Source organism: Pan paniscus, chromosome 13, assembly GCF_029289425.2.
Source record: "Pan paniscus chromosome 13, NHGRI_mPanPan1-v2.0_pri, whole genome shotgun sequence".
Lineage (NCBI taxonomy): Eukaryota > Metazoa > Chordata > Mammalia > Primates > Hominidae > Pan > Pan paniscus.
In genome coordinates this window covers 126,569,765-126,713,943 of record NC_073262.2, presented here as the reverse complement: position 1 = coordinate 126,713,943, position 144,179 = coordinate 126,569,765, and the positions used below count along the sequence as shown (strand labels likewise).

Sequence of the window (144,179 nt, the reverse complement as noted above, 5' to 3'; positions counted from 1 at the left end):
AGCGAGACTGCCAAAAAAAAGCCAAGTGTTTTGAAACATGAATAATGATCAAGTTATGGTCCTGTCTGCCACAATTCTAAGATGGTCCCCAACATCCACTCCCACAACTCCAGTATACACCACTTGCATAATGCCCAGGATTGTGGATGTGATGGATTTTACTCCCAAGACTAGATTATGTTATATGGCATGGGTGACCTTAAGGTAGGGAGATTATCTAGGTGGGCCTGTCACAGTACCATGAGTTCTTTAATGGTTTTCTCATTAAGAAAAAGAAAAGGTGCAGCTCACTGTCAGCGCTCATTTAATTTTACATAAACACACTATTTGAGGCTGAAGCAAATATAACTGATTTTCAATGTGAAAATAAAATATAAAAACTGTTCTTGGAATTATTTCTAAACAGAACTAACATGGGAATCGTCTGAATCATCAGAATAATCTATTTAGGAAAAATCAGATTCATCCAGTGAATCTTTGGCCAACAACTGTTCGGGAACGATGTTAACATCACTCGTAGGAATGCTATGTTTTCTAGGATTTGACATTTTCAGTGACCGAGAATTACTATATTTTGTCAATGGAAATACCACTACTAAAAACAAAATGCTATAAATAGAATGATGCTTTTTTCCCCAAAATTGATATACGAAAGCAATGTGAAAATAATAATGAAAGCGATGTATTTCGTGACAAAGTTATCTCCAAATAAATGCTGCAGCCGCAAGTGCCGCCGGTGAGTGTCCTTGGGGAAACAAGAAAAGAGTTAAAAGCAGAGCGTTTTCTCCAGTTCATTGCAGAAAAGGAAGTCAGAGATTCAGAACTGGGGAAGAATTGGATACACTCTTGCTAGCTTGAAGATGGAGAAGGCCATTTGGCAAAGAAGGCAGGCAGCTTGTAGGAGCTGAGTGCAGCCCCTGGCTGAAAGCCCACAAGGAAATGGGACTTGAATCCTGCAACTCTAAGGAACTGAATCCTGCCAATAACCCAAATGAACTTGGTAGTCGATTCTTTTCCTGAAGCCCACAGACAAGAAGTCAACTTGACTGACACCTTGACTTTGGCCTTTGTGATCCTGAGCAGAAAACCTAGCTACATCATGCATAGACTTTTGACCTGCAGAACTGTGACCTGATAAATGGGTATTGGTTGAAGCCACTAAGTTTGTGGTAATTTATTACATATCAATTGAAAACTAATACACAGGTAATGGTTCTTTGGTTAACCAAAGTCAAAGTTTTGAAATAGCAGTGGATGTCCTCAGCCTCAGAGTCCTACTCTTTGCTCTAGGGAAGGACGGGACATGCCAGTGCAATCCCCGAGCCTCCAGAAAGTCATACATGTGTACAGTTCCAGGGTGGGATCTAAGATAGCCAGCTTGGCCTCAGACCAAAAATTATTAGAAATACATTATTCAAATGTTTATATTTTCCTCAGAATCTTTCTCCTTCCATTCTCTGATACATGGGAAGGCTCCTTTCTCCCTTCATCTCTCTCTCTCTCTCTCTCTCTGTCTTATTAGATATTTTCCTCACTTATTAAATATTTTCTTAGGTATAAGAATTCAGGCTGTGTTCCTTCTATGTGCACCTGATATAGGTGGATGGAATGAACAGATGATGGTGTACAAGAGAGAAGAAGAAACAAAGATCAGAGGAAAAGAGAAAGAAAAAAGAAGGAAGGGAAAGAAAACGAAAAGGAAGGAAGTAAAGAAAGAAGGAAAGAAAGATGGAAAGCAGAATGAGAGAGGGGTGTTTCAGTTATCTATATAACAAATCACTCTACAACTTGGGAGAGTTTGAGAAACAGCTGGGAGACCAATGAGTCTGCAATGTCCTGAGCTAAGGAGAAAGTGCAAGAGGCTGGACTCAGGAGAGGCTCAAGGGTTGGAGCAGGTTGTATGACACTTTGGAGATCATCGTAAGACCCTGAGTCGGGGACTGACATGATATGGTCTGTTTTAGAAGGATACCCCTGGCTTTCTGTCAAGGAGCAAGGGTAGAAGGGGGTGAGGGTGTGGCTAAAACAACAGCTATTTTACTTTCTTCTGATTCTGTGGGTTGACTGACCTAGCTGGATGGCTCTTCAGCTCCATATGATATTAGCTGGGGCTACAGCCATTCAGGGATGTCACTTAGTGAAGCCACTTAGCAGCTTTACTTTGTCCAAGACAGCACACTCATATGGCTGACAGGCAATGTCAACTGCTGTCTGGGAGCTCAGGTGGGACTGTCAACCACAGCCCCATGGTTCTTCTCCATGTGGTGTCTCCATGCACCTTGAGCCTCTCCAGCATTACAGCTGGGTTTCAAGAGGCAGGAAGTGAAAATGTTTCATCTTCTTTAGATTGGGGCTCAGAAGTTCAAGAACATCATTTTCCCTGCATTCCCACGGTTGGAGCCCAACGTAAGAATAACCCAGATTCCAGAGGAGGAAATAAGCTCCACCTCATGGCGTGAGAAGAGACGTATGTGTACAAGTTGGTGAAAAATTGTCCTAAAGCATCTTTGGAGACTTGCTGCCACAGGGTGAGAAAGAGAAGTGCACACCGCCACCCCAACCCCTGCTTCTACCATTGCTCCCTGACATGAAGCCAGAGGGATCCTTCTAAAACATACCAGATCAGGTCACTCCCCAGCTCAGGGTCTTACAATGATCCCCAAAGTGTCACACCTGCTCCACCCTTGAGCCTCTCCTGAGTCCAATCTCCTGCACTCTCTCTCTCTGGCTCACGGCATTCCAGATTCACTGGTCTCTTGGCTGTTCCTCCAACTCCTCAGGCATATTCTTATCAGGGACTTTGCCTTTGCTCTTTTTTTTTTCTGTCTGAAGCGCATTCTCTGGTTATCTACAAGTTTCATTTCCTAGTTTCTTTTAGCTCTCAGATCAAGTGTCAGGGAAGATCATCCTAACCATCCTAACATAAAACAGTAACCTCCATCATCCCACTGCTATGGACTGAATTGCATCCCCCTAAGTTCACATCTTCTTTAGGTTGTTTAGATGCTCTTCACATCCATCCCCAGTACTCCCCACCATGCCAGGACACAGAAAAAGGCAAGGAAGAGAGGAAGAGAGCCCTCAGAAGGAAACAAATTAGCCAGCACCTGGATCTTGGACTTTCCAGCCCCCAGAATTGTGAGAAAATAAATTTCTATTGTTTAGCCACCCAGCCTATGGTATTTGCTATGGCAGCCCAAGCTGACTAATATATCTACCAACACCCTCTGCCCACCTAGCCTGCCTGTTTTTTTTTCACAGCCATTATCACCATCTGGATGATCATACACTTATTTGTTATTTGTGCATTGTTAGTCTCTCCACCATCCCCCAGACTACATGCTCCATGAGGAGAGACACTGTCTGTTATAATCACCACCATCTCGTTAATACCTAAAAGAGGCTGCTCAAAGAGGCTGTTCATAAATATTTGGTGAAAGATTTGAATGAATGAGAAAATAGGGATTTTTTTAGCATGAATAAACGGAGGAGGAGCATTGTTTCTTTACCAGCTGAAAGCAGAATATTTCTCCTCTTTCCTAGCAAAGACAGCAGGTGTTTTCAAAAGGTAGCACAGATGAAATGCTGCAGAGATAACCCCTATTTAAACCCTACAAGAACACAGTGGAATAGGAAACAAAAGGGTGTCAGGATGGTAGATGATTCTGGACAGTATACAGCCCAGAATCTCTAATACAGTGAGACTGCTTGATTTTCATACCTGTTTTCTCACCCTCAGGAACCTGTTAGTGCAGCATAGGTTAGATAGACCTATCCACTGGGAAAAGGGGCTTCAATTCTCATTATAGCTCCATGATGTGTATTTTGAATCTGTGGCAACATTAAAGGTATATCTCAGAGCATCTTTTAAGAGCTCTGAGAGTTTGTTTCCATAGCAGGCTTGCTGATGGTGCCCACTGAGACATTGCATCATAAGTCTGTGCCAGAATATTTTGATGCCAGAGCATTAACCCTTTATGGGGACTATCACTAACTCTTTAACACCAAAGGATAAGTCTGCAACAACCTCTGAGAGAGGTGAATTGGGAAGCAGCTGTCATGTGTTCCTTAGGCTGATCATATCTCACTTTTTTTTTTAAATGAAGATGATTCTTTCTATCTGGCCAATGGCTGAATAAAGAGGCTGATGTTGCAGTCCTGGTTTACCAACCAGGAAACTGATGTTGAATAAATTCTTTAAAGTCAGGTCACAAAGGAACTAAAAGAAGAATCAAGATGAAGAGTTGAGAAATGCAAGCTAATGGTCTGACTTTTAGTGTCATTTTCAACAATACCATAGCAAGAACATAAAAACTACGAATTAAGAGCCCACATTAAGGGGCCATTTCTAGCTTCCAAACCAGAATGTCCAGCTCATTTCCTCTTATCAAACCATTTATCTGCAAATGCACCAGGAACCCCTAGGAGAAACCTGAGAGCTACAGAAAGTGGATCCACAGAAACAAACTTGACAGACACTCTGAATTAGTTGCTTCAGGTTGCCATAACAAATTGCTATGACTTGGTGGCTTAAAACAACAGAAATGTATTCTTTCACAGTTCTGGAGGCCAGAAGTCCAAAATCAAGGCATCAACAAGGTTGGTTTCTCCTGGAACCTCTGAGGGATAATTCGTTCTATATTTTTTTCCCAGCTCCTAGTGGCTCTGGCAATCCTTGGTGTTCCTTGTCTTATGGATACATCACTCCAATATCTGCCTCTGTCTTCACGTGGCTTTCCTCTCTGTATCTGTTTGTCTTCTCCTTTTCTATCTCTTACAAGGACATTCATCATTTGGATTTAAGTGCCCATCCAAATCCAGGATGATCTCATCTAAGCCCCATACCTTCATTACATCTGCAAAGACCCTAATTCCAAATAAGGTTACATCTTGAGGTTCTAGGGATTAGGACTTGGGCATATCTTTTTGGGGGACATACTTCAACCCACTATACATTCTTAACTCAAACTGTCAACAGGCTCCCAGTCTCACAGCCACAAATATTAGTCATTACTTGATCTAAAGCACAGATAGAATGGATAGCATTGAGCCCTCTCTAATCTGTAACACTCCGACCCCTCTCTAAAGTCCTATTTCATTTTTCTTCAAAGCTCTTCTTGACTTATATCTTCCCAAACACAATCCAGTAATTCCTATAAATATCAGTCATCCCCTCCTAAAAAGCCACTTATTCTTCAGATATCTCCATTTCCATACATCTGTATGTAGTTACAGAGTATGTTGAAAAGCATACGGGCTTTAGATCCTGGCTCTATCACTTGCAGCACTGTCCCCATCACCATGGGAATGGGGTACCCACCCTCTCTCAGGCTCGGTCTCCTTATCTATGAAATGGGAGTTGCCACAAGAAGTAATGGAATTACATGTAAAGCACTCAGCTCTGTGCCTTGCTCATAGATAGTAAGGGCTCAATCAATGCTGGCTAGTATTTTGTTCTTCCAGGGAAAACACATTTCATCTGTGTGTTATTGAGTGCTTACTCTAGGTATGGCACAGTAACAAGCATTATGGGAGTTTTTCTGAGGCCAAAAAAGAAACATAATTGCTCTTAGAGAACTCACAAATGGATTTTTTCCATTTTCTGAAATTCTTAGAGGAAGGTTTAGTAATGTCCTCAAATCAGAATGCATGCACCGTGATTCTTTCTGTCTCTACAAAGGCCTTAATGTTTTACCATTACCAATAATGGGCATTTATCCTAATTTAACATCTCTAAGAAACAAATTACCTTTCAAAAACAACCATTTCTCTCCTTAAAATCTGTTTTCTGTCACAGCTTCCTGGCTACTCTTGTGAACTAAATAAACTCATCTCCTAGTTTTCTTTGTGATTACAGATTTTCAACCATTCAGTACTTTTTAGCAATCTTCTGTTGTTTTAAGTTGTGGCAATTTGATTTGGCCAGCAAATTCCACGGGTCTAACCTGACCATGGCAAACTCATTATTAGCACTTGTACTGTTCAACAAGAAATGTCCCACTTTGAGTCTCTCTGGTACAATGTGACTGTTGGTCAAAATAATGTCAGGCCTCTGAGCCCAAGCTAAGCCATCGTATCCCCTGTGACCTGCACGTATACATCCAGATGACCTGAAGTAACTGAAGAATCACAAAAGAAGTGAAAATGGCTGGTCCCTGCCTTAACTGATGACATTACCTTGTGAAATTCTTTCTCCTGGCTCATCCTGGCTCATCCTGGCTCAAAAGCTCCCCCACTGAGCACCTTGTGACCCCCACCGCTGCCTGCCAGAGAACAACCCCCTTTGACTATAATTTTCCACTGCCCACCCAAATCTTATAAAATGGCCCCACCCCTATCTCCCTTCACTGACTCTCTTTTTGGACTCAGCCCACCTGCACCCAGGTGATTAAAAAGCTTTATTGCTCACACAAAGCCTGTTTGGTGGTCTCTTCACATGGACGCGAGTGAAAAATAATGCCCCAGAAGTAGGGCTCCTCTAGATTTCTCTGAACTAACAAACAAATCAATAATGATCAGGCTGGTTTGGATGATAAATATATTTCCTTCTCTGCTAATTTCATAGGAATGGCAAATCCACATATTGTTTGTAAGATAAAGCTCATGGATATAATCTTGAATCCTAAATCCTGACGCTGATATGCTGTTTCCTCTGTTCCCTGATCCTACGAGGTAGCAGAATGGCACAATTTCCTAGGATCACTCTAGCTGCTATTGCTGAAATCATGCCTACACTTTTAAGGCTAACACAGAGCACATAGTCAGCTCATGTAATAATTCAGCCCACAAATGAATCTTACTTGGATGATATGGTGTAATTTCTTTCTTTTGTTTTTAGGGGGCAGGTGGTCCCCAAATCGAAATGGTCCTTTCTACTCCTTATTGTGTTTTTCTCAATGGAGGCAATTGCCTGGTCCCTGAAGCCGTATGAATTGCACATCTCCTAGTGAAATATAGCAATTTCACTAGAAGACTTGTGATAGTCTTGGCTAATAGGCCCACTTAGTGTTACTAATAATTCTTTGTCTACTAGGCACACCCATGTAGAGCTGGCTTGGTCATCCTGACTCATGGGCTCATATTTCAAGCTTACTCAGACAGTTAATTGTCAGAGTGTTTGATTCCAAAAACCACATGCTAAATTTCACTGAGTTATGGCACTTTGGTATTTCCTAAGTTATGGCATTTTGGTATTTTGCTGTTAAAATGCTAGAAACAATATGCCTGAAATTTTCCCCTAGTAGAATATTTAATTTTTTAATTTAGCATTTTTATATTTTAAGCTGGCCCAATAAACCCCAGAACAGAGTTTAAAATGTACCCAGAAGCTTGAGTTTACGAGGCAGAACAAATACCAATCAGACTTACAAGTCTTTCTCGCATGGAAAACTTGACCTACTCATGTTGAGTGAGTGTTCCACAGAAGAAGCTTTCCTTAGCCAAACATTCTGGGAAAACTCTCTGATAAGTATAGATAAATAACCTTTTTTGTTGGTCTTTAGTATGCTCCAAGAAGAGCTACAGTACATGCTACTTCCCAAATACATTTGTCTAGTAAAGTCTTTTTGTACAAAATATAGTCTTGTACAAAACATAAAGTCTTTTGTACAAAATATCTGCTCACTAGTATTCGAAGGCACATGCTTTGAGAAAGGCTGATGGAAGCTGGTGAGCAGAATGCGTGACAAACACTTAATAAACACTTAATCCTGGTGCCTGAGCTACCCCTAAACAACAATCAGACCTTTTGAGCAAATCTCACAACTGCTATGAGTTACTCTTCATTCATTTAGAAAGTTAACAGGTTATATTCTCTTCCAGCTCAAATAGTTTCTGACTTGCCTCAGAACTTCATAATATTATATTTGGTCACTTTCATTAAATGATTAATGGAGACAAAGAAAAAGAATACTACCGTATTAAACAGAATTCTAGGACTTTCCAGGGCAACCTGACTTTGCAGAACTACAGTTAGTATTCCAAGGCAACATGGTAATAATTCCCTGAGATTCGTGGCATTTTCTCTAAGTGGTGTTTCAAGTCGTGAAGTGTTAAGATCACTAAAAAAGTCTGCTGTTGGCTGCTTTATTAATACAAGATTTTTCAATGGAATCATCACCAGAACCCTTAGACAATCCCACTTGTAGGACAGAAACTGAGAGAGGCTAAAGAATTTCCTTATTCAGTTTCTTAACCTTGGCAGAAGTAGGCCTAAAGTTAGGACTCCCAGGGCTTCCAATTTATCCATATGGTTGGGTTTTCCTTCTTTACTGCAGTGAATGAGGATGGAAAAGGAGGTCACAGGTCCATCTCCTCTCCTTCTGAGTCTTCACTTCCTAGGGTTTATATCTAATGACTCATCTTCAGTATTAGCTTAAGCGGCCTGGCAACAACCAGAACACTGTTTTCAACAGCAATTTGTCTTTCAATGGCTCAGGAAGTGGGATCATTTTGTACAAGTCACAAATACAGCCCACCGAGCTCCCCAGTTTATGACTTTTCTTTTTAAACTTAAGATATAGGAAAAAAAATATTCACTTGTTTATCAACCTAAGGAAAAATAGGTTTTCTTGTTATGAATAAGAACAAAGAGTTGGCTGAAAATACCACTTCTAATTAGGTAATGAAGTTGTAATAAAGTACATTCAAAATGAAAATTAATTTCCATTAAGCAACTCACTCTCGGCACTGTTTGTTCTTATCACAGATACAAACATATGCTTTGACTTTTCTTCTGGATAATAATCTGTACTTGAAGAATGGAAAGTTTTCTGTTATATATTTGAGTCCAGAAAAGCTACCTAACTGTCCTACATGAGAAATGGCCAATGTTTGGTGGTGGATGGAAAGTATACATGAATTTATATCTAATTTTTCCAACAAGGTTTGGTGGAAATGAATATGTGAGTGTGTGTATGTGTGTGTGTGTGTGTGTCTACACAAAAGATGGAAACAACTCAAACTAGCACTTAAGCAAAAAAAAAAAAAAAAAAGTAATGTATTGGCTGGGAAATCTGAAATGTGTATCCGGTTTCAGTATGATAAGATCTGGGCCCCAGTTTGTGATTCCTGTACTCTCTTCTCCCTCTCTCTCCATATACCTCTGCTGGGTTTCAATCTTAGGCTCTCTCTCCGTCTATCACCAGCAAGATGTCTGCTCATAACCCCAAGACCACCTTGCCCTTATAACTCCTGGCCCTCAAAGAAGAGAGAGACTCTTTTTCTGCTTTCACAGATCGCATCGCAAGGCAGAGTTTTGGTGGGCCTGTTTGAGTCATGTGCTCATGGCTGAGCCAATTACCACAGTCAGAGTAATGGGCTACTCTGATTGGCCAGTCTTGGGTCATGTGTCCACCCTAGTGTCAGGGGAAAACAGGGCTCTTATCCTACCAACATGGAGGGAAGGACAGCTTTCCAAAGGAAGATAGGCTGGGAGCCACACACAAGAGACAGCTAGTCCAAAATACACAAACTTCCTGGCAATCACAGCACCAGAATGCTGAATATAACCTCCAAGTTCAGTTATTCTTCTCTTTCCTACACAAGGTCCTACTGAGGCACACAGCACATTTACAAACCTCTTCCCCCAACCGACTATTCCCCTTCTCTGAGGTATTTGCTAATTGGAGATGGAAACCCAGACACTCAAAAATGTAATAGAAACAGAAAGAGTAGTGAGACAAAGTTTCTAGAATTCAAAGAAAAGCAAAAAGCTTCTTTCTTTATTGGGAAATTGTGTTTTGCTTAGATTTCAGGAATTTTCTTTCTTTTTTTTTTTCTTTTTTCTTTTCTTGGCCTCTGGTTTGCAATAGTACAAAATAAGGATAAATAAGAAAAATTAAACATAGCATTCTACTATCCTACTCAAATGTTCCCCAGCCTACTAGTCAACTGGTTGGAGAACTATAAAACATAGTTTATAGTCCATAGTTCATAGGTGGAGAACTATAAAACAAAGAGAAGAATAACTGAGCTTGGAGGTTACATGTTTGTTTATTTGCTACACACACACACACACACACACACACACCCTCACACATTCATTTCCACCAAACCTTGCTGGAAAACTTAGATGAGTGAGCACTGACTTCTGGAAAACATTTGCTGAAGACTCAGGTAGAATCTACAATTCACGATTTTTTTCTTTTTCTTTTTTTCTTTCTTTCTTTTTTTTTTTTTTTTTTTTTGAGACAGAGTGTTGCTCTGTTGCCCAGGCTGGAGTGCAGTGGCACTGATCTCAGCTCACTGCAACCTCTGCCTCCTGGATTCAAGCAGTTCTGTCACCTCCGCCCCCGAGTAGCTGGGATTACAGGCACTGGCCACCACGCTCAGTTAATTTTTGTATTTTTAGTAAAGACAGGGTTTTGCCATGTTGGCCAGGCTGGTCTCAAACTCCTGACCTCAAGTGATCCACCCGCCTCGGCCTCCCAAGGTAGTGGGATTGCAAATGTGAGCCACTGCACCCGGACTTTTTATTCATTTTTCTTTAAATACTGGCTTGCCCTCTGAGTCATGGTTTTCGACACTAGCTGGTGCCCCTGTCTGGAACACCCGTCTTCCTGCCCACTTGTGGCCTCTTCTGTCCTCCATCTTCATCTCCACAGAGAAGCTCTTCTCCCCGGTCTGTAATAATGACTCACTCATCAGTTTTACCAATCACAGAACCCCATTTGTTTCCCTCATGGAGAGAATCACAGTTGATTACATGTTTGTTTATTTGCCTATTTATTATTAGTCCTAGATTATAAGCCCCATGAAGGCAGAGTTCTGCTTAATTTGCCAATGTCCACCAGCAACTAGCATAATGCCTGGCACTCTATAGAGGGCAAAAACTGAAAATAAAGTATACCAGAAGAAAGAGGTAACTTAGGACTTCTTGGTCCTTGGGCAGGCTGAAAAAAAAAAGCAAGGGGAGGCTTAAACTACTAGGCACAGATAGTTTCTTTCTGGCAGAAATTGGGAATGTAATGAGACAGAGTCGGTGTTGGGGGGACCAGAGCCTCTGCTTCAGGCACCGTCTGTGATTCTTCCCATCTTCTGTACCCATTTCAGTGTATACTCCCCATTCTCTGTCCTGGCAAAACTTGCTCTCAGGAAAGAGCAGATAAAACTCCTTCACTGTGTCGTATGTGACTAAAAACAGCTTAATATGATAACCTGTGCCAGGGATTTTTGAATTTTAATACAGACCAAAGCCTCAAAATCTTATCAATTTCTGCCATGGGGCTGGGGAGGATAGGAGATATACAGGGTGTCCTCAGAGTCTGGGAAAGAAGGCAAATATGCATAAGGTGGTCTATGATATCCTCAATGTGTAAAGTAATAAAGTATTATCTATGTTTCTATACTTGATGGACTTAATCCTATATTTCCCATTATATACATATTTTCTAACATATATACAATATATAATGCATGTAAGAGGAGAGAATGTTTAAAACTCACACATTTAGAAGGTTCTAGGGCTAAAATGAGATAAAATGGATTATTCTTGACCAGACATAAAGAAGGGGCAAGACAAATAGCCTAGCACTCTGGAAAAATTGTCATAAAATGCTGTGGGGTAAGACACCAGCAGAGAAATGGGAAGACACAAGGGGAGAAGGAGAAGGACAAAAGCTCTCTTAATCTCAGACTTCTAAGAGTGAGGTTGGAAATAAACATGTTTGCCTGGGGTAGATGGACTGGGATCTAGAGTGTGTTTACTTACATGTAGAAACATATTTTGTTGTTGTTTTTATCAGGGATTGAAGCTGAAGTCTGAATAAATCCATCCTTAACCACTGTACTTTGGCTAAAAGAACTGTCTAACCAACATTCATGGAATTCAGGTTTCTAAAGAAAGATGCTTCTTCTGGGACACACTCTGTTGGATTACAGGTTTCTAATCTCTCTTGAAACAAAGAAGTGCATTTAATCTCTCTCTAGATGTGGAGCCAAACTGGTGGTGAAGGCCCCATCATAGTGTCCTGTTAATAAAGGCACTAGGTCACCATGGTCATGTGGACAAAGTCTTTGCATAGTGGCCTGACCATTTTGTGTAACAATTCATACTTCCAGACTGGCCATTCTCAGCTAACCAGGTTTTTTGAGTCCTTGCAGATGAGCTCACTTCCAACCTGTTACCTATCCCTGCACCTCAGCTGTTCAGTACTATGAGTAGTATTTACACTAATATATCAACAAACTACTTGATTCCAACTTAGGAAAGTATAAATAATGCTACTAACAATTATAGGTGCTGGGCTTTAAATAATGTAACTTGCTTTTGATTTTTTCTTTCTGGAAGTCACCACTAGAGACTTAAGGAGGATGAAATGAATAGTTGGGTACCAGCAAACATCTTAATGCCAGAAAAAACTTGTTGACATCACAGACACTCAGAAAATCAGACCAGACATGACATGTAGTACATACGAAAATGGCACCGACCTGTACGAAGGGACGGAGCCCAGTGTTCAACTGGTATTTCATGCCTGGGTCATAAGTTTCCTTGAGCCATGATGACCATTTTTTCTGTGGTTTTCTGCTAGGCCTTGGATTAAAGAACAAATATAATGGTAATTTTATGCCCTTGTCCCTGCCAGTGAGCCTGTCAAGAGGATTTCTCAACTTTCAATACTTCTTTTCTTAGCATGAAAGAACAAGTTGATACCTCAGTCAATACTGTCATTTCTTCAAGCATTTGAAATATTTTGAATGGACCACAAAAGCTTTGGATTTCTTGTATCGCTTGTAACCATTTCAAATGGACCCTAATGCTTAATTTAATTTGTATTGGAGATTGCTACACTGACTGATCATATTCTCTCTGTAAAGTGGTTTTGGAAATTGTGAATACTGGAATTTAATTATACAGACATATTTTTCCAATAAGGGCTTGTTCAGTTTTGGCCATAGATATGCCTCGGGTCAAAACAAGCTGCTCTGTGAAAAATGAGGTACATAAACCAGTTAGAAAGAGAAACTCCTGGTGTGAGGCTACAACATAGACTAATGCATTCACACAACTCCAGAATGTACACAGAAAGTTCTAGCTGCATAACCGTGGAATTAGAATGAACTCTTCTCAATTCCCATTTTACAGGCAAGACTGAGAGAGATTGAAAGTCTTGTCCCGTCACAGGGCTGGTTAATGGCAGAGTAAGACTGAGCTCTGCGCCATGACTTTAAAATGAAGCATTGCCTTCACCTTATGATCCTTTTTAAGTAAAATCTGTTAATTTTCTCAATCAACAGAAACATAATGACTGACTGATTACTAGGTTCCAGGCACTAGGATTTGATTGTGAAATAGTGTAGACCCCGTCCCTGCCCTCCTGGAGCTCACATCCACACGGGTGAGACAGACAAATACATAAAGTAATAACACACTGGGATATGTACCGTAAAGGAAACACTCAGGGGGCTGAGAGAGAATAATAGTGAGTATCCACTTTACGTACCTAACGTTAGCTCCCCACTTTTGACAGAAGGGGCATTTAAGCTCAGAGATCTGAAGGATGAAAAAGAGATAGCCATGGGAAAAGTTTGGATGGCATGAGAAGAAGATTCCAGGCATTCAGAGGTGCCTTCAATGATGTTGAACATGAGGCCAGTCTAAACTGTCTTCTGAAAAGGGCATGCCTATTGTGTCCAAGGATGGATCAACTGCCTGATCTCCAGATATATTTAATACCTGGCCAATTCCTCCTTCAGTCCAAGACAATGCTTCTTATATCCATAAGAAGGGAGCTCATCTTGTTATTTAGAAGGAGATGCACATACTGTTCCATCTTCTCCCCACCTCTGCCATCTATCTGTAAAGTAAATGCACCTGACACTGGTAACTTAAGCATAGCCTTTGAATGACACTGTATGGCTGATGCACCTTGTATTAGTCTGTTCTCACACTGCTATAAAGAAATACCTGAAACTGGGTGATTTATAAAGGAAAGAGGTTTAATTGGTTCATGGTTCTGCAGGCTGTACAGGAAGCATGACTGAGGAGGCCTCAGGAAGCTTACGGTCATGGCGGAAGGTGAAGAGGAAGGAGTCACATCTTACATGGTCAGAGTAGGCGGAAGACAGTGAAGGTGGAGGTGCTACACACTTTTAAACAACCAGATCTTGTGAGAGCTCACTCACTATCATGAGAAAAGCAAGAGGGGAAATCCATCCTCATGATCCCATCACCTCAAACATTGGGGATTACAATTCAACATGAGATTTGGGCAGGAACACAAACCCAAACCATATCACACCTGAATGTATGTTTTGAGTTAGGGAATTGGATGTTGGCAATCCAGAGATTTCTTCCTTGTCCGTGAAGAATATCTGAGCCCTGGGCCCATCCCATGGAACACGGGCCATCCAGGGGATTGAGGCCCTGAGTTTGGGTTGGATGGAGGTTGCCAGGTGGAGGTGGTAAGGGGAGGGTGTTAAGTGAACTGCGACATAAACTGCATGCTGTTTGCAAGTGGTTGCAGTTCTTCTGCCCAGCCCATTATCACACCACTGGGCTATGCAGTAATCTGGTTCAGCCCGCTGCCATTGAACTGTAGGTAAGGTGGATACCTTGTTCAGCTTTCTGCTACTGGATTCTCTTGCCTGTATGTAAGCCTCTAATAAAACCTCTTGTTTGCTGGCTCTGGGTCTCCTCTTCTGCCTCTTGAAACTGGGGCCTTCCCTATTGAGGTTAACAGGGGTTTGGCACAACAAGTAATTGACAAGGCAGGCAGGAGTTCGGAGAAAATCCTGTGAGCACCAAGACAGTGGGATCGGGGAAGGGGAAATCAGTGGGGGAAATCCCAGGTTGGCCATCCACATCAATGTGGGGCCCAATAGCTGCTATCTTTGATGAATGGGGCCTACCACATGAGTACAGGATGCCCTGAAAATGCCGAAGGATCTGGAAGAATTTTTGCAGGGGGTGGATCTGACTGAGCATGGGTCAGATGCCTGAGCAGTGGCAGCCACAGTTGGCTGGCCACTTCTGACCACTCAGAGGCTGAGCTCTTGGCACAGGCGAGGAAGGGTTCATCTATTACAGAGTGAACTGTGATTACCACAAGGTGCCAGATACTGCCGAGACCTTGGCTTGTTGGTTGGCCCGTTTGAAGGGCCACCACCTTCCCCACACCCCCAGGGAGCAGACCCGCAAGATTTGTCCCTATCTGGAAGACAACAGCACAGTGCAGGACTGCACCACTGTGGAACTGGTGGAGCTGAGGTTCCACAGAAGGGGAGAGTCAGTCATGGGGTGGCTTCTCCATCTATGTGACATGGGGCGGAGGGTTTTATACTCTCTGAACTAGAGATGAATAAAATGGCACAGTCCACTCCGCCCTCAGGCAGTGCTGCTGTGGCAGTGATAATGGGAATCAAGCCATCCCCCTCAGCTGGGGGATGCTGACGGCAAAGCAGCCTGGATAAATAAGGGAGATGCCCCCACCTCCTTCACAAAAGCAGACTATGGAGGAATGGTGGGAAATCCTCCAGGAATAAAGGATGAAGTATGCTCTCTATGCTGAGCATTTCCGAGGTCGTCATGATGAATGTCTCCCTGCTGGCATGAAAGATGCTATCTTGCAGTCTGTACTTGGATAGAGCACCCTTGACATAACTAACTGTATTTTAGAAAAAGGCTTCATTTTATATTTCAGAGAGTACTTTGCCAATAAGCATAAGACATTTTACTTAATAAACAAATAAAAACATAAAGACTGCATCCAACCAATAAGAACACAAACAAGCACACTCTTCCACCAGTTCTCACCAGAGGACTCCATGACTGTAAGAGAGCAGGCCTTCAGCTCAAAACTGCCATCTTAATTGACATCATCTTGCAGCCACTCATAAGAATTAAGCATCTGCTGCCTAGGGCTCTGCCACATCAAAGTCTCTTCTTTGCGAAACAGCCTAGACCAGAACTCTTTTTGTCTTCTTTGCTCCCCTGGACTGGTTAATTAACTCTTTCTCCTATATCTTTTTCCTCTTGATGTTAAAAGTTACTTTGTTATGGAATACTTAATCTATAACATTTATATTTTACACATACTATTATGTATGGTTTGCAATATTGACTGACTGGTGAAGTGCCCATGGCTCTGACCACTGAGTGAATGGGAAGTACTAAGAATTGCCTCCTTTGAAACTCCATGCAGCTCGTGACTTTTGTGATTGAAATAGCATCGATAAAGCCTGACATTGTGGAAAGACACAAATATGCACAGACCTGGTTATCTCTAACCTTGCAACACTCATGTCAGTACTCAACCGATGGTTTGGTGCACTAGTGTCTATCCTGAGCCTCCTGGTAGGAAAAACATGGTCTCAGGTGGCCTTGGTGGCCACCAAATTAGGAAAAATGAAGAAACTTGTGTGGACAAGGGATGCGTGCTGGGATGAAAGACAAGGGATCCAAAGGGAAGGAGACAGCCAAGGGGCCTGTCAGGGTGACCCACAGACAAATGTGATGTAACCTGGTAGTAGCAGGGACACCTTTTCATTAAACGGCTTAAACAGCCTAATGCTGTTCTGGTGGGATGATGGCCAAAGCGCAAGCCAGAAAACAGTGCTTCACTAAGGAGCTTCAGGTTCAGCCAGCTGCCCCCTGTGCAGAGGGAATGGCAGGTGCCAACCCCTTTAGACTAGGATGAAGGCCAAGGCTCCAGAATTCTGATAAGAGAAATGGTGTCCAGGTGTCTGGGGACCAGAGGCCACAGGTAGAACTAACTACATATTGGTCCCCTAAGAATAAATAGACTGTGCTTGTCCTGGTGGATACTGGAACCGAATGTACTCTCACGTATGTTAACATTTATCAGTTCCAAGGGTCTATAACAGCAATAGATTGGTGGGGGCCATGAAAGTCAGACAAGTTGACTAGTGTGACAAGTTGAGAGACTGCCACCAAAACTGTATTTAGTATACACAGCTCCCATCCCAGAATACCTTTTGGGAATGGCTATATTATCATGCCTGACCCTCCAAACAACTGCTGGGGGATTCCGACTGAGAATTGGGTGTGAAGCATGTGATTGGGAGAATGAGAAATGGGCACCAGGACAGTTGCCAGTCCCAGGGTGAGTAGTAGCTCTGAAGCAGTACCGTCTGCCGCAGGGCATGATGAGATCACAGGGCTGTTAAGGAGCTAGCCTGGGTAGGCATTAGAAGGCCAGCACTCAGCCCATACGGCAGCCCTATGTGGCCTGTGTAGAAGCGTGATGGGACGTGGAGAATGAAAGTAGATGACCAGGAATTAAATAAGATGGTCCCCTCAATGTATGCAGCTGTTCCCAATATCACCTCCTGTATTAGGCCATTCTTGCATTGCCATAAAGAAATACCTGAAAAGGGGTAATTTATAAAGAAAAGAGGTTTAAGGGACTCATAGTTCTACAGGCTTTGCAGGAAATGTGCTGGCATCTGCTCAGCTTCTGGGGAGGACTGAGGAAGCTTACAATATGGTGGAAGGTGAAGCGGGAGGCACATCACATGGCCAGAGCAGGAGCAAGAGGAGTAGGAAGGGAAGTGCCACACACTTTTAAACAATCAGATCTCATGAGAACTCACTGTCAGAGGACAGTTTCAAGGGGATGGTACTAAACCCTTCATGAGAAATCCACCCCCATAATCCAATCACCTCCCACCAGGCCCCACCTCCAACAATGGGGATTACATTTCAACGTGAATTCTGATGTGAACACAGATCCAAACCATATCACCTCCCTCCTGATGAGGACAGGAGAGGCCCTGGGCACATACCATTTTGTTATCGATTTAGCCAATGCCTTCTTCAGCATCCCCATTTCCACAGAGAGTCAAGGCCAACGTGCATTCACCTGGGAAGGAGAATAGACCTTTACCCTCTTATCCTAGGAAACTGTCCCAGAGGGGGTATGTGGTTTCCATTACATTGATGATACCATGCTAATTTCAGAGTCTTTTCCAGTTTACAAACTATGCCCCAACCCTGCTGCCTCAATCGGCCAACAGAGGTTGAGCAATTGGCACAAAGTCCAGGGTCCACGCTTGTCAGTCAAATACTTGGATGTCATCTGGTCAGGTAAGACTAAAGTCATTCTGTGTGTGGTTATGGATATGGTGCAGGCTTATCCACATCCCACTGCACCAAAGCAGAGTAAACCTTCCTAGGCCTTCTAGGGTAAGGGCTTCCTTCTATTCCTCATCTGGCCCAATTCCTTAGGCCCCCATACCACTTAGTCAAGAAAGGCGCCTGCTAGGAGGGGCCCACGAGAGAGGATGCAGCTTTTGAATGAGCTAAAGCTGCAGTGAAACAAACACAAGCCTTGTGGGTTCTAGTGCAGGGACAATCCCTGAATTAGATGTGGCCGGTTATCCTGAGGGGTCTGAGTGGGGCATGTGGCAAAGGCAAGGACATAAAACTTGTGCCTTTAGGATTCTGGTCCTGGGGGCTGAAGGTGGATTACAATGTCATGGGGCAACAACTCTGCTGCATGTCATGTCTTGCAACTGGTGGAGGATGGTGTGGAGGGTGTCCTCATGCTGATGCACACTCAGAACCCCATGGCAGGTTGGCTGGAGGATGCTTTTCAGAGACTGAGGTCTGGGAATACCCAGACACAGACTGTGGCCAGATGCCATGCATGCCTGCAACAGAGGAGCACATTGACTGGTAGCCCCTTGAGCACCAAGTTCCATTTGGTGCTTGGCCCTGTCACTTTATGTCACAACTGAAGGACAGTCTTTGACAGAGACCACTGGACTCTACAGGTTCCCCCCTTCATACAGGAGGACAGGGCCCAATTCCTGACACACCTTTGCCCCAGCCTGGGGCTCAAGGCAACCTGCTGTTGCCCTTACCACATGACCTGCCCACCAGGGACCACATCATTAAGTAGCCCCAGAAATAGCAAACCACCCCTACCAGTTCAGTTTTCTCACCCCATGGGGGAAGGGCCTAAAACAGGTGATATAGGTCACACCTATTTTGTACCCTACTTGCACTCTGGGATGGTGAGTCCCCTTGTGCAGGGGGCCGATCATCCTCTCATTGTGGAACATTGCAGTGTCCTGGTATCTTGCTCTGGCCTTCTGCCACGTGTCACAGAAGGGGAAAAATCCATTTGGACAATAAACCAGGCATCAGACCAGGGGTGATGTTCTCTCAGAAAGACATAATGATATGGTTTGGCTGTGTCCCCACCCAAATCTCACCTTAAATTGTAATAATCCTCACACATCAAGGGTGGGGCCAGTTGGAGATAATTGAATCATGGGGGTTGTTTTCCTGATACTGTTCTCATGGTAGTAAGTCTCACAAGACCTGATGGTTTTATAAATGGGAGTTCCCGTGCACAAGCTCACTCTTGTCTGCTGCCATGTAAGATGTGCCTTTACTCCTCCTTGCCTTCTGCCATAATTGTGAGGCCTCCCCAGCCATGTGGAACTGTGAGTCAGTTAAACCTTTTTTCTTTATAAATTACCCAGTCTTGGGTATGTCTTTATTATCAGCATGAGAACAAACTAATACATACAACTTCCTGTGTCTTGCTAAATGGCCATGTTTCTTGCACCCACTAAACATCTCACCTTCCACCCATTGATGGTGTGCAGCAAACTTCTTTGCCAACTGGCCACAGAAGATGGCCTTTCTTGAGAACAAAACAGAATTTCGGGCCTGCAGAGAGCTGCCCCCTCCTCCTCCACAGGCCTGCCATGGCGCATCCAAGATGGACTCCCTAGTGCTTGGAGGAGCTTCGTCATTATTGTGTTTGTTGTTCTTTTTGTAGTTGTAGATTGTATTGCTGCTGCTGGCACCTGGCTGCAATGCTCCTCAGCATACCTGGCCCAAGGAAAATTGCAGAAAAATGGCATGATAAGAATGTGAGAGCCATGCAAAGTTATGCTGGGTTGGAATGTATGGTAAACTCACCTGATGGCAATGACTTGAGCATGGCCTTAGAATGATGCTGTATGGCTGATTCACCTGAATGTGTGTTCCGAGCCAGGGAATCCAGGAGTGGCCAATCCAAAGATTCCTTCCTTGTCTATGAGAAACATCTGAGCCCCCGGTCTGTCCTGAGGGACATGGGCTGTCCAGGGGATGGAGGCCCTGAGTTTTGGGTTGGATGAAGGTTGCTTAGGTTTTCACTACTTGCCCTGCTCAAGGAGTCTTGACTCCTTCCTGATTTGAGGACCCATCTTCCTGGAAGAAAAAATATATATATGCAACAAAACATAGGATTTGGGAAATTATTCAAATAGTTTCTGAGTTGAAGAGAATTCCACTTGCCCTCATCAGTTATATTTACAGCACAATGAGCTCAGTTCTCCTTATTTTACAGACAAACTGACGTGTAACTGAAAAATGATGTTCAGAAAGTACTGTTGCATTGGGCCTGCTGATTTGATGACATGGAAAGTCCTGACCACATCCAAATCCATTGCCCTTCTTCAGATCTGTCCCATTAAAATGTCCCAGGGCCCACGATGCTCATCTCTATTTAAATATTTTGTTGTTCCTTTGGGACATAAATAGGAAAGGTTTCTCAAAGTTTCAGCTGACTACACTCAGATCCCCTCATGCCAGACCTCACGTACTATGATGTAGCATTTTGTAGATAACATGGACAGACACCCACCCTGTCTGCCTGATGTAGTAAATAACTTTACCCGTCCGCTGATCTTGGATTTGACTGCTGATGCTTGCCTGAAGCCTGGGTACTCTCCAGCCTGTCAGTTCAGCTGGGATGATACTAATGAAGCTGTAGCTACAAACTCAGTTCCCCTGGGGACTCATTAGCTTCAGCAGAAAAAAAAAATGTTCTAAATTTTCCTCATAGCCCCAGCCATCTATTTTGGAAGCACACCCACTGGGGAACAAGGGGCATTCTACATCATTCTCCCTGTATGTAATCCCTCTTCTTCCCAACAAAGCTTCTTGCATGAGAGGTTTAGACTTGCCAAGCCACCTTATCTCTCAGTTATTTCTTAACTGTCTGGATTTCTTCCTCTTTCCAACATCATTGAAACAATTCCTGCTAAAACCATCAGCAATCGGCTAACTGCCCTGAAATAAGGACTTTTCAGGGCCAATCCATTTCTCCAGAGAGGAAAGAAGAAAAGACAAACATAGTTCCTTCAAAGAAGATAAATGAGCCCTAGTGGATGCTATGCAGCCAGAGTCCTCCCAGCTGCTGGGACATCTGGGGGCTGAAAGCTATCAGCTGAGTTGCTCTTTGGCATCTGTGTCAGCTAAGGAACTTGTTGCTGTCTTGCCCAGTTTTTTGCCTTTCTTGGGACAGCCAGCATCCAATAACTGGTTGTTGGGACATGGGTATAAAAGTCCAGCCCTCTTGCCTTAAATCATGACAACTCTGAAGGGCCATTCTTGTTCCCAAGCTCCTTGTAGGATCAACTGAAAACTTTGTTGTTACTGCCCTGATATGACATCATCCCTTGAGGAGACTGGCCATATAGTGACAATGTGAGTATATTGGTCGCTATAGGACATGAGTCCTATATAACATCACATTGGACCAAAGAACATTATTACGGTATCTCTGGGTCCCATTACTTACCACACTTTTCAGAAGCTAGAGGCCTGATAGAGCAATAGCATGGACTTTTGAAGGTGCAATTAAGGTGCTGACTTGGAGATTATACCCTGCAAAGGTGCCCCCTCCCCCAAGATTCAACATATATTCTAAATCAGTTACGATTCTACAATGTTGGGTCTCCAGTATGCAGAATACACATATCCAGAACCAAGGGGTGGAAGGAGAAGTGGCTCTGGCCACCCTCGTGCCCAGCTATGTACATAAGTCTAGTTTCTGTGGATTAAAAGGTCCTAGTTCCCAGGGTGGAAATACCTGCACCAAAAGGCAAAGCAAGAGTCCCATTAAACTTTAAGCTACTAGGCTGTACCAAGGCACTTCAGGTTTCTCATGACAAGAGACAAGAAGGCAAAGCAGGTTTTCCCCATCTTGGGAGGAGTGCTTGATTCTGATCCTCAAGAGGCAGTAAGGCTGCACAGTTGGAAGAAGGAAGAATATTTTGGGCACCCAGGTGACCCACTAGCGTGTCTCTTCACGCTTCCTTGCTCGATTTTGACAGTGAACGGATACATGCAGCAGCCACAGCCTGAGAAGGGCATATTGAGCAGTGTTCAGACCCCTCAGGGTTGAGAGTCTGGGTCATTTACTGAGTGAACCACCTAAACCAGCAGAAGAGACAGCTGAGGGTGAGATACACCTAGCATGGCAGATCAAGTGTGACTTCAAGACCACCTATAGTGATGAAGCCTGTCACTCATCCCATTCACCTTTTTCTTGTAGGTTTTCTCAGGGAAAGAGATCAACCAGAATTCTGAGGGAGTTGTTTCCACGACTTGTTATATGAAAAAAATCGGATCCCAGCAGCACAGGGGGTGGACTGGAAAGCATGTTTTAATGCAGCACCCAGATCCTCCCTCTCAGGGTGGTCACCCATTCACCTAATTGCTTGGAGTGGTGGTAGCTGAAGACTTTCAGTTCGGTTGCCCTCCAGAAATTGTCCTATGTTAAGTAGAGCAACCCCACACCAGAGAATGCTGTCTTTTCACTTGCAGTGCATGTCCAGTGTCTGCTTCATCCTAGGAAGGTATAAAGAACCAGCTCCTCTAAGCTGGGCGAGGTGGCTCATGCCTGTAATCCCAGCACTTCAGGAGGCCAAGGCAGGCAGATCACTAAGGCCAGGAGTTTGAGACCAGTCTGGCCAACATGGTGAAACCCCGTATCTACTAAAAATGTAAAAATTAGCTGGGCATGATGGCGCATGCCTGTAATCCCAGCCACTCTGGAGGCTGAGGCATGAGAATCACTTGAGCCCAGGAGGTGGAGGTTGCAGTAACCCAAGATTGCCCCACTGCACTCCAGCCTGGGCAGTATCAAAAACAAAAAAACAAAACAAAACAAACAGCCCCTTTGCCTCAAGACATGACAACTCTGAAAGGCCATCCCAGTTTCTAGGCTCCCCATGGAATGGGACAAAGTCTTTGTGACTGTATCACAGTCCAACTCCTCCCTCTGATCAACCCTGCTTTTGCCACTCCCCTGTGGGTACTGATATTGGCCACACTCCCCAAAGAATTTTCTACACACCAGTCTCTTAGAGTCTGTTTCCTAGGGAACCTAAGACTGGAGTTTTAATATTGGAAGATGCTATAATATAGTGTTCAGGGGCATGGATTTTGAAGTCTCATAGAGCTAGTTCACATCCCAGCTTTCTGTTGTTTTAAGCTACCAAGTTGTGGTAGTTTTTATGACACTGTTCCATAAACTACGAATCTGTGAACGCTTAAGCAAGATGCTTCTATTTTCTAAGCTTCTGTTTCTGCATCTATAAAATGACAATAATGTGGGACTCAAAGGGCTATTGTTAATGAGGAAATTAGATACCATGAATTTCTTAGCACAATGCTTGGCCATAATACTCCAGAAATGGAAGCATATATATTTAAGTGCATCTCGTGTTGCGTTCCCTCTGGAGCAGACCCTGTGCCAAATATTTGAGTGCTGGTAGTTTATTGAAGAGGTGATCTCAGGAAGCATCCATAGTGGAGAAGGGAAGTGAGATGCAGAAAGGAAGGAAGCCAATAACTGAGTACATTAACGTGAAAGTTACTGCTGTGGGCAATTAAAGCTTGGTCCCACTAGGGACCTCTGAAAGACTGAATAGAACTTGCTTTTCTCAAGTGGAACCACCAGAGTAAGAATCTAAGGTATTGGCCCCCAACTTCTATTCAACATCTTCTCCCCAGGGCATTAACGCTTTGATATTTTTAGTTGGCCTCATCTGCCCCTGGGCCAAACACAATGCAGCAAGCAGAGAAAGCCCTTAGGCAGAGAGTGAGAGGTACATACAGGTAGAAGCCATTGGTGTGTATGAGAGTGGTGAGTGCTGAGGGAATGTGGATAGGGTGATGACAGCATTTGCTGTGACATGTGTCTGCACATATTATACAGTACCAGCAACCTCGTAGCTTTCACCGTATTTATTAACTTTCCTCTTCTCTTGGTTCCTTCACTGTCTTATATTTTGGGGGTGTAGTGAGTTGGATGATGTCTCCCCCAAAAGATATGTTCATGTCCTAACCCCTGGAACCTGTCAATGTGAACTTATTTGGAGAAAGGGCCTTTGCAGATGTCATTAACTTAAGGATCTTGAGATAAAATCATCCAGGTGGACCCTAAATCCAATGACAAATGTCCTTATTACAAGACAGAGGCAGTGGGAGTTTTGAGACAGAAGAGGAGACGCAATGTGACCACAGAGGCAGAGTTTGGAGTGATGTGGCCGAAAGCCAAGGAACTCTTGGAGCCACCGGAAGCTGCAGGGAGGAATATTCTGCTGGAGCCTTCAGAGAGGACCTGCCAAGTCAGACGTCTCACTTCCAGAACTGGGAGAGAATGGATTTCTGTTGTTTTAAGCTACCCAATTTGTGGTAATTTTTATGACAGCCCTGGAAAACTAATACAGGGAGTTTCCGGGAACTTGTTTCTGACCCGTCTTCAGAGAGTGCCAGCAGCCTTTGTAGCAATTGAGTTTTCAGGGAGTGGCTTGCACACAGACTGTCTCTCCAGTCATAACCAGGTTTTTCGCTTGGGGGACCTGCACCAACTGTATTTCCCAGAAGTGCTTTAGGAATTGAGATCCAGGAGATTCTAGACCCTGGGCCCCTGGCTCCAGACTATAGGTGTAGCCCTTCTGTAAAGTTCACTGGACATTTCAGAAAAGCCAGAGGACACAAGATCTCTTCTATACTGAGAAAGCTTGAAAAAAAAAATGAGTTAATTAAAGCTAATCAATGAAGCTGATTATTCAAAAACACTTCAAAATTTTTCTGTAAAATGTTGCACAAATTAGATACTTATTCCACAAACACTTATCAGCTTCTGCAGTATGCCAAGAATTTTGCTGGGTGCTAATATCTCACAGGCAGGAATCCTCAAGGAAAAGTAATGGTGAATTTATTAAATACACAGGTACTGAGGCTCATATTTCTACTCCTGGAAAAGGCTGTGCCTGTGGTATGTCAGGGTGGAGAAGATCTACTTTGGCTCTCTTCAGAGAGTTCTGGCTATCCGGCCCTTTACTTGGAATTCCTGCTGTTCCTGAAACCCATTTGGTTCTGGATGGGCCATCTGAGATGTACTGGGAAAGCACTGTCCCCAGGTGACATTGGATGCAGAGGCTACAATGCCCGCGGAGCCCCACTCACATTTTAGAGCATGGCATCTCCATACTTGAAATAGGAGAAAAATATGACCCTTCTCACCTGTCCTTCCTGGACCAGCTAGTACAACCTCTTCCAAAATGCTTCCCAGACTTTTCTGACCCAGTTAATCCATCCACCTATGGTACTCTGAGCTGAACTACCAATGCTGAACATTTAGATTGTTGCTTAACTGCTTTGTTAACTGTTATCCCCCCAAGACAGTTGATGAGCACCTGGAAAGCAAGAACATTGTCCTAGCTCACTTGAATGCTAATAGGTATCCAATAATTTGTTTGAATGAATATTGAATGAAATTCATTCAACAGTTGAAAAAAATGAATGAATCTTGACACTTCTCTGCTCTAAGCCTCCCACTGTTTCCCTTCACACCCACAAGAGAAGCCAAGGTCAAGGTCATTACAGCTGTCCACAGGGACTGCTGTGACCCAGCCACCTGCTCCCATCAGGACCTCACCTCCTATCAGTCTTCCCCTTGCTCACTCTGTGGCCTTCTTGCTGTTCCTTGAACACACCAAGCACACCCTTTCCTCAAGACCTGGTGAGGGTTGCTAGATTCAGCAAACCAAAATACAGCACTCCTGGTTCAAGTAGAATTTTAGATAAACTGACTTAATATATCTTATGCAATATTTAGGATATACTTACACTAAAAAAACTTGCTTTTTATTTGATTTCAACTCAAACCAGCATCTTGCATTTTATCTGGCAGCCCTACGTTCTGGTTCCTCTGCAGGGAACAGTCTTTTGCTAGATGACCATGTGGCTCAGTCCCTAACTTCCTTCTGATACCACCTTAGTGCAGAGGCCCACCCTTTGCAGCATGTCTAAAAGAGCACACCACCATCACCAGCTCTATCCCTCTTCATCCCTGTTTCCACACTTAGTCTTCTTAGCACTATGAAAACTGGACAGTATATTTCTACAGGCTCTTTTCTGTTTTACTTCACTCTCATCTCAACCCCACATGAGCAGGGACTTGTGTCATTTACTGATGTATTCAGTAAACACCTGGGACAGTCTGGCACAGCGAGCCCTTAGTGACTACCTATTGAATGGCTTTAAATTTGAATGGCTTTTAATTTTCTTTAAAAGGTTAATTCCTTGGTTATTAAAAAGTCAGATGGTGGCGAGGTTGCAGAGAAAAGAAAACTTATTTTATTTTACTTTAAGTTCCAAGATACATGTGCAGAATGTGCAGGTTTGTTACATAGGTAAACATGTGCCATGGTGGTTTGCTGCACCTATCAACCCATCACCTAGGTATTAAGCCCTGCATGCATTAGCTATTTGTCCTGATGCTCTCCCTCCCCGCGCCCAACAGGCCCCAGTGTGTGTCATTCCCCTCCCTGTGTCCATGTGTTCTCATTGTTTAGCTCCCACTTATGAGTGAGAACATGTGGTGTTTGGTTTTCTGTTCCTGCATTAGTTTGGTGAGGATGATGGCTTCCAGCTTCATCCATGTTCCTGCAAAGGACATGATCTCATTTTTTGAGAAAAGGAAATATTTATGCACTGCCGGTGGGAGTGTATATTATTTTAGTCATTGTGGAAAACAGTGTGGTGATTCTTCAAAGAACTTAAAACAGAATTACCATTCAACCCAGTAATCCTATTATTGGGTATACAACCAAAGGAATAGGAATCATTCTACCACAAGGACACATGCATACGATTGTTCATTGAAGCACTGCTCACAATAGCAAAGACATGGAATCAACCTAAATGTCCATCGACAGTTGACTGGATAAAGAAAATGTGGCACATTTACACCATGGAATTCTATGCAGCCATAAAAATGAATGAGATCAGGTCCTTTGAAGCAACATGGATGGAGCTGGAGGCCATTATCCTTAGCAAACTAACACAGGAACTGAAAACCAAATACTGCATGTTCTCATTTATAAGTGGGAGCTAAAAAACAAGAACACATAGACATTAAGAGGGGAACAACACACATGGGGTCCTACTTGAGGGTGGAGCAGGGAGGAGAGAGAGGATCAGAGAAAATACCTATTGGATACTATGCTTATTACCTGAATCATGAAATAACCTGTACAACAAACCCCTGCGACACGCAATTTACCTATATAACAAACCTACACTTGTACCCCCAAACCTAAAATAAAAGTTAAAAACTAAAAAATAAACCAAAAACATGTTAATTCTTATAGAGACTTTTGGGAGGTAAATTTCCAAGTTTAAAATGTTAGTATGATTCCCCCTTTAAGAGAATGACTCCCTCTCACTCTCCCCTCATCCATCCTGACAGACCTTCTCAATAAGAAAACATCTCAAGTGAAAATGGAATTGGCCTTGACTCTTGGGCTTCTTCGGTGCAGTCTTTTCCCTCCTTTGTTCTATGCTGAATGCCAGCTTGGAAACATAGATATTACTTATTTAGAAGTCACAGGAAAACATTTAAGTTCTCATCCTTTGGTTGGCAGAAAAGTCCACTGATACTTGAATCAGAAGACATGTTTGACCTTGAGTTTTCCCTGCAATGTTGTGTGAGCCGATTTATCTGTAACTGACAATCTGAAGAAGGCAACAATGAACATTAGTGATTGAGGGGATGACCCATGCTATTCCATCCCATGTTCCACTTTTCTACTTGGTCCTTGCCCAGAGATATGAAGAGAAACTGTTCTCTGTTTTATTGTAGAATTCAGCTATAAAGGAAATTTTAGCTGTTATAACAAGCTGCCAGATGAGGCACACTATTCTCATTTCTGTTTCTTAAACATTTGAAGGATGAGGCATTGCTTGTAAGCATCTAATAGGCAATACTCTGGCTTCAGAGAAGTTGACAATAAGGAGAGGCAATCTCAGCTCACCCAGCCAGTATCCAACAGAGCACCTTTTGCCTTCTGAATCTTTGCCCAGAGCAGATGCATGAGCCAGAATTGTGTTGGGTCAATCTGGACAAAATGGGCTTAGAACCTACAGCTCTCTGATACTCTAATAGTAGAGTCTTTGAGATTTTCTTCTGCCACCACCACCACCCAACCACCACCACCACCACCATATTAGGCCAGGTTTCATCACCATATGCTTGACATCCTGCCAATCAACACATGATTCCAGGCTCTGAAACTAATCATGATTTCTCTCACTTGTTCAGCAATTGTTAGTTTGTGGTACTCTAGGTTTCTGCCACATCAGGAGTCTTCTGCCTGGCTTTCAAACCCTCCATCATCTACCTTCTACTTACCTGATCAGCCCCTGCCCCCATCTCCCTAATTTTTAGCTTCTTTTCTAGTCTATATCCACCTCCAGGTAACTTTCAGAGTGTTTCTTTTGCCACCTTTATACGCTGAAAACCTGTCCAGCCTTCAGGATATACTTCAGCCTTTACTTATCTCTCCTTGCCCTAAAACTCCACATTTATCATTTGAGTAGATACTTGCTGCATTTTAATGTTTTCTGTTCCTTTTCTCTGCAACTAAATTGTAAGTGTCTTAAGATCTGGAATAAAGATATGAAAAATGAAAACTATATCTGATTATTGATTAATTTCCAAATGGCCTCAATGGCAAAGTTAGCACCACACCTAAGTTGATAGCTATGCGTTTGGTTCTCTCCTACAAACAATAAGTAAAGGAAACGTCATTGTGGGTTCAATGGCTTCCTGACACGGGACTTTAAACAAGCTTATGTGACCATTTGGAGAATCTGAAGCAACTTGACCCCAGCACAATAAAAGCTGGTCTATAGCCTCTTTTGAGGAATCTAAATATTTATGTGGTAGACACTGATGATATGTTATCCTAAATTCTTGTAATAATCTTGAATTGTTAACAAAAGGATTGTTATCTCACTCTAAGGTTAAAAACAAGCTTAGACAGGTCAGAAAGTGTGTCCAAGTTCACATAGTTGGTCAACGGTGAAGTCAGGATGAAGACACGGTGGGTTAACTTTCAGACCTTTAAGCTGTGGCTTCCAAGGCACCTTCCATTCATACCACAGGTATTCTAGATTTCAAGCACTGACACCATCAGGGTAGAAATGGATGAACAAAAGTGTGGACTCAGAGGAGCTATCTGCCAAATGCTGAAATACACTGGCAGCATTGTACATCTAAGAGCTAGTCAATAACATTATTTCTTTACATTTCTATGGATGTTTGAAAAAACTAAATTCACAAAGCCTTCAGAGAACCCTGGATTCGCTCAAAATTTTGACATGCTGAACTTGATAGTGCTCAGGAAATATTAAACATCTAAATATGACTGATTATTCTCCTGAGGAAGGAAAAAAATCAATGATTTACTTTTCCTCCAGTTTGCTAGAGTTTTCTTTTTTCAAGGCCTTCCTTTGAATGTCTAAATGCTTAATACAAATAAGTCCTAGAAACCTACATAACTGTCTTACAGTTGTGTTAAAAAAATACGTGGTTCAGGCCGGGCGTGGTGGCTCATGCCTGTAATCCTAGCACTTTGGGAGGCCAAGACAGGCGGATCACTTGAGGTCAGGAGTTTGAAACCAGCCTGGCCAATGGGGTGAAACCCCATCTCTACTAAAAATACAAAAAAGTTAGCTGGGTGAGGTGGTGTGTGCCTGTAGTCCCAGCTACTCGGGAGGCTGAGGCAGGAGAACCTGTAGGCAGAGGTTGCAGTGAGCCGAGATCGCACCACTGCACTCTAGCCTGGGCAACAGAGGGAGAATCTGTCTGAAATATACATATATATGTGATTCAGTAGCCAAAAAGTAGCTTAATGGAAATTCTACTCTTTACTTGCATGTCTCAGGGAATATCAGAAGGGATCAGATTGCTAAACCATGGCCTCTCATCCTCATTTCTTTTCTATACAGAAGTTACGCCAAAGCCTCTCATTTGTCACATCCCCAAAATTCTTTCTGACATTCAACCCACAGCAATTCTCTGTGTTCCAGTTCTCTCCTCTCTAGTTCAGTATTCCTCTCCACCCATTCTAGTTTGGCATCACAAAACAGCAACAACCAAAACCAGACTAGCAGAGGTGTGATATTCCCACCTATGGGAAATTAATAATGGCATCGATTTTGCATGTGTCTCTCTATCCACACCGTTTGCAATGTGACTTTGTAGCGCCTCCTGACAAGGGGTGGAAATGACTACGTGCTTGCTCTGAGCTCAGACCTCAAGAGGCCTTGCATACTCTTCCTTTCTCTCTCTCTCTTCTGCTCTTCCTCTTTCTCTCCCCTTCTCTTTCTCCGTCTCCCTAATAACCCTGACGTAGTTATTGAAGATGAGTAGAGGACAGCCTACTTGTCCCAGCTGAAAACATCCCAGACCAACATACAACCAACCAACCCAAACACATGAGAGTACGCCAGCTGTCAGCTGGTCCACCAACTCATCACAGATGTATGAGCAGGTCCAGCCAAGAGCAGAAGCAGCACCAGGCCAAACCACAGTTTCGTGAGCTAATTAATGTTTAAGCTGGTTTAAGCCATTCCTTTATGGAGTGGTTTGTTACACCACACTAGATAACTGATATATTTGTAAAAGAGGAGACAAATCAGAGCTAGGAGCAGAGGGGAAACAGGGAATACTTGCCTGTGAATAAACTGTGTTTGCGTTGAGTGGAAGCTGATATTTATCTGTGAGAGTTCCTAACAGCAACACTAGGGTTCAGTGTTACGTTTTCTTCTTTTAGTCTCACCTACCAAACTAACTCGGGTAGAACTATTGTAAATGTAAAAACTATCCATAGATTTCCTATTGCAAATGTGGACATTTTTCTAGCCCTTACTTGACCATAATAATTTAATCTGCAATCTTCTCTACAATCCAAAGCAAAGGTCTTTTTCCACCATTCATGTGGCTTCTGGTCAGAGTCCATTGCTTAGGGATTTTGCTGAAAGCAGTGCCTACTGTGTCAAAGAAGCATTTATCACAATCTGTGAAAGGTTTATGTGTAAGCAAAAGCAATGTGTATGTCACTGGGTCCGACAGAGCTGTAATAAAATCTACATATTGGCTGTATCCACTTAGGATATATTTCCCTTCTGAGAATATTTGTTTGCTTTCAGATATTTTGGACATAAATTGTTTTGAAGTTAGGGTATACACTTCTGAGGCATTGCCAAACAAGCTGCTTTCATTACATCCAAATTCTACCCCCATAAGACAGTCTATAGCTAAGTTTTTAAAAAGTAGAGCTACAACATAATGATGATGATAAAACATTTTCTCAAGATTTAACAAACACACAAACTTCAAGATAAATTGGATTAGGAAATTCTGTGTAATGTCACCATCTGGTTGCTCCTGCAAAATGTTACAACTGTCTCGATGCCAATAATCAACATTTTATTAATGCCTTAAAGCAAGAAAAGATCATTTTTTAAAGGACCTAAGAGAATTGTTTTGCAGTCTTTAATAGTCTCATGAAGGACAGCATATCAAAGTATCTTTGGGGATGCTTTGCTTCCAACACAGAAATCAACTGTAACTAAATTAAGAAAAAGAAAAACTTATTGAAAGGATACAGGCTCTCATAATCATAAAAGGAAAAGCTTGAAACACACACACACACACACACACACACACACACACACGCAGATTTCGGAAAGGGCTAAGAACAGAGTAGCTTCAGGTACAAAGGTGTCAGAAACTATTTAATGAGTCACCTCAAATTGCCATTGTCATGAAGAACAATCTCCAGCTGTTTTCCGTCTTTTTGTGCCATATTGCTTAAGATTCCAATTGCAGGAGGAGAGTATCTACTTGGCCTAACTTGCGTCAGCTACTCAGTCTTGCCCAAGGGAGGGCTGGGCCACCTTGATTGGCAGTCCCCCCAGGACTGCTTCTAATGGAATCAAGTGTGTGGGAGAGAAGGAGGTAATTCCCAAAGCAACATCAAGGTTCTGTAACTTGAAGAATGAAAAATGAGCACAGGAAAATGAAGCAATAGAAACCTCCCACAGAAGCCCATGCTCAAAAGACTGGCAAACCAAATAAAACCTGAAGTCAAGACCCCATCTCCCATTCCTCTACCATCTTCCACTCTATGTGGAGACTTGTAAATAGCCTTAAAAAACACTCCATGGACAGTGCCTGGGGTGGAGGTGGTGGATAAAATATTTTAATGACAATTTAAAAGGAGAGAGCGTATTAATTTTCAACTTAATTGGACACTAACTCTCATCATCCAGAAGCAGGGTGAAAAAGAGAATAGAGGTTATGGTGAAGTGAAAGTGAACACAATGCAAGGCAAAGAAGAAAGAAATAAAGTCATTGTCAGAAAAAAAACATGATAATTATTACTTCCCTATGAAACTACACAGACTAGATGGACTCAGAATAGGTGTTTGCCTGTGTTAATGTCACTGCATTCTATGCCTTAAATGTACCTTCAAGGATTCCTAGGACAATCCCAATTTTTGTACCTTCTGGGCTGGGTCTATTTGGCCTATTTCTATACTCTCTTCTTTGTATCTAACCTGGCTCTTTCCTCTTATAACTTATTTAATTTATTCTTGTGCTATTATTGGCAATGGTGGAGAATAACATGTCACAACCCTTCCTATAAATATCTTCTCATATGCTTGCAGTTCGTAAACCTATTCTCAATCCTGCTATGAACCAAGCAGCATGATTCAACAACCTTCTCCCACCAGTCCTATGTACTGAGCCTTTAACAAGGTTTTCTGAAAAGAGAGGTGTCAATTTCACTGTGTTCCCAGAAGTGACAGGGGTCTATTTTTTCTCCATTCAGAGTGGAAATAATAAAAAGAGGAAGAATCACAGTGAATTGATTTGGGGGTTGATCACCAACCCTTCCTTAAAAATGTGTACATGTGAATGTCCTTTCACACAAATGCAATCACAGAATTTCCCTGGAGCACATTAGACCTGGTGATATGTTAGACTGTCAGCATACCAGATTGGTGGGGAAAAGGCTAAAGTCATAACAAAAAGGAACCAGGGCAAGGCCAGGGACAGCTCCTACCCCAGTTAACCAGTTATGAAGCATAACAATATCCGGAAATAGTTATATGTGCTGGACCTTATGCCAAGTGTTATATATGAATGATCTCATCTAATTCTCTTACCCACTTTTGCTTTAGAGTTATTTTTCTCACCTACAGATGAAGAAACTAGGGCTCATAAGGTGAAGAAATGCATTCAGGATTACACTTGTAGGAAGTATCAGAGCCAGAATTGACACCAGGTCATCTGGTTCCAAGGCTTAGGCTGGAAAGCACCATATTCTCAAGGGCCATGATACCCGATGCTGGAGCTGGAGAGGGAGTGCCCAGTCTGGTAGGCAGCTGCCTAGGGGATCTGGAGGAAGGTGGAAGGCCAGGATCCCAGGAGGGTATGGGGGGTTCCAGTAAAGCCTGCCAGGGCTTGGGCCGGCCTCACATCTCAGCAGGAAACTATATGCCAAGCAGTGTCAGAGCCTGACTGCCTTAGGCATGCCCATTGTTAAAGACTGGAGACCTGTTACCTGCTGGGCCAATTTTGTCAGCCAATAAGAGGCAAGCCTGGCAACACATCCACAGCTCCCAAACCCTAGGGCCCTGCTCAGTAACTGGCCCAGAGCCTAGATTAAAAAAAAAAAAATTACCAAAGAGTTCCTGAGCCTGCTGTGTACTTCCTACATGAGCTACAGCACCACTCACAACCAACACTACGTCCCAGTCACTATGTCCAGCCAGGTTCCTGATGGGTCCTCCATTTCCTGCTGGACCAAAACCCTAAAAATATCCCCAGTGTCTTCCTACCCCTTTCTCTCTCCAGTGAGCTGAATCCTGGCCCTCAACCCGCAGTCATTTGTCAGTAATACTGGTTCATTCCAAATGCACCTTCCCTGGATTCAAAATAGTACTTTCCATTGATGCTGGCTGCCATGACCACTCAGAGATCTTACCACCCTTAGCCATCAAACCGGACCACTTGGCTACTGTTACCAGCCCAGATTAAACCCCATCTCACTCGGTGATTAAGGTGGCTGGCTACCTCCCCTGGGCAGGCCCTGAAAAGGTCACTCCCAATTCTATCAGTCCCAGTGACCCAGTCCAATATGACTCAGTTTACTCCCCCTCTCTACCAGTCTGTGGGTTTGGGAGTTTCCAAATGCCTGAAGGCCAAGCTCGAACATGTCCTCATAACACAGGAAACAAAGCAGTGTGCAGTTTTATTGGCTGGCTCTACATAGTATGGGGCAGCCTATCATGAGCAGCCATACAGGTTCACAGTAGTCACCTGCATGACTGGTCATCAGCAGACAGGCTAGCATGAGCTGCAGCAGAAGCCCATCTGACTCTCACTATCACAGCTAAGGATCACAGGAACTAATATGCCTCACTCCCTGTTGCATACCCTCCCACTTCTCAGCATCTATACTGGATGTTTGCTTATTGAGGACCTGCCTCCCCTCGCCTCTGCCCCAGGTGATATGGTTTGGCTGTGTCCCCACCCAAATCTCACCTTGAATTGTAGCTCCCACTATTCCCATGTGTTGTGGGAGGGACCCAGTGGGAGGTAATTAAATCATGGGGACGGGTCTTTCCCATGCAATTCTTGTGATAGTGAGTAAGTTTCACGAGATCTGATGGTTTTATAAAGGGGAGTTTCCCTGCACAAGTTCTCTTCTCTTGCGTGCCGGCATGTGAGACTTGCCTTTCACCTTCCACCATGATTGTGAGACCTCCCCAGCCACGTGGAACTGTGAGTTCATTAAACCTCTTTCTTTTGTAAATTGTCCAGTCTCAGATGTGTCTTTTTCAGCAGCATGAAAATATACCAGGTTTCCCCTGAATATCCACTAGCTTTTCCCACTTTGAAGCTGCATCTCTTCTCTGCTCTTGTTTTTGGAAAATACAATTATAAAAGCCTTTTTTTGTGGCTGTCCCCATGGACCATCTCTGTGTGGGTGGCACTGCTCCATTCAGGCACCAGGCTGTTAAAGCTGATGGCTTCACTCATTCTGGGCAACACTGGACCACTCCAGGCAACCCTCACAATCTCAACCTGGCTGCTGCCCAGTAGCTCTCAGAAACTTGAATGAGAGAAACTGTTATTCCAGAGGTCTATGATGATTTCTCTGGAGCCAGGGCTATCAATGGGCTGAAAATGGGCTTTAGGAGTCTATAAACAAGAGTCGCCTGTACTAGTAAAATAATTTTTAGATGTGCATTTTTCTGAAAAGAGACTGCATAGCTGTCAGGATATTCTCTCTCTCACCTGCTCTTCCTAAGTCCTAGCAGTATTGTCCCCTGGGATATTTTGCCGCTGGCATTCCTCCACCATCATTCTGATCCAAACTCTGAGAACTGCTACCACAGCTTCCCAGTGGCCTTCTGGCCTATGTTCTTGCCTGCCCCCTACAATCAGACTCAGACACTACAGGAAGCAGGCAAATTAAAACGCAAATTTGATTGGGAAGGTCTATTAACTTGAGTGTGTTCTTGTCTTCCACATCCATCCACCCACTAAAATATTTTGCTTTTGCTGCCTAATTTCCTCCCTTTTGCTCTGCCCTCTAATGCAGTTCTGCTTTTCCGGCCCAGTTCCCATGATTGTTGTGATACTGAATCAAGATGAATGTATGGAGAGGTGGTACAAAGAGATGTGAGGAAAAGGGGAGGCAATGGTAGAACCGTGGCCATTCAGCCTAAAAGCTGGGGAGATACTAAAGGTAAAAGAGGGACAGGGGAATGAAGTGAGAGTTGTACAGCTGCCATGGGATTTGAGAGGAGAAAAATGGTGTTTTCAAAGAAGCACTGCTAAGTGTTATAAATCTGGGGTACCCAACCCTTGGGCTTCAGGCTGGTACTGGTCCGTGGCCTGTTAGGAACCGAGATGCACAGCAGGAAGTGAGTGGTGAGTGAACCAGCATGACCACCTGAGCTCTGCCTCCTGTTAGATCAGCAGCGGCATTCAATTCTCACAGAAGCAAGAACACGATTGTGAAATGCGCATGCAAGGGATCTAGGCTGTGAGCTCTTTATGAGAATCTAAGCTCTAAGATCATCATGCCTGATGACCTGAGGTGGAAGTTTCATCCCAAGACCATTCCCCTCCTCTCCACTCCTTGGAAAAATTTATTCCACAAAACAGGTCCCTGATGCCAAAAAGGTTGGGGACTGCTGTTATATCTTGTATTCATCATTGTAGCAGGTAGAATAGTGCCCCCTCTGGAATGCATGTCCACCTAGAACTTCAGAATGTGGTCTTATTTGGAAATAGAGTCTTTGCAGATGTAATCACTTAAGTGAAGATAAAGTCATACTGGATTAGGGTGGGCCCTTAATCCAATTGCTATGGTTTGGATATTTGTCCTCTCCAAATCTCATGTTGAAATTTGATCCCCAGTGTTGGAGATGGGGCCTAATGGGAGGTGTTTGGGTCATGGGGGTGGATTCCTCATGAATAGATTAGTGTCCTCCCTAGGGGATGAATGAGTTCTCACTCTACAAGTTCCTGAGAGGACTGGTTATTAACAAAGAACTTGGCACCTCACTCCTCTCTCTTGCTTCCTCTTTCACCAGATGATCTCTGCACATGTTGGGTTCCTTTCTGCCTTTGGCCACGAATGGAAGCAGCCTGAGGCCCTCACCAGATGTAGATGCCCAGTCTTGAACTTTCTGGCCATCAGAATCATGAACCAAATAAACCTTTTTTCTTTATAAAGTACCCAGCCTCAGGTATTCCTTTATAGCAACACAAAGTGGACTAAGACACCAATACTAGTGTCCTTATAAGGCCATCTGAGCACAAAGACATACACAGAGAAAGCCTTGTAAAGATGGAGGCAAAGATTGAAGTAAAGAAGCTACAAGTTAAGGAATATCAAGGATTGCCAATAACTGCTAGAAGCTTGGAAGGAGGGAAGGATTCTTCCTTCCACCCTTCAGAGGGATCATGGCCCCAGTGATGCCTTGATTTCAGACTCCTAGCCTCCAGAACTGTGAGAGAACATAGTCATGGACTGTATAATGACTTTTAGGTCAACAACAGACCACATATATGACAGAAATCCTATAAGATTAAAATGGAACTGAAAAACTCCTATCACCTAGTGATGTCATAGCCATCATACATCATAGCCCAATCATTTTATTTTAAAATAAATTTTGTGTAGCCTAAGTGTATAGCACGTCCTCAAATAACATCATTTTGTTCAAAGTCATTTTGTTATAACATTGATGAGAAAAAAATAAAATCTATTCCCAGCTCAGGCCACTGTCTGTGAGGAGTTCTCACATTCGCCCCAGGTCTGCATGGGTTTTCTCCGGGTACCCCAGTTTCTTCTCACATCCCAAAGATGTGAATGTTAGGTGAAGTGGTGTGTCTAAATGGTACCAATAAAATCTACAGTCGTGTACAGTTGTGTCCTAAAGGCCATCACATTCATTTGCCACTTAGTGACTCACCCAGAGCAACTTCCAGTCCTGCAAGCTCCATTTGTGGTAAGTGCCCCATACAGGTGTGCCATTTTTAAATCTTTTATACCATATGGTAGTGTACTTTTCTATGTTTAGATATAGTTAGATACACAAATACTTACCACTGTGTTACAATTGTCTGTAGTATTCAGTGTAGTGATATGCTGTACAGGTTCATATCCTAGGAGTAACAGGCTATGCCACATAGCCTAGGTGCCTAATAAGCTATACCATCCAAGTTTGTGTAAGCACATTCTGTGATGTCTGCACAATGAAATCACCTAATAATGCATTTTTCAGAATGTATTCTCATTGTTAAGTGATACATGACTGTAAATTTCTGTTGCCACCCAGTTTGTGGTAATTTGTTACAGCAGCCTTGGGAAGCTAGTATAGTCATGTTATGCTGCAGTGACAAACACAGTGAAAACTCGGGGCCTTAAAAGGGGGGTTTTATTTCTGATTCATTGAAGTCTGTTGCAGATGAGCAGCCATCTTACACCTTGAAGCTATGCCACTTGGAAAGGTGGCCTCCAACATCACTGTGGCTGATGAAGCAAGGGCCACAGCGTTATACAGAATGTTTTTAAGAAAGAGACCTGGAAATAGCTTACATCATTGCCATCAGAACCCAGTCCCATGATCTCAACCAAACTGCAAGGAAAGCTGGACAATGTAGAGGAACACATAGATATTGGGTGAGCTTTGATATGGTTTGGCTGTGTCCCTACCCAAATCTCATCTTGAATTGTAGCTCCCATAATTCCCAAGTGTTGTGGGAGGGACTGGGTGGAACATAATTGAATCATGGGGATGGCTTCCCCCATACTGTTCTCATGGTAGTGAATAAGCCTCAGAAAATCTGATGATTTCGTAAGGGGTTTCCCCTTTCACTTGGCTCTCATTCTCTCATCTGCCACCATGATTGTGAGGCCTCTTCAGCCACATGGAATTGTGTGTCCATTAAACCTCTTTTTCTGTATAAATTACCCAGTCTCGTGTATGTCTTTATCAGCAGTGTGAAAACGGACTAATGCAAGTTCTAATACTCTCTGCCTACGATACCCTTTAAAAGGCACAAATAATAAGAACTATCTTTGATTGCATTTCTCAATCAAATGATAGTGTTTTGCATTTGAATGCAATATTATGGCAAGACTGAGTCTTAAGGTACCCAGAGGGAACTGATACCCTTTAAAAGGCACAAATAATAAGAACTATCTTTGATTGCATTTCTCAATCAAATGATAGTGTTTTGCATTTGAATGCAATATTATGGCAAGACTGAGTCTTAAGGTACCCAGAGGGAACTGATTAGATCGTATAATCCTATCTTTCCCAGATTAGAGCACTTCGCTGTATTTCTTTTTTCTTCTAGGACAGAGAGAAGAATCCTTACTATGGTCTCCAGGGTCTATCCTAGGTCATCTGAACCTCTTCAGTGTTAGATGTGCTACTCCTCTCTCTGTCTTTCTCCTCCTGTCCCATAGATCTTCTTCAGGTTCCTCCAGGGCACCACGCTGCTTCCCACATGGAAGCTTTGCACATGCTGCTGCCCCACACTATTGCAAGGACACTTTCCTCCTCCGCCCTTCACTTTCTGATGTCAGTTCATTCATTGCTTATGAAGTGAAGTCTTACCTTAACAGGGCCTCTTCTCAAGCTAAATTCTATCCTTCAGTTGTTCTCATAAAGTTTCTTATATTTTTTGTTCTTCTTACTGATCATACTTTGTCATTATATGTACGTGTGATTATTTGATCAATGTCTCTGTCTTACTCCCATATTTGAGTAAATATTTGTTAAAAATCAATGAATGAATGAATCCTGGAAACAGCCTAGGATCTAAAAATATTTAATGACTGCCTTAAAATAGTTTAAAGTAGTATGTGTTCATTAAGATGCTTTTGGATGCAAGTAAAGGAAATAATAACTCAAAATTTCCAAGACAAAAAGGAATATTTATCTTATCCGACAAGGGGGACTGGGGTAGGAGGCCTCCTGGGTTGGTGAATTCAGCAGCTCAGTGACATCATCAAAGATGCAGAATCTTTCTATCTTTTGTCTCTTCCACCCTTAGTATGTTGCCTGAGTTCCTCTCATGGTCACAAGTTGGCTGTTGTGGTCCTGGGCATCAGATTGAAGTATGGATCTCCTTTTTGCCTGAATTTTTTTTTAATACTCAACACAACCTTTCTCAGAAGCTCTCCCATCAATTAACCATCGTATACATAATTGGCTAAAATTAGGTCACATTTCCACCCCTAAGCCAAACATTTGGCAAAGAGAATGAAATTATCATGATTGGTCAAGATTAACCAGGATTTTCTTTTAAGGCAATTAGCAGAAGGATAGATGGATAAATGCCTTAACAAAATCCAGATTCTGCAAGCAGAAAATGTGATGGTATTTACAGATTAACAACCCTATCTCCTATACACTGCTATAATCAGTATTATAGAATAAAATAAGCCTTCCACGATTGTATTGCCAGATTTTTATCTGAGTATATAATTTATTATGTGGATACCCATCTTGATGTGTTAAAAGGTATCAGCTAGAATGCTATATTGAGCTAATTGTCTTGATGTGGTCTGGCACTTTTTCATGACTAAGAGGCAGGAAGCATAAAATATTACCAAGCTATATGTACTGACACACATAAAAACCTTTTTGCATGAGTAAATCAGAGTAAGCATTCAGAACTATGGAGACATAGGGATAAAGAGGGACCAAGTGGATTATTTCATACCTATGCTCATGACGTGTGCACCAAAACTTTAACATTCAAAAGTGTGCCATGCCTCAGTGGCAGCAAACACACATAGGACCCAGATCTTGGTTTCTTTTTTTTCTTTTTTCTTTTTTTTTTTTTTTTTTGAGACAGAGTCTCGCTCTTTTGCCCAGGCTGGAGTACAGTGGCGTGATCACAGCTCACTGCAAGCTCCGCCTCCTGGGTTCACACCATTCTCCTGCCTCAGCCTCCCAAGTAGCTGGGACTACAGCCACCCCCCACCATGCCCGGCTAATTTTTTGTATTTTTAATAGAGACGGGGTTTCACCGTGTTAGCCAGGATGGTCTCGATCTCCTGACCTGGTGATCCGCCCGCCTCGGCCTCCCAAAGTGCTGGGATTACAGGCTTGAGCCACCGCACCTGGCCGATCTTGGTTTCTAAATTATTTTTCTTCAATAAAAGTAGCCCGGGCTCCTTGGAGAAATGTCTAATTCTAGGGCTAAAGTGGAGAAAATACAAGCTAAGCCTGGAACATCTTGTAGTTCCAGAAAGCAAAAAGTGGTCAAAACACAAAAGAATATTCTGTAAAAGTTAATGGATTCACAACATTTAACTTAAAAAAAAAAAAGACAAAGAATGAGGGCATATCAAAGGGACAGAAGAAGAGCTCCCAGTGGCCAATGCTGGAAAAATTTGAGCAACAAAATGAATAGTGTGGTATTCTATTATAACCCATAATATAAAATAAACATAAATGAGCCCACATTTATATAAATATATAATTGAATTAAATAAATGAATAGGGGAGAGGATACAAATCTTTCCTACAGAAGAATTCCATTTAATATAAGTAGACAGTAGATATCCCCACCTCCAGAAGGCAGAACTAAACTTCCCTGTGTGTGAGCTGGACTTAGTGACGTGCAACCAAAGAATAGAATATGGAAAAGGGCAAAACAGTAACTTTACAGTAGAGAAACATGGCAAACACTACCTCAACCAAATTGATCAAGGTTAACTCCACCGCTGATGAGTCGTATTGATATCATGTGCCCTTGATATGATGTGATGAGGACACTTCACCTGTCTGGTAGCCTTCCCCAGGATCCATAACCCCAATCGAATCATGAGAAAACATCAAACAAACATACATTAAGGGATATTATGCAAAACACTTGACCAGTACACCTCAGAACTGTCAAGGTCATGAAAAACTAGAATGAGAAACTGTCACAGACCAGAGGAGACTAAGGAGACATAACGACTAAATGCGTATTCTTCATGGAACTCTGGAACAGAAGAGGACATTAGAGGGAAAAAACTGTTGAAATCCAAATAAAAGCTGGAGTTTAGCTAGTGATAAGGTGCCAGTGTTAATTTCCAAGCTGTGACAAGTATAAGAGAGATTCCCCATATTATCTTTACAACATTTCTGTTCATGTAAAATTACCTCAAAGTAAAAAGGTTTATTTTCTCAAAAGTTTAGTTAAAAAAAAAAAATAGGTTCAGAACCACTACTCTAAAAAATCTATTCTTGGATTAGGCAACCATATCAGTGGGGTTGGTTGCCTAGGTGTGTGAAATAAATAATACTGCTACTCTGCCTCCACTCTCTCCATTACAGCATTTTCTGATTGTGCTTTAGTATAACGCCATCATTAGAGACAAATCTGCAACCCACCTCCAGGAGTTTTAGGACTTCAGACACATACCTGTGTACCATCCTCATTCCTAGCTTCATGTCACTATCTTCCCTTTATTTTCCCTTTGCTCAGATTTCCATATGTATCCCTGTAGTCAAAGGAGGAATAAAAGATAAATCCATATATAGGAATTGGGTCATTCATCTCTGGGCCCTAAGCTCACAGTAGCAACCACTCACACATCACTTATTCTGCACCAGGCACTCTTCAAACACTTAGCAAATATGCATGCCTTTCCACTTCGTAACAACCTGATAAAGTAGCTACTGTTCTTGACCCCATTTTACAGTTAAGGAAACTAAGGCCCGGGGAGGTTAAGCAACTTGTCTACATTACAGAGAGAGTAAATGACAGAGTGTGGATTTGAACCCAGAAAGTCTGACTCCACAGTCTGTGTTCTTAACCTTATAATGTCAAATGGTTTGCAAAATGAGAGAGAGGGAGAGAAAAAGGAAAAGAAGGTAGGGAGAGGAATAGCTGGAGTGTGGGTCTCTAGAAACCATTTTGATGGAAGACGGTGCTGGCTGCTGCTCACAGTCACAGGATTTGAGGAGTGCTAAAAGATTCCCATTGTCATTCCACTCAAACACATCTCTACCATTGAATGATACATTACTCACTCTTTGGGGGTCTGAGATAAGAAAAGCTGTCATTGAAACATACATATTTTAACCAAGGAGGTGAAACATCTCTACAATGAAAACAAACAAATGAAAAAACACTGATGAAGGAAATTGAATAAAGCAGAAAAAAATGGAAAGACATCTCATGATCATGGATTAGAAGAATTAATATTTTGAAATGACCATACTGCCCACAGCGATCTACAGATTCAATGCAATTCCTATCTTAATACTAATGATATTCTTTACAGAGATAGAGAAAACAATCCTAAAACTTGCATGGAACGACAAAAAAACTCAAATAGTCAAAGCAATCCTGAGCAAAAAGAACAAAACTGAAGACATCGCACTACCCAACTTCAAATTACACTAGAAAGTTAGTTATACTATTAACCAAAACAGCATCATATTGGTATTAAAAACAGACACATAGACCAATAGAACAGAATAGAGAACCCAGAAATAAATCCGTATATTTACAACTAACTGATTTTTTTTACAAAGTCTCCAAGAGCATACATTGGGGAAGGATAGTCTCTTCAATAAATGATGCTGGGAAAACTGGATATCCATATGCAGAAGAATGAAATTAGTCCCCTATCACTCACCATATATGTATAAAGATCAACTCAAAATGGATTAAGGACTGAAATGTAAGACCCAAAACTTTTAAGCTACTAAAAGAAAATATAGAGAAAATGCTTCAGGGCATTGGTCTAGACAAAGATTTTATGGCTAAGACTTCAAAGCCACAGGCAACAAAAATAAAAATAGACAAATAGGACTAAATCAAACTAAAAAGGTTCCATATAGCAAAGGAAACAATCAACAAAGTGAAGAGACAACTTGTAGAATGGTAGAAAACATTTGCAAACTATACATCTGACAAGGAACTAATATCCAGAATAGACAAAGAACTCAAATAACTCAACAGCAAAATACCTAATCCAATTAGAAAATGGGCAAAGGATCTGATGGATATTTCTAAAAAAAAAAAAACAAATGGCCAACAAATGTATTAAAAATGCTCAACATCACTAACCATCGGGGAAATGTGAATCAAGATCACAGTGAGATATCTTCTCACCCTAGTTAGAATGGCTATGGTCAAAATGACACAAAAAATAAACACTGGTGACAAGGTGCAGAAAAGAGAACCCTTATACACTGTTGGTGGGAATGCAAATTAATACAACCATTATGGAAAATAGTATGGAGATTTCTCAAAAAACTAAAAATAGAACTACCATATAATCCAGCAATCCCACTACTGGGTATTTATTTAAAGAGAAGAAAATCAGTATATGGAAGAGATATCTGCATGTTTAAATTTATTGCAGTACTATTCACAATAGCTGAGATAGACTCATCCTAAATGTCCATTAACAGATGAATGGATAAAGAAAATGTGGTACATATACACAATGGAATACAACTCAGCCATAAAAAAGAATGAAAGCCTGTCATTAGTGGCAACAAGGATGAGACTGGAGGAAAATTATGTTATGTGAAATAAGTTAGGCACAGAAAGATGTATACATGCATGTTCTCATTTGTATATGGGAGCTGAAATATGCTGAGCTCACAGAAGGAGAGAGTAGAATAGTGGTTACTAGAGGCGGGGAGGGGAAGGAGAGGGTGGCTAGGGAGAGGTTGGTTAATGAATACAAAATTACAGCCAGACAGGAGAAATGAGTTCTGGTTCTCTGTAGTGCTGAAGGATGAACACAGTTAATGGTAATTTATTGCATATTTTCAGTAAGCTGCAAGAGAGGATTTTGAATGTTCCAAACACAAAGAAATAATCAAGAAATAATCAATCTTTGAGATGATGGATGTGCTAATTACCCTGATTTGATTATTACACATTAATACATGTATCAAAATATCACACTGCACCCCATAAATAAGTACAATTATTACGAGTCACCTGAGAATAAAAGGAAAAAAATACTCCATCACAGAAAAATGCAAATATTATTCAAAAGGAAGTAAAGCCAGTGTTAAAATTGATTAGCTGGCCAGTCCTGTAAAATGAGGCAAGGGGCAGATGACTTTTTTTTTTTTTTTTTTTTTTTGAGACAGGGTCTCACTCTGTTGCACGGGCTCCATGGCACAAACACAGCTCACTGTAGCCTTCACCTCGTCGGTGCAAGTGATCCTCCTGCTTCAGCCTCCACCTGTGTTGCTGGGACCACAGGCTCGTGCCAGCACAACCGACTAATTTTTTTGATTTTTTGAAAAGATAGGAGTCTCACTATATTGCCAAGGCTGGTCTCAAACTCCTGGGCTCAAACTATCCTCCTGTCTTGGCCTCCCAAAGTGCTGAGATTACGAGTGTGAGGCACCATGCCTGGCACAGGTGACTCTTATATGTGGAAGAAAGGTCCAGAATTTGCGGGGTTTCCCAGGAGACAGGAAGAGGTAGAGCCCCACTTTGGGAGGCTGTGAGAAGCCTGCATGAGAACACTGCAGGGGGTAAAGGAAGGGAAGCACTCAGAGGTGAGAGGAAAGAAGGTGGGGAGAAGCCCCAGAAAGCTGTGGGGCGAAGTGTGGGCAAAAGCCTCACCCACCTGGACATTCCTCCAGTGGTTGGTTGGTTCTGCAGGTCATCATGGACAAGCCAAGCCAGAAAGAGTCAGGCAAGCAAATATCTGCAATCTCACAGCTGTACAGCTTTCTGTTCACTTTCCTCTGGAAGCCCTCTTCCTTTTCCTCATTCTTACAAACCATAAAATCTAAATTAGATATAATATTAGTCTCAGAAAGACCAAATGTATCTAAACGCACTATTCCCATTTCTTCTATGCAATATGGGATGCTTATGAGGCAGCACAGAATGTGGACATCTAAGTTAGAATAATGATTCTAACGACTGATTATTGAGAGCTTTCTAGGTGCTTTCTACCTACTTTTCATTTTAACTTCTCAATGAGCCTCTGAAGTAGCATTGCTACTCCTTTAACAGAAAGTAATTTGAGCTTTAGAGGTATTCAGGGAATTACCAAGATTTTAGGCTGGCGAAGAGGAGAGCCTGGATTCCTGCAGTGGCCTATATATAATTCTAAGCACAGGCTCTTACCCAGTGTTTCACGGGCTGCTCATTTACCTATGCAGCCTTGGGCAAGTCATTTGGGTTCTTGGACCCCAGCTGCCTTAGACATTAGATAAGCAAGTTAAATCAGTTTTTTAAACTTTCACATTTATATGACTTCACTGGGGATCTTATTAAAAGATGTCAGGCTGGGCATGGTGGCTCACACCTGTAATCCCAATACTTTGAGAGGCTGAGGCAGGAAGATCGCTTGATCCCAGGAGTTCGAGACCAACCTGGGCAACATACAATGAGCCAGACACTATAGGAAGTGTCTCAGTTTGCTTGGGCTGCTATAACAAAATACCTTAGACTGAGTGGCTTATAAATAACACGAATTTATTTCTCACAGTTCTGGAAGCTGGGAAGTTCAAGATCCAGGCACCAGCAGATCCAGTGCCTGGTGAGGGCCTGTTTCCTGCTTGCAAGAGAACAGTCTTCTTGCTGTGTCCTCACATGGCAGGAGGAGTAAGGATCTCTCTTGGGTCTCTTTTATAAGGGCCCTAATTCCAATCATGAAGACCCTGTCCTCATGACTTAATCGCCCCCAGTGCCACCCATTGGTGACTAAGTTTCAACACAGGAATGTGGAGGGTACACAAACATTTAGACGACAGCAGTTTGCATAAGGCAGAGCCAGCAAGGAACTGAGATCAAATGTGTGCTTCAGAATTAATAATAGTAATAATCTGTGAAGGTTTTTAGACTTTACAAAGTACTTCACCTATCTTATATTCTCTCAATAGCCCTATAGTAGATATTCAATTACTCTTCCTTTATTTTTTTTTTTAGACATGAGGAAACTGAGCCCTAGAGAATTCAAATGACTTGCCCAAGATCACAATTAAGAGGTGGTAGAAACTGGACAAAAACCCGGGTTTTCTGGCTCCCAGTGTTCCGTTTTCTGAGATCTTCCCATCATGCAATGCTCTAAGAGTTGGAAGAGGTAGGGAACGTGGGACATGTAAGGAGGAACAGAAGCTTGCAAACTGCCCAGGCAACAATTAGAATAGTAAAATTAATTGCATTTTTTGTTCATTCCACAAATATTTATTATGGACTTCTCTGTGCAAGGCACTGTGTGAAAACATAAAAATATACAAGACATGGCCCATTGCCCTGAGGTTGGAACCTAAACCAAATGCTTACATCCAAGGCCGGATGTGGTTGTGTGGAATATGCAGCCCATACTCAGAGCCACAAGAGCAGGGAGTAAGGGGAAATCGACACTGGCTAGGCTGAGAAGGGAAAACTGTGAAGGATGAAAATGATTTCAGTGGCAAAGAGTGGTGGCAGATTATGTCCAAAAATGGCCAAAGTAATCCCTTTCCTCCTGCATGCCTTTTTGAAATGGATTTCACCGCTCCTCTTATTATGGACTAAATTGTGTCCCCACCAAATTCATATGTTGACACCCCAACACCCTAATGTGACTGTATTTGAAGATAGGGTCTTTAAGGAAGTAATTAAGGTTAAATGAGAACATAAGGGCGGGGCCCTAATCCAATATGACTGGTGTCCTTGTAAGAAGGGAAAGAGACAGCAGAGGCTGAGCTCCATGGTTCACACCTGTAATCCCAGCACTTTGGGAGACCGAGGTGGGTGGATCACCTGAGGTCAGGAGTTTGAGACCAGCCTGGCCAACATGGTGAAATCCCATCTCTACTAAAAATACAAAAGTTAGCCAGGCCTAGTGGCACAAGCCTGTAGTCCCAGCTACTCAGGAGGCTGAGACAGGAGAATCGCTTGATCCTGGGAGGTGGAAGTTGCAGTGAGCTGAGATTGCGCCGCTGCACTCCAGCCTGGGTGACAGGGTGAGACTCCATCTCAAAAAAAAAAAAAAAAAAAAAAAAAAAAGAAAGAAAGAAAAGAAAAGAAAAGAAAAGACAGTAGCAGATCTCTCTCTCTATATATATACATATATTAAAAAAAAAAAAAAGTGAGGCCACAGTGAGAAGGTAGCCATCTGCAAGCCAGGAAGAGAGGCCTCACCGGGAACCAACTCTGCTGGCACCTTGATCTCCAGCCTACAAAACTGTGAGAAAATAAACATCTATTGTTTAAGTTACCCAGTCTGTAGTATCTAGTTATGACAGCCCATGCTGTCTAATACACCTCTCATCAAGAGGTAGAGTCCACTTCTTGAATCTGAGATAGCCCTGTGACCTGCTCTGAATTGTGACAGCAGAAGTGGTATTGTGCCAGATCCAAGGCTAATCCTTCATAGAACTTGAGGCTTCTGTTTTCCCCACCTTGAAGTCCTCAGCCATCCTATAAAGCCTGACTACTGCTGGAAAAACCATGTAGGGAAGCCTTAGAGCTTGAAATACAACAAGGTGAAAAAGGCCCGTGAAGATGAAAAACTAGAGAGAGAAGACTGAGGGTTCCAGTCCTTCTCTCTGAGAGTCCACATGCATGAGGGAGGCCACCTTGAGTCCTACGGCTGCACGAGTGAAGTCAGACAACAGGAGGTGGAGCAGAGTGAACCATCCCAGCCAAACCATGCCCATCCAACCCGTACCATCACAAACAAATAAAATGGTTGTTATTTTAAGCCATTAAAATTTGGGATAGTAGGGCCGGGCGTGGTGGCTCATGCCTATGATCCCAGCACTTTGGGAGGCCGAGGCAGGCAGATCACCTGAGGTCAGGAGTTTGAGACCAGCCTGGCCAACATGGCAAAACCATGTCTCTACTAAAAATATGAAAATTAGCTGGGGTGGTGTTAGGCGCCTGTAATCCCAGCTATGCAGGAGGCTGAGGCAGGAGAATCGCTTGAACCTGGGATGTGGAGGTTGCAGTGAGCTGAGATCACACCATTGCACTCCAGCCTGGGTAACAAGAGAGAAACTCTGTCTCAAAAAAAAAAAAAAAAAAAGATAGTTTGTAATGCAACACTAGATAACTGATACAGGTGGAGTAAGAAAAGGGTATTCAGGTCAGAGAGAATGGTTTAAACAATGGCATGATGACATAAAAAATACAATTTTGATATAGGTGAGTAATTCTGATTGGGAAAGCCTTTAAGAACATAGAGAAAATGAAAAGATAATGCAAGAAAGGTGGGTTGGGGTTAAATTGTAGAGAGCTTTCATTGTAGTAAATTTTTATTAAGCATTTACTATGTGTCAAATACTCAGTTCTTTTCATGAATTAACTACACAATCCTCACATAGCCCTATGAGTGGGTTATTCTATTATTATCCCCCATTTTACAAAATGGACACTGAGGCTCACAGGTTAAATTACTTGAAAAAAATTGCATAGTGATGAGACTGGGATTTGAACACAGGCAATCTAACTTCAGAGCCTGTGTTCCTAACCTCTACAGAAGACTGACTAAACCAAGGAATCGGAAACTTCGTGATGAACAGTGGAATTATTTTAAGCTGGGGAGTGGCATGACCGAAAAAGCACTTTAGAAAGACTAAGCTGGCAGTTACAGATAGAATCTGGAAGCTGAGAGAATAGTTAGGGTGCTATTGGAGTGGTAAGAGTTTGAACTGACTTGAAAAAATGGAAGAGGGGTGACTCAGAGGGACTTGGGGGAAAAAATTTAAAAACTACTAACAGCACCTAAGGAATTGCTGGAAATGGGATGAATAAAAAAAAAGAAAAGGGGCTGGGTGCGGTGGCTCACACCTGTAATCCCAGCACTTTGGGAGGCTGAGGCGGGTGGATTGCCTGAGGTCAGGAGTTCGAGACCAGTCTGGCCAACATGGTGAAACCCCCTCTCTACTAAAAATACAAAAAAGTAGCCAGGCATGGTGGTGCACGCCTGTAATCCCAGCTACTTGGGAGGCTGAGGAAGGAGAATCACTTGAATCCAGGAGGCAGAGGTTGCAGTGAGCTGAGATCATGCCACTGCACTCCAGCCTGGGTGACAAGAGTGACACTCTGTCTCAAAAAGAAACGAAGGAAGGAGGGAAAAAGAAAGAAAGAGAAAGAAAGAAAGAAGGAAAGAAAGAAAAAGGAAGGAAGGAAGGAAAGAAGAAAGAAAGAAAGTCAGAATTCATTCCCATCTTTGTGCTTTGGTGACTGAGATGGAAGTCATGTCTGTAAAACACACGGAACACAGGAGGAAGAACTGGTTGGGGGATGAAGATAATAAGTGGGTTTGACTTGTTAGGTGGGAGGTGATGGTGGGATATTAAGTGGAGGTGTCTGCCAGGCACTTGGAGATAGATGAGTGGTACCTTGGGATGGTGGCCAAGGCCATCTGTAGATATGGGCTTAGAATTCATCCAGAACTAAGCAAAGTTACAGACATTTAAGGTATGTCAGTTAGGCATCCTAGGTTGCTGGCAACAGAAACTGAATCTGGCTAACAAGTAGAAAAGTCTCACAGAAACAGAGTTCACTGTGGACCTCTGCTCAGACGGGACAGGGTCTATGGCAGCTCTGAGGTCCGGGTAGGAAGAACTCACAAATTCATCATTCATCAAGCTGAGATAAGTCAGCTGCAATTACTTTTTCATTCTTTTCAAGATTCAAAGAACTGGGAGGGAATCCAGTGAGCTTGGTCATATGCCCATCCCTTGGCTAGTGAAAGTAAGGATACCTTGATTTCCTTCCCAACAAAATGCTGCATAAAATAGAAGAGGTGTTTCCACTATCAAAAGGTGAGGAGGGGAACAGGTGTTGGTGGCCACAGATAAATCAATGTTCGTTCCACTGGGAGAGAGTGTGGAGAAAAGAGGAGGGAGCTGAGGACAGTCAACTGCATGGTGCCCACCTGTTGGAAGATTTGATGGAAAAAGGATAAAGGCAAGTTAAGGCATAGGAAGAGAGAAAATAGGCAAAGGAGTTTCCAAAAAATGGGCACACATATGAGAGTGAAATCCTGCCAAGGACTCAAAGGTGATAAAGAATGTTGAAAAACTACTGGGGTTGCCATTGGAAGCTATTGGTAACATTTGGGAGAGAAGGAGGGCCCGAGGAAGTGAGGAAGAAAAGGAGGGGAGCCCGATGATGGGGTAAGAAGATTGACCGAAGAGACCCATGGAAAAAGGGAGGCAGCATCTATTGTTTGGTGGTAAAAAGAAGGAGAGCAGCTGGGCTGTTGTTTGAAGGGGTCAGTATCACAACGACTCTCAGAACCTGGCTGTTACATCCTATTTGGTCACATATAAGTAGAAAATAATACCCAGCCCAGCACTTAGTAATGTCTTTTCTCTGAAGCTCTTGGTGAAAACTAGTGACGACAATAGCAAAGTGCAAACTGATGCTCTGGTTTAATCTGTTTCAGAAGTTACAGAAAGAGGAAATTGAATTTATTTGAAAGCCAACTTTAAAGGGAAATAAAAAGATAAATGTCTTTTCTAAGCTAAAAAAAAAAAAAAAATCCCAAAGCAATGCAACAGTTTCAGAAACTAATTGTATAAGTGTACTGTTATTACCAGTCTCTTTTCCCCTGGTTGAAACAATCTTCCATAACAACATTTGCAACTATAATATTGTGTAACAAGCACTGTTACGGTGTAATGTCTTTTAAATAGGGGTTAGATAGGAGAGAAGTGAGTATCCATTATCTTATTATCATAACATCCGTCAGTCTTCCAGACAAAACACCATCATCCCACTGGGAGCTAAGGACGGTTTTTACTTAAACACAAGGTCATACTGTTTGGGTGCATGGGAGAGCAGTGGAGGTGGGGTGGGGGATTTTCATTTATTCCAAGGCACTCAACACTGGACTTCTTCCAAGAGAGGAAACAAGACTAAATAGATCATTTGTTTTATTCTGTTTGGGCAGTTCTTGCGTTTCTCCCAACTGTGGCTTATGGACACAAAGCCAAACTCAGAGCCTAGCTGGAGCTGGCTAAACTCCAGGTCAAAGGAATAAACAATTTGAAGCTCTATTTGCGGATTAAGGCAAGCCACACAATTGCAGGACAAAATGAAATTTCACTGTGAATGTGAAGTCGCAAAGAAACAGCCAGGTAGAAGTGTTAAATGATTTGGATTTCTCAAACAAAACCGAGGTAGAGGTAGGAAGGAAATGTGGATTGGAAGTACACATCTATGAGAAATGCATCTCAAAAAGGGTCAAATATTGGAGAATACTGGAGGAGGAACCTGCTGCTTGTTGGGACCAACTGAGGTAGGAACACAACATCTTTGGAACAGCCCCTCATGGTGGGTGTCAAAGAGCCTGGCCATTTGAGTGTCATGGAAAGTGTAGCTTGGGTCATTACTTCTGTCTCCTCTTGCTGGCATCAGGAAGGCCGGCCAACACCAGCCATGCACACTCAGTAACAAGTATAGTTGGTATTCCCAGCATATCCCACTGGCAGAATGGGTCTTTGTCTTGAATCACTTTCCTTTGGGAGACCTCATCGTCGGCCTCATCGCATGTCTAGCGAGAGAGAAGGGAACATTAGTGTCTAGGCTTACTTTAGCATATTAGTTAGCACTGCATCCACTCTGATTTCAGAATTGACAAGTCACGTACAGTATTGCTCAAAATGTTCCTTCGACACTACAGGAAAGAATGGGGAAGTGAATGTCAGTCATTAAAGTGTAGCCCAAAGAGGTAAGTCCTAAGGACTTCTAACATCTTTCATAGATGAAGAATTTGGACCCTATTTACACTCTAATTGGGAAAGCAAAAAAGGGTTGTTGTTTTTTTTTCTTGAAAAACATTGGCTCCTTCAAGACAAGAGACTGAAACTCTTCAAAATAGTTATTTTGTGCATTTCTCTCACTGGTTTGAGTAACTTTAGTAAAAATTTAAAGTTACACATAATTAACCAAAGTGTGTGAGATAGGAATCAACGTATCAATGTTAATATCCTGATTGTGATATTATACAATGGTTTTGCAAAATGTTACCATGAGGAAGACTTGGCAAAGTGTAAAAGAAGACCTCTCTGAATCATTTCTTAACAACTGCATGCCAGCCTACAATTACCTCTATTACAAATTTTAATTTAGAAATGTGATTGAGACAGAAATGGATGCAGGGATTCTGGCACATTTTCATAATAATCTGGCTTCACCCACATTTCCCAGTTATTTCTCCAGTAGTTTCTTGAATGACTCCCTTCCATCTGGAAGAGGATACTCCCAGCTTTTCAAACACACTGAGCGAGCTCATTCACACCTGTGGGCTTTCCCCCCTCCTTTGAATTGTTCCCAGCTCCAGCCCACCCCGCCCTGACTGGACCAAGCACAATACTGTCACTGGAACAGTTCTTAGCATGTCTAAAAGTCACTTGGCTAGTAGTTCATCCACTCGTCAACAAAATTTATTGAGTAACTGCTATATGTGTGGTATGGCTCTAGGCACTAGGGATAGAGTGAGTTGGAAACAATATTGAAATTAGTTTCTCTTCCCTGGTCTCTGGGAGTATATTCCAATGAGAGAGAGTAGAAGAAAACTAGCAAGAAACAAGGTAAAAAAAAAATCAATTCATGATGAGGGTTATGAAGGAAGTCATAGGTTAGAGGGGATAAAGTGACTTTATCTCAAGTGGTCAGGGGAGGCTTCCTAGGGGAGAGGACATTTGAGTTGTGACCTCAAGTGTAAGGATGCAGACAACATAGAAGATCCTGGGACAAAAAGCATTTCAGGCACAGAGAATAAGAAAGTTACCCTGTAACTGAATATAAATATTTGGTATGACTGTAAAATAATTAAACAGATGCTCATTTTTGTAGACTGTTTGCTCCTTATTTTAGGACCAAGCCTCCCATAGCCTGTTTCCCTCTATGAGAGACTGAGAACACCCTTAGGCTGGTCCAGATTTTACACTTTTCAGAGCAACCCCTTCCCCAACACACACGTGCACGCTCTGGCACGGCCACCTGCACGCCAAGGGGTGACTGCAGGCTGATCTTCCAAGTGGCTCTCATCAGTAGCTGTACCCTTAATCCAGGGCTGTGTATAGGGAGATTTACATTTCTTCCTCGCTGTTGGGGCCGTCTGCCTGCTAGCGACGATTCTACACTAACGGCTACATAAATTACTGTCATTAAAGTTGGGTCCTTGGGTCCCCAGAAACCTAACTAGAGGCAAAGGAGGAACCAACTAAGAGAGATCCAGGTAACAGAGCCCGGAGCGGGACGGTCATTTGTTGCAGGCCCCTGGGGTATGTGCCTGTCTATCGCGCACCGGGTCCCAGCAGCAGTGGTTACCGGCTGAGAAGGGCTGGGTTCCCAGGACGCTGCGGGTACCTCATGCTATCACCATAGCCAGGAATCCAGTTTTCTGGATCCCCTCGTCTGTATTTGCCTAAGGCGACTTGCCGCCGTTCCTCTGTCCCCTAGGCAGGGAGAAGTCAGCTCTAGGACACCCTGCAAAACGCCTCGAGGGGTTATCTGCCCCTTCCCGGCCGCGTCCTGGCACCGTTTCCCCATCACCCGGAGGAGTGAGCGCTGTCTCAGGGCGCCCTCTGTCTCTTCCAGGGGGCAGCCAAGACGACATGCCCTGCGTCTCAGGGACGCGGTACGAGCCCTGGTATTCCCCCCGCCACCTCACACACCCCCATCCGGGAGACCCACGTGCAGCTGGGCCCGGGCTGGCGCCGCACCTCGGGGTCTGCGCGTCTCCCCGGCGCGTTCCGGGCGCAGCCCCACGACACGGACCCCTGGCGGGGCGGCATCCGAGAAGTCGCAGGCGGAGAGGGGGCGTCCTGGAGGCCGGGCGCGGGGACGCTGCAGCCCGCGGCCACACAAAGGAGGCGGCGGGAAGGCGGGGCAAGGCGGGCCGGGGGCGGGGGCGGCAGGAAGGGGCGGGGGCCCGCGCGGCGCCGCCGATAAAGCCCCCGCCGCCGCGGCAGCCAGCTTGCGCTGTGAGGCTGCCCGGGCTGCGCGGCGTATGCAGGCGCCACCGCTGCCTCTTTCCGGCTGTGACCCTCCTCGCCGCCGCCGCTTCGCTCCGTCCTCCGACTCCCCGCGCCGCCGAGACCAGGCTCCCGCTCCGGTTGCGGCCGCACCGCCCTCCGCGGCCGCCCCCTGGGGATCCAGCGAGCGCGGTGAGTACAGGCTGCGCGGTGAGTCCCGGGCGCGGCCGGCGCTGCCCTCGGCGGGGGACGCTCCCCGGGGCTCCGCGCGCCACCGGCCCTGCTCCCTGACCTTGCGCCCGGCCGGGAAGCTGCGGGGCCAGCGGGGCCAGCGGGACCCTGGGGCGCCGACGTCGGGGAGCAGAGAACTTTCTCAGCCTCCCGCGGGCCGCCTTGGCCGGGGCTGGGTGCGCGCTGGGCATCCCGGTCCCGCCCGCCGGGAGCCCCGAGCGGGACCCGGGCAGGGCAAGGCGGGGCCGCCCCGGGGTGGCGTCCAGTGATACCCGCAGCTGGGAGCCCTGGGGCCGGCGTGGCTCCTGCCCGGCCATCCGAGCCGGCCCTGACCCTGAACCTGAGGTTTCCAGCTGCTCGCCGGCAACCCCTACCCCGGACTTAGGCTGCGCGCCGCCGGATGGGGAGAGACTGGCGCACTCTTACTTGTTACCTCTGCCTGTGCAGGGGGAGGTGACGCGCGGTGTGGGGAAAGCCTTTAACTTGGCCTCTGGCAGCCGATTTAACCCGAGCGAGCAGGTCTTTGCTATTTTCATCATCTGTAGAAACGGGAGTTGCGAGGCGGATGAGTGACTGCAGGTAAAATGAAAGTACGGTACTCAGAAATTCTGGAAGGAATTAGGCATTTAATGTGTCCACAAACTGAGCGGGGAAGGAAGGCTTCTATTACATAAGACAGCACTCCACCTTCAGGTATTATGGAAGATGCTGTTGAAGGTTTTAGTGTTTTAATGAACGAAACACATTCTTTGTGTGTGTGTCTCTGGAGAAATCTCGAATGCTGCTGTCTTGGCTTTGGCTGCTTTGCAGGGGACGTTCTTATATTTAGCATCAGCATAAAAAGGTGTTCGAAGGTGTGACTTCCTCTTTCAAGCCAAGAAGCCGTTTACTTGTCTGAATTGTTGTGGAACAATATATGTGATAATTGTGTACTTTGAAGATTGTATATCAAAACTTGAGCACAGATAACTGGAAGAAATGTCAACATTGCTAATTTGTATATCCTAAACCACACTTCGAAAATTGAAGACAGTTTCAACACTATCTGAAGGTCTAAATCAGTACTTATTTGCTATTTGCAGTATTTCAATAGAAAAATTTTTGGCTATGCAAATGAAGGTACTAACCTGAGTAATCTAAGGTTTCTTTTAACCCCCAAATTTTGATTCTTTGTTAAAATAATGTTTGAAAATATCGTACCATGCAGGGCAATTACTGAAGGTCATGAAAATGTCATCGTGTTTTATTCTAAAAACAAAAATGAATCTATGCAGAAAATTTCCGTGTCCCATGAACTTCATATTAGTTTAATTTTAAAAGTACTGTCTCCAAAAAAAACTAATTTTCACTTCCACACAAGGGTGATTAAATACCAGTCAGAGATTGTTTGAGGTGGTAGAGTTGGAAATGAGGTGGTGACCTGGCCACGTCCCTGGGTGCATCTCAGCCTTGCTGTCCTCTTCCAGCCAGTTCTTTTCCCATCGCATGGGGACTTTGGCTCTTGGGCTATTTCTCCTCCTCTAGACCTAAAGTCCATGTGGGGGACGCTCTAGATGCGCACTTCCTTGACCGTCTCAAATCCAGTGTCTTCCATGTACTCCAGCTACCAAGTCCTCTAAGTACCTCCAAGTCTTGCCCTCTCTTGAGATGCTCAACTTCTGAAAACTCTTAGTGCCTCCAACCCGCAAGCTCCTTCTTCCGGGTTGCAAACCGGACTCCCACTGTAATCTTCAATGCAAGCGATCTCCAATGCTTTTCCTCCTGCGGGTTTGGCAGGTGACTTTGTAGCCCATTCTACCAGGAGAATAGAGGTCATAAGTATCTCCTCACGTCCTCCCCCATCTCCCCTGTACAGACTTTTCTGTGTTTACCCAGTCATCCAATAAATCTTCTTAAGCATCTACTGTGTCTGGGTACTTTGCTGGATACTCATAGGTGGTAAATAGAGCAGATCCTTGCTCGCTTGAAACTGTCATTCTTGTGGGAGAAAACCAACTAAAAGCAAACATAATATGTTGTAAAATGTATGATAAATGAATAAGGTAGAATTATAAAGAAAAATCAAGTTAGACTGAGAACTTAGAGAGATATAGAGAGATGGCCTCCTTGGGGCAGTGACTAATGTCTCCAGCTGTGTCCTGAATCCCAACTCCCAGTGCCTCTCTCTCCTTGTGAGTGTTACTCCCTTTTCTTACTTTTATCTTCAGTCTCTCCCTGTGAGCTTTTTTCTTTTTTAGTAGTATTTTAAGAATGCCTTAACCTCCCTTGTCCCTGCATCCTCAGCTCACCTGTAGTGACAACCACGTCTCTCCAGGCTTCTTAAACTGGTCTCCCCTTCCTGTTCAGCTCTTTGCAAGCTGGCCAGAGTCTCCTCAAAGTTCAAGGCCCGTGACTTCCTGAACAAGCAATCTTTTTTTTTTTAATTTTTATTAATATGCTTTAAGCTCTGGGGTACATGTGCAGAACGTGCAGGTTTGTTACATAGGTATACACGTGCCATGGTGGTTTGCTGCACCCATCAACCCATCACATTAGGTATTTCTCCTAATGCTATCCCTCCCCTACCTCACTCCCCGCCCCCCACCACAGGCCCCAGTGTGTGATGTTTCCCTCCCTGTGTCCCTGTGTTCTCATCTGAACAAGCAATCTTATGGATACCCACTAGGTTTCTCCGTGGCATTTGATGAGGTTCTTCTATTCCTTTCTGATGGTTTTTTTTTTCACCCCTGGTTGCCACCTTCTGGTTTTCCTTATTCCTCCCTGGCATCTCTGCTACCTCTTGGGGTTACCCAGGGTTCGCTGTCATCCCTTTTGTGCTCTGTGTATTTGGGTGAACCATGTTCCCACAGCTTCGACTCTCACCAATATGAAGTGAGTCCCAGATTGGCATGTAAGCTAGCTTGAGCATGCTCCTGTGTTCCAATCAGTTACCTGCAGTCTGGTGCGCTTACCCAAGCCCTTTAGGCCAAAAAAACACCCCAAAATAAATCCAAAATTGATTTTAGTTTTCACCACCCACCCCATATCCGCTTCATTGTTAGCACAGATTTGTCCGTTTTTTTTGGCAGTGGTTCCACCGTTCATGGAGATGTTGGAGCAGGGGTCTCACGGTGATGCCGGGCTCCCGCACTGCCCACATGCAGGCTGTCACCAGATCCTGTTGCTTCTTCGTGCTGTGAAATTCCACAAAGGTCTGCTCTAGTCACGCTGGCCTTGCCTTGCTTTAGAGCCCAAAAGTGGCAAAATGGTGGCCGGCGTGCCACTTCTAGCAGTAGGCAGCAGTGTTGTTGGCCTGAACAAAGTATATACAACTTGAGTTAATATTTAGAAATCTGGAGATGCCACTTGGATGTATAGCTTCTCCTAAAGGCCAGAAGACCTGGATGAGGCAGTGCGCGGTGGCTAATACCTGTAATCCCAGCACTGTGGGAGGCTGAAGCAGGCGGATCACTTGAGGTCAGGAGTTCGAGACCAGCCTGATCAACATGGTAAAACCGCGTCTCTACTAAAAATACAAAAATTAGCTGCGCCTATAATCCCAGCTACTCGGGAGGCTGAAGCAGGAGAATCGCTTGAACCTGGGAGGCAGAGGTTGCAGTGAGCTGAGATGGCACCACTGTACTTGAGCCTGGGTGACAGAGTGAGACTCTGTCTCAAAACAAAAACAAAAAACAAAAACAAAACCAAAAAAACCTGGAATAGGAGGCTTACATTCCCATGTGGCAAACCTCAGCTGCTGCTGGGTTTCCAGTGCCTGAATACACTGGAGGTAGGTTGCTTTCTGGTTCCCCCAGACCTGTGACCCTTGCTTATAGTGGCGTTCTGGCTCCCATGGGCTTCAGAGCTAGAGACCCTAGGCTGAGACGATCATCGACAGCCTGGGAATGCCTAGTGCTTACTGCACAGTGTCGTGCACCTCATGTTGCATCCCTTCTAACTCTCTTCCATGTTATTGCTGGTGTGACTTTCCTCCTGCTGCCCCAAATCCAAGTCTTCTTGGGTCCCTCCTAATAAAATTCAATGGCTCCCTCTTGATCTGGGCTTAAACCCCTGACTCTAAAGGAGTGGCCATGTCATATCACAAGTTTGGTATCTCAAGATTGAAAGATGAGCTCTCCGCTATCTTTATACAGTGTTGTACCCGAGTTTCTGAAGATGCTTTTGAGCTTCTGTAGGGTAGTTAATACAGAGTTCTAGTGTTGATGACAGTCCTGCTGTTTACAAAGCATTTCTACAAGCCTGACTACTGCCCCACTTCCTCGCAGCCCCCCTGGGTGGAGATAGGGCAGGGTCGATTCTATATCCCAAACAGCAGTGGGGAGTCTGTAAATATGGAGGCATAGGCCATCCCAGGGAGTCCCCCACCCTTGGAACATGGGGAACCTTGTTTTACATGTGGTACCCAGAGTCATACAGTGTGTTCCCGAGGTCATTTAGACGCCTTAGGGCAGAGTCTTGACCCAGAACTCAGTTCCTGTCAGCATGCAGCCAGGGAACTTTCCACAGTGCTCCATGGGCTCACCAGGCTGCTGGCCATTTGTAATGACCCAACAGAGTCAAAGCTTTCTTCACTCCCTTCCCATCTCCCTGCCTTGTCCCCTGCCTGAAACATTCTTTTCTTGCAAAACTGAACCTCCCGTAAACTGCACTGGTACCGCCCAGTGCTTTTCTGCCTTTGCTCCTTCTGTACCTCTGCCTGGAATTCCCTTTCTCCTCCTGTGTTCGTTGTCTGGCTGATTTCTCCTTTTTCAAGACTGAGGCTCAAAAAGGCCTTGCTGGCAGTCACCACCCCAGCCCTCTGTGGCACATGTGCAGTGTACACACATGTCACCCCTCCCCGTGCCTACCTCAATGATGGCAGTTTTTTGTGTTGTAGCAACATGCCCTATCCAGTAGACTCTAAGCTCCAGAAAGACGTGCCTGTGTTTTAGTTTTATTTGCACCAGCGGTGGTGTGTGGCCCAAAGGCAATTAACAGATGTCTGAACTAAACCATATTCATATTTTTTGTAAGTTTACTGCATGCTTTATGGAAGAGTGTTTGTATTCCAGACTCAAAGGGGAGCTCTCTCTGCCAGACCTCCAGCCCTCATTTTGGTACTAGCAAATTTAATATATATTCTCAGACATTTTAAATTTTTGATTAACCTTGTCTTTTGAGATAAAACATTACTTAGAGAAAAGCGGAAGTCTAATATAGAAGCACTTGTGTGCCTGTGTTCACTTCAGTTATCCTCATCTGAACCTCCCTTTGGCATGGTTCTGCCCTCCTTGAGGTCTGTTGGCTGGGCTGCACTCTGCATTTCGTGGTTTTACAGGGTAGGAGAATGCATTTTGGTTTATTTCTATTAACCTTGGTGATGGTGATATATGACCTCTTGGTGACTTTTTTTTTTTTTTTTTTGCCATGGAACTTTTTTGGCTGGTATCGTCAATCACATTTGGTGGAAAGAGCAGGCTGGGAGAGGGTATGGGCTGCACCACCAATAGAGCGTGTAGGTTACCATCTAGAACTCAGTTTCCTTGTCTATATAATGGGTATATTGAAATAAATGATCTAAAAGGTGTCTTATTTTTAAAACCTATAAATTCTTGGCTCAGTTTCCTTTTGATGTGGCTTTCTCATAAATGTTAAGTCTAGATAAAATTTTTTCGTAAATGCATTATCCTGTGCTCGTACACCTTAAAGTTCTTGTCTCTCACTTTTTTAAGCCTATAAAATCATTCAGCATTATATTCAGAAACAGCATCATGGGCCAACATGAAGATTTAGTTTGTATTCCCACTTAGAGCATTTATAAAAATTTTAAATAAATTAGGTCCCATATACTTGAATCTTGTCAACCTGTTCTCCACACATAAATGTGCCCATCTTCTCTTTGCAAACCATCTTTCCTCATGAGTAGATTGCACGCCTAATCTGAAAACCAATGTTGGGTTTTTAAAAAATACCCTTAGATACAGAATGGAGTCAAATGCAATAAACTACATCTTTAGGTTATCTCTTGTCTGCAAGTTCCCAATTTAAGAATACTGAAAGATTAGTATGATTTTATTTCTCTTTTGAGAAATACCACCTCCCATCCAACAGGCCAAGTCTATTTCTACAGTCAGTGAGTCTTGCCTTTATTCTGCTGTTAGATTTCTAGGTCTGGATGTAAGCCCAGTCCAGGGAAGTCGGCATCCCTTCTGGGATTCTTTCTGTGCATGAGGATGGCCACTGAGCCCAAACAATCCTCTATTTGTAATTCCACTCGTATGTTTTGGCAAACATGTCCTAGGATTCCTCCAAAGGTTGGGGTGGACACCCTAGTTCAAGATTAGATCAGGAACACCCAGGCTTTTGCCACAGTTTGACCTAAGACATTATCCTTTGCTTCAGAAGATCATTTGAGAATTGGAATTTACATCCATTGTGCCTTTCCATTTTTCTTATTTAATTCTTTGAAGAATAATAGGAGGAGACTTTAATATAAAAGAAAAAATCCCATCAAGAGTCAGAAAGGATTTCCTGTTACGGCTGCAAATCTTGGTAAACGCACTTTGTTTTTGTAAACCATGCCCCACCCCCAACCCCTAGTGAGAACTCGTAACCTGGGGAATTTCTCTTGAGAGCATACCAAAAATAGCATCAGTGCCTTCTCTTACCCCTACCCCAACTTTCGCCCTCCATGTAGTGCCAGCAAATATAGCTATAGAAAAAATAACCACTTGTTTTTATCCTAAGTTTTTATGGGCCAAATCTTGAAGGTGGATGTGGGTATGTGAAAGAGTTTAATGCCAAATACAAAGCCCACTCGGAAATGAATAAGGTGACTACAAATGAAAATGGATGTTTCTTTCTTCCTTTGGGGAAAGTGCTATGTAAATAAAGGCAATGTTTGCTTCCTCTACTAAAATTTATTTCTTCAGTTTTTAAATAAGAAATCCACTCAAGAAGTTATTCTTACTGAGGATTTGGTCACTGTTAAGATTATAGGAACTATTAACTACTGCATTATCTTTTGCTTACAAGAGAACAAACCCAAATCAAAATAACTCGGAAACAAGGCGGAGAGCTGTTGGCTGACACTGCCCACTCAAGCATGGGAGAGGTGACTCTGGCCCTGAAGATGACTGGAACCAAAGACTGAGGACTTGGAGGCTTTCTTCTCTCTCTCCTTGCCTCTCATCTCTGCTTCTGTCTGCTGATTGTGGTTGTCCTCTCCGGGACCATGACTGTAGGTAGCTCCAGGCTTACCTCCCTACAGCCTCCTCAGTGAGGAGGAAAGGGGCTTTTCAGTTAGTTCCAGCCGGTGGGGGTGGGAATCCTAGGGAGGAATTCTGATTGGCTCAGTTTCAGTCACATGCTGTTCCCTGTACCAATGGCTGTGGGCAGAGGAGTGAGGTCCTATGATTGGCTGATGCTAAGTCACATGGTCACATGCTCTTCCCTATACCAATGGCTGTGGGCAGAGGAGTGAGGTCCTATGATTGGCCGATGCTAGGTCACATGGTCCCATGCCCTTCCGTGTACCAATGGCTGTGGGCAGAGGAGGGAGGTTCTATGATTGGCTGAATCCCGAATCACATGGTCAATCCTTGGTTAGGAGGAAAGGGAGTGGAGAGGACCGTGCTGCCTGGCGTTCCCCAGCTGCCTTTCTTTCTGTTTTCCCCCCAACGGAATCTCTATGTGGTCTCCTAGAGCCTCGTGCCTGCCTCTCAGCTAGATGCTGATATCATTCCCACTCATGTAGTTGGGAAGGAAGGGTGTGGCAGAGATAAAGGGTCCACGGTCACGCAGTATGTGGGGGTCACACAGCCTGTATGCCAAAGTGGCACACCCTGTGAATATGTAGGGTCGCACAGCCTTTATGTGTCAGTGCCAGAGCCTGGACCCGGGTCTGTAGATGTGTGAACCGTGAGCTGATACCATGGATATTCAAAGATTTACATCCCATCAATGTTTATACCTTCTTGAGAAGAAATTTGTGTCAAAGCACACTCCTCCTTTCAAGACTACCTCTTCGCCGTGCTGCGTGATAGCCCTAGTATCACAACCAAAACACATGATACAGAAAGAGGCCAGTATCTGTGTGGTACGTTTGAATCATGGTTTTATGCCTTTGGCCCCCTAGTTCCTTCCTTAGACACTTGTTTTTTTCTGGGACTGAAATCTAAAATTAGTACTGACCTTTGGATTGAGAAGGTAGAGAGATTTACACAGAGTCCAAGCGAATAACTTAAGCTGAGCTGGATAAAACTCAGCAGAATCACAGAACAAGTGTGCCATGACTTTTCAAAGATGCTTAATTGAACTCTGTTTGCGATTTAACTTCTTTTTCTAAGGTTTATAGTTACCTTTATTTCAAAATTTGTCATTTTAAAATATGTGTTTCCTCCTTTTCCTCCACTGTATAGTAATTAAGAGTGTGGAGGATTTGGAGGCCAGCGGGCTTTGGTTTGAATCTAGAGGCTACATATTGGAGGCTATGAGCCAAAGCCAAATTTCTAAACATCTCCAAGCCCATCCGTGAGTTGGGCCTAAAGGTGTTTAGGCTTAAGCACCCCTGAAGTGTTGTGAGGATGAAGCGAAGAGTATATCTTAGGCGCTAAGCACAGTGGCAGGAATGGAGCTGACTTTCGGGACACGAGGTGGCTGTGGTTGTGGCATTGGGTAATATTTGTCACAGAAGTACAGGTGAGCACTTCTCCGAGACTCATGTCTTTCTTGTGTCTTTGGCCTGATGAATGAGTGACTTGCTCTGTGTCTTTGCATGCTTTGTTTCCAGACACCTTTCCTGCTGCACTCTCAGTGGGCAGTACTCCCCAATGATCACCTGGTCATCTGTCCTGCCCGCAGGCTTCAGGCTCTTGTGCGTTGGCCATGAAGCAAAGGAAGGCTGTTGCATGAAATAACCTCCTTCTGACTCCACCCTTGCATTTGTGAGATGTAAACAGCAGTGTTACCAAGAGGTCTTCCAGGGAACACGTTGCAGGTAGCCCTGTCATGCTGGCTGCTTTTTTCCATTAGGTTAGTTGTGAATAACGAATAAATGTCTATGCAGGGCCAGACATGTCTATGCTGGCTCACGCCTGTAATCCCAGCAGTTTGGGAGGCTGAGGTGGGCAGATCACTTGAGGCTTGGAATTCAAAAACAGCCTGAACATAGTGAAACCCTGTCTCTACTAAAAATGCAAAAAATTAGCTGGGCATGGTGACGCACGCCCGTAATCCCAGCTACTTGGGAGGCTGAGGCATGAGAATCACTTGAACCCCGGAGGCGGAAGTTGCAGTAAGCAGAATTGTGCCACTGCACTCCAGCCTGGGTAACAGAGGGAGGCTCTGTCTCAAAATAAAACAAAACAAAAAATGTCTATACAGTAGGAAAAATAATCTATTTGGTTTAATATTTAGGTCTCTGCAAGGGTAGCATCCAGAGGCTTCTCTTTTCATTCTTGTTTTTCTGACTGTGAAAAAATCATTCTACTGTGTCCAGTGATGTCCAGATACCAAGAAATAACTATTTTAAACATATGGTGAATATTGTTAAAGCACATGGTGATGGTCATTTAATTATGATTTGATTCCGTCAATATGCAAAAGAGTTCTAAGAATGTTGGGTTAACCTTAGCAAGCATTCCCAGATAGGAAATGTGTTTTCTGCTACCATTGATAGGATTTTTTAAGGATTTTACTGGCAGTTATCCACTTTGGACTTCATACAGCAGTCTGAGTATATGCCCACACCTGAGTTGTTGCTCTAACAGTGAGATTAGGGGATGCCAGGGAGAATCTGTGTGATGACTTAATTGTAAGGGAGAGCTTTCTTTCTAAAGGTGTGGATTGTTCTCTTTGAAATTTGTATACTAAAAGAATCCTATTATCTTATGCCAAACCTGTGCTAATTTCTTAATGACATGTTAGTTAAAATAACAATTTGGAGGATTGGCTAAGGATGCCACAGTATTCATAATAAACCTGTTCTTGTGCAGCAAGGTGGTAAATCATGAATATCATAGTTCTGATCATACTAATTTGAATTAATTTAGCATAGTGGAAAGTATGAAGACATAGTTTTTCCAATGCATATGTCACTTCTTAGCCTAAAATTTCTATGAGTGGGGCAAGTACATTTTTTACATGTACAGTGGCAAAATTATGCTTGTGTACTGCTCTCTACCTTGTGTTCTGGTTCTGCGTGTGTTTTCTCTGCCCTGTTAGGAACCTGCAAGTGGAGTATCTTATTCTTTTGGGCTCCTCCCACCATAGCTGGCACAGAGGAGCCCAAAAAGTACTTCCAAGGGGAGAGGGAAGTGGAAAATTATGCATCATCAGTGTGTCAAGTACTATTAGGCATCTTTTATACACGATCCTGTTGAATCCTAACAACCCTTGTAAGGTAGAAATCATTCCTGGTTTATAGGTGAGAAAAATGAGATTCAGGTGTGTAGAACACCCGGCTCCGATTCCCACTGATGGGATATAGACTCCGGGTCTGTGTCTCTCTGTGGTGGACACTTTGGATCCTGAAACACTATCTTCAGGAATGATTGAGGCTAAGCCATGTGGCTGAGCAGTGATGCACAGCCTCACAGATTGAAGGTCAGAGCATTGCTGGGCAGAGGATGAGTTTAGAGGTCAAACAAACTTGGTTTCAAACCCCAGGTCCACACTTAGTAGTGTGTGGCTTTAGGCAAAATACTTCCCTCTCTGTGCTTTATTTCCATAGCTAGAGAATAGAGAATGATGAGGATATTACCCTCCTTGCAGAGAAAGATCACAGTGTCCCCAATTAACATGCAGGGAAATGGGAAATAGGAAATACAGTGACTCGAGTCGCTTGGCAAAGGCAGGGCTGTGGCAGGTTGAGAATTCACGTCTTTGACTCCTGTCACCTGTTACCTCTCCAGATGCCAAGTCTGGGTACAGTTTGATGACAGAACTGCCATCAGCTGCCACTCACCCTTGGTTAGCCCTTAGCGGCCCACATAACTTGGTGGCTCTTACAACCCGATCCTAGAGTCCCATGGCTGATTCATGCTCTTTTTCTCTATTGTGTCGTCTCTGTATTCACTCCTGTGTTCTCGAGGAAGATTCATTCTAGAGGGTAAAAGAGAGTCCACAAGACTTGTTCTTAATGTATACACCCCACACAGGACAAGAAGGAAGTTGAAGGTGGCAGCCTATTGTATTTGGGTGACGTGCAGCTGAAGAGCTAGTTTTTGAGCACTTACTCTGTAATAGGTGCTTAGAGGGGCACAGAAGTATCTGCAAAACAGGCCAATCTTTGAGGGGTTTATCTATTTAGGTAGAAAGGGCACATCCATGATATTTAATAACAATTTGAGATAGTCTAGAACAGTGGCATATGGTGTGGGGGAGGGGGAGGCAATCAGGGAGCATTGTCTGTAGAGGATCTGAAAGCAAAAATGAAATTACCTCAGTTTTTTTTATTATCATGGTGATAAAATATCCCTCCACCAGACCCAACCACTTCTACCACTCCCACCTTGTCCCTAAGTCCTGTACTGGATCAATAATCAGCTGCCAAAATGAGTTGATACCAGTGACATGTTTGGGAGGTCAAGCTGGCAGTGGTCAGTGTGGACTGAACTGTTGGGGAAGGCTGCGTGGAAGTCCCCTCCCCTCCCTCTCAGTTAGGACAGGACACCAGGAGAGCAGTCTGTGACCCTGAAGACTGCAGCAGTCCCTGATGCCCATGCGAGCCGTGGGCCAGGAAAGTGCTTTCTGTGCATTGCCTCACCACGTGAGAGGCTGGTAGCCCAAGATGGTTCTGTAGCTGAGGAATCTGGGTGAGCGACAGGTGTCCTCCTATGCGAGATTAGGGGAGTAACGCCCAGCTTTCACACAGCCAGCCAGCAGGGGGGCTCAGTAGTGCTAATGCCAAGCCCTTCATGCAGAGAAGTGACTTAAGTGTCAGTCACTACTTTGTGCCAGAGGTAAATCTCTCTGCAGAGGGAAATGTTGGCACATAGCTGATAAACACCAGTGTCTAGGTAGCCCTCCTGGGCACAACCGTCCTCATTTTTTCTTTTACTTGACTCTCCACTAAATCCTTTTTGCCCGAAACTTTGTAGAATTGGTATTTATTGATTTGTATCAGCTAAGAGTTGGCTATTTAGTCTCTGACGTGCTCTTTATGGCTGAAGAAAAACAGGTAACTCCTTCACAGTGGAGAGATTAATTCCCTTGAAAGGAAGACAAAAGTTTTCATGGACAACTTTGGAAAGGTGTGAAACATTAAATATCTATGACAGCAAGACACGGGAATACACAAGCCTGTGTTAAGGCCTGATCCCTTCTGGGCCAGGCACATAAGCTGAAAATGGTACCTGAGCAATTTCTGAGTATGTCATGAAAAGGCACTGAAATACAGAATTTTCTCTATGGAAAAGAGTGTCCCGGCTTGGAAACTGTGTGTCTGAAGCAAAAAATTTCCTCAAAATTGTTCTGCAGAAAGGGAGTTGCCGTCTAGTAGGGTCCTTACAAAATCATTAGAGTTCGCAAAAAAAAAGCTAGATAGATGAGATCCATGAGTGACTGGCTGAGAACAGATGGGGAAGGCAAATTCACCTGAAATTCTCTCAGTCAATGCATATTATGAATGCTTATCGAGGTTGCTTCATGAAAAGGGGTTAAATTTTAAAAAAGAGAGGCAAAGAAATTGAATACAGATTTAGTACTTGTTCCTGAGGTTATAACTTCAGAGTTGCCAGATATTCAACATTGAATTAGTTAAGGTAGTGCTAGTTGTTGTAACAAATAAACCCAAATATGTACCGTGACTCAAACATGATGGAAGATTATTTTCCACTTGTATAAAGCCCAAAGTGGGCATGTTTATGTGAAACCTGGTGATTTGACGACCCAGCCTCTTCCTGTCTGTGGTTCCACTTTATTTAACAGGCAGTTGCTAAGGTCACGTACTTGTCAGCATTGAACTGGTGGAAGCAGAAAGATCATGGAGGACTGCATATGGGAGATTTTGATAGGCTAGGCCTGGGAGTGGAATGTGTCACTTCTCCTATTTCATTAAGTACAGTTCAGCCTTATGGTCACGCCCACCTACCTTGAAGGCTAGGAAATGTAGCCCAGCTCTGCGGTTGGCAAGAAGAGGAAATGGGTTTCCTGAGGAGCTAGCTGCCCTCTGTCATTTGAAATTTTATTAAGACCATTGAAGGTCACTTTAAAAGTAACACGATCACTAATATGCTGTGTGGATCGTGAATATATTTTTGCCTCTGAGGGCAACTTTCTTGGTCACTCTGAAGGGCTTCTGATGGCCTAGGGTAGGTGTTTCAGTGGCAGTGTTGCACGTCGTTTTGAAAAGTGCTGTGTCATAGGCAACTTGGAAGGTAAGGAGGTGCTGTGCTTAGAAGAATGGTTAGACAATCACAAATTGAAGACAGGCATGTGGACACTACCTGGGAAGACTGTGAGCTAAATTGCTTCATGGAAGGTGAACATGGAATGAAAAGTACTATTTCTAACTCATAGTGTATGTGATTTCATGTGAGTCATAAAGTTTATTTGGGCAGATTGACCAAAATTTGTAGGGGGTAGGGATTTTCTCACTGGGAAAAGAAGAGGGCTGTCTTATCTGGGGGATGCCCTATATCCAAGCATGCATGGGAATTAGAAGTTAATCAAAGAAATAAAGAATTAACGCTGGAGGAGGGGAGCCTCACTCTTGCAATGTGGGAGAAGTTGGTCAGATGTGCTGGAAACACACTTATACATCTGGGAGGAAAAAGAGAGGTGAAAGCTGGGGAATGGGGTTAGTGCCAATCCTGCACTCTGACTGAGGGAATGAAAAGAGACCCAGGGGATTGGGCAAGGGGCGGGCAGGTGACCTGTCCCTGGGAGAAGCCCTTGGCAGTGCCAGTCTTGTGGTGGGTACCCCTATGTGCTCTCTTTTTTTTCTGTGTGATGTGGGCAGGTTCCCCAACCTCTCTGCATCTCTGTGTGTAAGAGTCTGTGAGATGATGTGTTCACAGAGCTGTGCACATAGTAGGGGCTTTATGAAAGTTTCTTCCCCCATCTTCTGTGCAGCTACTCACCAGCCCCATTGTTGGGGATCATTGTCTCCATAATTGGCTGTGAGTAACTGGAGAGATGTTCTCCCCTATAAAATGCAACTTCGTGACAAAAAGAAGCTCAGCCCCCTTCATCCCTAAAGATTCGTTGGTGCAGTTTCTTATACCAGAGGTTAGATAAAGCTGAGAAGGAGAACTTCCATTGTCATTGACTTTTAATTCTAGAAGTCCCTGTTCTCCTATCTTAGCTTTGGATGTTGGCAGCAGGGCAGCAGGCGGGTCTTGTGAAGAAAAGTTCTGTGGAACCTAAGAGTTATTGACTTGTTCTTCAGCATCTTCATGTAATCCTCATAGCAGCTCTCTGAAGTTCATTGGTGGGGAAGGAGGCTTATCACTGATCTTATAGATGAGGAAACTGAGTCACAGATCAGGTATGTGACTTACCCATTGCAGGCAGGCCCAGGACTAGACAACAGGCCTGTTCCACAGTACTGTTAAATGGGCATAGGTTTCTTCTGGGAAATAGCAAACGTCCCCTGGCCCTTAAATCCCTTCACAAGGCATTAGCATCGCCTGTAGCAAAGGAAATGGAGTCAGGTTACAGGACGAAGCTCAGTAGCTGGGTGACTAAATCCAGGTTCGGAACCATGTTTCCCATCACTTAACATGGTTTCTGAGCTTTGAAGAACTTTTTTCGTTTGATAGGTGCTTGCTTGGCAGGAAGAGGTGGGCAGTGATCGCCTTTTTACAAAATTTTTTTGAGATTTTCTTTGCAAACTCTTTGTACTGAAGGAAGAAAGCAAAAGGCGCAAAGAGTTGGAGATAAAAGCACAGGAACCTTTCTTAAAGTGGAAGTCGTCTTCTCATATCTTCCCCATGCCTCATTCCCTTTTCCTACTTTAGAAGTATCTATACCCTGTGCCTACAGATACATATATTTTTATTTACTTACTATATTTTGGAAAATGTCTTATATGATTTTTCCCCAGAAGTCAAAATGTGGGAACCAGGGACCACCCACCTCTTGTACCCAGTTCAAACTCTTTCTGGGTCACTGTTTTATGTGTAATTCATGCCAAAAAGTTACACTGAAGGCTATGGATGGACCAAAGCTGCATGGGTTTCTTACAACAGGCCTGGGTAGAGAGGCTTGGTGCAAGAAACCCACCTTGATTACAAGAGCCAGAATGGAGAACTGAAAAAGAAAAGAATGTCTACCCAGTGTCACAGGATTACTTTTGTGGGTGCCAAAACATATCTCAAAGTAGCCCTTTAGTCACCTAATAAAAGATGGGAAATGTTTAGTCCATATGTACTACTGGAATCCATGTATTTTAATATGACACCTTTGATATATTTGGAGGGAGGGTAGGAAAGATGTTCTCTGTTTTATTTCTTCTGAACCTTTTTAAAAGTTTCTGAACTGCTTAAATGAACCTACCTGTAGACTTAAATGTGTTAGGAAGCTGATTTAGCTGCACTGAGCTCTTCCTTTCCCTTACTTCCTTCTCAGGTTGTAGAATACAAGCTCAGCACTTTCCTGCCTTCCCTCTATTGTTCTGGGAAAGATAGTAAGTAAATAGTGTCTGTTGCCAAAGGGAGAAGAATAAACATAGGCTGGATCACCAAATGGTGCTGCATTTTATTTGTATGGTGTCAGAGACACTGGCTGCTTAGATGGCATCACTGAGGGAGATCCCCAGCATGAAGCAGAGAAGACAAACTTGGGAGTTTGTCAGGATACCCAGGGTCATTGCAGGTCAGAGAGACTGACTAACAATTACCAGACTCACAAGAGACGGATAAATAACAAGAGGGTCCTCTGACCAATAAGGACTTTCCCCACCTTAACAAAATCTTCATGGGAAGCCCACTTGTTATAGGAGGCTTGATTGGTGTATTAGTCTGTTCTCACCTTGCTATAAGGAAATATCCCAGACTGGGTAATTTATTAAGGAAAGAGGTTTAATTGACTCACAGTTCCTCAGGGCTGGGGAGGCCTCAGGAAACTTACAATCATGGTGGAAGGCAAAGGAAAAGCAGGCACCTTCTTCACAGGGTGACAGGACAGAGTGAGTGCAAGCAAGGGAGATGCCAGACACTTATAAAACCATCAAATCTCATGAGATTCACTCATTATCATGAGAATAGCATGGGGGAAACTGCCCCCATGATCCAATCACCTCCCACCTGGTCCTGCCCTTGGCACAGGGGGATTATGGAGATTATAATTCAAGAAGAGATTTTGGGTGGGGACACAGCCAAGCCATATCAATTGGTAAGTACCATGTGAAAGCAAGTTAATGGCCCATGTCATAGAACTAAAACCATTTGTTTTAGTTCTGTGTTGCTTGTAGGGAATTTCCTAGTCAGTTAGCACAAGAGGTTTAGTGGTTCAGCAAAGTTTCACATACTAGGTCGCTTCATTTCCAGAGATTGGGAGTGTCTAAAGGACTAATTTTGTAATGTCAGATAATGTAAGAGAATAGCCCCTCGTGACAGGTGATTGAAATAGATAATTTCTGAGTCCTTTCATTATTTCCTATCTGTTTCTTAATTCGTGAAATAAAAGTTAAGGGTTATCTAAGGAAGAACACTAAGTTATGACTAGTACTTTCATTTGTTCAATAAATACATATCTGGTGTTCATTATGTCATTTAACTTTAAATTTTTTTTTTTTTTTTTCTTGAGACAGGGTCTCACTCTATCACCCAGGCTAGAGCGCAGTGGTGCGATCTGGGCTCACTGCAACCTCTGCCTCCCGGGTTCAAGTGATTCTCCCACCTCAGCCTCATGAGTAGCTGGTACTACAGACGTGAGCTGCCACGCCTGGCTATTTTTTTTTTTTTTTTTTTTGAGAAGGAGTCTCACTCTGTTGCCCAGGCTGGAGTGCAGTGGTGCGATCTCAGCTCACTGCAAGCTCCGCCTCCTGGGTTCATGCCATTCTCCTGCCTCAGCCTCCCAAGTAGCTGGGACTACAGGCACCCGCCACCACGCTCAGCTAATTTTTTGTATTTTTAGTAGAGACAGGGTTTCACCATGTTAGCCAGGATGGTCTCGATCTCCTGACCTCATGATCTGCCCGCCTCGGCCTCCCAAAGTGCTGGGATTACAGGCGTGAACCACCACTCCCAGTCTAATTTTTGTATTTTTAATAGAGACTAGGTTTCGCCATGTTGGCCAGGCTGGTCTCAAACTCCTGACCTCATGTGATCCACCCACCTTGGCCTCTTAAAGTTGGGATTACAGGTGTGAGCCACTGCACCCGCCTTAACTTTAAATTCAGATACTTTTAATTCTTTGGTTATGGTTTGTTGGTTGCTACCACTGTGGGTCACTGTCTTATCCTTCCCAGTAGGGAGAGGTGTGGCTGCTCTTCTGATTTTCACCTCCTCTTACTAATTTACCCTGTGGTGGGAAACACATCAACTGATAGTGTTATTTCATGTTAAGTAAAGGCAAATAGCCACCTTCCTCATTTGACTGAAACTCAATGTGTCACATTCTACCTCTTTTCTTAGTCCTTAAGGACTTCTGTCATCTGTTAGTCTGCAGGCTCTTAAGGTCAGGCTCTGTCTTCCCTTCATCTTTGAAGCTTCTACTCTTGTGCTTCCCTCTTGATGTAGGCCCTGAATCACTGTTTTGTTGACTAGGAGAGCACATGAACTGTTTGTGCAACCTCTCAAGCTCCGTTAGAAATGGAAGATGATCATACATCTTGTGGCACCCCTTTTTCCCAGATCCCAAGCTTCTGGGCACCCTTTCTTTCTTCACCTCCACAGATGCTGCCTTCACCCACCCTTTGATGAACCATCTTGATCAACTGCCAAGAATGTCAAGGGCATTTCTAACGCCAGGGCAACAGCTATGAGCACTTATGAGACCACATCAGGTTTGACTCCTGAACGAAGGATGTCCTTATCCATGGTCTCTTTTTCCTGGCAGGCATCTTGCTGCTATTTTGGAAATTTTCTCTGGGCCGTAGAGGTTTGAACCAGTCATGTCTAGGAGCGTTTGTTTTCTCAGGAAAAGCAACCCTGTTAAAGCCATTGTTTTAAAAAGTCACTTGGAGCATTAAAAACCTTCGACCATCCATTCATAGTGCTAAAATTTAGGAGTGGGGCTTCAGGCAAGCAATATTGAATTAAATGTGTGGAGCACTTTAAGACAGCATTTGATTGTACATTTAAAATAGGGAATGCAAATTGAAATTCCTCCTGGGTGCTTTAAATCATGCATTATATGTGCAGTATTTTCAATTAGCTGCAGAAAAAATATGTTCGGTGTGGCTGTATTTTTACAGCTGGGAATTGCTCAGAGAACACAATTGACTATTTCATCCATGTGAGATTTATTTAAATGACTCGTGGGGCATTTGCAGTTTAGCCAATAATTGAAAATATTGTTGCAATGTGGCAGGTAAAACTAGGAAATCATTTCGCATTCCTGAAGAGGTGTTCCAAGCTCAGCAGCATAATATATTAGTTGAAGAGGGGCAAACGGAGTGAGATCAGTGTTGAGTCCTAGTCTTTCACATTTCATTCCTGGGTTTTGCCCCACCATGGAAATATATGGGATGGTGCTTTCCAGAAGGATCTGAAACGCTAAGGTGTTATCTTGTTTCTATTCTGTTTTTATATGCCAAACACAAATGAATGGTCAGACCAGATATGGAAAGACCCATCTATCCCCCAACTCTCTTCTGACTCCTATACCTTTCCCTCCATTCTTCGTACCATTTCACTTCAGACGTCACCTGGAATACTGATGCAGGAGGCTAAGCTGAGTCTCTCAGGATAGACAATTCAACCTTTCCATGGTTGTTCATAAATATTACTAGGGATTTGGAATGCATGTTCCCACTAAAATGATGTAAATGGTGGTTAGGTGATACCATATTAAAATGCATCATTACTTGTGCGATTCAGACAAAGTATGGGTTAACTAGGCATTTTCAAGGCAGAATTAAAATACTAACCACCACCACTTTCTCTGTAATAGTGGTTGCCAACCAGGGATGATCCTTCCTCTCTCCTTCAGGGACATTTGTCAGTGTCTCCAGACATTTGGTTGGTCCATCTGGGTGGGGTGCTATTAGCATCTCTTGAGTAAAGGCCAGGAATACTGCTAAACATTCTGCAATACACAGGATAGCCCCCTACAATGAATAATTATCCAGACCCACATGGCAAGAGTGACAAGGTTGTGAAACTTTGCTCTAGAAATGTGTACATTCTTTTTTTTTTTTTTTTTTTTAAAAAGACTTCCTCAAATACTTTAGACCATACCTGCTTATAAGATGGTGGCCACTGTAATTGACCTTAATACATGATGGTAATCAACAGATCATTGAAAGCTTTGCTTTTTCATCAATGCCTCCATTATATATTGAGCACTTCAGTGTCCATGTGCCATGCTGGAGGCTGGGGTGCCATGGTGAACAGGATGGACAAGGTCCCCAGTGGGCTCACAGGCACAAAGACAAGGGAAGATGACAGTGATCCAGTTAGAGGGAACATAGGCATGAAGGCCTGAGGCTAGGAAGAACCAACCACGTTCTGTAAACTGCAAGGAGGACAGGGCACTGTAGTCTCCACCTTATTGGTGGCCTAAGTTACCTGCAGTCTGAAAATTGGTACATGCAGTACAGTAAGATGTTTTGAGAGAGACGTCACATTCCAATAACTTTTATTACAGTATATTATCCATATGTATAATATATAAAAAACAACATATTTTTATTATTGTACTATTATTATTGTTCATCTCTTACTATGCCTAATTTATAAATTCAACTTTATCATAGGTACTTATGAACAGGAAAAAACATAGTGTATATAGGGTTCCAAATTTTCCATGGTTTCAGGCATCCACTGAGGGTCTTAGAACGTATTTCCTGCAGTTGAGGGGGGCCTGCTGTCTGTGGAAAAGGAAGCCAAATCCAGACCAGACAGGCCGACTCAGAGGCTATGGAGCGAGGGCGCTGAATTTTCTTGCAAGAGCATGGAGAAGTCATCATAGGGATTGACTCAGATTTTAGAGTCACTGGGGCAGTGCAGGCAGAGAGATGGGTCTAGGAGACCAGTGTCGTCCTCTGGAGATGTTGGTGGCTTGGGCTGGGGATAGAGGAGCTTGAGAGGGGTGGATCATTCAAACAATAGAGAGCTTTTCCTTGTTGATGGTTCTGTGGGATAAAGGAAATGATGAAGGACAGTTTCCAGACTTCGGCTTAGGTTCTTGGATGAACAGTTGGTGGTGTCACTTAGAAAGACATGGAGCCTGGGAGAACGGCAGGGTTGGGGTGAGGAGTACTTTTTCTTCTCATCCTAGTTTTCTATGATAAAGGGACTTCTATATATCTTTCTACCCCTTTTATTATTTTATTATTTTTTTTTGAGAAGTACTGTGTTTTAGAGTCTGCTTGCAAAAATGGAGGGTTTTTCTCCTGGATTACCTCATCTTCCAGTTACCATTGTTACAGGCTTTCCAGTGGAGCTCAGATTTATTTCTAAACGATCTCTTTGAGCAATGATCAAGCATTTTCTATATGAGGTATTTCATCCATCTAAACAAAACTGTGATGAGAGTTGGCCTAAACTCTAGACTTCTATCATGGAATGTGTTGACCACTGAGGCAGGGCTGGTCTGGCTTTAACACACTAAAACTTCTTAAAGAATTATGTTAGTATAATCCCACCCTATTTCAGTTTCAGGCTGGTAGGAAAACACTTCCTTATTCATGAGGTTGACAGCCTTGGAAAGAACACAAGGAAAATCGCCAGAGCCTGACGCCCATTTTCTCAGTCGCCAGTGACCATCAATCATTTCCTAAGCCCATCATCAGGGCTGTCAATGGAGTCAAAGGGCTGAGCTACTTCCCCTGGGGAGGGCAAGGCCTCTCAAGTCACCTTCCCTGAGGACCTGTGACCAGATGTGAAAGTCTGATAAAGTCACATACTAGAGACCCTTGACTCCCTCTAACAGCAAAGAAATAAAGGAAATTGAAAAAAGACCACAAGTCTTAAAGGCAGCTTTAAACATTTGTTTTGATTTTTAGAAATTATAATATTTGAACATTTTGCCCTTGAGGAAATGTTAAGCTGGACTGTAGTATAGGCCTTCAAAGCCTGAAGAGAGGACCCCAGGCCTTCGTGATGATGGTGGTAAATGGGGTAACGGCAGAGGCCAGCTTTGAGTGGGGCCTCAAGAACTGTCCTAAGAACCTGAGACATAGTACTTTTTAAAATCCTTATAACAACTCTTAAAGTAAGAACTACTATTACACCAATTTTCAGATGGAGGAGCTGAGGCACACTGAAGGCTAGCACTTGTCAAAAGTCATACAGTTAATTGGCAGTGGAGGTGACATTTGAACTTGGGTGGTTTGTCTTAGGAGCCTGCAGGGGCCATGTATAGTGTCCTAAATCCTTTTGTTAATTTCTTACAGAATAAGAATTAATACTGTTATAAGTCAAATAATTATGAAAATGTACAATTATGCAAGCACCCTAAAACTGTAGCTATTCTTTTTAAAAGGACCAAAAATATTACATTTTTGTGTGATTGTACATTTGCCATACAGGGAAAAAGTAAGAAATAAAAAGATCTGTCTTAAGGTACATTGGCATTTGTTTGCTGACTAAAATTTTACAGTAGGGTTTTTTTGTTGTTATTTTGAGAAGTTATATAGATTCACATGCAGTCGTTAAAAAAAAAAAATAGTAATTCAGAGAGCTCTCGTGTACCCTTTACCTGGTTTCCTGCAAAGGCATTATCTTGCATAACTGTAGTACAGTACCACAACCAGGAAACTGACATCACACAATCCACCCACCCTATTCAGATTTCACCAGGTTTACAGGTACTCACTGGGGTGTGTGCATTTACTTCTATGCAGTTTTATCACATGTATGGACTTGTGTGGGCACCAACACAGGCAAGATACAGGACATTTCCACCACAGGGACCCCTCATGCCTCCCTTTTATCGTCACACACATCCCTTTCCCTCTCTTGTTCTCTAACTTCTGGTGACTACTGATCTATTCTCCATCTCTGCACTTTTGTCACTTCAACAATGTTATATACATGGAATTACACACTATGCATCCTTTTGAAATAGGCTTTTCCATTCAGCATAGTTCTTTGAAATCCAACCAAGTTGTTTTGTGTATCAGTAGTTTATTTCTCTTTATTACTGAGTAGTAGTCTGTGGTGTGGATGTATCACAGTTTAGCCATGCACCTACTGAAGAACATCTGGGATGTTTCCACTTTGGGACTATTAGAAAATAAAAGTTGCTGTGAACATTGGTGTACAGGTTTTTATGTGAAATGATTTTCATTTCTCTCTAATAAATGTCCAGCATTGCTGGATTATAGTTAAGTGCATGTTTAGTTTTGTAAGAAACGGCCAAACTTACATTAAAAAAATAATAATAATAAACAGAAACTACCAAACTATTTTTTTTTTTTTGAGACGGAGTTTCGCTCTTGTCACCCAGGCTGGAGTGCAATAGCACAACCTCGGCTCACTGCAACCTCCATCTCCCGGGTTCAAGCGATTCTCCTGCTTCAGCCTCCCGAGTAGCTGGGATTATAGGCACCTGCCACGACGACTGACTAATTTTTATATTTTTAGTAGAGACAGGGTTTCACCGTGTTAGTGAGGCTGGTCTTGAACTCCTGACCTCGGGCTCAGGTGATCTGCCTGTCTCGGCCTCCCAAAGTGCTGGGATTACAGGTGTGAGCCACCACACCTGACCTACCAAACTGTTTTCTAGAGCAGCTGTGCCATTTTATATTCCCACCAGCAATGTGTGAGTGATCCAGTTTTTCTGCATCCTCACCAGCAATTGGTGTTGTCACTAGTATTAGCCATTCATCTGGACATGTAGTGACATCTCATTGTGGTTTTAAAAATTTGGATTTCCCCAGTGGCTAATGATGTTGAACATCTTTTCATGGACGTATTTACCATTTATACATCCTCTTTAATGGAATATCTGTCCATGTCTTTTATTTCCTAATCCGATTTTTTTTACAGTTGGGGTAAAGAGTTTTCTGTGTAGTCTAGATACTAGTCCCTTGACAGATACGTGATTGGGGAATATTTTCTCCTAGTCTCTTCATCATCTTTGCAGGATCTTTTGCAGAGTAAAACTTTTCATTTTGATGAGATCAAATTGATCAGTTTTTTAGTTTATCAGTTTTTCCTTTTATGAAACTCAGGCTTTTAATGTCAACTTAGGGTTTTGATTCCTGCCTGTTGTCATGCGCAGTGCCGGGTGGTGAGAAAGAGAGCCGTGGAACAAGATAGACACTGGAGTGTGAATGATTCTTCCAGCTTCTGTCCGGTTGGGTTCTGCAGTATGTCTTGATGAGCTGCCTATTTGTTGGGGTCATGGACACAGAGTTGCCCTTGTCTTGCAAAGGCTGTAAGGTGATGATGGTATGAAAGGAAAAATATTTCCGGAATAATCCATGGTACCTCCCAACACAAGGTTTGTTTGCACTTGAGAGCTTCTGTCTGGAATACTCTTCCTTGCTTCCACCTCTCCGCCCCTTTGTCCAGTCACTTACAGCCCATCCTCCAATGTCTGCCCATGTGGCCCTTCCCAGGAGCACTTCCCTGGCCACTGCCTCTCACCCCGGCCCAGGTGTGCCTCTGCTTCCATTCTTACACACTCTCTTCGATGTCAGAGCATTTGTAAAGTAAATATGTGAAAATGAAAGTAAATATCAATTAAGTAATAAGATGATTTGATTAAGGTCTGTTTCCCCTCTAGACCAGGCTTCCCCAACCTGGCACTACTGACATTTCGCTGGATAATTCTTTGTTGCAGGCGGCTGCCCTGTGCATTGTGGGTGCTGCTCAGCAGCACCCCTGGCCTCCCCCCACCTAGCAGATGCCATGGCACCACCCTCCCTGGCCCCCACCTAGCAGATGCCATGGCACTACCCTCCCTGGCCCCCACCTACCAGATGCCATGGCACCACCCTCCCTGGCCCCCACCCAGTGGTGAAAACCAAAAAAAAGTCTTCAGATAGTGCCAAATGCTCCCTGAGCGACAGAGTCACCCAGGTGGAGAACCATGCCTTGAGACTCTGAGAGTTGGGAGGGCAGGTACCAAGCCCCTTTTCATGCCTATTCTCTCTCTAGCATCCCAGCGCCGGGCCTGGCACTGCGGTGCTTCATTAATATTTGTAGAATAAATGAAAGGATAAACCAACTTAATAGGGGACACTTGTTTACACGGCAACCTTGGAAATACTACCCTGACTTCAAAGGAACAAAGTGGGTTTTGTTGGGCACTTGAGCCCCAGGAGAATCTAGAGTCTTCTGTATGCAGGTGGATATGGGTTTCCTTCTGCAGTACCCAAGACAGCCCCCACACTGAAGAGTTATGTCAGTAGTGCCGAGATAAAGAAAGCCTGCTCTAGGGCACAAGAGAACACACATTCCCCCTCTCGCCCCAGGCGCCACACAATGATCCCTCTGACTTTCCCTAGTTTAGAATCAGAGTCTCCGTCTGAAGTCCTAGACTGTTTCTCATCAATGCAATGACTGCATTGATACCAATTTACGTAGTGGTTCTCCCTGGAATTTTTCTTTTTTTCTTTTTTTTTTTTTTTTGAGACAGTGTCTTGATTGTTGCTCAGGCTGGAGTGCAGTGGCGTGATCTTGGCTCACTTCAACCTCTGCCTCCTCGGTTCTAGTGATTCCCCTGCCTCAGCCTCTTGAGCAGCTGGGATAACAGGTGTGTGCCACCATGCCTGGCTAATTTTTGTATTTTTAGTAGAGATGGGGTTTCACTGTGTTAGCCAGGATGGTCTTGATCTCCTGACCTCAAGTGACCCACCCACCTTGGCTTCCCAAAGGGCTAGGCTTGCAGGCATGAGCCACCTCGCGTGGCCACTCCCTGGAATTTTCAAGCCAAGTCTTCTCTATTTGGGAGAGGAAGGAATGAGGCCAGTTACTTTTGTGTATCCTAGAAGGGAAAGGATGTGGTACTGGTAATTGAAGCTTTGGCCTGCCAGCCCACCTTATCCAATTTGTCAGCCCAGGTTCATCTACATCCTGTTGAGAAGTTTGGCAGCTGGAGGTGGACATGCACACACTACACTGAACCTCCTGCAACAAGCACTGCGGAAGGTGTGAACCCCAGGCTGAGTGACTGGGCAGCTGTTCCTCTGCAGGAATAGAGGAGCCCCAGCCTCCTGACACGGTGCACCTCCTGAAACCCACAAAGCAGCAGTAGGGAACCGTGGATGACATTACCAGTCCTCCCCACCTACCGCCTGGTTACTCCTTACAGGCTGCCTTTTTCTTCCTAAGCCAAAGCCAGCTCTATCATTCAGGTTCAGGAAACAGAACAGCCAGCCACTGAGAGAAAAACCTAAAACATTCATATATAATCTAAATTATTCTTACAACCACTGTTCTTACTCCCTGGGAGCTTTCTAAACCAATTTTATCCAGTTACCTGCTTAGCTAAGCAAAACGGAGCCCAAACCCCTGCTTCCCTCCTCTTCCTCGTGAAAAGGGAGCAGGACCCAGCTAGAGGGAAAGTGCAAGTGAACGCTGCATTAGGTCTCCAAACCGCCCTGTGCAAGTCACCCCAGAAAGGCCACCTGAAGGAGGGCCCGTCCTGTCTGCTGGGAGGCCCTCTTTTTCTCACAAGGAGAGTCCATGCCTTATGGATAAACAGAGATGCCTTTTCTAGGCTGTGAGAGCACCACTTTGGCAGTATTCATGGAGGATATGGGGTTTTATCAGGCAGGAACTCAGCAGCTCCCACGTTCCTATTTCAGTGAGCCGGGGAGAAAGGCAAGGAAACCCAACATATATTGAGTTACTACTATATACCAGGTACTATGCTAAACACAGAGAATAAAAAAATTAAGTCATAATCCCCGCCATTAAATATCTAATATGTAGATTTGGCCACATACATAGGTCAAATCATGTTCACCAAAATAGCACCACCATTTACTGAAAAAACTCAACATGAAATGGTCTGTGGGTTGTAATGGGGTGTAACATTCATCTTAGTGTATATAAAAAGATTCCACTTTATTATTTCTCAACTCTTTCTCCTTTTCCAGTAAATACCATTTTTATTAAAGTTTTATGATCCTTTGGTTTAGCCACTGTTGTGCTCCATAACCTTCTCTGCTCCCCTTTAGAACACATTTCAGCTATTCCAGAGTCTAAGTTCCTGATAAAAGGAAAAGGGATGCTTGTTATAAGTGGTGATTTCATTACAGAAATTTTGAAGGCTACGTAACGGTATACAGAATAATAAATATTCATATTCCCACCATCAGAAATAACTATATAGATATTTTAATATCTGTCCCGTTAGTCTTTTTTTGTGCCTGTGTATAATTTTTTTTTTTTTTGGGACGGAGTCTCGCTCTGTCGCCCAGACTGGAGTGCAGTGGTGGGATCTCGGCTCACTGCAAGCTCCGCCTCCTGGGTTCACGCCATTCTCCTGCCTCAGCCTCCCAAGTAGCTGGCACTACAAGCACCCGCCACCACACCTGGCTAATTTGTGCCTGTGTATAATTTTTACATAGTTAATTATACCATCCTTTTTTTCCAGTTAAGATATATCCAGAATATGTTACCATGTCTTTAAGTTTTCTTCAGAGATAGGTTCCTAACAGCCAAAGGATATTGTGTTGGATGGATGTCACTAACTGTTCCTTATTGTTGGACATTTTAGGTTATGTTCTCCCAGAAGCAATCCCTGAGCCAAGGATAAAGTGCAAGCGATTCATTAGGAAGTGCTCCCAGTTGAAATAGTAAGGGAAGGGGAGAAGTGGGAATTAGAAAGGGAAGAAACCAAGCAAGAAATACCAGGTGAAGTCCCACACTCAGAGCTCATGGGGAGCCCTGGAGAGTCAGTTAACAAGCAGACCAGTAGTCAATGGCTGTTAGTCCTCAGGGAGGGAGTGGTGTTTGTGAACTCTCAACCACTTAGGGCCAACCAAGAAAGTGGCCTTCAACTCCCACTAGTAATTGACCGAGGTAACAGGTATAAACCATTAGCAACAAAGCAGATAAAAACTAGGAGATAAGTGCACAAAGCTGGTAAAAGGTCACCCACAGTGTCCCCTCCATTGGAGATTTAATTTGCAATTATAATTGCTATTGCAATTATTTATTGCAGAGAATATTGCAATACTTTTGCTACTGAAAATAATAGTAAACATTTTTGGACCTGAATCTTTTTTATTATTACATTAGGATTGATTGATAGAAGGGGTATTACTGTTCCAATAGATAGATACATTATTAAGATTATTTATGCGTACTAGGGATTGCCTTTAAAAAAGATTTTTTAAAAATCAATTTACATTTCTAACACTTGACACTCATTTTTTAATTGGCAAGAATCCAGAGAGTGTTAGTTTCTCGTCTCTGAATTGGAGGCCCATAGGCATATCAGGGTTATTCTAAAGGATCAGAGAAATCATGTTCATGGCCCAGTTTTGATTATAGATTGATAAATAATATCTCAAAATATGATTTCTTAAAATGTATCTAGATACTGATAAAAAGAATTTGCATTTTATTGACATGTTTAAGAATTCATGGTTGTATTTTATGTATTTTTACCAATACTAAAAACATGGTCATGAACTATGTGTAATATTTTTTATGTCTAAAAAAGGTACTTCCATGTCTCTTGCTGAAGAGAGAAATTAAAAAGGTACTTCCTTGTTTTTAAAGATTGAGAACCATTGGTCAATGTCACTATAATGTCTTGGGTCACCTCTTGGTTGCTGGATTAGGAAATCAGCCATTTGGACCATTACGTCTTAAAGACATATCAAAAAGAAAAGTCTATAGGACTTGATACGTAGGTAAACCAGATTTAATGATCTGAGTCAGCAGACTGAAAAACATATCTCAGCACTATTAAAGGTTTTCTGGGACATACTCACCCCCCCCTCCATTCCCACAGTAATGGACCCCTCAGTTCTCTTACAGAGACGGCAAAACGCACCAGCATTGTCTTAATTTATTTCTGAGTCTTAAATAGTCTAAGGAAGTTATAAAGATACAGACAAGGCTTTATCAAGGTAGCAGTGTTTGACTGTTTTCTTAGCTTGATCCTTGAGACTTTCTAAATGGTTGCTGAAATACAAATCAGAGTATTTCAGGTCTTGAGCATTGAAGAGGACCAGAAGAAGAGAGCCAGCATTTACTGAACACTTGCTCTGAGCCAGGTATTAGGCTGGTTACTGTGTCTTTCAGTTTGCACCTATTGAATTTCCATGGCCACCCTTGAGATATGATTTCTAATATGGCAGAGGACAAAGCTAAGACGGATGAAGATTGTGACTTGCCTTGGATCTCTTGGTTAATGGGTAGTAGGATTGGAATTTGAACTTTAGGTGAATTTTCCCGGAAACTTAGAGGAAAATAGAATAAATATCCTGTAATCTTGAATTTTAAAAGACAGACTGCTAACAAAGCTCTAATCCCCTCCTTCCCCCTAGCCTTTTCCCATCAACCCAAAGAGATTTCAGAATGGATAATATATGGATAAAAGGCACTTGATGTCAGAGTGTACTTAATAATAAAATATGTGTCTTTTCATTGAAGGGACCATTTGGATGTTGCTGCCATACTTTTCAGCGGCTGAAAAGGTATTTCCTAAACATTTTTAGGTTCCTTTTTGGCCAAATTAATTAGTGTCATAGAATGAGCATACACTTTGAAGGCAGACAAAAATTTAAGAAAAAATTCAGATGTCTCTAAGTCTTTCTCCAGTAACCTGAAAAACACATTTTAAAACTACCAAGCTGCTGTCCCCTTGATAAGTTGGCATTTCCTGTTTGTTCTCTAAATTTTAAAGATGCTGAGTCATTTTGCTAGTACTTAGTACACTTCCCAAGGATAACCAAGATGTACTTTAGTTTGCTTGTTCACCTGATTTGGTATCATAAGAAAATGTGGTAGATGTTTGGAAAATGAATACAGGTCTTGGTGGACATTATTTCAGTAATGCTTATACAGATTTGAGAGACAGAGACCATATGTGAGGCTTAACCCCGATTACTTGTACATTAACAATTACTGTCACCTTACAGAGACAGCCTTAATCTCCATGGCTCACCTCCTGAAGAGTTTCTAGAATGCCTCTTGCCAAACACCGTTGAGTGTTGGCAAAGTACTGATGAGAAATGTTTGGTCTGAATGCAGGACAGCACGATTTTACTTAAGGCCATTCAGAAGTCTCAGTTTGGCAGCCACAAACCTTGCCTGTACATTTGTTTTGTTGTTGTCTTTTTTTGAGACAGAGTCTCACTCTGTCACCTGGGCTGGAGTGCAGTAGCACAATCTCGGCTCACTGCAGCCTCCACCTCCTGGGTTCAAGCGATTCTCACACCTCAGCCTCTGTAATAGCTGGGATTATAGGCATGTGCTACCACACCCAGCTGATTTTTGTATTTCTAATAGAGACAGGGTTAAGCCATGTTGGCCAGGCTGGTTTCGAACTCCTGGCCTCAAGCACTCTGCCCACCTCGGCCTTCCAAAGTGCTGGGGTTACAGGCTTGAGCCACCGTGCCCGGCCTGTGCATTTATTTCTTTGGGAAGCCCCGGCAGGAAAAGCTGTTGAGAGATGTCATGATTCGGACAAAACATACCTGCTGTTTTTCTCTACCTGCTGTAGCCCCTGTAGATTAATAAGGGGCCTTAGGTTCCAAGAACCAGGATCCTAGCAACACAGAGACTAGAAGGATGGCGAGACTTTCCCAGTGCCTGAGAAGGTGTCAGCTTTCACTGAGGGGCGGGGAGGGGAGAGGCTGAGATAAATCCGGGGACTCACCTTGCCGTGCTGTGTGTCGGTTGTTTGTCGCTGGCATCTGCACTGTTAGGATTCCATTTTTAGGCTGGGCTTGATTCAGGAGGCTCGCTGCTGTCACACGAGGGCAATCTACTTTGATTCTCCCAGCCCAGCTTTTAATGCCCAGCAGACTCCTTTATCTTGTCATCATCCAGCGAGCCTCCCTCAGTCTAGATGGCCATGGGAGGCAAACCGGTTCAGTGTCAGCAGCTGGTCTTTCATAATTTGATTTTCCAGTGATGTTTGAGCCATCGGTGTGAAACAGTCACCAGTCTGGCTCTCATAATTTGAATTTCAGTATTTGGATATATTCCAGAGAGTGGTGTAAATGGACTTTGGATTTTCCTTATCACTGTTGCTCAGCATTTCCACAGTTTAAAACATTTAGAGTGTATTAGATAAGGGTGCTCAGTGCTACTGTTTCTCACTAAAAGGAACCAGAGCTCCCTGGAGAAGTGGCTGATTCCATCTGGAACAGAAGATGTATAAAATGAGCCTAAACATCTAGTCAAACCGGAAAGCAAGGAGGCTAACAAGACTGTAGGGTTGTATCAGAAGGTTTAAGAACCAGTGTGAAGAGGCTCATTTTGAGCACCAATAAGAATAAATTTGCAGTGGATCGAGACCCTTAAAATATGTTGAAAAACACGAGTTTATAGTGATACAGAAAATAGAACCCTCTGGTCAATCAACCTATTTTGAATTATTTTGAAAACTGTTGGATATGGGAAATGAATGAAGAATTTGTCCTGCCCTTGTAACACAAAATAAACCTCAGGGCAACCAAGTAGTTGATTATGGAAAACTTCTTTTTATATAAATATTCTAATTAATAAGTGAGGGAGGAAAGTTAGAATTATAACAGCACCCACATTTGGTAACTCTTAATAAAACAGTGCACTTAGGCGGTCATCATAAGTAGCTGCTAACACCACAGAAAGAGACAGTCAGCTACTATCTACTGATTTCACCACGCTCTACGGCACCTCTACAAAATATTCTTACAAAAAGAGAAAATTGACTTGAATCTGATCAGTCCCTACAGCTGGGGTCAGCAGGCTTTTCACGTAGAGGGCCACATAATAACTGTTTTTGGCTTTGCAGGCTATACCGTCTCTGTTGCAGCCGGGCACCTCTGCTCAGCTCCCTATCATAGCACAAATGCAGCCATAAACAAAACAAAAAGTGTGGTCAGATCTGGCCCATGGGCCGTAGCTTGCAGACACCTGCTCTAGCTCTAACAGTTTACAGGAAGGACAGAAGACAGAGAAACTTGTTGAACAGCATGACATTAATGCAGTTAGCAAAATCTACCCTGGGGAAACTCTACAGGGCAAATAACCTGGTTTTTTCAACAGAAAAAATTCCAAGGTTAAAAATGAAGCAACTAGTGGAAGATGAAACAAACAACCAACCAAAAAAACAAAGGCAAGAGGTGTAACCAGTTGCAATGTATGGAGCTTACTTAGATCCTAATTCAAATATACTATAAAAAATGCGAACATGGACTAGATATTTGACATGTTAAGGAGTTATTTTGTGGTGTGATAATGATGTTATGGATATATATTTTAAATCCTTAGGCTGAGTCTATATGTTGAAATTATTTTGAATGATATTATATGATGTCTGCAGTTAACTCCAAAATCATCTTTGATTTGAGTAGAAATAAACCAAGCCGTGAGTTAATAATTGTTTTTTCTGGATGTTGAGTATGGGGGGGAGTATTAAATATTTGCATATATTTGATATTTCCCATGATATAATGTTTTTAAAAATATATGTATGTTTTATAAAACATGATCACTTTAAACCTTTTATAGAAAATGAGAGAGCATGGAGAACTTTTCCTTCATTAGACGCTTCTGTGTCCTCCCAAAATAGGTGTGCACCATCCAGCTATGAATGGACCCAGAAGAGTCTTTCCAGTGGTTTTTCCCACCAAGCTGTCTGCCTACAACTTACTTATTATGCTACATAGAGCAGACTAGTATCATATTATTTATCATTTGTTCATGCACTATATGTAAACTTTTATTTCATAAAAAGAATTTATTAGGTAGAAAATGAGCTTCATGTTTTGTGTCTGGCTATCCTAGTTGCCACCGTTCAGTTGTTCAGCACTGGTTCCAGGCTAAGGGGTCTTGTCGCAGGTGCTCACACAGCCTGGAGAGGTGATGGCAGTGGTGGCCATTGCAGGGTGTGAGGCAGCAGGGAGCAGCGGGAGCGAGGCACGCTGGAAAGTGGGTGCCCAGCCCATAAGGGGTGGCGTCTGTGCAGAACATTTGCCGTGGGGGTGAGGGTCCAGTAGTACTAGAACGTCCACTCTTTTTCATTTTTCCTGAGAATAACCCTAATCTAGACTTGTGACGTTTTTTGACTTTTAGTTGCTAAAAATATTTTTAGAATACTCTGTATTGCACATCAAACACTTGCTGGATTAGTCCCACGGGTCAACCTCTGATTTTGTGTCTACCAATGAATGGTAAGGCCCTAAACTGACCCTGTGGGCACCAGGAGTCTACAGTCCCTGCTTTCCGTGAGCTTCCAGTCTACTTGGGAGGAAAGAAAACATACTTGGAAAACAACTAAAATGAGACAGGCAAATAGGAAATGCTATAGGAATTCAAAGAAGAGAATAAAGAACCTCATCTTTAACAATCAGGAAAAACATCACACACACCGTGGAAGGAGTTGGGTAGAAGTGTCACTGTTGCTAGGTGGAGGCTAAGGGAGAGAAGCAGAGGCTCGGGCTTGGGTAAGCAAGCTCTTTCAACAGAAACTATGATTCTTGAAAAAGAGAAGAGTTGGTAGATTTTTGGAGACTAGTGCCCCTCCCCACCAGTGGATAATTTTTCTAAACGATCAAGTGAAAACAGGTAGCAAACTGTTGAAAGTATAGCACTGCAATTCAGCAGAGAGTTTGAGGATTTGAGCTGCATATTTGAGCATCACCTGTGTAGAAGAAATGGTTGACGCCATTGGGTCTATAGAGAGTGGGTTCCTCTAATGTCTGCTATTGGCAAGCAGTCTATTTATAAATGTTAGGGTTATATTTTGAGTCTGGCATTTGCAAAACTACCATCCCATTATTTACTACGTTAAATCATGGTTAAAACTCAAAGCAGTACCCAACTATTTCATAAACATTCCCCATATTGGAAAGGAGAAAGGTTTGAAGTAAGAGAAACTAGAAGAACATAGGGAAGGAGATACCTGGCATTTGGAAGGATATGCCTGTGGCGATGGCTCTACTGATGGGCTTATGATCTTCCCTCCAATGATGGCCTAGAGACCTATTTTTACTGTTGTGAAACAATATTCAAGCAAACGATAATCTTCCATCTTGTTGCTATGCAGTACATTTGGGCAGCACTCTTATTTCTCTCTGATTTGAAAGTTTAAAGTGTAATTTCTCTTAAAAAGGAAAATAAACAGGAGGTTTCTATGTACTTCCCATTATGGCATCTGCTTGTTCCAGAGATCAAGCATTTCAAAGCTTGAGAACTCCAAGTTACTTCATGTAAACGATTGTCTATTTGGACATGAGTGTGTTTCATTGTTAGGAATTATGCAGGCCTAAAGTAATTTATAGATCAACACCCACTCTCCTGGCTACTGAACTTTGGAGTAAAATGAAAGCTTATTCTTAGACACGTATATAAGCCAGGTGAGTTTAGACGAGTGAGCATTTGGCCTAGGAAACCAAGGCCAAGGAGAAGTTCTGCCCAACACATCAATCAAAAATAGCTCTGATTCCAAGTTCTGCACAGCTCTAACACTGTCCCAGTGCACTTTTATGAAACTGTACATAGACAGCTCTCAAAAACTTCGCAAGTCCAAGAAACCCAGAAAAACACCCGTAACAGCTTTCTTCCGTGTCGTAGGAAAACTGTTCTTTTAGCGAAAATTTATAACGAAGCAGAATTCTGCTAAATAAGATGGCTGTTTATTTGGGAGACTGTCCTTGTGACTTTAAGGCATTGGAGCTGTTAGATTTCTCACTGTCACTGATCCTTTCACCCTGTTTTTACAATGTTCTATATATATATATAAAAATATATAATATATATAAAATATATAAAATATATTTTTATATAATATAATATAATATATAATACTACATATATATAATATATATGTAGTATTTGAGTCTATCAACTTTAAGCTACCAGAGGCAAAACCAGTTTAATGTTCATGTCTTATGAATGCAAATTCTAATATTTATTCAAATATTCACTAATCTAGGAGCATTTCTTTGGGGAGGCTTCAGGAGTACAGATTATAGTGGGCTGAATGTAGACACCAGAATAGACTATAATGCAAGAGACAACAATTGAGATGGATGAAGTTGGTCACTGCATTTGGCCATTTGTAAGAAAGATTGTACACAATGTTTTATACTTATGATGACTTTGTGCTATATTAAATTTTAAAGAGGATATTTATTGCTCAAAAGAAAGAAAAGGCAAGAGGGAGGAAGGAAGGGGAGAACACAGTTTCTAGTTTTTAGATGGAATGAATAAAGCTTCCACGGTCATGATTTGGATGCTCTCCAAAGTCCAGTAGGCTCCAGGAAACTCCAGGGATTGTCGTGGCATTAGAGCCAGTCCTAGGTGCCAAAGTCAAAATAGGCCACGCTGGCCCGTTGAGCCCAAGCGGGAGCAGCGTATGTAGGTCACTTACATGTTTTGAATTTAGACGGGCTGAGTTGATACAATTGTTTTACAATGAAGCTCTGGAGAAACATGGAACATTCTAAATCTTTAGAAAAGCGCTTGTTTCACAACATGTAAGAAACTTGCGACATCAGCTGGAAGGATGGCCTCAGTGGTTCACGGTGGGGCCCTCTGTGTCGGGGGGCCAGGCAGGGAGTTCTGCGTGTGCCCACAGTCCTTGCTCGATGTGATGGTGGCTCTTCCCTCAGAGAGTGTCTTGAGCTGACCGTGAGGATCAGGATTAAACACAAGCGTTTTCTTAGCCACACTCCATAAACGCTGTTGTGATGCAGGAAAGATTAATTAATAAAAATAGGAAGTATTTATGAGCCATCGGATTAATCTCACAAGTGTTTATTGAACATCTCCTATGCCCTAGGGTGGGAAGCACAGAAAGTGCGTAGAAAGGAAGGCAAGGAGACACCAAATACGGGGCCAGTTTTGCCTAACACTGTGGTTGTGCCCATGCTTTCCCCCAGAGCACACAGAGACACGATTTCCCCCTCCCTCCAGGTCACCTGTCTCTTAAAAGGCCCCCTTCTGTTTTATTCTCTGCAATCACCCCTAACCTCCCACACGTAACAACAGAGTGGGACACATTGGCTCCATGGGAGACTGTGCTTAGCAGGAGCCTGGGCCTCTTGGGGAAGAACTGAATTAGCAACATCACGAATGCTGCTTTTGTTTTACCAGCTGCCACTGTTAAGTTCTTACTTAATGAAAGTATTTGCTTTTCCATAAATACATGTAAATTTCCTACCTCTTACTTGTCATAGCCCGAGAAAGCTCTGTGAGTGGTAATTAAGGAAGGAAGCTTCTTTAAAACAAATCACTGTAGTTGAGAACATCCGTGTAAGCAACACCATCCTCAAAATTGATGAATTTACCGATTGTCCTACCGTATTGTAACTTTAAAGCAGTCACTTAAGTTTATTTTAATTAATAATTCTTTAATTTTAAAAGCAGTGTGCTTATGGTAAAAGGATCAAGCGCATGTGGTTATAAGATAATCAGAGCAACCCGAGGGATTCACTCCCTTGTTTGAAATCCTCCAGGGGTTTCTTGTGACCCTTGGAGTGAAATCCCAGTGCCTTTCCAGGCTCTACAGGACCTTACCAGATCTGAACTCTCCTTCGGCTTCACCCACCTGTCTCCCTTCTTTACGACCTTGATTTCACATCCACACTGGCCTCTAATACACCAAGTTTATTCCCACGTCAGGGCCTCGGCCCTGCTCTCCCTCTGCCCAGCGTACTGTTTACCCATCGGAGTGTGGCTGGCTCCTTCCCCCATTCAGGTCTCATCACGATGTTCCTGCCATAGAGATGGCTCCCTGATCACCCTATCTAATGACCACCCCCCGCACCCTGCCGGCCCCTCATCTGCTCGCATCCCTGTATTTTATCATTGTGCTCTTTATCCTTTTCTGAAAATGCTTTATTGCTTGCTGGCTTATTTTCTGTCTCCCTTCTAGATTGTAAGCTCAGTGCGGGTGAGAGTCTTGTCCATTCAGTTATGTCATATGCCTAGCACTTAGAAAAGGGCCCGACACCCAGTGAACACTCAGTAAATATTGGCTTAATTGGATGAAGGGCACTTATGAGAATTAAATAATGATTAGGCTGAGCATGGTGGCTCACACCTGTAATCCCAGCATTTTGGGAGGCCGGATCACTTGAGGCCAGACATTCGAGACCAGCCTGGCAAACACGGTGAAACCTCATCTCTACTAAAAAAAAAAAAAAAAATTTGCCAGACGAGTTGGCGCACACTTGTAATCCCAGATATTCAGGAAGCTGAGACGTGAGAATCACTTGAACCCGGGAGGCGGAGGTTGCAGTGAGCCGAGATTGCGCCACTGCACTCCAGCCTGGGCAGCAGAGTGAGACTGTTTCAAAATAAATAAATAAATAAAAATAAAATAACCGAGAATTAAATAATGATTAGTATAGGACCTGGCACATTGTAAGGACCCAAGAGATGGAAGTTTGCTTCCTTTCCCTCCCCACCTCCCCAGGGTGTGTTTTGAAAATTGATTTAATTACACTGTTCTGTCTTAAATATATTCACATGGCATTCAGTTATGCTGAGTACAGTCAAGCATACCTAGGTGAGTACAAAATGGCCTCGCAGGCCAGGTACAGTGGCTCACACCTGTAATGCCAGCACTTTGGGAGGCTGAGTCAGGCAGATCACTTGAGGTCAGGAGTTTGAGACCAGCCTGGCCAACATGGTGAAATCCCATCTCTACTAAAAATACAAAAATTAGCCATGTATGGTGGTGCACGCCTGTAATTCCAGCTACTCAGGGGGCTGAGGCAGGAGAATTGCTTGAACCCAGGAGGCGGAGGTTGCAGTGAGCCGAGATGGCACCACTTCACTCCAGCCTGGGCGAAAGAACGAGTCTCTATCTGGGGAAAAAAAAAAAAAAAAAAAAAAAAACAGTAGTAAAGTACCCATTTAAGTATAATTTAAATATTTTTTAACTTACTTTTCCAGGTTGTCCTTGGCGGAAGGAACCATGAACTGGCATCTCCCCCTCTTCCTCTTGGCCTCTGTGACGCTGCCTTCCATCTGCTCCCACTTCAATCCTCTGTCTCTCGAGGAACTAGGCTCCAACACGGGGATCCAGGTTTTCAATCAGATTGTGAAGTCGAGGCCTCATGACAACATCGTGATCTCTCCCCATGGGATTGCGTCGGTCCTGGGGATGCTTCAGCTGGGGGCGGACGGCAGGACCAAGAAGCAGCTCGCCATGGTGATGAGATACGGCGTTAATGGTGCGTGTGCACGATTGCTCACTGGCGGAGCCTTTGCCTGAGAGTCTTGTGACAGGAGGGTTTATGGCTTGGTTTTTGCTGACAACCCCAAGAAGCAGAGCAGCCAGAAGGGGATTTGCTGGTGCCACTTGGGGCTTGGGGTCAGTCTCTTCTAAAGAACAAACACTGTGGTGCTGGCAGTTAGGAGAACTAGACTCTGGTCCCTTTTTTGTACTTTTGGAGCTTGGGGTCTGCCACTAGGTCTCCTTTCCCAGGGCTCCAGCCCTCGTTCCAGCGAGGGGGACACTTCCTGGCTTACCGCCTCCATGGCGCCCAGGGTTGAGTTGCGCTGTGATCGTAGATGTGCTTGTGAAGCCTGTGAGAGGAGCTGGGAAGGGGTGGCTGTGGGGGGCCCAGGGGCCTTGTAGTGATGGAGCCATCCTGGGTCTTGATTGTGGTGGTGGCCACACAAATCTGCACAAATGATAAAGTTGCACAGACCCCCCTCCCCAAGCCCACAACAGGAATGTATGGAAAATGAGTGAAATCTGAATGCACCCTGTGGACTGACCTGATGGAAATTTCCTGATGCAACGACGGTACCACTGGGAAGACTGGGTGAAAGGCACTTGGGACTTCCTTGCATATTGTTTTGCCACTTCCTATAAATCTATAATTATTTCAAAATATAAAGCTAAGCAAAGACTTGGAACCAACCCGAATGTCCCTCAGTGATAGACTGGATAAAGAAAATATGGCACATATACACCATGGAATACTATGCAGCCATAAAAAAGAGTGAGTTCATGTCCTTGCAGGGACATGGATGAAGCTGGAAACCATCATTCTCAGCAAACGCAGGAACAGAAAACCCAACACGGCATGTTCTCACTCATAAGTGGGAGTTGAACAATGAGAACACGTGGACACAGGGAGGGGAACATCACACACTGGGGCCTGTCGAGGGGTAGGGGGCAAGGGGAGGGAAAGCATTAGGACAGATACCTAATGCATGTGGGGCTTAAAACCTAGACGACAGGTTGATGGGTGCAGCAGACCACCACGGCACATGTGTACCTATGTAATAAACCTACATGTTCTGCACGTGTATCCCAGAGCTTAAAGAAAAGATATAGATAGATAGATAGATACGTAGAGAGAGAGAACGAGCTAAAAAAATTGTTTTAAAGTAAGGCCCAATGAAAAAGGTTTAGTTCGATTTAAAGAAAAACCTTTCTTAAATGACCCATTTAACTGCATGAGCTTCATCCTCTGGCACTGTTTTACTTCAGCTGAGGGGTCTTGCCCAGAGCCGTGTCCCACCTGCTGTCTCCATAAGTGCAGTGCTCAGGGGAGCAGGACTGGCTCCCCCACTCTTCCTGGCCACCAGCACCCTCTGTGACCTTGCAAAAGTCACATTCACATCTAGGTCTGCTCCCTTCGTTGGAAACAAGGGAGTCTTCCTGCCCCTGTTCTTCCACCCAGGCTGGCCCGAAAGTTCTGAGAATCTTGACTGCACTGGCGTCGTCAGCTGGAGAGTAAGATCAGTGAGGTGGCAATTTGTGTCCTTCAGTGCCTCACTCTGCACCTGCCTCCGACTCTGCTCAGCGTGGCCTCCAGGGCCGCCAGCACCAAATGCCTAATCTCACTGCTCTGTTGATGCAGCATTACACTTCTGTACGAGTTTGCAGTTTGTTCACCTGTTGGAAGCATGGAAGGACTAAATACTTGGAACACACCCTTCTGCCCCTTGCTTGGAAGTTCAGAAAACTCCTGGTGATTTATAACTTCATGGTGGATCACTGCTAAAATTTATGACCTTTCCTAGTGTGATCCAGGCCGTGTCGGCCGAGACAGTTCCAAAATAGCAACTGGACTTTTGTTGTTTGTTTTACTGCTGAGCCACACTGATTTTAAGCCATTATTTCTGAAGTTCTAAGAATATTGGCCCGTTGGCCATCCACCACTGCCTCACCCCTACCCCAAAAGGGCCAGGAGCTGGCAGTTGGCCTTGGAATTGTCTTTCAGCCTCCAAAGCCGGCCGTTTTCTTACTTGTAGAATGGGCCTGCACCATAGAACAATTGTAAGGTGTGGTCACGGGCGTCTAAGAGAGGGCCATGCACGTTGTAAAGCCCTACACACGCCCCTCTTTGTGGGCCCTGAGAAGACTGGCCCCCTCCCCCGTGTAAAAGGTCTGAAGAGGACGCACATTCAGAGTGACAAATCGGCTCTCTAGAGGACCAGCAAGGTGACTCTGGCAGGATGTTTTAGGACAGTGTCATTTTGAAGAGACCCCAAGCAATGAAGAAGGATCTGTAATTTGAGCTCCCTGTAGAAACACATTTCATCCTTATAACTTATTTGCCTCTTTTTCACCCTCTCAAACTAAATGGAGCATGTATGAATGGCTCATGTAAAATAAAGCTTACGTTGCCATAAAATTAATCTCCTTAGTCTTTGAGCTTGATACCAAGTAAAAACCACGTTGTTCTGGATGGTGGCCCATGGTAATTTTTTATAGTCTTTCTAATGCTTATTTTATTCATTTTTTTCCAAAATAGAAAAAAGAAATTACGTTGTTAAATCTTTGGCAAGAAAGGAAGTAGCACTTAATAATGTTAGACAAGAAAGAGAGAAAGCATTAGGAAGTTCCCTTTGATTTATTCCCCCTTGGCTATAGAACTGAGGACTGTGCCAGCATTCATATTGACCTGGTGCCCAGAAAGGCTACCATGAGAATGAGGTCTGCATTGGGAAGGTGGCGAGAACACCTTGAATATCCCTGTTTTGATGCAGAAGCACAGTTGATTTTTGAGAGCTTCAGTGGTTAGACTTTAACCCCACTCCCTCCTTTTCTTAAGAAATAGGCCCCTGAGAGAACAGAAGACTTAGTTTCTTGCTACTCATAGCTATCCTGTTTATACTGTTCTTTTATTTTTATTTTTGAGACAGGGTCTTGCTTAGTCACCCAGGCTGTATGCAGGGGCGCGATCATGGCTTACTGCAGCCTCGACTTCCCAGGCTCCAGCGATCCTCCCACCTCAGCCTCCTCAAGTAGTTGGTATCACAGGCGTGCCACCACACCCAGTTAATTTTGTATTTTTGGTAGAGACAGGGTTTTGTCATATTACCCAGGTTGTTCTTAAACTCCTGAGCTCAAGCAATCCACCCACCTCAGCCTCTCAAATTGCTGGGATTACAGGTGTGAGCCACTGCACCTGGCCTATACTGTTCTTACTTGCTGCAACATAAAAGATTTTAAAAACTTTTCTAGATTCTTATGGAAATATTGCTGTATTTTCTGATTTCTCTTTTAGGAGTTGGTAAAATATTAAAGAAGATCAACAAGGCCATCGTCTCCAAGAAGAATAAAGACATTGTGACAGTGGCTAACGCCGTGTTTGTTAAGAATGCCTCTGAAATTGAAGTGCCTTTTGTTACAAGGAACAAAGATGTGTTCCAGTGTGAGGTCCGGAATGTGAACTTTGAGGATCCAGCCTCTGCCTGTGATTCCATCAATGCATGGGTTAAAAACGAAACCAGGGGTGAGTGGCCACAGTATGTCATTTGATTGCATAGTTTGTGAATGAAAGCATGAGTTAGACTCCAGGGTTCAAAGTGGTGTCTGCAAGTCCAATTCAATGGCCTGTGGGTTGAGAAACTCCTAGACCAAGGAAGCTCTATTCAGTCTCCCTCCTTCCCCTTCAATCTGCCATCGCTCACTGTGCTCCTGGGAGGTGTTTCTCCTGTAGTTTGGGCAACAGAACAGAATCCAGCCCCTCCACTGTCTCCTCTCCTTGCCATATCTGGTCTCCAGCATCCTTGCCCACAGGCTCTTGTTGATTTTGAAGGTTTTCTTGCTCATTCCTTCCTGCTTTTGCATCTGCCTCTCCCTTTGCCTGGAATGTCCTCCTCATCCTTCCAGGTTGATTGATCTCTTTGCCTTCCATGCCTCTTGCTTCTGCCATTGCCAAAGACATAGGTACCCTGTTGTCCATTATGATTGGCACACGATTACAACTTTTACACCCCCCCGATTACAGCCCTTTCCACATCTCAAAATGATTACTCATTTGTAAGTGTCTCTTCTCCCATTAAATAAAGGAGAGTCTAACGTTGGTGTTTTAAAACTTAATTTGTAGGCCAGGTGCAGTGGCTCACACCTGTAATCCCAGCACTTTGGGAGGCCAAGGTGGGTGGATCACCTGAGGTCAGGAGTTCAAGACCAGCCTGGCCAACATGGTTTATCCCATCTCTACTAAAAATACAAAAATTAGCCAGACATGCTGGCGGGCACCTGTAATCCCAGCTACTTGGGAGGCTGAGGCAGGAGAATCGCTTGAACCTGGGAGGCGGAGATTGCATTGAGCCGAGATCGCACCCCTGCACTCCAGCCTGGGCAACAGAATGAGAGTGTGTCTAAAACAACAACAACAAAAAGAAACAAACAAAAAAACAAAAAAACCTTAATTTGTAACCTGGAGGTCCAGTTGGAAACATGCAGGAGGAGCTGTAGGTCTGGAACAACAGGAGAATGTGAAGGATGGGAGTACAGATTTGGGACCTTTTTTTTATTTTTAATTTTTTGGAGACAGGGTCTCACTCTGTCTCTTAGGCTAGAGCGCAGTGGTGCAATCATAGTTCACTGCAGCCTCAACCTCCTGGGCTCAAGTAATCCTCCCACCTCAGCCTTTCCAGTAGCTGGAACTACAGGTGTGCGCCACCATGCCTGGCTAATTTTTTTATTTTTTGAAGAGGTGGGGTCTCACTGTGTTGCCCATGCTGGTCTCGAACTCTTGGGTTCAAGCAGTCCTCTCGCCTCAGCCTCCCAGAGTGCTGGGATTATAGGCATGAGCCCCTGTGCCTGGCTATAGAGCCTTTTTTCATAGAAGGGAGAGAGTCAATAGGAAGAAGAATCCCAAAGACAAAACCTAGGGAAACTGTGGCCTTTCAGGGTATGTTTCTTAAAAGTGTGGTTACTGGTGTCCCTGCATCAGAATTATCTGGGCTATGTGTTGAGAAGGCAGATCCCTGGAGCCCAGCCCACTGCATTGGAATCGCCGAGGGAGTGGCTGGCAACTCCCAGTCTGCCTCTGCCTCCCATCACCATTCTTACACACCCAAATGTTGGAGACCCATTAGCAGAACTAGTGAAGAGGTGGACAAAGAAGGCTCCAGGGAGGGTGGAGGAGACCCCAGGTGACTTGGGTAAATTCGTGGCGTCCCTTCTCAGTGGGGCCTGGACCATGCAGTCTGGGCGCCCTTCCTAAAACCATAAACCATCGGGAGGTCAGCACACATGAGGGTGTTCAGTGGAGTCTCCAGGTGTCTGGCATCTGTAGGCTTGCGAAGAGTGGTCAGAAGCAGACGCCCTCAGGACTGGTTCTTGCTCCTGACTCTGTGGCTGGAGGCTGTGTGACTGTGACATGTCATTTTGTCCTCTTAGCCGCTGCCTTGATCTGTAGAATGGCAATATTAAACCACGTTAGTTAGACCGTGTGACAGTCTTCAGAGCACCTGGAGAAAACCCCCACGTGTGCTGGGAAGAAGCATGGAGACTCCTGCAGCACTTTGCAGCCCTGTCAGCCCCAGCTCCTCCGTTTGTAACAAATATTTTTAATACTCTCTTTACTATTCTGAAATGAAATTCATACATCATATTACTCTATGCACACACACAAATTTTTAAAAATTTGAGACAGTGCCAAACTGTAATACAAAGGAAAACAAAAGAAATGTATATATGTAGTTCAATAGGTAAACCCTTGGGTACAACTACACTCAAATACGTAATAAAGTAGTCAGAGTCTCAGAATAATTGTGAATTGACAGCTACAAAAGCAGACAGAGACAGGCATGTTGTCCTGGTGACTCATAAACATGAGCTGTGTTAACTATTGCTGATGCAATTTTTTCTGAAATGGTGCAAGACTTTTGATAAATTTCTGAACAAAACAAAGCACAGGCTCTGCTTGATTTGCATGGGGCTCACTTTCCTGGCAAATTCAGCATACATGAAAAGGATGCAAAAAAAAAAACACAAAAAAACAAAAAACCCAAAACACCCTGTGTTTACACATGAAAAAGAACGAGGTTCTGGGCTCAGATAATTATAAGTAGGTGTCCTACCAATGCAGAGATCCGGTGGGGTATTGAAAAGCCATGGGAGAAGCAGCACAATTCTTCATTGGGTGGGACTGTTTTGAACATTGCAGGACAGATAGCATTTCTGGCCACTGCCCACTCAATTAAAAACATCCCTGCCAAATTCCAAACTGCCTTTACCTGGGGGTGAACTACCCCCACTGAAAGGTACATGACCACATGGTAGAGCTCAGAAGTGACTTGGAGCTCAACTGTCTGTGTCTAGAAGGTTGCTGGGTCTGTCTCACGGAAATGATAGTTCCTTCCCTACAGAGAGTGGGAGAGCCCAACGTGCAGGCCTTTTGCAGGAGAAGACCCATCAGGGATGGGTCTGGCCTGTTGACCTCTGCAGACTCACTCATCCTTGTACTCTATGTTCCAGCCACACAGGCCTCTTCCTAGTCCCCTTACTCACCATCCTGTCTCCTGTTGGAGAACCGCACACATACACTCCTGCTGCCTTCTCTCCCTCTTCCCTGGTTAAGGCCAACTCATTTCTGTACCATACCATGAGTGGCAGGCATGAACATTAAAAGCACACATTCTGAGTTTGAATCTCGGTTCTGCCACATACTACCTGTGTAACCTTGGGCAAGTTATTTAAGCTTCCTTTGCATCAGCATTCTCGTCTGTAAAATGGAGAGATGTAATAGTGATACCTATTCAAATAATTCTAACAACAATTAAGGCTGGTGTGAGGATATGAATAATACATATAAAGCATTTAGCAAAGGACTCTGCACTTAGTAAATGTTCAACCAGTGTGAGCTATTTTTATAGCCATTTCTGAGGTACCATCCATCTCAGACCTCACCAACTAGGTCAGGTCACCTTCTTAGCCCTCCATAGCCTTGAGTAATTCCACTTCCAGATATTTATTTAAATTGCAGCTGTATACTTTTCCAAGTTATTTTATGTCAGCCTGCACCTCTCTCTAATTCGTAGTTTTTGAGACCAGATTTCCTTCTTGGTTTCTTATTTAAGAGAGTACCAGGCACATGGTAGGCAGGTAGGTATCCAAGGATGGATGGATGGATGGATGGATGGATGGACGGATGGATGATAGATGCATGTCTGTGGCAGTTACTGATGGCAGGTTTCCATGTGCCTCTTTGCCTCTAAACTATGCATTTTCTTTTTATTTCTTCATGTCCCCTTATTATATCTTAGTCCTCCCAGGGGCAGTTGGAGGCATTATTTGTCTCTGTAAAAAGGGGCTAAGGACATTTCTACAGACAGTTATTGAGCACTGCCTGTATGCTCAATGTAGTGCTAGGAGTAAGCAAAAAGTGAATGGCAGAGTCTCATGCAGGTCTCAGTGTAGCTGAGGGAGACAGACACATTAAAATTGGCTAGAATAAAATACTGCAGGTGTCATGGTGGGGCCAGGCATTGGGCTTTACAGAAATCGAGAGCAGAGGCATCTCTTAGGAGGTGGCGAGGATGATCAGAGAAGATTTAGAAGTCCAGGGCACCATTGAGCTATGTCTTAAAGGCAAGTAGGAATTGAACTGGGTAATGTTCCCAGCAGAGGCAAGAAACAACATTCACTATTAGGAAGTCAATTATGAGCTTGCTAGTGGGATGGCATAAAGTTCTAACTTCACTCACACAGGACAGTCTGTTTGCGGCCAGCTTTGTGTTGAGTTGAATGATGTCTGTTTATGGCTTAGATATTTTCCTTCTTTGTCCTAACTTAAGGTGGCGTTAGTGCCCTCTTGTGGAAGTAGTGAGTGGTGATGGAACTGTCTTAGCAGCACGCTGTGGGAAACTTCAGTGTTTATTTATCATGATTTATGTAAACACTTGTTTATTGTACATCAGAATCCTCTTGAGTTTCATTTAAAAGGACTTAATGCTCTCACCCCTGAATTAGATATTCTTGCTTCTTCAAAAGCTGTTGGTTTTACTCTCACCATTTAAAGTAGTATAACTTGTATTTATATTATGTATTTATACACATACACACATACGCACACACACACACATATATTTGAGCTAATAATGCAGTGAACTAAGTTTTAATAGCTTTGGGCATTAGTGATCCCTATTTAAAAACACACATACATACAGACACACACACAACTGAACCTTCAAAGACCTCAGAATAATTGTGAAGCTAACTGTATAATAACTGTATAATAAAAGGAAGCTAACTGGAAGACCAAACCTTCAGCCACAGGTAGCATTTTGGAAGGCTCTTTCAGCCACGGGTAGCATTTTGGAAGCATCCTGAAATGAGAAGAATTGTGTTCACTCCTTCACTGCTGATACAAGTAAGATGGACCATTCCCAACATCTTGTAAAGAGCATTTTCCTTCAAAATTAGGAGTTCTAATTTTTTTAGGAGTTCTTAATTTTTTCTGTCTTTTTAAAGATTTATTTTATTTTATCTTATTTTTTTTAGAGACAGGGTCTCATTCTGTCACCCAGGCTGGAGTGCAGTGGTGCAGTCATAGCTCAACACAGCCTCGAACTCCTGGGCTCGGGCGACCCTCCCACCTCAGCCTCCCAAGTAGCTGGGATTACAGGTGCATGCCACCATACCCAGCTGGCTAATATGTTTTTAATTTTTATTTTTTGTAGAGATGGGGTCTAGCTATGTTTCCCAGGCTGGTCTCAAACTCCTAGCCTCAAGTGATCCTCCTCGGCCTCCCAAAGTGCTGGGATTACAGACATAAGCCACTGTGCCTGGGCTTTATTTTATTTTTCATTGATCCATAATAATTGTACATATATGGGGTACAGTGGTAATGCTTTGATACATGTATACAATGTGTAATGATCAAATTAGAGTAATTAACATTTCAGTTACCTCAAACGTTTCTCATTTCTTTATGGTGGGAACATTCAAAATCCTCTCTTCTGTTGTCTCTAATATTAGCACCTTGCTTGATGCCTGACCCATAAACAAAGACACTGATTTTTTGTTTCCTTTCTTCTTTAAGCAGTTAGGAGGCCTTGTGATACCCAGAGATTCCAAAATAATGTTTGATGTTTCTAAAATCTTAAGAGAAATGAAGCATTCACCCTTAATAACATACAGGCTGAAGTGTTTATTTTTGACTGGGATTAAATTAAACCAAGTGGAGCAAAACAAAACAAAATTGCTTATCTTGTACTGACCAGAAACCCTTACTATCAGTCATTTATTGGCAAAAAAAGAAAAGAAGAAGAAGAAATAATTCATTATCAAATATAGCTTATTTGGATGAGTAAGATTTTTTTAAAGCCTGGACTTGCAGGGAATTGATAATAAAAGAATTTCTTGATGAAAAGTTTTGTAACCCCTAGCTAGGGGTTTCTAAAGTCTTTTCTGTTTCTCTTTTAACTTCTTTTTAACTTTAATATTTAGTGGGGGAGGGGAACCTAGAAAGTACAAAAGGGTAGTTTAAGAAGATTCTCTTTAACCCTCCTTAAAAATCCTTTGATTTTTCAGTCTACCTGATGACAGCTGCCATTTGCCCTCAAGCCGGCCACCAGTCCTGAGGTTATTTTTCCCTTGTTTGTTCTTTGGCTTCACAGATATGATTGACAATCTGCTGTCCCCAGATCTTATTGATGGTGTGCTCACCAGACTGGTCCTCGTCAACGCAGTGTATTTCAAGGGTCTGTGGAAATCACGGTTCCAACCCGAGAACACAAAGAAACGCACTTTCGTGGCAGCCGACGGGAAATCCTATCAAGTGCCAATGCTGGCCCAGCTCTCCGTGTTCCGGTGTGGTGAGTTCATGCTCAGCGAGGCCTGTTCTAGGATGTGCTGGCAGCAGAAAGGCCCTTGAGTGCTTTAACTTAATTCCAGAGCAAATCTAACTTTTCGTCTTTTAAAAAACTGGGGAACAGAGCAGGGTGCTGAGAGGCAGGATTTTTATAAAGCTCATGTAAATCTGTGTTATCTACAAAAGTTACCATGCATAGCATAATATGCATAATATATGCATAAGTTATGTACAAAAAGTATTAATGCATGGCGTGTGTAGTAGGCTTTTTGGTTGAAAACTTAAAGATGAAAGGACAATTCATGAAATGAGTATAAGTGAGCATTAAACATATGAAGGAATCAGCAACTCATTAGCAGTCTTACATTACCAAATTAAAAATTGGATTTCTTTTTTTACTTAGCAGATTGGCAAAAATTAGAAAGATTGATAAAATCCTTCGGTGGCTTTGGTGGGGAGGAAGCAGGACCCTTGGGCACTGTTCGTGGCAGGGATCTGTGGTCCGAGGACTTCCTCGGGGTCCTGGCTCCAGCAGTCCCGCTCCAGGGAATTTATACTGTGAACATAAGCACACAATGACAAATAAATAGAAGCCAAATACAAATATACAGTGGAACGTATGTGATCATGAGACTTAGATTTATATAAATGGAAAGATTATGCAATATATGATTGATTTCAGAAAACGAGATATAAAACAGCAGATATCAATCTCGCTTATGTAAAATTCTTTTCTTTATATTCACATGTCAATAGAGATAGGTCTCAGAGGATCTTCAGTAAAAAATATTAATGGTAGGATTTCAGAAAAATTGTTTCTGAATTTAAAAAAACTTTTTCGAGATAGAGTCTCACTGTGTTACCCAGGCTAGACTACAGTGGCACAAACATGGCTCACCGCAGCCTCGACCTCTTGGACTCAAGCTATCCTCCCACCTCAGCCTCTCATGTAGCTGGGATCACAGGCATGCACCACCATGGCCAGCTAATTTTTTTACTTTTTGTACAAATGGGGTTTTGCCATGTTGCCCAGGCTAGTCTTGAACTCCTGGGCCTAAGTGATCCACCTGCCTTGGCCTCTCAAACTGCTGGGATTACAGGCATGAGCCACCGCACCAGGCTCAAATGAACTTCTAAAATCACTTTGCCTGGGATATGAGCAGGTGGCCGTGTTAGTGTTTCAATGAAGTGATTTTATTTTAGGTCAATCTTTTGTACACACTTTATAGTCCATAAAAAAATAAAATAAAAAGTGAGGGGGCCCTCATTTACTGTATGTTTCTCTTGCTGAAAAAAAAACAAGTTAATAGTTCAAGATTAAAATGCAAGGATTCCATTAACATTCCTATGGAAGATTTTAAAATGTTTGTTTTTACAGAAATATAACATGAATTTCTTGAGTGAACAGGCTATTCCCAGAGAGTTACATGTCAGGGTAGCTTTTCATTTGGAAACTGATTTGCCTAGGAATATACATGTGTGTTTTATAGAAAATAATGCACAAATACATTCTTATTGTCAAAGATTTAAACCCTACAGAACCCCCACAGTGTGTTGGTATCTTCCCTCCTCCACTTTCCCCGATTCCTGCCTCTCTTCTTTACGCGCTTCCACCCTGCTCTGGGCCCCCTTGCCCTGTCTCTTCTTGCTGGGTTTGCTGCTGGGAGTCTGCAGGCGATAGGAAGGACAGAGGAGAAAGGGGTCAGGGTACTAACTTCCCAAGCCTCCCCTTACAGAGTCATGGGCCAGCTGCATTCCTCTACCAAAGGTTTCAGCTTCTGCCAGGGGGTGTGCCCAAGAGCTCTTTCTCTCTGGGTCACCACCCCTCTCTTCCTCCCTCCCAGCCCAAGGCTAGCCATGGTGCCCACCGTTTCTTGTCCAGGGTACTGTCCATCATGTTTCTGTGTATCCTGTCTATGCTTTACAACTGGTCCTTCATCAAATTCTGCTTAAATGGCCCAATTTGATGTCTTATCTGTTTACTCTCCACCCTGACTGATCTGTACCTAATTCGGACCAGAAAAAGAAAGTCCGCTGCTCACTCCTGTTCTCATTCCCTCACAAGTAAACACGGCGAACAGCTTAGCTCACCCTTCTAGCTCACCCTTCTCACCCTCCTTTCCATGCCTGTCATCAGGTTTCACTGAGGAACCTGGAACTGGATGTGACTCTGTTCTGGGCCATGCAGCAGGGCATGAGAGTGTCATAAGTTCCCTGTTTTCTTGCCTTGGTCAAAACCCAGCTTATCATGATAAGATAGGGAAGGATTGTCTTGATAGGGCTGTGAAGAAAGTACCGCCATTTGTGGTGTCCCCAAGTGGCTGTTTGTTTCCATTTCCACAGACTGTCCGTCATTTTCTGCCTGTTTCCTCACTCTGACCTGCAGGAGTGGCCCAGCTCGAGCTGCTGTGTCCAAACTCACAGGGCCCAGGGTGCCACCTGTTGGATGCTTCCTGGGCCTCAGCCACGCCTCACTATTCTGGGTCACTTTTCCAAAACATTGTCATTCAGTTTATCTGCCTTCTTGACTGTTTTCCCCAAGATATCATTAAGAGCTCTGAGAATATTTGCTTGATAACAAAAGGAGAGTGAAAACTAGAAGAGAAGAAAACCCTTCTGATTTATGCCCCATAAAGTAGAAGTACTTCAGGGGTAGAAACTTTTCTATTAAGAAAAAGAGAAGCCTTAAAATCGTTTTTAGTAGATTTATATTTCGTGCTCATTGCAAAATCCTCAGTATACCTCCATGTACAATATATATGGCAGAAAGCAAAAGTTCCCCTAAAATCCTATTTCCTAGGATAAAAATCCCTATTAAGTATCAAGTTTGTCATTTGAGAACCTTTCTAGGTATATGTAAAATATGTCTATGAAACTTTTTACATACATAGGATTGTACTGTAGTTTCTGTTCTATAATCTGCTTTCATTAGAGAGTGGACAACTTTTTGTGCCAATTCATAAGGATTTACTTGATTCTTTTATCAGCCACATAATATTCCATAATACAAATGTATCATGCTATCCTATGGAAAGCCATCTGCTTTTTTCCTATAATAACACTGCAGTGAGTATTCTTGTACATAGATTTTTCAATATTTGCATCAGTAAATTTCTAAAGGTAATTTCCTGGGATAGGAATAGGAATGGAATAGGAATCTCCAAGTCATAGTTGTTACAAATGTTTTATGGTTATGAATTTTGACATTTGAGACTTTATTTTGGAAAAAAAACCACGAAGAATAACAAATTTATATTTCCATCTTCTTTTCTCCTGAGTTTCTAACTCATACCTGTCTGTTCACATTACGTCTTAACTTGGTTGCCTACTAAATTTCTAGTTGCATAGATGAAACTCATTTATGCCAAGGCACCATGGCACACACCTGTAATTCCAGCACTTTGGGAAGCTGAGGCAGGAGGATGGCTTGAGCCTGGGAGTTCAAGATGATCCTCGGCAACATAGCGAGACCCTGTCTCTACAAAAAAATGTTTAAAAATTAGCCAGGCATGGTGGTGCTCACCTGTGGTCCCAGCTGTTCGGGAGTCTCAGGTCAGGGGTTCACTTGAGCCCAGGATGTTGAGATGCAGTGAGCCCTGATCACATCACTGCTTTCCAGCCTGGGGAACAGAGCAAGACCCTGTCTCAGTAAATAAATATATGTATTGCCCTTGCCCATTTAGTTCTCAGCCCATCGTTCCTTAGCAGCAAATGGCACCAATACTCACCCAGTTACTTACACCACCCCTCCTTCCCCAGCTACTGTCCCCGAACTCCCTTTAGACTCCAGCCTAGAATGTAGAGTATTGCACACGATGGAGCATTTTGCTGTTGTTTTTCCAAAATATCCATTTCAATTTCTACTAAAGTACAGTCTAAAAAGTTTCTTAAGTTCTCAGGAAATCCATATTTACTTGTAGTAGAAGGTAATTAGAGGGACTTTCATCTATAAAGGTTTCCTGATATTAAATATTTAAGATACCCTGTTTGATTTTACAGCGTGAGCTCTTAACATTTCAGTGAGCCTAGTTACGTCTTCCCTAGTAGCACTTAAAGTGGAAATCAGATTACTTCAGGGGCTTTCTGGAAAAACTGGGTCACCCAAAACACCACTTAGAGAAAGTTCTAAATCTCCTCCACATTTTTAATGCTTGATTCTTCACTTATTGTCTCCCATTAGAAGTTTTGTTGACCACCATTCATCTAAGAGAAAATCCTTATTTTCTCTTTTTCACCTCCGCTCCTTTTCAGAATGAATCAACCTATTATACTTACGTTTTTATACACTGCAGAAATGACCCTTGTTAAAGAATACTCAGTCTGCCTTCCAGAGGTTAAAGAATAGAGAGCATCGGGTAGGGGATTTTAAAGGGAAAAGCTCTGGGACGATGAGAGGCTCCATGCTCTGACACAAGGCTCCCAAGTCCCCTTCCTTACTTGATTCATTCTGCTTGGGAGTTGTGCTTTTATCAGCTACGTAATATTCCATGTAGTTTACCTGGGTGGGCCGATTTTATGTTTAGACTGTGAGCAGGGACCTCACATTGCAAGAAGTGAGGTATTTTACAAAGCTTCTTACATCAAAAAACGGCAGTTTTTGCTATGGGCCAGCTTATGCTGAGCACTTTGTATGTGTTGTGTCAATGAATTTTCATAGCTCTGTAAAGTAGGTGCTATTATTGTAGGCTTTTACAGACAAAGAAACTAAGACTTGGAGTCAAGGAACTTTGCCAAAGTCTCAGTGCTAGTGTGCTACAGGTGCAGGATTTGAATACAGGTCTTATAACCCCAGATCTCGTGGCCTTGGCACGTGTCCTCTATAAAAGGATGCAGTACTTGAGTGACCAGGTAGAAAGACAGAAAAGGTGTTATTTTATCTCCCAGCTCCTCAAGGCACCAAATAAAGGTAAGCATGCGTATGTCTGATGCACCTTGGCTACCACTGGTCATCAGCTTCTGTGGTCAGAAGCAGAAGGAGTGGGGGGAAATCAGTCATCAAGCAGAGGTGACTGGATGCAGAATGGTTCATGGTTATTAATATTACTGATCAGTTAATAATGGGTCCAGCCAAGGATGGATTAACTGGTGAAGCTAGATGATCTCTCTCCTCCCTTGAACACGTTCCAGCTCATAACTTTTCATTATTCATTACTTCAATCCTTCTTAACAGAATCATAAACATTTCTAGAAGCAGTTAACACCTCCAGGTCCTTATTTCATGCCCTGGAGCAATCACTTATTAATCACTTCCCAAATTTCACAGTTTCTGAAAATTAGCTCCGCCAGAATAGAGATTTAATGTTTTCTTCAAGGATTAAAGAGCTCATTAGGAAGTGATTTTTTTCTCACTTTCCCATTGATTTTTCCGTTTCTGCTGAGACCATTTTGTTATGCAGGCTAAGAGTAAAGACGAAGAATCCTCTCTTTCATTCTTAGCTTGCCGCAAGACAGAAGCCAGGCTCGGGTGAGAGTTCAACGCACATGGGAGCTGAGGCAGGCTGCACCTGGGTTACTGAACAGCCCTGCAGGAAATGCAGTGTGCTAGGACCAGGAGAGCCCCAGTTCCTCCGCCAGTTCTCTATGTTGTTTCTTCCTTAGGGAAAAACTGTAGTGTCATCCTGTAGTGCCATATATTCTAATAACCTCAGTATTTTTATGATATTTCAGTGTTCATCAAGTACACTCTCTTTCCCTCTCTTGGTATCTTTCTCTTCATCTCTCCCTCTGTCCATCCCTCCCAACCCTGTTCTATGGAGAACTGGCATATTGAAGTTCCCTGTCTCAAAGGCAGTGATTGGCACATGTCATCTCCAAAGAAAAGATCAGTGAAAATCGTGCAAGAAACTTGCTTTCTCTCTTCTTGTTTGCTGAACTCCCTAAGATGTGGAATCTGTTTTGTCTGTTTTGTCTCAAATAACATTTGAGAAATGCTGGCTTAAATTATTCTTGGGTTTTCATTAGTAAGTAGAAGTACCATAAAGTATCTAAAACTCCAGTGGTGATTACTGGAATGGGTGAAGAGTGAATAGGGCAGGGTGGTGAAGTAGGAGGAAGACAATCCTTGGCATTAGACTCTCCTGGCTCCTCACTTCTTAGCCATGCATCCTTTGGAGGTTACTTCATTTCTCTAAAGGTGGCTTTCTCAACTGCAAAATAGCGCTTCTTATGCCTACCCCGCGAGGTGCTATAGATCCTCAGCCTGTTGAAGGGTTGATATGGGCCTGGCACAGAGTGAGCCCTGTGGATGCTCTGTATCCCTCTCTCTCTTCACATGCACATGTAGGCTTATCCAAAATGAGGACTAGAGGTAATAAAATTGCACCATGTTGGGATTCCTGCTCAATGAGTAAATTTTAGCTGCTCTTGTCCCAAAAACAGCAAAATGGGTAATTATGTGAGATAATGGATATGTTAATTTGCTTTTTCATAGTAACTATTTTACTATCTATATGTATCCCATAACGTCATATTGTGTACCTTAATATACACAATACAGTTTATTTAAAAAAAAAAGGAATGATTCTAAGGCAGCTTGAATGTATTCTTTTATTCATGTGAGGGTCAACTTCTTGCAAAGCACTGAATTTTAAGCACTTTGTGATTTAGTTAAATTCTCCTTAACAGAATTAAAGTGATTTCAGTGATTCCCAAAGGCATTCTGTCTAGACTGAAGAAAGGAGAATTCTTCACTGGGGAAGGAAGAAATAATTGTCCTTATCTTTGTCCTTCTAAGGAAGCTATTTGTGGAAAAGGGAAGTTCTCCAACTGAGTTGCTCTCTGAAGCTATCCCGGTGACCAGCAAGCACTCATCCCGCTTCTAGAAGTCAACAAGGATACACTGAACCTGCTTCTGATTTCTTTAGGGTCGACAAGTGCCCCCAATGATTTATGGTACAACTTCATTGAACTGCCCTACCACGGGGAAAGCATCAGCATGCTGATTGCACTGCCGACTGAGAGCTCCACTCCGCTGTCTGCCATCATCCCACACATCAGCACCAAGACCATAGACAGCTGGATGAGCATCATGGTGCCCAAGAGGGTGCAGGTGATCCTGCCCAAGTAAGTGGCCCCTTCCCCTCAAAGAAAACAGTGGCATTATTCAATCAGCAGGTGTTATGTCGGACACCAGACAACATGAGGTGAAAATATGGCACATCATGAAGCCTGTTCTGTTCTGCAGAAATTTCATGGTGGGATTACGAGGCCGTGCTTTTCTAAACGCTTTTATTCAATGCCTGTGCTTCCTGTATGGTAAGATATGGATCATAAGAAAGGAGAGAGGGCAACCTTGGTCTCTAAACCTCCACATGAGCATAAGCTGTTCATGGTGCTGCAGGGGCTTTTTGACATATCTCATTGTATTTAAAAGACTGAAAACACACGTGTGTCATCATAGTATGGATGAAAGTACAGTGAGGTTTAATAGAACTCCATGTGCTTTCATAAGGAGCTTCATTTTAGTTATTTATTTATTTAACTAGAAGTTCATGAAGATCAAGGCAGCCAGTTTTTCTATTATGCCCTAAGAGTAAGACAAAGATGGAATTTGAGCTGTTATGACTTGAAGCCATGGGAAAAGTAACCCCAAATCCTGTATGAATCTTCATGTTCTAACAGGTCAGAGAATGCTTTGTCCAGAACTGTGAAGAAGCAATGAATGTTGTTCCCTTTCTATGAACTTTTCAACATTGCTGCCTTCCCACCATCCAGAGCTTTTAACAACCCAGGTCTTGGTGGTAGTGGAGAGTTCTAATAGCTTTTGATTCTTTGGTCACCGAGTTAAGTAATCAGAGTAAGACATTCACAATAAGTATTACTAATTCTCTCAAGATTTTTTTTTTTGGGTAAAATAAGCCTTCAAGTAGGCAATGCTTGATATAAATAAATAAATAAGATGGTGGCATCGTAGGCCTCAATGGGTGAAGAACAGGTTCTTTACCATTATAGCCCATCTGTGGTGAGAGTCTGCCCACGTCTCCTTAGTGCTCTTCCACAGGATGAGATCAAATCTGATAAAGCATCCTCTGATGACAGTAACTGACATTTACACACACACACACACACACACACACATATATATACACACACACACATATATATACACACACATATATACGTGTGTGTGTGTGTATATATATCTCCATATATCCCCAAGGCCAGGTAGGTCCCAAATATTCAAGAAACCTATATTATACCCGAATATAACACCATGTCACCTATGCCTAATCTTTGCTCCTGTTTTAATAGTAAAATACTTTCAGAATCTCAAAAGGGGCTGGGCATGGTGGCTCATACCTGTAATCCCAACACTTTGGGAGGCCGAGGCGGGCGGATCACGAGGTCAGGAGTTCCAGACTAGCCTGGCCAACATGGAAAAACCCCGTCTCTACTAAAAATATAAAAAATTAGCCAGGCATGGTCGTGGGTGCTTGTAATCCCAGCTACTTGGGAGGCTGAGGTGGGAGAATTGCTTGAACCCAGGAGGCAGAGGTTGCAGTGAGCCAAGATTGCACCATTGTCCTCTGGCCTGGGCCACAGAGCAAGACTCTATCTCAAAAAAGAGAATCCCAAAATGAACTATCAGGAATGTTTCTCCTCTCTTTTGACCATCTCCAATCCCAATAAGGATGGCAGGTCTTAGAGCAGCCAAGATGGATATGGAGAACTTTAGTTGGATATGGGGAAGAATAATAGATATTCCAGAGTACTAGGAACTTGTTAACACTCAACCTCCACGTCAGTATGAAAGAAAGTATGTTTGTAGATCTTCCTAAGTATTGGAACAGGGGGCCCATTACACCTGAGGGTGGGAGCGCCTATTCTTGCCGTTAGTACGTATGACTCATTTTGCCAGCTAAGTGTTTGAGAGATGAGTTGTCCTTTACTTATCTGGTATTTAAATTTGGAATTCAAATTTAAGATGCAATTCAGATCGGTATTCAGTATTAACTTTAAAAGAATCAGTTTGTAAACATGCACCGACTCTATCATGTAGCATTTATAGCCTCGTGATTTTTTTTCTCCATTTCTGCTTTCATGCTAGGTTCACAGCTGTAGCACAAACAGATTTGAAGGAGCCGCTGAAAGTTCTTGGCATTACTGACATGTTTGATTCATCAAAGGCAAATTTTGCAAAAATAACAAGTATGTTCAATTTAAAATGTATTTGTATACTTGAAGAAAGTGTTACAAACTGAGACTGATTTGTGCAGAGAAAAAGGATCAGAATTAGGAATGTGTTGCCCTAAAACTGTACAAGGTTTCATTTGATACATTGCCAAATTATGCTATTGGCCTTCGTTTATTTATTGACCTTCATTTATTTATTTTTTTCTTTTATCTTTTTATTTCAATAGTTTTTGGGATACAAGTGGTTTTTGGTTACATGGATCAGTTTATATAGCGATAAAGTCTGAGATTTTAGTACACCCCTCCCCCGAGTAGTATACATTGTACCCAATATGTATTAATAGATTTTTAGCTCCTCACCAACCCACCCTCCTCCTTCTGAGTCTGCATAATCCATTATATCACTCTGTATGCCTTTGCATACCCGTAGCTTATCTCCCACTTATAAGCAAGAACATACAGTATTTGGTTTTCCATTCTTGAGTTACTTCATTTAGAATAATGGCCTCCAGCTCCATTCAAGTTGCTGCAAAAGATATTATTTCATTCTTTTTATGACTGAGTAGTATTCCATGATGTGTACGTACCTCATTTTCTTTATCTAGTCATTGCTCTTGACCTTCATTTAAATCAGCATCCCCACATTTTGCACGTACATTTCATGGGAAGCCCCAGTGACTACCTAAAGGAGTATTTCATGTATTGCTTTTATGAATATTGGCTCTGACTTAGGTGTTGTCGCTCTGTTTTCAAATGCCAGCTTTTTCCTTTTGCTTGAAAAAAAATCAAGACTGCAGTCATTCACTGTACCCAGATATGTATTTTGGCATTTCATGCTCCTTAATGTGAAACGATATAAATTCAAATGAATCCGATTAAAACTTTCCTTTGCCAAAGCAATTAAGGCATGCTTTTCATTTGCCAGCAGTATATGTACCTTTTTCTAGAGTTATGTTTGAATGGTCAGTCCTTTGTTCTTTAAATTTAGAACATAGCAATCTTTCCAAGGAAAAGCCATGGCTTGAACATTATTTGCACTCCAGTTTGCAAATAACTTTGAGTGGTAAGAAATTAGCTCATTACCAGCTTCAATTGCATGCTAGTAAACACCTAGTACCTGTTCTGGGGACAAACATGACTCCCCTGGTGAACCTGCAGCTCCATGGATATTCTGATAGCCGTTCATCCCTCATGACTCAAACTCAGGCCTCCAGCCCAGCAGCATTAGCATCACCCAGGAGCTTGTTTGAAATGCACAATCTTGGGTGTAACCCAGACCCACTGAACCAGAATCCATTTTAACACAGCCCCTCAGCCCAGCAAAGACTGAGAAGCACCATTTTCATCTGCACTTTTCCCTTCAAGGTTGTTCATGGTAGCTGAAATACTAAATGGGGGGTGTTCACAGGAAGAACCAGGTGCCCCAGATTCTCCTGGAAAGTCCTCTTTAACACTGCATGTGACTTGGGCCCTATAAATGTGCATCTCAGTCACAATTTGGTCATATTAGAGCTGGGCATTGGTGCAGATAGTTCAAAAGCAGATGACACAAAAAGCACATTTTCCCTTTGCATCCAGACCTATGTCCCATCCAGACTAATATCAACTTAAGTTTTTCATTCTCTGTGAAAGCTACACCCAGTGGGTGTTGCTGGAATGGTCAGAATTTGCTGAGAAGTAAAGTGAGTTCACCAGAATGTCCCTGAGGCACAACTGCATTTACACATCGGCCTTTCCAGGAAAATCTAAACCTTCTCTTGTTCGACACTCTTCTCTTACTAGCATGCCCATGAGATGAGTGGCTGTGGTGAAGAGCCAGGACTTACTCTGCCACTAACTAGCCGTATGATTGCAGGGAACATTACTTAACGTTCTAGGCCTCAGTTTCCCCATCTGTAAATGCTGTCTGAAATCCCTTCTGCATCTGCATTCTGTAACTGAAAAATAATCTTGTTGCCTTGCTGCTTCCAGAAAACCGGGCTTCCTTTTCAAAGCTCTGCTCTTTTCATTTTAAAAAAACAATTCTAGTGATCAGAATTGAATTGATAGAGGCACTAAATCATTTGAGGGCCTGGGCCCTTCTCCAGAAGTGAGTATCACAGTTCACTTAGCAGGGACTGAAATCCACAAGTAACAGCTGTCTGCAGCCTTCAACACCAGGACTGTCAGAGGTCATGTCTTCTGACACTTTAAAAATTGGAATTTGCCATGGCTTTGAGCTTTGAGGTTACTTCCCCAACCAACCAATGGCCTGCCTATCAAACAGATGCTGATACTGTTTTATTTTCTGGAAACAGGGTCAGAAAACCTCCATGTTTCTCATATCTTGCAAAAAGCAAAAATTGAAGTCAGTGAAGATGGAACCAAAGCTTCAGCAGCAACAAGTAAGCACTGGGTCACGTGGCAGGGCTTCCTCTAGCAGGGGAGCAAACACATTCCTGTATACTCATTGGTTGAGCAAATATGTAATGCACCCTCTTTCTAGCCAGGCACTGTGTGTGGGTTAACCCTCAGGAGACAGCAGTGAGTACAGACAGACTGAAGACCTGTAACCACAAAGTTCAGAATCTGTTTCATTAAAGAAAAGCATTTCAGTGAGAGAAATTCCTCTAGGACAGGAGTCAGCAAACTTCTATAAAGAGCCAGGTAGTATGTATTTCAGATTTGTGTGTCATACCATCTCCATTACAGCTTCTTAGCTCTTTCACTGTAGCATGAAAACAGCAATCAACAATACAAGTAAACAGATGTGGCTGTGTTCCAATAAAACTTTATTTATAAAAACAAGATTTGTCCTGGTAGACTTGCCTTGAGGAAAATAGTTCGCTGACCCCTGCTCTCAAGAAGATAAAACATGTTCTGGCTTCTTACTGGCAAAAAAGACCAATCTTCAGATTTAAACATAAAGTAAACAACAAGTACTTAAAGGAAAATAGGCAATCAGGTCTATCCAGGATAAACCGAAGAATTCGCCAGCATCTGTTGAATTGCGGCAGGATTGCTGTACAGCCTTCCTTGGTAATTAGAACATCCACATCTGCTTCCTCCTCAGTGGTTTACATAATGAAGGAGAAAACAGAACAATCGTTAAGTCAGTTTTTTCACCCCTCATTATCCGTAGGAAAATAGATGAATAGATTTGGCCAACTCTGTGAGCCCATAAAGTGAAAATCTTAGCTACACTTGCAGCTGGGTCACATATCTCTGGTCATTGAAACATACCAGTTATACTCACAATAGATGTGTTATTGCCTTTCTCGAATAAACATTTTTAAAATTCCTTTAAAGAAGCATTTAAAACAAAGACCCTGAAATAAGAGGGTTGGAAATTTTAGGATGCTTTTTGTCTTTTCTGGGTAGTTTTAAGTAACATCTAAAAGTTATTGACCAGTTTTGCTGAGTGTAACTGTCAGGACCAGCTACATCGTTTGTGGGGTCGTGTGCAAAATGAAAATACGGAGCCCCTTGTTCAAAATGTGTAAGAATTTCAAGATAGCAACAGCAGAGTATTAAACCCAGCGCAGGGCCCCGTGTAACTGCCCAGGTCCTCCTGTCTTAGTCCGCCTGGGCTGCCATGACAAAATACCGTTGACTGAGTGGTTTAAACAACAGAACTCACACTTCTGGAGGCTGCGAGTTCAAGATCAAGGTGTTGGTGTTGGCAGGTTTGTTTCTCCTGAGATCTCTGGATCTCTGGAGGTCGCCCCCTCCCTGTGTCCTCACATGGTCTTTTCTCCATGTGACACATCCCTGGTGTCTCTCCCACTTCAAATAAGGGCAACGGTCCTGTTAGAATAGAACCCTACTTAACCTTCATTACCTCCTCAAAGGCATTATCTCCAAATACAGTCACGTTAGGGGTTTGGGGCTTCAGCATATGAATTTGGGGGGAGACACAGTTCAGTCCATAACACCTACTGTTTAATATTTGTTTTTAATAACCCTGGGTAAAAGGGCTTGCCCCAGCATAACTGCAGGTGTTTCCTTTATAACATCAAGCCCAAGTGTTCAATACTTCATGGGGTTTGAGCAAGAGGACTGAGCTATTGCAACAGGCATGTGGTAGTAATGCCACACACCTACCCTCCCTTGAGGCCCTGGTTCAGGCTTATTAAATGGAAACAAGCCTGGCAGACGAGGAATGGCCAAGACCCATGAGGCTAAAGAAGTTTGCTTTCCAAGTCAGATGCCTACACCTGGTGAGTGGAACAGCAGTATAAGGTAGTAGGTCCCGGATGAGTGGTCTACATTCCAGTGCAAAGGAAACCTAAATAATGTGCCAAAGGAGAAGGCACAGACACAAAAGCTAAGAATTGGGCTGGGCCTTTATATACAGAAAAGATTTAGAGAAGCTAAACAGGACCAGGGGTCGGGCGCGGTGGCTCACGCCTGTAATCCCCACACTTTGGGAGGCTGAGGCAGGTGGATCACTTGCGGTCAGGAGTTCAGAACCAGCGTGACCAACATAGTGAAACCCTGTCTCTACTAAAAATGCAAAAATTAGCCAGGCGTGGTGGTGCATGCCTGTAATCCCAGCTACTCAGGAGGCTGAGGCAGGAGAATCGCTTGAACCCGGGAGGCAAAGGTTGCAGTGAGCCAAGATCGCGCCACTGCACTCCAGCCTGGGTGACAGAGTGAGACTCCATCCCAAAAAAAAAGGACTGGGGGCTTTATCAGCAAAGCAGATGGTGTGAATAAAAAATAGCTAATAACAATAAATATACATTAGATGTGTTTAGTGGCAAACACTGTTCTAAGAGCTATAATATATCTTATGTCATTTAATTATGTCATTTAATTTTCATCAAAACTCTATGAGGAGTAAGTATGTTTATCAGAGATGGTGCTTGTGTAGAAGACATGAGAGAGTAATGTAAAGGGCCTGGCCCAAGGTAGGCTTAGTAAATGGTGACCATTGAGCCTGTTGTAACATGGCCAGCCTATGGAACAAGCATGAAGTGTGTCTTCAGACACCAGCCTCTGAGGGTCCATGAAGCTAGCTAACTTGCTGGCCTTATGCTTACATGGCCTCATGTAATGTGCACAACATATTTTCCTTTTCTTCCCATAGCTGCAATTCTCATTGCAAGATCATCGCCTCCCTGGTTTATAGTAGACAGACCTTTTCTGTTTTTCATCCGACATAATCCTACAGGTAAGTGACTCTCCTCTTCCATCATGCCCTCTCTGTTAGAATTTCAAAAGGTATATTGCACTCTTCATTATATCCCACAGTGGTGCCCATAATCCATTTCCCTAATGTCAATAGTTGCAGACACTTTGAATAATATAACCACCCATGTTAAAGAGATAGGAAAATAAAGGCTGTGTTTACAGATGTGATGGAATCTTTTACACACGGACAGGATTTTAGGTTTTGCGGATTGTTGTTTTTAACAGAGAGGCTCAGCATCCCTTTGGAACACTTTTGACATCTATTGACTTTTCCATATTTATATAAATGTGGTGGTTCAATTTTGCTAGAAGCTATATAACTTCAACTTTTGTGTATTAGTCTGTTCTCACCCTGCTATGAAGAAATACCCTAGAGTGGGTAATTTACAAGGAAAAAGAGGTTTAATTGACTCACAGTTTCACATGGCTAGGGAAGCCTCAGGAAACTCACAATTATGGTGGAAGGCATCACTTCACAGGGCAGCAGGGGAGAGAATGAGAGCCGAGTGAAGTGGGAAACCCCTTATAAAACCATCAGATCTCATGAGAACTCACTCACTATCACAAGAACAGTATGGGGGAAACTGCTCCTATGATTCAGTTTTCTCCACCTGGTCCTGCCCTTGATATATGGGGATTATTAACAATTTGAGGCAAGATTTGAGTGGAGACACAGAGCCAAACCATACCACTTTGTAAGCCCACTCTATTGTTATACCTTGGGAATTGTTAATACAGTAGATTTTTGCTCTGTGAGTCATGGTTCAAACTTGGCTCTGGCCTTAAGCCTCATCTTTAAAATGAGGACAACAGTAGTGCTGACTGCTTATTACAATTATGAAGTATAAGTTCATCTTTGTAGAGAGGTTGGCTTCTTGTTGGTACAAGAGTAGGCACTAATATATTTTAGCTTTTACTATTTTATTTAATCAGTAATATAAGATAGTTCCTTATTCTCTTATCTCATTGCATCTGTGATGTTCTAATTGGCATGCTCCAGAACTGAGCCAGCCAATGAGGGAGCTTCTGGCCACATGTGGCTATTTAACATTAACTTTAAAAATTCAATTTCTGGTTGGGTGCGGTGGCTTATGCCTGTAATCCCAGCACTTTGGGAGGCCAAGGCGGGTGGATCACCTGAGGTCAGGAGTTCGAGACCAGCCTGGCCAACATGGCAAAACCCCATCTCTGTTAGAAATACAAAAAATTGGCTGGCAGTGATGGTGGGCGCCTGTAATCCCAGCTACTTGGGAGGCTGAGGCAGGAGAATTGCTTGAACCCAGGAGGCGGAAATTGCAGTGAGCCGACATGGCGCCATTGTACTCCAGCCTGGGTGACAGTGCAAGACTCTGTCTCAAGAAATAAAAAATAAAATTAAAATTCAACTTCTAAGTCTCACTAGCCACATTTTAAGCACTCTCTGGCCACATGTGACTAGTGGCTACCATGCTGGACAACAAAGATATAGACCATCTCTACCACTGCAGAAAGTTATACTGGACAACACTACTGAGCAAGAGGTCAAACATGATTGTTTCCCTTCCCTTAAATAGAATACCTTCCGTCTTATTTTAAGGATTATTAATTTACAGAGTCATACATTGTTTTCTTTTAATTCTGTAGGTGCTGTATTATTCATGGGACAGATAAACAAACCCTGAAGAGTATACAAAAGAAACCATGCAAAGCAACGACTACTTTGCTACGAAGAAAGACTCCTTTCCTGCATCTTTCATAGTTCTGTTAAATATTTTTGTACATCGCTTCTTTTTCAAAACTAGTTCTTAGGAACAGACTCGATGCAAGTGTTTCTGTTCTGGGAGGTATTGGAGGGAAAAAACAAGCAGGATGGCTGGAACACTGTACTGAGGAATGAATAGAAAGGCTTCCAAATGTCTAAAAGATTCTTTAAACTACTGAACTGTTACCTAGGTTAACAACCCTGTTGAGTATTTACTGTTTGTCCAGTTCAGGAATTTTTGTTTTGTTTTGTCTATATGTGCGGCTTTTCAGAAGAAATTTAATCAGTGTGACAGAAAAAAAAATGTTTTATGGTAGCTTTTACTTTTTATGAAAAAAATTATTTGCCTTTTAAATTCTTTTCCCCCATCCCCCTCCAAAGTCTTGATAGCAAGCGTTATTTTGGGGGTAGAAACGGTGAAATCTCTAGCCTCTTTGTGTTTTTGTTGTTGTTGTTGTTGTTTTATATAATGCATGTATTCACTAAAATAAAATTTAAAAAACTCCTGTCTTGCTAGACAAGGTTGCTGTTGTGCAGTGTGCCTGTCACTACTGGTCTGTACTCCTTGGATTTGCATTTTTGTATTTTGTACAAAGTAAAAATAAACTGTTATGAGTAGTAAAAATAAAGCTATTTCTCTGCTATTTGAAAATACAATAGAAGAAACTGAGCCTTTTAGACATTCGTCAGCCTCTTCTAATAAACCTTTGTACTATGTAAACATCAGGAAATTCAAAGCTCGGAGACTTTTCCTATCCTTTTCCTCTAGACCTGACAATCAAACACTTCCCCGCTTCAACAACGTCTCATTTTATAGATCACTTCAACAGAGTAACTATTACAGTAATCCTAGTTCTACTCTTAGCTACATTCACTCCAGCAATGGCTAAGAATTCTCAGCAAAGAAACGGATTTTGTAGCAAGTGCAGAATGAAGTTGCTGGGTACCATGTATTTTGGAACTCCTGGGAGAACAGGAACTGTTTCGTTTTTGGTGATAGGCAGGAGTGTTTTTGAAATGACAGGGTTTTTTTGTTTGTTTTTTGTTTTTTTCAAGGTAACTTTCCAAGTTGAACTCAAACATCATAATTCTTTTTTTTCCTTTTTCTTTTTACAGAGACATGCCTCGCCATCTTGCCCAGGCTAGTCTTGAACTCCTGACCTCAAGTGATCCACCTGCCTCAGCCCCACAAAGTGCTGGGATTACAGGCATGAGCCATTGGCATTCAGCTTACAAATATTATAATTCTGATGTTACCATTTGCCTGCTTTTTAAAAAACTAATTTCTTAAAGATTTATGCAGTCTAAGCTAAATCAGAATTTAAGTTTAAAACATTTATCAAAACTTAAAAACATTTTTTAATTTTTAGCCCTTGAGTTCTACTTGCCTTAAACTATACATTAAAACCTCACATTCGGCACTCCATCAGTTTGCCATTTGGAATTATTATTTGTCAAGTGAGCTGAGCCTTGCTGTTCCCAACTATGTATGTGTACTTTTTTTTTTTTTCGTTTTTGAGACAGAGTCTTGCTCTGTCACCCAGGCTGGAGTGCAGTGGCGTGATCTCGACTCACTGCAACCTCTGCTTCCTGGGTTCAAGCAATTCTCCGGCCTCAGCCTCCCCAGTAGCTGGGAGTACAGGCACGCACCACTGCGCCTGGCTAATTTTTGTATTTTTAATAGAGACAGGGTTTCACCATGTTGGCCAGATTGGTCTCGAACTCCTGACCTCAGGTGATCCCCCTGCCTCGGCCTCCCAAAGTGCTGGGATGACAGGCTTGAGCTACCGCGCCCGGACTACATTTTGATATCTTTAAGTCAATGATCTGTAGGCCTTGTCTTACTTCAAAATGATCAAATTTATGGAACCTCCTTTCCCTGAGGGAAATTGAAATAAATTTAGACTTAGAGACTGCCACAAAAATTACAGGCCTGTGATAGATCATTTTTGCTGTGTAGACATGTTTTTTTTTTTTTCCCTAAAACTTTTTTTGAGAAATTTAAAATTCCATTTCCATTTTGACACCTAATAATTTATTTATTTTTTTTAGAGATAGGGTCTCAGTATGTTGCCTATGTTGCCCAGGCTGGTCTCAAACCCTTGGACCTCCCAAAATATAGGGATTATAGGAGTGAGCCACTGCACCAGGCCTCTAATAATAATGTTATCTGCAAACATTAACAATGTATTTGGTGTGATGCAGAATGGTGATTTCTCATTTTGCAAATTTCTCATTTAAATCATACCATCACTCCAAGGTCTCTCAGTTGCCCAGGCTGTAATGCAGTGGTATGATCATGGCTCACTGCAGCCTTGAACTCCTGGGCTAAAGCAGCCCTTCTGCCTCAGCCTCCCAAATAGCTAGGACTTACAGGCACGTACCACCACACCTGGCTAATTTTTTTAAAAAAAATTTTTTTGTAGAGATGGGGGTCTTTGCTGTGTTACCCAGGCTACTCTCAAATTCCTGGCCTCAGGCAGTCCTCCAGCCTCAGTATATGGACATGTTTGAGCAAATAATGTATCTTATAGATTAGATGTCACACTGAGTTTGAACAAGAGAGAGGCTGCAGTTTTCCTAAAGTAACAAAATGATAGACCTTTGTTAAAACTGAGACAAACCATCAGTGTAGTCACTCTTTTGACAGGTCATGAGATGGGTACTTCCGATTCTGCCTTGGACACTGTGGAGGAAGAGAGTAGGTACCGACCCAAATACACTGAAAGCTCTGACTTAACTGGCCTTTCACTCTGTCCTAAAAAGGAGAGGTGACAGGAAATTTTGAAGCAAAAGAAAATCCCAATCATAACAGAAGTTTACAAAGGCCCAAGGGAGTGGCCTTTGTACCGGGAGTGCTGTTTTCTGAAAATGAAAAACTGAATAATACATGAGATTCACATGCAGGGCGGGTACGAAAGAGCAGGGATGCAGGCGTTTCCCCTGGGCCAGCAGAGTAGCAATTGCCCACTTCCTAAGAGTGATCAGTGGTGACAGCTGGGAGAGAGGTGAGAGCTCAGTAAGCTGGGAGGTGACGTCTATGTCCTTGACCTCCTGTGAATGTTGAAAGACACTGTGTCATTTGCCTACTGAGAGTCGGCTTTGGGAGGCCAAAGAGTGGAAGACACTACTGGCTTTAAAGCTCCATTTCTCTGGGGATTCCCAAACTGTGCCTTCGACCACCTCTTAAATCTTGAAGAAAAAGAGATAGAGATGTTGTGATTTAAATGAGAAATTTGCAAAATGCGAAATAGCTGTTCTTCATCACACCAAATGCATTGTTAGTGTTTTCAGATAAAATTATTATTAGGTAGCAAAATGGAAGTGAAATTTTTGATTTCTTGGTGCCATACCTCCTTCATCTAAGTTTATGATCCCACCTTGACCCTCTCTTGAATCTTGAAGATAAAAAGAGATGGTGTGATTTAAATGAGAAATTTGCAAGATAAGAAATCACCGTTCTTCATCACACCAAGTACATTGTTAATGTTTGCAGATAACATTATTATTAGGGGCCTGGTGCAGTGGCTCACTCCTATAATCCCAATACTTTGGGAGGCCCAAGGGTTTCAGACCAGCCTGGGCAACCTACTGAGACCCTATGTCTTAAAAAAAAAATTATTAGGTGGCAAAATGAAAATGAAATTTTAAATTTCTTAGTGCTATACCCCCTTCATCTAAAGTTTATAATCTCTTGCCAAAGGTAAAGTGAAGAATGGCAGGCCTCCATGCCTATCCTTCCTAGACAAAAAACAATAAAAAATCCCAGGACCAAGAATTGAGTCCTGGTGGCGGACTGCCAGGAGCCTCATGAACATCACTGTCAAGTCAGTTCATCTGATGACGCTCAGCTGATTTTTTTTTTTTTTTTTTTTTTTTTTTTTTTTTTTTACTAGATTTGTCTTATTAACTGTGTAAGTGTATTGCTAAACGTCTCCTGGCCCTTACTGATATGTCTTCATGTGAAGATGCTGACATCAATAGTTTATGTACAGGAAACATTGTCAGAAAGTCAAACTTCCCCTCTCGGAAATATCCTTCTCTGTCAATGACCTCTTTACTCATGTCTTCTGCAAAAAAGAGGATCAGAATAGAACAAACTGAGTTCATTTGAAATTTGAAAAATAAAATAGGGACAGGGTCTTGCTATGCATCACAGCTGGTCTCACTCCTGAGCTCAAGCAATCCTCTTACCTTGGCCTCCCAAAGTGCTGAGATTACAAGCATAAGTCTCCGTGCCAGGCCTTCATTTGCAATTTTAATACACAACAGCTCAGGTGAAAACATACTCCTTGAACTCCTCTGAATAATCAAATAATGTCGTTCTTCCTCAATTGAAGAAGGAATAAGTTAATGTTTTTAATTTTCCCAATTGTTTTTCTCCCAGAAAGTTTTCTTAAACCATTAGTCTTCTGTAGTTAGTAAACACTAATAGGCAGGCAGATAAATGAACAACAAATAGTCATGGAAAGCACAAAGACCACCAATGCCAAAACAGCTTTCTTTTTTCAGGAGCATGTGTGATTGTGATTTTTGATTGCATAAGTTCCAGGAAAAATTGTTATTAGTTTGCATGATGGGATTAGATCTAGCAATCATTCTTGGTATTATACAGAGAGAACCATGGCTTTCAAGTAAGTGCTCTGATACTCAACCAAAGTTAAGAGACTCTAGGTCCCAGAGGACAATAGTTGAGGGACTTTGCAAACTAAGGCTGGGGGAAATGGAACAGGGATGAACTGAGGGGAAGAAAAACAAAGTGGGCTTAGGATGAAGAACGTGGGCAGCATGCTGGCAGCTGAGCATCCTCAGTGCATACCCCTCTGCTGAGGGCTGCTGTGAGCTGGCCACCCTGATGGGAAGACAGTCTTCAGGAACTGTCCTGATGGACACAGGATTCCCTTGCCTCCGCAGTGCATCTTCTCCTATCAACAAAAGGAAGTAGGAAGAAAGAAACACCAAGAAGAGGCCTGCAAAAAAGGTCTTCTAAAAGTTTTATCTATGGCAGCCCTGCACTCTTCCTTCTTTACGGTGAATAGAAAAGAGCTCAAAAATCCATACCTTCACATCTCAGGTGAATTGTTCATACATCAAATTCTTGTAACATCCAAAGGCGAGGGAAGAACAAGGTGAGCTGGCTCCTGAAGAAGTATTCATGGAATATTAGAGCCGAGAGGGGCCTTGAAAAGTCATATTTCATGGTAATCCTGTGCCATATAGACATAATCTTTCCTGTATCGGTAGAAAATAGGTTCCCCATAATGGCCAATTCACATACTAAATTGTGCAATAGGATTACAGCACCATCTTGTGGCCAAAATCAGTACAGCTCTGAACACAAAAAGCTCCAATTTGTTCCATTCTTACTTGGAGTTTAGTGTTAGTTTCCAGTTTACTTTCTTGTGACCACATACAACACTTTGAGAAAAATATTCCTCATTATACATATGCATATAATAAAGAGTATGAATTTAAAAGAATAGGGGTTATGTAATTAAGTCTGTAGACATTAATATTACATTTTTGGCTAGAGGATTTTTTTGGTACAATTATACTTTGGGCACAGGGAACTGGAGAGTGGGAAAAGGTGGAAAAAGTCAGAATTTCAAAGTAAATGACTAATGTCTTTCTCTGGTGTGAACCTAAATTCAAATGTCAGTGCTTCCAGTCTTATGACTGTCTTCTCAACATGGATGAGGCATTAATCAAAGAGCTAGTCCTTCACATGGTCACTGAATGCTCTTGGTCACATGCACCATTTGATGACATTCTTGTACCCACATGTTCCTTCTACCCACATATCATACTTATGCAGTTAGGCTCATAGGACAAATAGCTACTCAGAGACTGGTTCCAAATTTCAAGCTATATTTGATATGCAATTGAAAACGTATGTCAATTTTTCTAAATTTTCTACATTTCTACCCTATTTTAGAGGGTGCTTTTAAAAAGTACAACAATTTAAGTTCAAAGAAGGCTTTACTTAGAAATATGTTGAAATTACATTCTACATAAGGCATATGGATCTCTACTTGCAAAGTAGTTTTATGAACTAGAGCCAGACTTGTCCCACATGTAAATTTGGAAGCATTCAAGGTTTAAAAGTTTGAAAACCTAAAAGGATAGTTCCCCTCTAAGCTTGTAGGGTAAGGTCCTGCAAACTCCCCTGAGCAGGAGAAATTTGGGAATGCACAATCAGCACTATTTAGCTGGGGGGGGGGGGGGCGGGGAGGGGGAAGAAAAGGATTACTGGGTTTGCAAATGAATTCCCTAGACTTTCTTAATGTTTACCCTAAAAAAAATTAGAATCATACCACAGCTAGATTCTGCCATCTCACAGATGCTGGATAAGTGGTCAGAAGACGTGTCTTTTGCTTTCCAGAAAAGTTTGTCATATAATCTCTTTTCTCCTACAGTGCCAATGAGATGCTTATCAAATCATGTTTACTTGTGAGTAACACATATAAATGGCATTTTACCACTGGTTTTGGTCCTCTATCCTTGTGTTCCATTACTAGGAGTTGAAGTTAACTCTGAAAAAGAGGTAAAATATAGTTGACCCTTGAACAATGCAGGGATTAGGGATGTTGACCCCTCATGTAGCAGTAAATCTGTATATAACTTTAAACTTCCCAAAAACTTAACTCCTAATAACCTATGGCTGACTGGAAGCCTTACTGATAATATATTAATAAACAATCAATTAACACATATTTTATTATATAGATTATAAACCTTATTCTTACAACAAAGCTAAAAATATTAAAGAAATCAAAGAAAATACATTTACTATTCATTAAGTGGACATGGATGATCAAAAAGGTCTTCATCCTTGTCTTCACGCTGAGTAGGCTAAAGAGGAGGAGGAGGAAAAGGGGGATGGTCTTGCTGTCTCACGTTGGCAGAAGCAGAAGAAAATCTGCATATATATACTGATCTGCACAATTCGAACCCACGTTGTTCGAGGGTCAACTTTAACTCACTTTTAACCTGCCAATTCAGTCAACTAGTTATTTTTCAAATTTTCCCCTCCAAAAAGTCTCTGCTTTACCTTTGGGAGCTATAAACCCTGTAAGATAACTCAAGTTCCACTTTCCTAGCCAGGCTCAGGAAAGGCATTTCAAAGTTCCTTCATCTTTCTTTATAAAAAAAAATGTCAGGCCGGGCACAGTGGCTCACGCCTGTAATCCCAGCACTTTGGGAGGCCGAGGTGGATGGATCACGAGGTCAGGAGATTGAGTCCGCCCTGGCCAACATGGTGAAACCCCGTCTCTACTAAAATACAAAAAAAATTAGCTGGGTGTGGTAGCACGCACCTATAGTCCCAGCTACTCGGAAGGCTGAGGCAGGGGAATCGCTTCAAACTCAGGAGGCAAAAGTTGCAGTGAGCTGAGATCACACCACTGCACTCCAGCTTGGGCAACAGAGCGAGACTCTGTCTAATAAATAAATAAATAAATAAATTCATGGCAAAAGTACTGTTGGTTTTAACATTTTACCTCTTTTCTATTCTCAACTCGTAGGTCCTGCTATTCTTGTTAAACCCTGGGAGTGACTACTGGAAGACTCAAACTAAAAATTACTGTTGCCAAAGTTTTTAAAAAATGATAGATCAAAAGGAATTTGCAGTTAGGGGATTATTGAACTGACCACAAAGGATTAGAAAACCAAAACCTCTCTACTGAATTAAATGTGTTCCAATACTTACAACACTGCTTGGTACATACTATTATTATGACTAGAATACTAAATTCAACTAATACCGGCTTTATTTTCCCTTCACCATTAACATTTTAAGCAGCTTTTGAGTTTCAACTTCTTAGAAAAGGCAATTTCTGAAAAGCATAAATTTGCCTTTTCCTGCTATTTATAATAGAAATTGAATAAGAAACATACTAGAAGTATACATAATTTTAAACTTAGAATTTAGGGATCATGTAAATAGCTAGTTATAATCTGTACTATGCATTTCCCAAAGAGTTTTAACATTACTGTTTTAGTTAAAATTGTATTACAGAAGCAAAGTTCTTCAACCTCCTGCCATTACTGGGTATATCAAATTAAAATGCAATGTTAACATGTGGAGAAAAAAAACTTTATTGGTATTACAGCAAAAAATTCACATAAGATACATAAATTATGATACCTCAAAGCTAGAGGCAAATAAAATACACCTAATTATACAAATTCTATACAATTAAATCAAGAACATTAGGAAAATTTTTTTGCAAAAATGTCAAAAAAAAGATTTGATCTGGTCGGGTACAGTGGCTCACACCTGTAATCCCAGCACTTTGGGAGGCCAAGACGGGTGGATCACCTGAGGTCAGGAGTTCAAGACCAGCCTAGCCAACTTGGTGAAACCCCATCTCTACCAAAAATACAAAAATTAGCCGGGTATGGTGGCGTGTGCCTGTAATCCCAGCTACTAGGGAGGCTGAGCCACGAGAATCGCTTGAACCTGTGAGGTGGAGGTTGCAGTGAGCCGAGATCACACCACTGCAGTCCAGCCTGGGTGGCAGAGTAAGACTCCATCTCAAGAGAAAAAAAAAAGATTTGATCAAACCAAGATTTCAGAAAAACAAAACCAAAAACACTGTGACTTGGTTAACATTTATTTAATTTTGGGAACACAGTAAAAAACAGAAACAAACAAAACAACATCTATTTCTTCACAATTGTGAAAATGTCTGGCTTGAAACACCTTTGACATTTATCTCACTTTCGCTCTCAAGTTTCAGGCTGCTGCAACCACAGCGGCTAGCTGGCAGTGATGCTCTTTTCTGCTCTCAAGGTTTCTTTGGGCTTGGAATAGTTCCACGGCCGTCTATTTTCTGTGAATCCGTAAAGTTTTCTAAGGGCCACTCGAGCAGCCTCTTCTTCTGCAACCAATACTGTTTCCCCAGGTCCTTCTGCAATCAACTTTTTATCACTAGAAAGAGAACAAATAGTAGTCTTAAATTACATGGAATATTGTAAGACAGTACACAAAGCAGTTATAAAGCAATTATGCCTTCTACATCTATTTCAATATCACCCATTAGAAGTAACACAATAGCTCTGATAGATCATCTTTTGGATTTTAACTAGATTTGTTGCAAGTTCATTACATATGGTAATTAGACAAAGATACACTTACGTTTCCTTAGAAATATATACAACTCTGTCAAGTCAAAAAAGCAAGTCGTATCTACGTTTTCAATTGTTGATGAGAGAATTGGAAGAATATGTAAATAAATATCTCCTTACAAAAACCTGAAACTAGTAAAAATATTATCAGGAATTATAACTATTTTTATTTTTAATGTGTGATATAACTTGGGAAAAGATTCTGTTGAAAAATTATGCCTTTTGAGTCTGTCATTTAAACTTTAACACAAATAAGAAACCAGAAACCAGCTCTATATTTCAAATTAAGAACTTAAGGCTGGGCATGATGGCTCACACTTTTTTTTTTTTTTTTTTTTGAGACCGAGTCTCACTCTGTCGCCCAGGCTGGAGTGCAGTGGCGCGATCTTGGCTCATGGCAGGCTCCGCCTCCTGGGTTCACGCCATTCTCCTGCCTCAGCCTCCTGAGTAGCTGGGACTACAGGTGCCCGCCAACGCGCCCGCCAACACGCCCAGCTAGTTTTTTGTATTTTTAGTAGAGATGGGGGTTTCACCATAGCCAGGATGGTCTCGATCTCCTGACCTCATGATCTGCCCGCCTTGGCCTCCCAGTGGCTCACAGCTTTAACACCAACACTTTGGGAGACCAAAGCAGGAGGACTGCTTGAGCCCAGGAGTTAGGGATCAGACTAGGCAACATAGTGAGACCTCTGAAAAAAAAAAGAAAAAAGAAAAAAAATAAATAGTAATTAAATAAAAAGGAAAAAAAAAAAAGAGCTTCAAAACAGGCTCAGATTTTTAAATCATTTTACATATTTCCAATCCACTCTAATTTATTCCCAAGTGAGGTAACACTCAATGTTGGCTTTGAGTATTCTATCGATAAATCTAATGTAGGTATTCCTCTGCTTTACTGGTATTTCTATATCATAACCATTTATCTTCTTTAAAAATGTAAAATGTTCCTTCAAGGGAGCAAAGAATGTAGAATGTGCACATCAAATAACTATAATCCTATTTGTTTTGCTACTTCTGAAATATATTTAACTACTTCCTGGAAATTTTCTGACCTAAAATTTCATCTGTGCAATTAAAAGAAGCATCTCCTGAAAGTTTCATGCATAGCAACTGCATTTACTAAATCAGATTCAATCGGCAACTGCATTTACTAAGTCAGATTCAATATAAGCTGATTTGAAAGTGAAGACCGAAACCAAATTAAAGAAAAACTAGTGAAGCTACACAAATAAAACAACAACAATATGCAATAAATTTGCTAAAAAACATCTGTTATGACAATAATTGGAAATGAAACAAAGGTTCTATAAGTTAAACTTTATAATAATAAACACATACAAATTTGCACAAAGTTTGAGAATCAGAAAAAGTCATCTTAAAGTGAATAACAAGCACAGAATTTTGTTTTTAGTCTAATGTTGCTGGTTTTATCACTGATCACGTTTTAAAAAGTCATTATGTAAAATCTACAAAAACACTACTACCCAATAGTAATCACTGTAGTGATATGGCAAATTACTTCTTACATTTTTTTTTTTAGATAAAAGATCATTCTCCAAAATGTCCCAATCTCATTAAAAATTCTTTTAAAATGTCGCCTGTAATAGCTGTACTATATTCCATCATGTACACATATCATTTCCCTCTTGTGGAATATCAAATTTATTTCTAATTGTTTTTTAGTTCAACAACTATTTACTGACCACCATGTCCCAGCAACTGTTCAAAGTATGGAGCATAAAGAGGTAAACAACAAACGTCTTTGTTCACAAAATTTGCCTGCAAATCTAAGGCAAACAACCCAAAGTTGAAATACCAAAATCAAAGAACATAAAAAATTTTAAGATGCTTGGCATTTTGTCAAAATTATTCACAGAAATATGGTACATTTTTTTCCTACCAGCAGTGTATAAACTGATGATAAAAGACATGTTTAAAAGGTTTGCCAATCAGGTAAGTAACAAAGAGTATCTGACTGTTTTTGCATTTCAATAAATAAAACTTTTTACAACACTATCCATTTTCCCCATGTGGTAACTTCTATTTCTTTTATACTTATAAAGTCTTTCGTGATACAAGGATGAGAAAAATATTTACCTAAATTTTAATCTAGCTATCTTAAATATTCAATATTTACATTTAACACTTTAATCTTAACCTCTGAGATTAATTTGGGGCAGGTCAACTTTTTACTAACAAAACTAAAAAGCTCTCAACATGGGTTGATTTACACATTTTGATGGATAACTAAGGCCCTTCCTTTTCCAGTTCTAGGGTCAGTTGAAGCTACTGACAAGAATGGATTAAGGTTGAATCTGTAACACAAACAAGTCAACATTTGTACTTCTATACAGAAAAATTTAAGATAACACACTGAAAGTCTATAGCAAATAGTTGGCTGACAAAAGCTACTATTAGCAAAACTCAGATTCTTCCTAAGCATAACTAGCGGGAAGGGAAGTAGTAAATAATAACCATGGGGAAGAGATTTTTAAAAAATCTTTTCATGCAATTAGAAGTTACATTAAGGAATCTGAAGAGGTTATGTTAACATTCCTTATGGAATGTGAAGAGTGTTTTTAAGGCTTTGTGAGGAGTCTGTTTTTAGGATTTCCTCAAAGTTATAAAGTTAAGATTAAAATTTCACTAACCAGTATAAGCCAACAAAATACAAAGGCAAAGCTGTGGTGCCACCAGACTGCCTGGTAAGTCTTGATTCAGGAGCTGAAACATTCCTTTTCTTCAGTTCTTCTACCAATAGCCCCATGGGATTTATTATCTTCCACATCTCAAAGAGCTCTTTTCCAGTCATTTGAGTAATTAAGAAGTCCTGCATATAAAAATATAATTTATACATTTTAATTAGTAGAAAGAACATTAGGACCACAATTCAAAATACATTTTTAACACTTTTTAAATTAGAGAAGTCACAGAGTACATTTTTAACAGAAATTTAAAACTTAATGGGAAACGAAAGACAAAAATGTACTATTCTTTTTCATTCCCATAGTTTTTACACAAATTTTATTACAAAAATCATAGTTGGATTAAAAAAATTTGCAAGCCCGAGAAACCTATTTCAAGCAGTATGATCTACCAAAATTCCACAGAAGGTAGAATCCTATAATTTTTTTTTTTCTTTTTTGAGACAGGGCTTCACTCTATTGCCTAGGCTAGAGGTGCAGAGGCATGATTACAAGTAGACTGAAACCTCGACCTCCTGGGCTCAAGCAATCCTCCCAGCTCAGCCTCTTCAGCAGCTGAGACTACAGGTGCACACCACCATACTCGGCTAGCTTTTAAATTTTTTATAGAGATGAGGTCTCCATAAGTTGCCCAGCCTAGTCTCGACTCCTGGCCTCAAAGGATCCTCCTGCCTTGGCTTCTCAAAGTATTGGAATTACAGGCATTAGTCACCGTACCCTGCCCTATCTTATAATTTAGAATTATATTCCTACTAGTAAGAAACAAAATATTTAAAGAATTAACGAATAAAAAGTAGTAACTTCTCATAGAAACTCATGTAAAATGGCACTCAGGGCCTCTAAATAACAATACTTCCTCCATTAATAATGTTTTTAAAAACTCAGCCAGGTGAGGTGGCTCACACCTGTAATCCCGGCACTTTGGGAGGCCAAGGCAGGCAGATCACTTGAGGCCAGGAGTTCGAGACTAGCCCGGCCAACATGGTGAAACCCTGTCACTACTAAAAATACAAAAATTAGCCAGGCATGATGCTGCACGCCTGTAAATCCAGCTACAAGGGAGATTAAAGCACAAGAATTGCTTGAACCTGGGAGGTGGAGATTGCAGTGAGCCAAGATCATGCTACCACTACACTCCAGCCTGGGCAACACGGCAAGACTCTGTCTCAAAAAATAATAAAAAATAATTTTAAAAAATCGTTTAATAATTTCACATAAACTTTTAAAACTGTAACATACTAGTAATTATTTATACGACAAAGATAACTGAGAAATTATGAACATTCAAAGCAGAATTGATTTTGCCAGTAAAAAGTATTATGTTGTATAGAAACTATGGAAGCAAACATTAATTTTCACAGCAATTTACATATTCCAATTAACTTGTATTAACAAACATTAGTAGTATGATAACAGGATGGATGGATGGATGGATGGATGGATGGAGGCAGAGGGAAGAAATTTAAAAAGATCACTTAGTTCATGAAATGAAGTCAATTCATTACAACACTCCTCCAAGCACCAGAACACTTTCAGCTTCATTAATAAAAAATATTAGGCCAGGCGTGGTGGCTGATACCTATAATCCCAGCACTTTGGGAGGCTGAGGTAGGAGGATCACTTGAAATCAGGAGTTCAAGACCAGCTTGAACACCATAATGAGACCACGGCTCTACAAAAAAAATTTAGCTGGGCATAGTGACACATGCCTGTGGTCCCAGCTACTAGGGAGGCTGATATAGGAGCATGGCTTGAGCACAGGAAGTCGAGGCTGCAGTGAGCTGTGATTGTGCCACTGCACTCCAGCATGGACAACAGAGATGCTGCCTCGAAAAAAAAAACTTACAAATCCACTCTCAGTAGGGGATTTTGAAATGTTTTAATGTACAGAGGTAGATATGCCTTATGGGATATGTATGTATATACACATATATAAAAATCACTGAACTGCTATCTGTCATATAGAATAACCAAGTGTAAGGCTAGGAAACACAACTCTTTCCCATCATCTAAGATATTAGTAGGAATATAGAAAGAAAGCTCAATTTTTCTTAAGTGATTACCTTCTATTGCCTCCTTCTATTTTTTGCTATTTGCTCCTGGTCTTAATAATTTATTAGAACTTTCTAGTAGGGTTTGAGTTGAATACTCCAATCTCATCTCCCCAGAATAGGGAAGCAGTATGAAGAAATGATGTTTCTAAAATGCACATTTGATCATTAAAAACCTCCCACTTAGAACAACTCCAGCTGTCGCTACACAAGACTATCAAAATACATACTCTGTAGCATGGCTAAGAGTGCCATTCTAATTTCCAGATGCAGAGATATCACCTGGAGAGCTAGTTAAAATACAGATTCCTAGGCCCTACTCCCAGAGATTATGTACTCTGAGGGGGTGCCTGAGAATTTGCATTTCTATCAAGTTCTCCAGTGATGCTGATACTGATGCCCAAACCACTTTCTTAGTAATACTGTTAGCTCTTCTGTACACTTAAAGGTCCAGACTTATCTCTGATCACTTTGCCAAATGCAATATGATCCAGCCACAAAAAAATTAACTGTAGTTCCCAAGCACAAGATCATCCTTGACACTGTCTTTCCAAAACATCGTTTTAAGGGGCACAAATCACTTCTGTAAAACCTTTTCTAGCCTTACTAAAGTTGGCTGTTGCCTCCTCTAAGTTCACTCTGCACCTTAACACCTCTAGGAAAGCACTTCCACATTGCATTCCATCTGAATAATGAGCTGTGAGTAGGATCAAATCCTATTTAGATAGCGGCTTCAGAGCTCAGCAGAGTGCCTGGCCCACAGTAAGGCACTCAACATTAAGTGGATGAACAAATGAAACAGGACAATCCAAACCTGTCAATTCTACTATAAGAGACATCAAAGCTCAACTCAGACACAGATATTTGAATTATCTATGTTTCGTAAGATCTTTACTTGGAACTGTTAAGACGCATTACAATATGGTAAATATTTCCAACATAGTTTCATGACTACCTTGTAGAATTTCAAAATGGTGACCAAAAATTATTTAGAGTTTTAAAACTTACTCCACAGAGGTTATAGTTTGGACATCAAAAAGGACTTTGTCAGAATTTCTACAGAAAAAACTAACTGGGGGGAGAAAGATAGGTCTTACCTATGAACAAAGCCTGAAGTGTCAGTAAATACAGATATTCTCTAACAAAATTATCAAACTTGGTATCAAAACTAAATGAACAGATTCCAACAGCATGTGATGCTGGTTTAAAGACTGAATGTCAGTCAGATAGGTGCCTAAATCAAGACTGTTTTTATGACTTAAAGTGATTGTGTGGACTCTCTATTATCAAAAAGTGAACAAAACCTCATGTTTTCATCCAATGGCAAAGGATAAAACTTCTCCCAGTTAATAAATTATAAAAGGACAGTGGGAGTCAAGTTGTACCAATTACATAAGAATCTGAATTAGCTAAGCCACTAGCTAACAAAGAGTTATACATTAGAGGGACTTGAAATCCAAGATTTCATCACTTGGAAGAGCAGACAGCAGCTGGTACTGAAGCACAGGCCTCTGCATAGTGTCCTTTGACTTCACTCATTCACCAAACATCTACTGAGTATCTCTCATGCAGGCAGTATCCTTGGCCCTAAGGATGTAAACTTAAAGATGATATGGCTTGTGGTCCTTCAGAAATCACAACCCACAATTTAATATTCACTTCTGATGATATCCATAATAAGAGACAACTGGAATAATTACAGCCCTTTCATAAAAAACCTTTAGGTCTTTCTCAGTTTTCTTGGGAGAAAAATTCACTTCCAAGGTATATATCAAAGAAGTGAATTACAAAAGAATATTTTCCCTTCTGTCTATCTCAAGCATGTCCAATTAATAGTTACGTACCCTGATGAAAAGTGCAGTCCTCTCAGGTCCACTGCTCTGTAACAGGGCTCCAATAACTGCAAAGAAAGTCTGCTGTAACACAGTTGGGGGCACTGGGAATTCCTCACTCAGTGTTAACTGCTCCACAGCCAAGTTTCTAGCCACGTGACACACGACTTCCTCACCAGTGAGAAAGTCAACAAGATTTTTTATGCCTTCAGTGGGCATGTCTGGGTACTCGTCTTCAAGAAACTGTGTAAGGCAAGTCTGTGAAAAAGATGTCCCTTGTTCGGATAGTTCTTGATTACTTTTAAGATTCAGAAGAACAGCTTCTTTCTCTATCCCAAGTTGTTGGCGTTTGGCCTCCTCACTTTTAATATAGCAGCTATTAACAAATGCAGTTTTGAGAAGATCTAAGGAAAAGTTTTCCTGTAACCGATGTCCAAAAGCTTGTATTTCTGCATGGTAATCCCAGTTCGGCTTCTCTGAACTGAAAATGTAAAGACAGTAAGAGATGGTAAAGAGAACAACCTGTTACTGTGATACAAAAATTGTTCACTGTGTTGTAATGTTATTAATTATATAAAGGAAATGAAAGAAGGTTATATTTCTTTTTAATGCCAGGTTGATATTCTAAATGTTAAGACTGAAGTCAGATAAATACTGGCAGTCCTTTGCTATATTCTACATATATGACTGGATTAATTTTCCCTTTGATCCAATTGTCACATGAAATTGGTTCTTCAATATAAAAGACCAAGCCATTAGCCTAACTTTTAGGTTCCTTATTTCTGCTCTAACCATGATACTATGTTTTATACCTAAGTATGAAGCATAAATGTTAATTTCACAGATTCGAGCCATAAACACTAGTATGTTATATTTGCAGTCATCCCTCAATATCTGTAGGGGATTGGTTCCAAGGACTCTCCTGGATACTGAAATTCATGGATGCTCAAGTCTCTTATATAAATGGGGTAGTACAGGCACACTTCGTTTCACTGTACTTCGGTCTATTGTGCTTCACAGATTTATTGCATTTTATTTTTACAAACTGAAGGTTTGTAGCAATTCTGCATGTGCTCACTTTGTGTCTCTGTGTTACCATTTTATAGCAATAAAGTATTTTAAATTAAGGTACATATATTGCTTTTTAGACAATACTACTGTACACTTAATAAACTACAGAATAGTATAAACATAACTTAGGTATACACTGGGAAACTAAAAAAGTCATGTGACTCGTTTTATTGTCGTGGTCTAGAACCAACCCTACAATATGTATGAGGTATACCTGTACTTGCATATAACCTATGCACATCCTCCTGCATACTTTAAGTCATCTCTGGATTACTTATACGTAACACAATATAAAACCCCTTTAAGAAACAAAGGGAAGCAAAGTATGAAAACCTGGGTTGAAAGTCGTAAGATATACATATAACATATACACCTATATAATCTGTCCAACCCATAAAGTTTCTTCCAACTTTGAGAGCCTAAAATACTTAATCTTATAATAAACAAGGGAATGGGAATTAAGAAGAGATTTTATTTTTTGCCATAATTTTCTCTGTTAGAAGACCGTTCCTACTGGTAGGAGTACAAAGTGGATCAACATTTTTTGGAGGGCAATGTTAAAGTACTAATAGCTTTCAAAATTTCATACTACATATGCGTCCCCTTTACGCGCTGTTACATAGGTTTTAATGGCAATAATATGGAGCTCATAGGCCCATATATACAGAGCCATAAAAAAGAGTGAGGTACATATCTTTGTAATGCCATGACAACATGTCAAAGACACATTATTAAAGAGAAAAAGCAAGATGAAGGAATTTAAATTATGTAAAGTATGATCTGGTTTGAAGCTATAAAAACCTGTGTCTCTCTCTGCCAAACCTGTTACCAGAACAGCATTAATTAGGGCAAAAATCTAAAGCTAACTTTTTTTCCTTTTACTCTAGACAGCAGAATTCAGGTTGTAGATTAATTTTTTTCCTCCTTAATTTACGATGCTGTGGACTGCTTTCTTCCCGCTTATCGGAATTCTCAGGCATTACAAACGGGGGCTACAACATCTAAGTCCACATAAGGAAGACCCTCCAGTTAGCCCCATTTCTCCCAATTTTCAGTAGACAAAATCCTAAATGGTAGTTTCAAAACGTCGGGAGCAGCCCGAAGCTCTACCGCCCGCGGCACAAATCCATTTTCTTTGCCTCAGGCCCCGCGCCCACAGCTCACGGGTGTCTCCATCGCAAACTTCCTAAGGCTTAATCCAGGGGCGCATCAGCCGCAGACACGACGCCGCGGGAAGAAGACCCAGTGTCTGCGACCGCCACCCTGAGACCTCTTCCCGAGATGGCTCCTACCGGCGCACGGGCGGCGGCGGGCACCGCAGAAGGCGCTGCCGCTCTAACTCCTTCTGGAAGCGGAAGGCGGCGCGGAATCCCTTCTTCACTCCCCGAACCGGAGGGACCAGCTTGGGGGCGACTGGAGCCAGGAGGCAGCGAGGCCCCTGCTGCAGCAATCTTACCAGCCCGGACGCCATTGCACGAGAGAAAACCATGGAAGACGGAACGAAAGTAGTCGGGCCAGTGTCCCCGTAACACACTTCCCCCGGAACCCGGAACGCGAAGAGAGGGCTGGGGCGGAGACAGCCCCGGGGCGGAGTGATTGCGGCCGCCTTGAGGCTACGCTTGCGCTCGTTCTCTCCTCTCTTCGAGTTACTTTCCAATGATCCGGACTTGAGGGCGTTTGCGCCCAAAAGTTTCTGGGAGAAGTTGCTTCACCCTGTCACTCTCTTGTTCTTTCCTCTCTCGTTACAGCAAAACAAACAAAAATCTGTTTCGCTTTCAGGTTAAGGAAACATTTAAATCCTCAAAAAAAGAAAACATTTTAAATTTATATTTAGTGTTCTAGACCATCAGTCCGGCCACTACTGAGCAAGTATTTACCGAGCTTCTATTTTTGACCCAGCACGCCTCCAAAAGCCTTAGTTTTGGAAACCCTAGACTCAGAAATGTTGGCTTATCCAAAATTAAAATTTTTCTTTAAAAGCAATCTTTAATAGTACATATTTTTAAACATCCGGAAAATGACGGAAAAAACATAAAACGGTAATAGGGGAATTACAGTTTCTTCCTTCTTTATGTTAACACTCTTTAACAATGTAATTCTATTGCTTTCCTACCAAACTGTTAATACAGTACAATTTTTAAAAGAACATATTAAGTCACAAAGGGAGGCTTGTTTGAATTCCCAGTTTTGAGTTGCCTGCTGAACATCTAGACCCTCAAAGGGGCAATGCTTTCTGTGATCTCTTTGTTAAAGGCACCTGTGTCCCCAGCAGTCACCCAGATTGAACTCCTATGTCTTTGATTGTTTTTGTTTCGACAAACCCCCTCTTCGGCGCAGTTTCCACCAAGTGCTTTTTCCATTTATTTCCACTGCAGGTACCTGGTGGCTCTCCTCACCTCTTTCCGTGGTTACTGTAATTGGCCTGGTACCTTCCTCCCTTCCCCAGACACAGCTCACCTACATTAATCTCTCTGAAACACAGACCACAAAGCATGTTATGACTTAGCCCGAGAATCTTCAGTGCCAGGATCATAGAACTCAATTTGGGTTTCTCAGCTTGACCATTTCAAAAGGGAGAATCTAAATGGTTCATCTCAGCTTATAAAAGGGTTCCCTTTGGGGAGGGAGAGAGCAAAAGAGGGGCTGAGCACACACCAAAAAACAAACTGATGCATTTCTGGTTGAAGGAAATTCTCCAAGAAGGGGTGAAAGGATGTTACGATTGACCTTCTTGTTACAATGTATGTAAAGTATTGAAAATTCACGGAACATCAATCCAATAAATGGATTAGGAGAAAATGCAGGGAACTGTCATTTCTGTAGAATTTCATTTATTAGGAAAAATAATCTAAGCCAGTTGTAGCACAATCATGTTAAGTTAAAATGAGGTGTCTCTGTGTTGAGAGTTTCTCAGTCATACAACAATGAGAGCATCATTTGCAGATTAAAAAAATGTAGGTCCTCAAAAGATTTCTTCTACTAATGCCCTTCATGGAACTCAGGAATTAACCAGTTTTTTAAAATTTGCTCATACATTTGTTAATTTATTCAATAAACACATAATAGGAGGAGCACTTGGTTCCAGGATCCAGGCTCAGAAAACTTTAAGGAAGAAAAAGGCCAATGTGTTTTTCAGCCCTCAAAAACCTGATTTTTCCTTTAACCTGCTGTTAGCCCTAATTTGATCAAAGCTCACAGATGTCAACAACTTTCGAGTTTTCATTGGGTTAAGGTCAGGTGGAAGGGTGGGGAAAAGTCACACTTAGGAAGAGGAGGTGAGGCGATTGAGGGTTCACTTTAAGCCTTGGGGAACACAACCTTTTGTGTTTTGATGCCAGGGATATTGCTTATATATTCCTTCAATGATGGTGAGGGCAGCTGGAATACAGGGCACAGAAAGATGGATAACAAAGTTAGTAAGCTCTGCTATAGGACCTTCCTGAACAATCAAGCAATTCTGAACCACCTGGGATTACTCACCACTACTTCATAGATTAGCTAAGGAATAACTACCAAATAGTGGCCTTTAATCCAACTCACAAGGAAAATTACAGACAGAAATAATTACCATAGAATGAAAATTACTATAGTTAAAACTGTTCAAAATACAAAATTGGAGTTACTGATAAATATCGATATAGAATCAGTCTTCACCAAAGTTACATCTGTTCAACCTAGCTTTGGAAAATTTGACTTGATGGAAAATTTGACTTGATAGATCTAAAAGCTGCAACAGAAAACTCATGATAGTAAAACTGATTAGCAAAAAGCCTTAGTAAACCTGAGCAACAAATAACATCTTAGGAAACAAATGTGGAAAAAAATTCATGAAAATACATTAAGCAATATAAACATGAAAATACAATTAGAAATAGGATACTTGTGCTGTATAGAAAATTGATCAAGAAATTTAATTGGTTTCATGGAGCTTATTCCAGAAAACATTTTCTCAAAAAAAAATGCATCAATGTTAGTATAATTCTGTTATAAACACTTTAATTCATAATTATGGAAGCAAAACTTTTTTGGTGTGTTAGCGGCCAGCAAGATGGCTCTCAACAAACCCCACCTCCTGGTACTTACACCCTTGTACATTCCCCTCTCACATTGTGCCGGGATTAGTCTGTGTAACCAATAGACCATGGATGTTTTTATCAATTCTGGGGTTAGGTAGTAAAATACATCATAGCTTCCATTTTGGTCAGATACCTTGTATTTCTTGGATTAGTCTCCTATCAGGAAGTCAGCTGCTATGTTATGATGTTGCCTAAGAAACTATGTGGAAAGGCTTATGTGATGAGTAGCTGAGGCCTCCCGCTAACAGCCATGTGAATGAATGAGCTGTCTTAGAATTGGATCCTCCACTCCCAGTCAGACTTTCAGATGACTGCCTACTGGCCAGCGCTTTGACTGCATCCTCATGAGAGACCCTCAGCCAGAATCACCCAGCTAAACTGCTCCCAAACTCCTGGCCCTCAGGAAATGTATGAGATAATAAACGTTTGTTGCTTTATGCCACTAAGTTCTGGAGTAATTTGTTACATAGCAACAGATAATTAATACACATAGGGTCAAATCAATTGGATGAAAATGGCAAAATAAAAAATGCTCAATATTCATGAGACTTAGGGGATGGCCTCAGAGTGCTGGGTCTAGATGGAAGCGTGGATTTTGCTAGATGCGGAAGAGATGGAAAGGAGGATCAACATTCCATAACACGCACAAAGTCGTCAGGAATGATGATGACTTAGTAAATTCCGCTCCAAAAAGTGAAAGCTGTCTGACCCTTTAACCCCTGTAGGTATAGATCCCCTTTCCTGTCATTAAGGATACTTTTGAGAAACAAGTTCAGGAAATATCAGAGAAGATGTCAAGCACAGTGTTTCCACTTTACCCATGTTCCTTGATGTTTCTGCTAAACTGAGCAATGTTTGGATCTGAGAGAGGGATACCTATTACAGGAAAAGGAATATTTTAAAGGGTTATAAAAATAAGTAAAAACTTGTAATGAGAGGGAAAGTAGAGATATTAGACCACTGTGACTATAATATTGAAACTTCACACTTTTGTTTTGCTTTTTAAATAAAGCATTGTAAAAGTGGTTTGAGATTTTTGCAATGTGATTATTATGCTGGCCTGCAGTGTAAAACTGGGGTAAAATCCAGAGAATGGGTTAAAAGAACTCCTGGCAAAACTACTGAACAAAATTACCAAGTCTTCTTTCCTCTCTGGGATGAAACTGTGTCTCCAGATCTTTTGGCAAGGCCCAAGGAGACGAAGCATGTCCAAAAGCAATAAATCACTGTAGACTTCTTTTTCAGTCTGTTCCACAGATTTAACATGTACTGAACAGATAAACATTGATTAGGTATACATTATAACAACTGCTGAAAGACACTGAAAAGTTTTATAAGTATTTCCTCTTGATTAGAGTTAACCAGATTATAGCCACTAAAAGTTATAAATTTAAAAATCTGGGCTGGGCACGTTGGCTCATGCCTGTAATCCCAGCACTTTGGGAGGCCGAGGCAGGCGGATCATGAGGTCAGGAGTTCAAGACCAGCCTGGCCAACATGGTGAAACCTCATCTCTACTAAAAATACAAAAATTATCTGGACATGGTGGTGTGTGCCTGTAGTCCCAGCTACTCGAGAGGCTAAGACAGGAGAATTGCTTGAATCTGGGAGGCAGAGGTTGCAGTGAGCCAAGATAGCTCCACTGCACTCGAGCCTGCGTGACAGAGCCAGACTCTGTCTCGGGAAAAAAAAAAAAAAAGAATCTGGATAATCTGGATACTGCATACGAATAAGTTATTCTTTATGAGACTATCATTTCTATCATTATATGGTTTATATCTATTTTTGAAAATACTCAATTAGTGAAATATTGCCTTATAATTTACATATGTAATGTCATATTCTCAGTAAGTTATGTCCTACAATCCTCATGATGGCTTTAAAAGACAAACCTTAGACAAATTAAATTTAAGAGTTTAACTGATCAAAGAATGATGAATCAGGCAGCCCCCAGAACCAGAACACGTTCAGAAAGACTCCAGGACTGCCACATGGTCAGATAACATTTATGGACACTAAAAGGAAAAAGTATGTACAGAAAATGCAAATGAGGGACAGAAACAGCTGGTGTCTGCTTTATTTGAATAGGGCTGCCTGTGGTTGGATGAGACTCGGCTACTTTTACAAGAGCAGGTGACAGTCTTTTACACATCAAGTTAGGTTACAGTTCACTGTGTACTGAAAAACCTTTAGGCCAAAATTAAAATATGTACAGCGGAGGCTTTAGTCCAAACTTAATTTAACAGTACTACAAGTTAAATATCAGTATCGCCATAATTGTATCAGTCAGGGTCTTACCAAGAGAACAAAGGCACACCAGATGGTTCCAAGAAGGAAACCGAATACAAAGAACTAGTTACAAAGGTGTTAGAAGAACTGAAAGGCCTAAGAGATTAGGGACAGCAAAACTGGAGAGACAAAGGGAACAGATGGTACCAGAACACAAGAGTTAGGTGAGCCGAATGGGACCAAGAACCCACAGAGACTGCCTGTTGAGGGCTGCGACAAAAGAGGGAAGCTATAGTCAGTGGGGACTGGAGCCACAGAGGAGGCATACTCCCTAAGCAGAAAGAGTGGAGGAGAAATACCCTGGTTTCTTCTTTCCTTCTACCTTCCAATGTCCCACCACTGCCTCCACCACACAAACTTACCAGGAAGCAAGTCGGTTAGGGAGTCTCGGACATGTAGTTTGCAGAAGTCAACCCCCTGCAATATAGACCAAGCAAGGTACACATAAAGTGGATCTGATAGCAACAGGCAAATGGCTAGCCTGTGATTACACTTAGAGTATCTGAAATGTGAAGAGTAGAAAGTCAAGGCCACATTAGAATGCTGACCCATTAAGCTAACATACCTTATTTCATCCAAATGTTAAAGGCAGGAACTTCTTATTACAATAAATAATATTGGCATTTATGATTATCATCATTATCATTCTTACAGTACAACTATAAAATACTCCCTCAAGGAAGTCTAGCATGACACAGGTATTTAGAGTCAGAGGAGGTGATGGCGGGATAGACATTTAGAGATCAAGGTCCAAGGTAAGGGGCCAGACACAGTGGCTCAAGCCTGTAATCCCAGCACTTTGGGAAGCTGAGGTGGGTGGATCACTTGAGGTCAGGAGTTTGAGACCAGCCTGGCCAACATGGTGAAAACCCATCTCTACTAAAAATACAAAAATTAGACTGGCGTTGTGGCATGCACCTGTAATCCCAGCTTTTCTGGAGGCTGAGGCAGGAGAATCATTTGAACCAGGGAGGCGGACGTTTCAGTGAGCCGAGAACATGCCACTGCACTCCAGCCTGGCCACAGAGCGAGACTCTGTCTGAAAAAAAAAAAAAAAAAAAAAAAAAAAAAAAAAAAAAAAAACTCCAAGGTAAGAAGCATGAGTTAACAATAAATACTACACATTATCTCTGCTTCCTACATCACCATTAAAAGGTAACATTATTATTCTCACTTTAGAAATGCAAGATTGGTAAAGACAATAACTTGCCAAAGATTTTACTGCTAGTTAACAGTAAAGTTCCCTCACTATAAAAACCATGCTGTTTCTACTGTTACGGTAAAGTGACTTGTCCAAGATCACATAGCTGGCAGAGGATGGTAGAACTTTATTCATAGATTCCGCCTTCTAACTCAGCAGGGCAGCTCAGAAATCAATTATCTCTGTGTCTGGGAGCTACGCTATGAGGATGCAAAGGCATAAGAATACTACAATGGACTTTGGGGACTTGGGGGGAAATGTGGGAGGGAGTTGAGGGATAAAAGACTACACGCTGGGCTGGGCGTGGTGGCTCATGCTTGTAATCCCAGCACTTTGGGAGGCTGACACAGGCGGATCACAAGGTCAGGAGTTCGAGACCAGCCTGGCCAATATAGTGAAACCCCGTCTCTACTGAAAATACAGAAATTAGCCAGGCATGGTGGGGGGGGTGCCTGTAGTCCCAGCTGCTCGGGAGGCTGGGGCAGGAGAATTGCTTGAACTCGGGAGGCGGAGGTTGCAATAAGCCAAGATCGTGCCACTGCACTCCAGCCTGGGCAACAGAGCAAGACTCTGTCTCAAAAAACAAAACAAAACAAAAAGACTACACACCGTGTACATTGTACACGGCTCAGGTGACGGGTGCACCAGAATCTCAGAAATCACCACAAAATTTCTTATCCATGTAGCCAAACACCACCTGTTCCTCAAAAGCCATTGATATTAAAAAAAAAAATTTCTCTTTGTGTACCTAGAATCTGGCAGTTCCAAGAGGCTGTGCTAAGGCTCTTCTATCACCACTTGAACTCACTTCAATCAGGTTTTACCCCCGGCATTCATGGAAACTTTCAGTCATTTCATTTGCTTGATCTGCAGCATTTGACACAGTCGATCACTTCCTCCTCCTTAGAACACCTTCTTCCTTTGTCTTCAGGACAACACACACAATATCCATTTTCCTCCTACCTCATAGAGTCAGGGGGAAGGGGAGCAGGGGGAGGTTGGCTCCTCTCCAGTCTTTTTTTCTGGTTCCTCCCTCTCTTCCAGACCTGTTGATGTTTCCAAGGCTTCTGTCCTTGTACCTCTTCGTTATTTACACACATACTTCCTCTTGGACTTCATGTACTCTTATGGCTGTAAATGCTATATGCATACTCCATAAAATCATTTTGTGTTTAAGCACTGATTATACAAAATGTATAAAGGTGAGTTAAATTTAGAGCTTAATTTGTTTATGTAAATTGCCTTCAAAATATGTTACAGCTGAGATGTTTTCCATGTGTTTTGGAAGAAATCACACAGAGTAGCTGCTTTTGCAATAAACTGGATCAATGTTACATCTTTGGGTCAGTTCACTGTCATTATGCAAGGTGAGAGTTATATGGGCCTTACCTTATTGTTCACATTGAACCATTCTGGGTGATGATTCATCTTATTTGTAAGACAACTCAATACGTAAGGCCTGTTACAAAGGTAAACCAGGCCAGGCGCAGTGGCTCTCACCTGTACCAGCACTTTGGGAGGCCGAGACAGTTGGATCACTTGAGCTCAGGAGTTCAGCACCAGCCTGGGCAATATGCTGAACCATGTCTCTACTAAAAATACAAAAATTAGCCAGGCATGGTGGTGCATGCCTACTCCCACCTACTGCAGTGGCTGAGGCAGGAGAATTGCTTGAACCCAGGAGGCAGAGGCTGCAGTGAGCTGAGATTGTGCCACTGCCCCCCAACCTGGGTGAC

General features: G+C 42.4%; 2 protein-coding genes across 2 annotated transcripts; one reads left to right on the top strand and one right to left on the bottom strand.

Annotated features, from left to right (window-relative positions):
* Positions 1-54,796: 54,796 nt before the first annotated feature.
* Positions 54,797-118,721, top strand: SERPINE2 (serpin family E member 2). The gene is made up of 9 exons (XM_034955272.4): positions 54,797-55,378; positions 91,921-92,201; positions 95,499-95,726; positions 101,851-102,048; positions 108,908-109,106; positions 111,091-111,191; positions 113,474-113,560; positions 116,248-116,331; positions 117,975-118,721. Exons 1-9 carry the CDS (start codon positions 55,365-55,367, stop codon positions 118,010-118,012), a joined length of 1,230 nt encoding a protein of 409 aa, XP_034811163.2. The 5' UTR covers positions 54,797-55,364; the 3' UTR covers positions 118,013-118,721.
* Positions 118,722-126,165: 7,444 nt separating this feature from the next.
* Positions 126,166-136,529, bottom strand: MRPL44 (mitochondrial ribosomal protein L44). The gene is made up of 4 exons (XM_003818686.6): positions 136,170-136,529; positions 133,819-134,287; positions 129,870-130,048; positions 126,166-127,024 (listed from the first exon to the last, which is right to left on the bottom strand). Exons 1-4 carry the CDS (start codon positions 136,364-136,366, stop codon positions 126,853-126,855), a joined length of 1,017 nt encoding a protein of 338 aa, XP_003818734.2. The 5' UTR covers positions 136,367-136,529; the 3' UTR covers positions 126,166-126,852.
* Between the last annotated feature and the right edge of the window lie 7,650 nt (positions 136,530-144,179).

Bases quoted from the DNA above. Each gene is read 5' to 3' on its own strand.
- SERPINE2 (XM_034955272.4), top strand. The intron at 95,727-101,850 runs GTGAGTGGCCAC...TTGGCTTCACAG, and splicing joins GGTTAAAAACGAAACCAGGG to ATATGATTGACAATCTGCTG. The intron at 109,107-111,090 runs GTAAGTGGCCCC...CTTTCATGCTAG, and splicing joins GTGCAGGTGATCCTGCCCAA to GTTCACAGCTGTAGCACAAA.
- MRPL44 (XM_003818686.6), bottom strand. From the start codon at position 136,366: ATGGTTTTCTCTCGTGCAATGGCGTCCGGGCTGGTAAGATTGCTGCAG. The intron at 130,049-133,818 runs GTACGTAACTAT...TTTTATATGCAG, and splicing joins GGACTGCACTTTTCATCAGG to GACTTCTTAATTACTCAAAT. The intron at 127,025-129,869 runs GTTAGTGAAATT...TTCTCTTTCTAG, and splicing joins TATTTTGTTGGCTTATACTG to TGATAAAAAGTTGATTGCAG.